General features: G+C 38.0%; 10 protein-coding genes, 1 long non-coding RNA gene and 1 pseudogene across 28 annotated transcripts; 8 read left to right on the top strand and 4 right to left on the bottom strand.

The window, feature by feature from the left end:
- Positions 1-14682: 14682 nt before the first annotated feature.
- On the top strand, positions 14683-16784 carry trh (thyrotropin-releasing hormone). Of its 2 annotated transcripts, none has more exons than XM_032567562.1 (3): positions 14683-14808; positions 15021-15232; positions 15648-16784. In XM_032567562.1, the coding sequence occupies exons 2-3, from the start codon at positions 15040-15042 to the stop codon at positions 16262-16264; spliced, it is 810 nt and encodes a 269-aa protein (XP_032423453.1). In that variant the 5' UTR covers positions 14683-14808; positions 15021-15039; the 3' UTR covers positions 16265-16784. The 2 variants fall into 2 exon arrangements, with proteins under 2 accessions (XP_032423453.1, XP_032423368.1); XM_032567477.1 differs by having other exon boundaries at positions 15018-15232.
- A 2712-nt stretch (positions 16785-19496) lies between these two features.
- LOC116720230 (NACHT, LRR and PYD domains-containing protein 12-like) lies at positions 19497-24726 on the top strand (annotated as a pseudogene).
- On the bottom strand, positions 24615-34977 carry LOC116708203 (ceramide synthase 5-like). The gene is made up of 10 exons (XM_032546354.1): positions 34593-34977; positions 32314-32416; positions 31993-32123; positions 30371-30428; positions 29433-29483; positions 29187-29279; positions 26783-26911; positions 26566-26672; positions 26326-26482; positions 24615-25153 (listed from the first exon to the last, which is right to left on the bottom strand). The coding sequence occupies exons 1-10, from the start codon at positions 34769-34771 to the stop codon at positions 25013-25015; spliced, it is 1149 nt and encodes a 382-aa protein (XP_032402245.1). The 5' UTR covers positions 34772-34977; the 3' UTR covers positions 24615-25012.
- A 1749-nt stretch (positions 34978-36726) lies between these two features.
- On the top strand, positions 36727-45916 carry slmapb (sarcolemma associated protein b). 4 transcript variants are annotated; one of them, XM_032588731.1, is made up of 10 exons: positions 36727-37150; positions 37394-37456; positions 40286-40414; positions 40522-40596; positions 40695-40997; positions 41863-42133; positions 42277-42448; positions 43870-44004; positions 44808-44895; positions 44994-45259. In XM_032588731.1, the coding sequence occupies exons 2-9, from the start codon at positions 37405-37407 to the stop codon at positions 44889-44891; spliced, it is 1221 nt and encodes a 406-aa protein (XP_032444622.1). In that variant the 5' UTR covers positions 36727-37150; positions 37394-37404; the 3' UTR covers positions 44892-44895; positions 44994-45259. The 4 variants fall into 4 exon arrangements, with proteins under 4 accessions (XP_032444622.1, XP_032445407.1, XP_032443845.1 ...); XM_032587954.1 differs by lacking the exon at positions 44994-45259 and adding an exon at positions 45303-45916 and having other exon boundaries at positions 36731-37150; positions 37397-37456; XM_032587158.1 differs by lacking the exon at positions 44994-45259 and adding an exon at positions 45303-45916 and having other exon boundaries at positions 36732-37150.
- A 167-nt stretch (positions 45917-46083) lies between these two features.
- abhd6b (abhydrolase domain containing 6, acylglycerol lipase b) lies at positions 46084-55715 on the top strand. 2 transcript variants are annotated; one of them, XM_032590658.1, is made up of 9 exons: positions 46084-49365; positions 50314-50445; positions 51396-51552; positions 51682-51795; positions 51883-52015; positions 54406-54563; positions 54670-54724; positions 54808-54908; positions 55069-55715. In XM_032590658.1, exons 1-9 carry the CDS (start codon positions 49235-49237, stop codon positions 55246-55248), a joined length of 1161 nt encoding a protein of 386 aa, XP_032446549.1. In that variant the 5' UTR covers positions 46084-49234; the 3' UTR covers positions 55249-55715. The 2 variants fall into 2 exon arrangements, with proteins under 2 accessions (XP_032446549.1, XP_032401124.1); XM_032545233.1 differs by having other exon boundaries at positions 49250-50213; positions 50298-50445.
- A 110-nt stretch (positions 55716-55825) lies between these two features.
- kctd6b (potassium channel tetramerization domain containing 6b) lies at positions 55826-59382 on the top strand. The gene is made up of 3 exons (XM_032547561.1): positions 55826-56090; positions 57585-57682; positions 57760-59382. The coding sequence occupies exons 2-3, from the start codon at positions 57656-57658 to the stop codon at positions 58444-58446; spliced, it is 714 nt and encodes a 237-aa protein (XP_032403452.1). The 5' UTR covers positions 55826-56090; positions 57585-57655; the 3' UTR covers positions 58447-59382.
- A 1030-nt stretch (positions 59383-60412) lies between these two features.
- Positions 60413-65148, bottom strand: LOC116710437 (uncharacterized). Of its 2 annotated transcripts, none has more exons than XR_004337115.1 (3): positions 64984-65148; positions 63232-63406; positions 60413-61266 (listed from the first exon to the last, which is right to left on the bottom strand). It is a non-coding gene; the product is annotated as an uncharacterized LOC116710437 (long non-coding RNA). The 2 variants fall into 2 exon arrangements; XR_004337141.1 differs by lacking the exon at positions 64984-65148 and adding an exon at positions 64515-64574.
- A 13-nt stretch (positions 65149-65161) lies between these two features.
- Positions 65162-68105, top strand: uqcc5 (ubiquinol-cytochrome c reductase complex assembly factor 5). Its single transcript, XM_032548681.1, has 2 exons — positions 65162-65439; positions 67296-68105. Exons 1-2 carry the CDS (start codon positions 65286-65288, stop codon positions 67340-67342), a joined length of 201 nt encoding a protein of 66 aa, XP_032404572.1. The 5' UTR covers positions 65162-65285; the 3' UTR covers positions 67343-68105.
- Positions 68106-71117: 3012 nt separating this feature from the next.
- On the top strand, positions 71118-75528 carry LOC116734324 (14-3-3 protein beta/alpha-1). The gene is made up of 6 exons (XM_032586038.1): positions 71118-71253; positions 72274-72575; positions 72660-72783; positions 73201-73364; positions 73560-73655; positions 73745-75528. Exons 2-6 carry the CDS (start codon positions 72282-72284, stop codon positions 73799-73801), a joined length of 735 nt encoding a protein of 244 aa, XP_032441929.1. The 5' UTR covers positions 71118-71253; positions 72274-72281; the 3' UTR covers positions 73802-75528.
- Positions 75529-76654: 1126 nt separating this feature from the next.
- Positions 76655-89194, top strand: LOC116727945 (embryonic polyadenylate-binding protein-like). 2 transcript variants are annotated; one of them, XM_032576039.1, is made up of 16 exons: positions 76655-77093; positions 77682-77875; positions 77957-78072; positions 80317-80412; positions 81663-81802; positions 81891-81985; positions 84753-84890; positions 85137-85232; positions 85350-85610; positions 85919-86006; positions 86102-86221; positions 86301-86416; positions 86881-86989; positions 87080-87210; positions 88303-88376; positions 89023-89194. In XM_032576039.1, exons 1-15 carry the CDS (start codon positions 76901-76903, stop codon positions 88363-88365), a joined length of 1956 nt encoding a protein of 651 aa, XP_032431930.1. In that variant the 5' UTR covers positions 76655-76900; the 3' UTR covers positions 88366-88376; positions 89023-89194. The 2 variants fall into 2 exon arrangements, with proteins under 2 accessions (XP_032431930.1, XP_032432777.1); XM_032576886.1 differs by lacking the exon at positions 80317-80412.
- A 1735-nt stretch (positions 89195-90929) lies between these two features.
- Positions 90930-96616, bottom strand: rbm39b (RNA binding motif protein 39b). 10 transcript variants are annotated; one of them, XM_032584122.1, is made up of 17 exons: positions 96370-96593; positions 95739-95796; positions 95393-95564; positions 94661-94811; positions 94298-94347; positions 93918-94115; positions 93702-93755; positions 93399-93516; positions 93158-93310; positions 92835-92972; positions 92684-92749; positions 92407-92611; positions 92232-92318; positions 92053-92146; positions 91751-91856; positions 91591-91669; positions 90930-91513 (listed from the first exon to the last, which is right to left on the bottom strand). In XM_032584122.1, the coding sequence occupies exons 8-17, from the start codon at positions 93459-93461 to the stop codon at positions 91413-91415; spliced, it is 1092 nt and encodes a 363-aa protein (XP_032440013.1). In that variant the 5' UTR covers positions 93462-93516; positions 93702-93755; positions 93918-94115; positions 94298-94347; positions 94661-94811; positions 95393-95564; positions 95739-95796; positions 96370-96593; the 3' UTR covers positions 90930-91412. The 10 variants fall into 10 exon arrangements, with proteins under 10 accessions (XP_032440013.1, XP_032436995.1, XP_032436262.1 ...); XM_032581104.1 differs by having other exon boundaries at positions 94661-95564; XM_032580371.1 differs by having other exon boundaries at positions 94298-94811.
- A 1612-nt stretch (positions 96617-98228) lies between these two features.
- On the bottom strand, positions 98229-132796 carry slc12a5b (solute carrier family 12 member 5b). Of its 2 annotated transcripts, none has more exons than XM_032574873.1 (26): positions 132433-132792; positions 115743-115846; positions 115522-115662; positions 113973-114119; positions 113437-113491; positions 113018-113148; positions 111910-112157; positions 111615-111826; positions 111369-111536; positions 110608-110706; positions 110430-110487; positions 110130-110304; positions 109885-110003; positions 109690-109788; positions 108635-108754; positions 108387-108491; positions 108087-108255; positions 107800-107995; positions 107453-107622; positions 107175-107306; positions 106918-107025; positions 106493-106609; positions 106100-106299; positions 105456-105470; positions 105233-105350; positions 98229-99809 (listed from the first exon to the last, which is right to left on the bottom strand). In XM_032574873.1, exons 1-26 carry the CDS (start codon positions 132485-132487, stop codon positions 98451-98453), a joined length of 4620 nt encoding a protein of 1539 aa, XP_032430764.1. In that variant the 5' UTR covers positions 132488-132792; the 3' UTR covers positions 98229-98450. The 2 variants fall into 2 exon arrangements, with proteins under 2 accessions (XP_032430764.1, XP_032429929.1); XM_032574038.1 differs by lacking the exon at positions 98229-99809 and adding an exon at positions 101197-104663 and having other exon boundaries at positions 105217-105350; positions 132433-132796.
- Positions 132797-141006: the final 8210 nt, after the last annotated feature.

The following is a 141006-nucleotide window of genomic DNA, read 5'->3' as shown; positions in this document are numbered from 1 at the left end:
AAGCCTTTCTAATCCTTCACTTCTGTAAGATTGGATTCAGATTCAAAAGCTAGTACTTTTAAAGTAATCTTGTCAGTGTCTGACTTTCAAAGCTGTACACCTCAATCTGCATTCATCAGAGCTCTGACAGGAGTTCAATCTCAACAATGCGTTATCTGCTACCTACATCTACTTTTTTGCAGTCTGACCTTTAGAAACTCTCCAAACTGTGCAAACAGACATTACATCTTCATCTATACCTTTGGAAATTAGGTTGGTGAAGCATTAAACCCTGTTGGTCAGGCTCTTTGCGCTGCATTGGCTTCCAAAGAGACCAGTCAGATGTGGGATTGACACAATATTGCTCAAATTCAGATGGAATGGCAGCAGCGTTAGGAAATGGCAGCTGTCGTTTCAACTAAACAAAAACTCTTAAGCTAAAAGGGAACTGAGGAACAATAGGGTTAACCTAATGGGGGGAGCTTAATGTAAAGGAAAGAAATGCTGTTAGCAACGATGATTTAAAGAATTGAAGAATTGTTTCAAACCTCAACACAATTGACGCATCACCCATCTGCTGTCTCCTGAATGGGTCAGCTTGAAGAATCACCACCTATTGTTGCAATGATCTGTCTGATGTCATTCTTCAAGGTGAATCCAATATGTGAGTTTTCATGCATTAAGCTGAGGTATTAAGTCATTTTGCAAAGGGAAAGTTTATTGACATGAGCATGAGTTGCATTAGGGTTTGGACCTGAAATAACCTTCATTCATGATGCTTTGAGTCTTTTCTTTGCCTCTCATCAGGTGGTCTCAGACGGTTCAGCCTCTAAAGTAGAGTAAATCTGGATGTCTCTTTTTTTAACCGACTCCTAGTGAGCTTAAGTCGAGGATTGCTGCTCGCCTGACATCAGATTGAGGGTCTATGTGTGGCTCATCCAGAAAAACAGCTCCCCTGTGTTTCTCATTGATCACTGCTGTAGACGTAAATATCTTAGTTAGCCTCGTTCCCCGAAATCTGGCTTCTCACTCGGAGCTCAAAAAAGCCACAAAAACAAGCGTGAGGGTACATAAGACAAGATCGTGACCTTGCTTAAAAAGAGAAAAACTACCTGCTGCATTTAAAACGTAGCAAAGACTGTGAGGGCACAAGCACTTTCAGCGCAGAGAGCACAGAAGTTCATACAGAGGCAAGAAATATGAAAAAGGGGAAAAGAGAAAAAAAACATGCTTTCATCTACTAAATTGTTTGTTTGGCCCCTTTTGGATGACATAAAAGAAAGGCAAAAAGCTCATTCAAAAAGCGCTTGTGAACCTTCTTCCTGCCAGGTGAATCATCTACCGTGAAATGAAATGAAAGTTCATAAATCGTTCAGTTTGACTACCTATGAAAAACAGGCAGTTTGAAAACAGCCTGAAGAATGAAGTGTTTCCTTCACATTGAATGATCTCCATCACACACAAAAATAAGGATCGGGAGATTTTACACAAATAAATCACATTTTAGTCAATCGAATGTCAGATTACTGGTGATTTAATTAAGCTTCAGATACACGCAAACAAGGATGATGCTAATTCCACTTTACAACTATTTCTATAAACATTGCATCTGTCTCAACACAAATGTCATCATATCCCGAGACTGCTGCAGCATGGTTTGCAAACTTGTATCTCCTGTTGAATGTTAAAATAACAGCCCCGTGTTTGATTGGCAGCAATGACGTAAACCTAAAGGTAAATAAGAAACTTCTCAAGGAGAGAAAGATCTTGGTATCATGTTGGATTATGTCAAGTTTGCAAACCGTCAAGAGGGTGAGCAAAGTTGCAAAAGTAAACTTGAATACTGTTAGATTAATCAGAGGAGATCTACTCTTTCATGACGCAAAAACTTTCCAGGATTCCAGAATTTCTCTCCCACCGCATTTCAATTAACGCCTAACCTTTTGGGGGCACAATCAAGATCTAAAACTATAAAGGGATGACACTTTATCAGGTGCCTGGGATTCTGGATGAATTGCTAATCATCCTGGTTGCAAACTAATCATTGCTGACTTCTTAAGAATTTCACACCATTTTATTTGGTTATGTTGCCATTTAACCAGTCATCACATCATTTTGAAAAAGACAAATATAATTTCTGCAAAGTCAGTCTAAGACATCCAACTTTTCTCTGACTCTGAATGGCTTCTGTTTGCATTTCACAATTGTGTCCTTCAAGGAATTAGACAGCATTTATCAATACAGTTATCAATAGTGAAAGGCAAAAAGTGGGACCACAGTGACGTCATAGAAACTGAAAGTAACCCCAAAATGGATGAAAAAACAAGACAGAAACCAGTCAGGGAAGCGACAGCGAGGCTAACAGCAACACTGAAGAAGCTGCAGGAATCTCTACTACTGGTTGTGTTCTATCTGTTTCTCAGGAAGTGCAGATTTCTGAGAAACAAGAAGTAGTGTTGTATACCAGAAGCTTTTTTCTGCCAAAGAAAATGTCATGGCTCTCTAAAATCTTGTAACATCTTACAGGAAGACCTTGTGGGCCTGAGTCGTCTCTTCTTTCTGAAAAGGCTCAGGTCCTAAAATATCTGTTGAACGATGCTGCTGATGCTCCATGAGTCAGTTTTGGCGTTTGTCGGCAAGATCAGCAGTCTAAGGGTCAAATACATCAACAAGACAAAAATAAATCATTAGGGTAAAACAACAAGATTAAAAACATCATCGGATTTTGATTGCTTACTAGAAAACTGGAGATCAAGAGGGATTTTGTTTTTCAGGAACATAAAATGAGTCCAAATAAAAACAAAAACGACTTAATGAAAGGTTTTGACAAGCATTGAGTTGATAAAAATGAACACACATTTCAGAAGCCTGACGTTCCTGACCAAAATATACAACTTTATTGATCTTATGTAATACTCAAATTCTCTGAGACACTGAAGTTTAGGTTTTTATCTTCTGTAAGTCATAAACATCAAAGGTTTTAGATGGAGCTATTCGTGTGAGAAAAGTACAACATAGCTTATCGTGGTCTTATCTCTTATAGCAAAAAAACCCAAAACTGGCACTTTAGTAGGAATATTTAGACTTCTGAGAAACTCTGTCCCGATAATTTCTATTGTTTTTGTTGTGTCCTTTTGCGCTTGGTTTATTTGTTAGGACTTGCACAGAATATTCGTAAAATAAGCTTCATTTTTGTAGCTTGTGAAATGTTTTTTGCTCTGGCTTTTGCAAAGTCCTCAGATAAGCTCTAGCATGCCCACAGCTGCTCTGCCTATGAAACTATGCACATATCTCACCCTTCAATATAACACATATTACTCACATTCACCTCTCTTCTCAATCACTAAGCTATTTCCTTCGAAAACCTCGACGCTCTCCGTGAAGTGCATGAAAGGCATCTATTTTTTCCAAAGAGAGCAATACTTGAAGTCCGTGGTCCTTTGAGGCAATCGGGGTTTTTTTATTTATATATCTATATAATTCATGCATATGGTGAAAAGAAAAATGAAATCTTAAAAAATACTATTTGATCTTACTTTTCTAAGAGACTGGTTCTTATTAGGGAACCCTCGGTGAAGGTGATGCAGGCAGATTAAAGGAACACCCTGAACAACGCAGGGACAGTCTTTTTCATCTTCATCATTCGTCCCATATGATGTTAATGAGGCTTCAGCTCTTTATCCCAATCACTGCCTCCAGACAAGTGCAAACAAGTTCCTGCCAGCAATGATGGCGATTCCAGTAACAAGAACTTGTGAAATTCGGTGCAAGGAAAAGAATTTATTGAGCCTTAAAATTGCAGAGAATGGGATTTTTTCCCTCACTACATAGAATGTTTTTTTGTTCTTTATACTTTCCCACAGAGGACTGTTTCTGCTGAAAATAAATACATCTTAATAAACAGCAAAAAAAACCTCTAATATTGGAAAAAAAACTGGCACACAATGCAGTTTCCTGACAATTATATCGCCTTACATGGCTCCCAACAGAAATGTTTTAAAAATGCTGTGAATGTGTTTTTTTTTTTTTTCTTATCTCGGTGCAATAAATACAAGATAAGGGCTCCATCCTGTGCAATGAAAGCCAACAATAGATAGGATGAGAACATTTGCATGTTGTGGCTTTTACATTTAGTCATAAATATACTTTTGACTTGCTCTAGCATTTCCACCAATTAGATTAACTATGCTGAATGATGCTCCAGCTGAAGGACTGGAGATTGACTCAGCCCAGTTTGCAGTTCTTCTGGTTATATTCAGGAGATTGATAATTGTTTAACAACACTCTGGGCTACTGTTGTATGTGCTGAAGAGTGGATGCACCTCTGCACATTGCTGTTTTGTTACCAACCACACTGACAAAGTGGGCCCTCTCTCTTTCTTTCAGGGGACTACTTCCGAGTCGAGAGTTGTCACGTTTTAGGGTTTAAATTTTCCTAACGGTGAAAGTTCTGAGGTATGAAAATATATCACAACAATGAGAGTCCAAAGAATCCCCAGAAAATCCTTCAACGAACAATCCCAGAACTATGGTAACTTTGTCCATCAAACTGTTTGTCTAATCTCAGTTAAATCTCACAAAATTCAAACGACAATCGAGATAAAATAGGGAATAGCGTTAAAAACAACAGTTGTTTTTGTGTATTTGTTTTTCAGGAAGCAAAAGTTAAAGGCCTTGATTCAAAAGTTTAATATTTGAAAAAAATAAAAAGAAATAAAAAATATCATATCTTTCCTGTGATGTTCTCAGTGTAAAAGAAATCATTTTTCCCCTGAAATATTTCTCATTTATCACTCTTGAAGAATAGAATATTCAAAACCTCACATCTACCATTTTAGTCGGGCGTGAGACAGAAAGATCAGCTCAATCTAGCATGATTTACGTCTGGTCCCAGACACCAGCTGACTATGATAGAGAGCTCCAGAGCCGAGAGCAGACAGACACGCAGGAGTAGAGAGAGAGAGAGAGAGAGAGAGAGAAAGCTTGATGATAAGTGAGCTGTAGCATGAGGTAGCAGCACACTAATCATGGTCTCCAGCTGAAGAAATTCAGAGACGCTTCTCAGCTTATTGAGAGATAATGGAGTTCTCAGAGCAGCAGACACACAACTAAAGACAGAAATGAAATCTGAGGATAAATAATGCAAAATTCACCTTTTCTTCCTTCCTGCTGGGTGTGTCTGTTCATGTGTTTGCATATATTGGGACTCCAAATAATCTTACAGTCTGATGAAAAATGAGGAAATATGGCATTAGACAGGGTGAGAAAAACAAAAGCCCCAAACTTTGGTGAAGGATTTGTAATTCCAAGTGAGAAATTTGCAAAGGAAGAATTAGTAAGAGAACAAACTTTGAGTGTGAAATGAGTTTATTGGACGATTTTGTAAGAAGACCTACAAAACTGTGGGCAAACAGATAAATAAGCAAAAATGCCAGAATAAAACGATTTAGATATAGTTTTATTTTGTTAACCTGGGCGTTCAGCTCTAAAAAAAAAAAACTTGCAGGAAAAACAAGAGGATCTGACAAAGGAGTAACTGAAACTGGAAGGCAGGCATTCTTAGGAGGGGGTTACAGGATGACAAAACAGGTAAAGGTAGTTATATAGCAGTTTATCAAGTTCAAAGAAGCCCAAAGTGCCTCACACTACATTCAGTCATTCACACGTTCACAATCTGATGATGGGAGGCTACTAGATAGCTACACCTTCCCAGTGGCAGTCTGACAAAATCAAGGCTGCGATGCACCGATGAGTCAAAGACTGACCACCACAAGCAGGCAGCAACCCAAGCATCAACAACAGAGGTGGGAATTGAACCAGCAATCCACTGATTCCTTCAACCGTAGTCGCCACCATCGTCCCGTGTCAGCTCTAAAGATGAGTTTAAAGATGTGTAGCAGCAGTGAGAAAGGAAAACGTTTGAGGCAGCTGAAGGAAACCAGTGAAGGGAAACAGGTGAACACAAAGAGAACAGGAGATTATATTTAATCCTATAGCAAAACACAGCAGCCCAGGGAGAAACAAGAACAATGTGAGAGGACCGACCCACACCAGAATGACTTAAGATAAGAAAAAAACCCAAAACACCAGCCCAACCAGTGGTAACAAAGCTAAACAGAGCGTTGTTACCAATATATCTAAAATATTTGAGATTTTAGGATATCTAAAATATTCTGTCATTTTCAGATCCTTTATGTGAGACAAATCATGCATAACCATGAATAGGCAGGAAGGTGAATAAACATGACGTTTCTCCTGGAGTGCGTCATCATTCAGAAGCTTTCCTTTGAATTTTTGCATGATATTAACATGCAGCACAAAGACAACGAGCAGCTGGTCACTCGAGCTGAATCTGTGGAGCTGACTTGCGATGCACTCCTCTTTCACACACGCTCCCTTCCACCCGGGCGTCTCCAGCAGCATCCCCTGTTAGCTGTCACTCACTCCCTGCTGCAGTGACCCCTGTCAGGACAGTGTCACTTCCAGGGGACACGCTTTCCGTGCCATCCGCACAGACCGGCTACTCTGCTTGTTTATTTATTTGCTTGAGCCGCTTTGTTGTCCCCATGTCTGCCGTCAACCTGTCCGTCTTTTTCCTGTGCGTTCCTCACACAGACCCGCTGTCACAGTTGGAGTTCTTGTCTCTCAGTTTGGCACCTCTGCCCACGTTCCTATGAGGACGGAGGTGTTCTATGCCGCTTGTCCTCACATCCACTTTTAACTTTGAGTCAGAAACTTTAGCTTTGATTTGCCCGACCCTACTCTGCGGTCGTGCAAATAAATCCAAGATTTCAAACTGCATAATTATCAAGCATGAGTCAGTTCATGACCCGCTGCATCTCAGAATGGTTTTACATATGGGCAGTTCCTACTCCTGTCGCCAGAGAGGCTCCTTAATGCATAACATAAATAAATGAATGTGTTTTAGAGAGATATATTTTCTAATAAAGTGGTAGATTTTGTAAGATTTGAATGACAAAATAGGTTATATATTATAAAAGTCACCTCGTTAAACATCTGAAACTTTTTCGAAGCCCAGCAACAAGTTTAGTTGGAAAAAAGTACAAGCAAGGAGCAACATGTAGAGCACATCCTTCCAAAAAACATCCAGGTCTTTGTGATGGTTAACAAGCCACCTATTTGTAAGCTGACATGTATTTTACTAGTCCACCGACAAAAAGCACGTCAGGGAACTTAAAAAAATGTACTCTGAACTCCTGATTATAGGTTAACTTTTGGTTCTTCTGTAAAGTCGTGGGTGAGAACAGCAGCACCATCAGAACTATTGAAGAAACGCGTGAATCCTGTAATGAATCTTAATAATGTTGCAGGGGTAAAAAGTCTGTTGAGATGCACAAAACCCCCCAAAACAGATCATGGATTTAAAATAGGACCAACAATGTGATCAAAGAACCAGTTTGTGATTTCCTTCAAGAATGTTCCACTGTTTACTTGTTTTATGACAGTTTCTGAATGATTTGGATCACAAATGGTGATTTTGTTAGTATATTCTTTAAAAATGATGACTGCAGTGAGCTGTTCTCTGCTGGTGCTGTCATCGAATTTCCAGCAATTCCTCCCCTTTCACAGAAAGAAGCCTGCAGCAGAATCAGAACCTGGCTCAGTAGGAGCGGTCATCTGCCACGACTGACTGAGGGTTTGAGAAGGCAAAGCGGAGACACAAAAGGAAACGAAACAGTTCCAGGAGTACTTTCTATGTGAAAGAAAAGACAAAAGTCAATGGTAGTAGTAGCAACTTCAGTGGCTTCATCTTGAAGAAAAATACATCTTAGTAGGCAAAATCTGAGCCAGTTTTAGAAGACAGCACAAACGGTTAGTCGCAGTAAAAGCTCATCCGATAGCTTTGTCTAGGAGAGAGACTCTGTCAAAGACAAGGTCAGGTGTATCAAATATAGAATGGAAATACTAAGATTCAGCATGGAAGGAAATTTATTGCAACTAAAGGTTATTTGAAGATAAAGTTCTTACCAAGCAAATAATTTGATGTAAAACCTAGGAAAGACAGATTCTAAGATTTTCCCGCCACTGATAAAATCAGGCCTTCGTGCAAAGGGCAATAGAAGACTGAGATAAAGACAAGACATCAAAACAATATAAATGTCTTCATGTCTGTAAACACCGTTTGATGTTACTCCCACAAATACAAGCTATGAGTGAACAAAGCTAACAAGCAAAGAGAGAAAAGCAACAATACAAGCTTGTGGGCGACCTAACTTTCTCTTCACCTCAGGTGATTTAAGGTTGATTGTGGCAAAGGAGAACACTTTCTCCTGATAAATGTAGGTCTTTTTGAACATTTTCAACGCCCTCCAAGTTTTCAAACAAAGAGTTTAAAACCCCCTTTGACGATATACTGCGACAGGCTGAAAGCGTCACGGGTTTCAGAGCTCGGTATGGAGTCCTTCAGAAAGGGGCTAGTTTGTTCCAGCAGGAAGTAAAACCACAAGACAGAAAGAACAGGTGTTACTCTGACCTACCTGACAAAAGACGTGATGTAATCCCACCTTGCAGCAAAATTTTCATTGAGAGACAGAAAAAGAAAACAATCTCGAAATTGACAAACCATTCAAAAATACAGTCTAAATTTGAATGGGTTATAATGGTTACAATTTGATGCTGAGGAGCAGTGGCTCTACTTCAGATACATCTGGATGTTGAAGCATCCAAACTTATCTCAAACTTAGAAGATCTTCAAAATATTCCTTTCCTGGACAAAATCCTGAACATGGTTCTGCTGTCGACTCCAAACCAAACCATGAGTTGATGACCGATGTTCCTACAACCAGTCAGTAATCAGCAGGTTTCAGTGCCCGCTTTCACCTGGTCCCTTCCATCTGATACCCAATCTCATATTCAATACACAACATTAATCTAAATGATTGTTCTGTGCTTTTGAAACGGAGATGCTGAAGCAAATTTAGAAAAAGTATATCACTCAGGTGACCCAGCTTTGGTTCCTCTCTCTCCACTGTAATGCCTCTTTTATATGATCCTCTGAAGGCATTTAAGCTCCAGCATGATGATGTTTTTGGTTGTTTCAGAAATCAGTTACATGCCACATCAGCGTCGGTGTTTGTTGTTTTGCTTGTGTCTCTCTTTCCTCTCTGAGCGTTCCATCCCTATGAATCAGCTCTCATCAGTGGGTGGGGTCATCTCCTGTGAGAAGGCACTCCTGCAGTTTATTATGCAATCAACCATTCGCCTGATTATCAATTACAGTTGTTGTAATCGAGGGCTCTTATTGCTAATCCCCTGACAAATTCATTGTTTTTCATCCAATCCACTTTGCCACTGTCTTAGACCTAAACTGTTAAAAGGAAATTATTCCTTTCCACTGTTGCCACATGCTTGCAGCAAAATAAGTGACTTGATGCAATCAGATGCAATTTTTAACAACTGACATTGTAAATTGAATATGACTGGACTGCTTAGGTCATTTTGAAATACGTGTAAATAATAGTGAATCGATCTAAATTTAGGATCCATTTGAGTATCCATTACCCTATTTCTGTGGAATCTGTGTCTTATATTGTGGAGTGAGATTATATATGTATAATTTAAAAGGCAATTTAACATTTAATAAGACACTTTTACTTAGACAAGCTTTTAGTTAAATTCACATTGTGTTTTTTCAAGCTGTTTTAGCTTGTTTTTATTGCACCCCGTAAAGCAAAATGTCATTTTATCTGTGAAAGGTGCTACATAAATAAAATGTACTTTTTTACTTACATTTGTTGTAAATTGGCATAGTAAAAATAAAATAAATTTAGTTAAATAATTAACTGTTTCAGCATACTACATTTTCTTTAATGCCAAATGATGAAAACCATCACAGAAACAAACTTGCCTGTGTTTTTGCCAGAAACACAGGCAAAAACGTTCTGACGTAGAGAACAGGAAGCCATAGTAAATGAGTTTAAGTTGTATCACATAGTTGGTTTGCTTTGGTCCTGAAAACGCCATGCTTTCCTACGATGCCATGACCAATGAATCATTACGACTTCATAGGCTACCATGTTTATCCATTGTGTACTGACGCCCATCACTAGCTAAAGATAGCTACTAGCTTATATTTCAGCTTCTTGGGAAATGCTTTTGATCAGTGCAGAGATACATACAACATGGTATGTAAACGCTTGGTGAAAAGTTTCCTCTTATAAAAAAGTTTGCCATACTGTGAATATATTCCAACACTATAGAATAAACAGACAAAGCGCTAATGGTTCTTATTATTTTCTCACACTGCACAGCGTGCGCACTTAACTTCTCTTCCTCCTCATCAATTGGTATTCTGGTGACCAGAATACCAATCGCTAGGAGTTCAGAGACTCTTTTTTTTGTGGAATGCTTCAGAATGGGTAAAGTAAAAAGAGGCTGTCTTTTAATCACAGCCATATGCTGGTTAAAGGAAGAAACAGCCTAATTGCTGCTACACCTGCTGCATTCACGCTATCTGCTTCAATTGTTCTACGTTTTTAAAGAAAGGTGTCACTTTGACAGAACACATCCTGCAGAACCAGAGGTCCTTCATCTGCTGTGGCGCATACTGGCTTCTTATGCCGGTGTAAAATCCAACAATGCGCTCTCTTGAGAGATTAATTGGATCCTTGGAGTGTACTGTTACACACTTGGTCTCGTAGGAGGGTGGTGACTTGCATGTCAGGTGCAAGGATGTGGACGCCTACACGGATCAGATATGTTTTAATTGTACTGCTGTCACTTTGTGTGTTCATTCAAGACAAAGGACTTCAAATAGAGGCAGAGAGAGGTTGGAGGAAATAATTCCTTGCTTCCTTATGGAGTGTAAGAGATGGAAGTGACTTTTTACACAGTGCTATTCAAACTCTTTTCTTTAAGCCCAACTTTGTAAGCTTGCTTTGCTTTTTCAAACTTATCTTATTTAAAATTGCATACATATAAGACTGCTCTGTTTTCCTCACGGGGAAAGGTCAACATAACTTCGCCATATAAACTATTTTCACAACCTACTGGATCATTTCAACCATAGCTCTGATGTTTTCAACCAAGCAGGTCTGAACTTCTTTGAAATATTGGATGTGACAGCACCCTGACAGCAAGTCATTATAGAATTACACAGTCATTTCAATTCACACTTATTTCCAGCCCTGACTGTGTGTGACTATGAAGTTCTTCATCCTCAAAGTGGACTAACTCTGCATGATGTGAGTTAGTTTTACATAAGTTTGGGATAAAATACCAAGAATTGCATCGCTTTAAAAAAGTATTTGCTGCTTTATAGATGTCTGCATTTTCTTATCTTTATGTAACCTATTAAATAAATGATCACTGGATTTCATATAATTAAATAAATTTGAGTGTTAGAATTTAAGTGAAGAATTACGTTAAGGAGAAAAGCTATTTCAAAGAACCTGCCCCAATTGGAACATATTGTCACCAACTTTCCTAAATCGTGACTTAAATGAGATCATCACATTTCTTGCTGCAGGTCTGCTTAATGCCAGACCTGTAGAATTAAGAAATCACTTAAACTGACAACTTGAAGTAGGATAAACAATCTAAAACAAACAAACAAAAAAACAGGACCAAGTATATGTATTTACTACAATTGGACTGTGTGATGGACCGAGTAAAAAACAGGAAGAGTCACAGGATATGTTAAAAAAAATAATTTTTATAATGATTATTATTATTATTATTTTAACCCAAACGTTTATAGATGACAAAAAGATAAACTGAGTTCATAAAAGAGGTCAAGGGAACAAAACTGAACTCAGGCAAAAATGCAAACAAACTGGCTGCACAAACAAACATAACTGACCTAACAAAGAAATGTTAGGTCAGTTAACATTTCTTTAACATACCTTTACCAGCCAGTAAAGGTATATTTACTGGCTGCTCAGACCAATTAAGATACAAAAGGGGTAACTAAACAGAATACAATTACTAACAAATAACAGTACAGCTAAGTTTGGCTAAACTAAAGACCCAAAAATGAAGATAAAAAATATTAAACTTTAAATATTAATCTTTACTTAAATACAAAACTTACCTAAAGAAAGAAACTACAAATTCCCCCTGTCAGCAAGAACTAGTGGTACAGTCCAATCAGCATTTAAGCCCGCTGAGCCCAGGCCCCCATCTTTTGTTTGGCAACTCCATGGCAGGTAAGTACCAGCAAGAAAACAAACAAGAGTTAGTCTTAAAACAAAATTAACTTTAAGTTGATAAATACATGTTAACTTAATGTGTGCGCTAACAAATAGAACAAATGTATCCAAATCAACTAATAAATGTTTTTATTGAAACTAAAATGTTGTGTTTGTATGAAAAAAATAAATTGTGCATAAAAAGAGTTACCAACTGTAGAGTGTGGCCATGGGTTTGGCCATCACAGAGTGGAAGGTGATACTTTTCCATTTCTAACTCTTTCGAACCCCAGAGAACCACAGTGAGAACCATTATCCACAAATGGAGAAAACATGAAATGGTGGTGAACCTTCCAGAGAGTTGCCAGTTTCTCAAAATTACTCCATGAACAAGAACCATGAAAGGCTGAAAGGCAGGATTAAACTAAACAGATGAGATGAAATGGAGACTTTGGAACAGAAGTGGAGAAATCTGAAGCTAATACAAAGAGTAAACCGAAAGCAACGCTAATCTAAACAGACAAATCCAAAGCACCAAAAACAAAGGAAAAAATGTACTAACACAAAGGATAAATTAAAATGATGTCAGGAAATAAACAATACAGAAATGATCAAAAGAGAAACTAAAAGTCCAAACACGTAACAAAAGATTTTGGAGTAGTCCAATCAAGAATCAAACTCCAACAGAATAATTTATTTTCTTGCGGGGGACACACACTGCTAGTCAGAAACAAAATTAACTGTTATCAACAAATGTGCATCTTAGCAACAACTGTATGTAAGAAAGTGAGAATGTACCAAAGACCAGTTCAGTACTAAAAACATCAGACACACCAACCACCACCCACAGACCCAATTTCTGACAGCTTCCTGCTGCTTTGCAGCATATGATTTCTCAGTCTTCAGCCCCCCTGTGCAGACACATCAGCCCCCATGTCAGATGAATGGTGTATGTACATCAGCATCTGTGCAATTAGGCTTCATCTTAAACTGAAGGTTGCACAGAAATAGCAAACAAATTTCTTAACATAAGATGAAATGTTTCCAAATCAAATACCAAAAGCATTGCTGAAACGAGTACGGAGTTAATAAAAAATATTGCTCTAGACTAATTACATGCGTTTAATGTATGAACATATTAATTTCAGTCACTAGAGAGTTGAAATACAATTTTGACTGTAAGCAGGACTCTTGTGCTTTTTTTCAGGCATGGCTTTCTATTTGTTTCTCTTCCATAAAGAGCAGATTGGTCAACCTTGACCGAGGATCTGGTTATTCAGCAGCTTTTCTGGTTACTGCACTTCTTGCCCATCAGTTTATGTGTTGGTAGGTTTGGAGCTGTACCAAAACTCCTTCCATTTTCAGATGAGTTGAATAAAAATATGCGTTTAGAGCTTGAGATGTCATTTTTAAACTTATAACTTAATGGTGCTTCTTGTTCACTTATTGTTAGTATTTCTGTGACTTTTGAATGTTTTGGTTGCACCAGATTTTCTTCAGGGGAAGCTGAGATGCAAAAGTGACACTCTTCACATTTTGTAAACTATATACAGTATATACTGTGTATATACAGTATATATATATATATATATATATATATATATATATATATATATATATATATATATATATATTAAAATCCATCTCATCATTTGCTATTTTGGGTTGTTCATCAAATAAAACCCCAATAAAATACAAAGCATTTTGTGGTTGTGACTAAATGTGAGAAATCTGAGAGGTGCACACGGTTTTGCAAAGTGAATATGTTTAGATTTTCTTCGTTAACATTAAGTCTCATGTCTAATTCGACTCAACAAGAGATATGGAATATGATGATATAGCCTACATCTGAGTGATATTTCTGAAACTTTGTTCGTTTTGAAGCAAATGAAGAGAAAGCGTAAAACATATGTAGCTGTTATAGAAACTTCCACACTGCATTATCACTCTGTATCTGTTCTAGTTGCTTCAGTATCCTCTGCTCCCACTTACCCACTGAAACTTGCAGACCCTGACTCTGGTGCATTCAGCAGAGCCGCTTCGTGACTAAATGTGAATTCTGTGTGCTAAAGAGCCAGATGGGTTTTGCTCACCCCTCTGCTTCCTCTGACTTTGAGGTTTAGATGAAAAAAAAAAGTAAGAAAATAAATAAAAATGGTCTTCATGTCAGTGCACCCATGGGAGACCTTTAGATTCCTTAAGATGAAAAAAAATATGAAATGGTGAGGGTTTGGGGGAAAAAGAGGCAAACTAGATTTTTAAAAAACGGATTAAATGAAAAGAATGCAATTACGCAAAATCAATAAGTATAATCTTAAATTCTTGAAAAATAAGTAATCCCATAATAGCCCATCCTCCCTAAGTGCAAGGTTTATCTTTGTTTCGCGAAAGCTAAACCGGGAAGCAGTCCTTGTAGGGGCGATCATTCACCAAACCCAGTTGCGCACGACTTGGTATATGACATCAGTGGGGACGAGAGATCCTGAAAAATTACTCCCGGGATTGTGTGACGACAGTGAGCGGGAAGTATAAAAGCAGAGCCGAAGAAGTTGTCAGTTCATATACCTCCAGGATCTGGCCTAAAGGGTCACCAAGAGCTCCGAGAAGCGGGGAGAAACCATTAGCAACGCTGCCAGCGGTGCCTCGGGGTGGGGAAGAGGAGAATTTGGATACTTTTCATGTGAGTCTGGCGCTTTTCAGAATTCTAGATTTGAGATTATGGTTCACCTTACCTGGATAGATCAGGTTTTCTGTGCGTCTTGCACTTGTAAATGAGCTTTGTTTGTTTCTGCAAACAATGCAATTCGTGCATCATTAATCTTTTATTGACTTCATAAATTAAGCATGATTTCTAATAAAACTTTGACTTTGTGTTGAATCTTTTTCTAGTAGAGGGCGAAAAAATAAAGCCATGAAGTCGGCAAGCCTTCTGGTCCTGGCATCTTTTGTGATCTGCAACTTGGCAGTGTGTGATGGACAGGGTCTCCCTGCTGAGGATGAGATGGACCGAAGTACCACCATAGACAACCTCATGCTACAGAGAGCACAGAGCCTCCTCTTACGGTCTATTCTCAAAAAGCTGCAGGATGCAGACGTTAGAAATGGTGCGTGAAGCTCATGGTTTGGGTTTATTTTTCGACAAAAAAAAGAAAGAAAAAGCTGACTCTGCAGCATCATACTGTCATGCTGTTTTTTAAATGTATATTTACTTGTTTGAATCCAGCATTACATATTGTTTCCTGTTACCTAAGCCTCACTGTCTTTACCGTTTCCTGGGAACTATTTTTCCCCTCAAACGTAATTATGAATAATTACAAAATGTTGTTGGATTCTCTATTTCTAAAGAGATAGAGAGAAATAGAGCTGGGGAAATATGGACCGTAAGATGCTGTCTTGTGCGTAATTTACGCACGGCGCACACCAACTGTAAAATCCCTCTTGCTGCAGCTTGTCTATGCTAGAATAGACTCGGTCGGTATTAGAGCAATACTAAACAAGTTCTCAACTCTTTTTGTCCAGATGGGATTTTCTCACAACCAGAATGGGTGACAAAAAGACAGCATCCCGGCAAGAGGTACTTCGAGGACCTGGAGAAGCGGCAGCATCCGGGCAGAAGGGAGGTGGTCGACGACGAGCAGTTCTGGGATATGCAAAAGAGACAGCACCCCGGCAAGCGCGAAGATGAAATGCATTCGTTCACGGAGTTCCAGAAGAGGCAGCATCCGGGGAAGCGCTCCACCACGGGACACATTCCCGACAGCCCCGTCGCGCTGCTCAGCGAACTTTCCAAGCGCCAGCACCCGGGCAAGCGCTATCTGGTGCTGCACAGCAAGCGCCAGCATCCCGGTAAGCGTCTTCTCGAAGATGAGGACGGTGAAGCGGACTGGACTGAGGACGGAGAGGAAGATATGTCAGAGCTGGAGAAGCGTCAGCACCCAGGAAAACGCTTTTGGGATAACTCCAGTCCGGAATTAAGCACCAGCAGTCCGTGTGGTGTTTTGGACTCTGACAGCTGCAGTAAGACCAGCCTGCTGCTCGACTTTCTGGAAAACATCAACAAAAGTCACGCCGAGGAGAAGAGACAACACCCGGGGAAAAGGTTTGCATCAGAGGAGGAGATGGAGGAAGGAGAGTAGGGAAAGTAACAGCTATTCTGCTTTGTTATCAACCAATAAACTAAGTGATCAATATGAAATATGAAAAACTGAAAAATTATTTTAATTATTTAAGCTTTTGAGCCATTTTTCTTTGGCTACAAGTGTTAGTGTTACAAGAGTTTGTAACACTAACGCATAGCATCAGTCTCAAATTCTTCTTTGGAGCGCTTGTGCGTAATTATTCTCAATATCTTTAAACTTAGCTGTAAATACAGATTTAGGAGGAGGGGATATGCTAATCTAAATCTAATTGTTTCTTGAGTTATGTTAGGGTTTATTATTTTCATTAGAATTTATGACTAATTTAAATAGTAGGATTATAATTACTGGCTTCAGCAATGTTGCCTCTGTGAGGCAGCACGTCCTTGTCAGTGTGGCACATGACATACCTGAGTCCAGAACTAATGAAAACTGCCTCGCTTGCATCAAATAAAACTCTTGACTGATTGATTTGTGTTTTATTTATACTTATGTAAAATATAAAGAATTCTACAGCAAATTAAGTGTGTTACTCTTTATTTTTACATTGCCTTATAAATGAAGCTCATTAAAGATGCTTCTGGTAACCAGTACAAGCAAAATGTGAGGCGTGTGCAGAGCAGATGTATTGCAGCGCAATTACACAGTGTTAAGCCAGTTACAATCTTCTGTTATAAAGTGTCATTTATGCAGACAAATAACAGGGGGATGATGTCAAGTGTCCACTCTTTAACTGGAATCCGTCCTCAACATGCAAATTTATCCAGAAGCGTCAGAACATTCAGGCAAAAATGTTTCACTAATTCTCGTCCGCTTTCCCACAACTCCAGCACACTGAGAACACTGTCAACATTTCACCAGCAAAAACTGTGTAACAATATGCACACATTTTATTTTTGATTTATTTGAATCTATGAGTAGGAATTGTGTAAACGGTCAAAAGTCCTTTAATGACATCAGTTAAGCTACCCTATTAGTTAAAATGCGAGATAATTTTGTTCATTTTCTACAACTAAAAAAAAAGGTCTTTGAGGAATAACACTTTATTAAAAGAGTAATAAACTTTTAAAATCCATTCTAAAAAAGATGGTATGTCAACCTTTATTATGGTAACCAGAGGATGTCCTGTTTCTCGCCAACGTCTGCCTCAAAAGGCCAGCATAACTACAGGCAACATTTTGGCATTGGTGTTGTCACTAAACACGATAAAGCTGGACACAAAACTTAAAATAAATAAATAAATAATTTACATGGTTGTATAACTTGGACGTTTCCATGACAACAGCAGCTGAGATATTATTGTTCATTAGCAACAGCACCCTCAGGGCTAAGAAGTCCTGCTTACTAGTAAGTTTACGTTTTGCATTGTTGTTGAGCTGACTCAAAACTTTTGGGTTTTTGCAGACTGACGGGTGAAACGTTTCCCATACTTACTCATATAAATGTAAATTATCCTACAGTCACCAGCAAAATCTTCCTGATGCGGTGCCAGATGACGAAGCACAGAGAGCAAAAATTTATTGCAGAGTGAAGTACTAAAGGGAATTAAAGTAAAGTGCATGTAACTGTGCAAAAGCCCCGTGATTTAGTATTTATTTATTTATTTTATCTTTCTAAAAACAACATGTCCCTCTTTGAACCTCAAACAATGGCTCTTTACAATTGTTAATGAGCCTTTAAATATGGATATAAAAAAGTTAGTTTTTAACACTTGTTCATTTTTATTTGAACAATTTAATTGAATTTCCAAACATAATGAAGTACTAATATTTTCTACATCAATTTTTTTGTCATTGAGTTGAAAACATGCTTTTTCACAACATGAAAGAAACTGTATCCATTCTCTTCCGCAAAAGTTTTATTATTATTATAACTGATATTATTTTTGTTAAATCCTAGAAACAGAAATACAATCTGAATCTCAGAATCACTATGCTTACCACTTCAGTCTTTTTATAAGCAATTATTGAAATGTAGCTCCATCTAGTTAAAGGGTGATTTTGTTCTGAGTAAAGATCAAAGGTTAAAGATTGAAGATTTCACTTAATCACTTTTTCAAAGCGTCTGTCAATATCTCTCATAGCATCTCACCTATAATGTAGGTTCTTGATGTCTGAATAAGCTTTGAGGATACTTTGGTAGAAAAACTAGAGAAATTCAGAAGAGGAAGGCCTTTGGGGTCCCTGCAGGTTCTGACACCAGAAAACAGTTTTAATTAGGGCAGGACAAGAGTATCGGCAGCCAGGTCAGTGAATGTTTACTTTCTCTGAACAAAATTGGGATTCACCTGTCTCTTTCTCTCTCTTAGTCAGAGGGATTGCTCTTAAACATCTGGAACATTTGAGAAACTCCTCAGCAGTTTTGTTTTGACCTTTTTTCAGTGTTTGCTATGAAGCGGTGTCAAGAACTGGAGATTAAGTTCAGAGGTTTTTCACAAGAGTTAAATGGAAACAAGCAAAGAGCACCGAGTTGTTGGACTTTACATTGAACTTGTAATTATTCTTTATCTGCCGAATTTTGATTTATTTCACGCAACATCACCTCAGCACATTTTAGAGTTCCAATTTGTTCAACAGATTGAACTCGATTTGGTCAAACTAATACATTTTAAATAATCCAGTTGGTCTCTTGGCATTTCCTCCCATGAAATTACAAGAAAACTAAAAATTGTGCTGGATGAACTTGGTTCTTATTTGTACCGTAGATGCAGGGAGCCAAAAATAAAGACAAAGCTTTTTAAAAGTTTTCAATGACAAAGAAAGAAACAGTGAACATCACAGTGAATAAAAGCAGCTTTTAAATTTAGGTTCTGGCTTGCTGGTTTGTCTGTTCTAGTCAGCCCATTTTTCTCCCATTCTTCTTCTTTGAATCAGCACTAAAACAGACAGACATGGGCCACCATGATGTCATCGGGACCATGGAGGAGTGTTTCCCAAGTCTACTAAGATACGTATTAAAAGGAAGATGTTGATATTTAATAAAGAAAACACTAAAAAGAGATTAGAACATCGTCACCAGCCGTAGATGACAGACTAAATGGCCTAAAATTGTACCGTGACGTATTTAGTTCTAAATCAAAGAGAAGAATGACAACAAACTTGTTTTATAGCAGAAAAAGGAAATGTCAAACAGATGATTTTGGAACTCCTACCAGGAACATCCAATGAAGGTCTGGATCATTGTTGCAGAAGGTAATGTATAAACAGCGCCTCTTTGTGGATTAATACAGCTATGAATACAATTCCTGTAATTTCATCCAAGCGTACCCTTTAGGTTTCTTAATGCCACACACAGAGAAGGGCCAGCGAGGTGTACTTGAAGACCGTCAGTGGTCCGTCCCCGTCCCTTTCTGTTTTGCTGCAGCGTGGCGTAGTTCACTCTACCCACCAGTGACTGAAAGAAGGAGGAGTCTCATATTGCCTCTAAGACAGCGTGCCGGGTAAATTTGCCCTCCGACATTTCCTGGTTTCCCGTTTTATGACGACGGGCTGCTTTGAATCTGAAACTGTGGCTTGCGCTAGAATAATTTCCCCCACAACAGTTTTTTATACATCTTTTCCCCCCAACAACTTTCCCTCGAAGTTTACTACGTAGCCTCCGCAGGGTACAACTCTCGTAAACACGTTCATGGACAGTTTTTCGAGGTATAGGAAAACCAAATAATCACGCATGAACTTTTATTTTTGCATGTAAGCAAAAAGGATGTTAGCTGCGTTTATTGTGTCTTAGCTGTTATTTCTGGATGTCTATCAGAATGGATAAAGTTGATATTCTGACTCGCATCCTGCAGACAGAAAACACATCAACTATTCTCGGTGGTCAGTCTCCTGCCAGCGTCATTAACAGCCGGAAGTACGTACCTGTCCCCGCTTTCGCTCAGGATGATAACCTGGGTTTCCTAGATGACGCCATCCGGACTGCTCTCTGTGGTGAGAACAGAACTGTTGTAGTGGTTGGTCCAGAAGGTTCTGGTAAAACCACCGCTTTGCACAAGCTTGTTGTCGATTGGGCTAATGGAGAATGCCTTGAAAACTTTTCTCATGTTTTCAACTTCCAGTTTAGCAAAATAGCCTCTTCTACAGATGAACTTTGTTTGGAAACTTTAATCCAACAAGGCTACCATCAAATGCCCCCAGACTTCACACGTCTGGTTACAGAGGAGCCTGATGGTGTGTTGTTTGTATTTGATGGTCTGGATGAGTTTAAGCACAGCCTGGACCCCTCAGTACACACCCTAACCTCTGACCCTTACCATCTGGTCTCTGTGTCCTGCTTATTGGCCAGTCTGCTTCACGGATCCCTGCTGAAAGGAGCCACCTTTCTTGTTGCAACCAGGCCCACAGAGGGCATGAAGTTCATCGGTGGGATTTGAATGGATGTGTTGGGGTTTCAGAAACCGCAAAGAGAGGTTTACTTTAACAACTTCTTCCCTGACTCCACTTCAGCTAGTGAAGCGTTTCTGCACATGGAAAGAACTCTGGGCTTTTATGATTTCTGTGTTTCTCCCAGGTTTTGTTGGACAGTCTGCTCCATTTACAAGCGGCTTATTGATTCAGGTACTAAACTTTCTGAGACTCTGTCTCAGCTGTTTGTGGATATCTTGGTCCACCTGATTCAGACTCTCTCACTAAACAAAGAACGCAGTAGAGGGTTAATGTTGACTCTTGGCAGAATGGCATCTCGCTGCCTCCACGACCAACATTCAAGTTGTTCCAAACACGATATTGATTCCTTTGGTTTTGAACAGAGTCTTACCTCTGTGGATAGTTTCTTGAGAGTTCACGGTGAAGGAGAGCTCTCCTTCCACTCCAAACTGATGCAGGAGTTTGTCTTGGCTGTGGCTTTCTTTTTGGACCCGTCGACACACGAAGACGCGGAGAAGATGCTGGATAATCACAAAGGTTGTTCAAAGTTTCTAGATTTCTTTATGTCAGGGCTCTCTGAGCCAGTCCAGTACAGATTGCTGGAAGACTTACTGGGAATGTTCAGCTGTGATCAGATTAAAGGTTTTAAAAGCTGGTTTAAAAGCAGATCAGAGAAAACACTGAAGAAATACGACAAATCTAAACACTACAGATGTTTCCATTTGCTGCATCAAGCCCAGAACGAGAGTTTGGTAAAGGAAATCCTCAACCCTCCTGCACACCTGTGCATCTTTCATGAAAACCCGAGCCTCCAGGACTGTGCAGCTCTGAATTACGTAATCACATGTCTGGGTGAAAGGGAAGAGTTGAGCGTGTCCAGAACAACAATATTAAGAGAGATGATGGAGGTCTTGGCTCCATCTGTGAGTCTGTCGCACACTGTGACGTAAGTGGAAAGTGCTCTTAAAAAATTATAAACATTTATCATTCAATGTGTTCAGCATCATATATATGAAATGCAATGCTGTCTTCTCCAGCTTGTCAAGCTGCTCCATACATGAAGACTCCATCCCTTTTCTGGCTTCAGCTGTCAGCACGGGCGTCACCAGAGAGCTGGAGCTTTCTCATTCCAACCTCGGAGATAAAAAGTTGCAAATTCTCTGTGCGGGATTAAGAGAGGCCAAGCTGCATGGACTAAAGGAAGGCAAAACCCTTTTGAAATGCTTTTTGTTTTTTGCTGATAATGCAATTCTGTGATAAAATATTCCCATCACATTTTTTTTCCACATTAACATAAATTAGATCAAACAATTTGATTGTTAACAATCAATTAGACAATCAATTGTTTGACTTAAACTCAATGTCAAGTTGCCAAAACACACTTTGATGGTCTTTAAATTTTACAACATTCTGAGAATTTAAGAAAACGAAAAAAAAAAAAAAATACAACAATCAAACTGTTTGACTGACTGAAGGGGGCGATCTTTTTCACTTGGGTGATGCAGCAGGACAATGTTCCTGCTTTTTGCTCTGAATCACGTAAAAAGTACAAAGGGAAGACTTTTCACCGGCCTAGTCAAAATTTAAGCAGAAATTTGATTAAAATGCTTTGACATGACTAAACATGCAGTTCATGAAACCCTCCAGTGTGACTGGACAATTGTTTTAATTAAAAAAATAATTTAAAAAAGCCAGGTTGCTTTCGATATCTTTTTTCTCTTTAATAACTGATATCATTATTTTAAAAACAGTTTGTTTTTACCCAGCTTTCTATTGATATTGAAATTTGTTTGATCCAAAACATTCAATTGCGACTAAACAGTAAAAAAGAAAAAAGAAAAGAAAAATTTGTAAGTGGGCAAATAGGCTTCCATAACACTGTAGACAATGTTCAAAAGAAAAGACAGAACATAACTGGAGTTGTTGTTGTGTTTGATATTTGAAGTCTTAATGTCTGTGGTCTGACTGCGGCCTGCTGTGGCGACCTGGCCTCTCTGCTGCTCGCAGGAGCCTCCCAACTCCAAATTTTACAAATGATGTTTAATCCGATCGGCGATCAGGGCTTCACAAAGCTGTGTGAAGCAATGCAAAGTCCAAACTGCAGACTACAGGAGCTCCAGTAAGTTCTGAAATGGTATGGATTCATATTTCAACATGTCCATTCTTTGTCAAATGATCGACTTTTCTTGTTAACAGGATTCAAAGCTGTAATTTGACTGCAGCATCCATGGAGGCTTTTGCATCAGCTTTGTGTTCCAGTCAATCACAGTTGACAAAAATCGACTTCAAGGGGAACATGACTGGTGACAGTGGAGTTGAAGCTTTATGCAAAGCCCTCCGACAGCCACTTTGTAAACTGCGGAGCCTCGGGTAAGAATCTGCTTTAAGGTCATAAAATCACGATAGGCTCAGTTTAATTTCGGTAACCTGGAGTAATTTGATTTTCTAAAAGCTATATGTTTTTATCTGTTTTGTAGATTGTTTGACAATGATTTGACAGGTGCATGCTGCTCCAGTTTGAAGGAGGTCTTCATGTCTGAACACTGCTCTCTGTCAGAGCTTGACCCGTCATTGAATAATTTGGGACAGGAGGGGGCGCTGCTGCTTTGCCATGGCCTCAAATCACCGAGTTGCCCCTTGAAATCCTGAAGTAAGCTCATCTGCTAATTATATATTTTAACTCAGCCTTTAGTTTAGGTACAGATATACTCTTCCTGGTACCTTAGCTGTTTTCTTTGTTATACAAGAAACTGGTGTTTGAGAAGTTGCTGTAAAACATTTCCACATGTAAACTTTGAAGAAAATAATTATCAATTTAATTGTTTTGCCAGTTAGCAAAAATAAGTCATTTTGGCAAGCTTACCCAACCTAAAACAGAAAACTTTTTTCTCATTTCATGTCAAACCGTGAGGAACATGAAATATGTATTTTTTAAAGGATACGATTTGTAAATATTCACTAAACAGCCCTGTATTGTCCTGACTTTTTCTGCAGCTTGACACGATGCGAGTTAACCACAGCAGTCTTCGAGGAACTGGGCTCAGTTCTTAAAAATGGGATATGTCCAATCAAATCTCTACTTTTAGCCATCAACAAAGTGGGAGACCATGGCGTTAAATATCTCTGGGATGCTCTTGCTCATCCAAACTGCTTGTTGGAGGAACTGAGGTGACCTAATGAGGAGAAAACAAAATGCTCTTGTTTTTTTTTATTTTTTTCAAAACCCACTTGCAGTGCACCACTCTGAATCTACTTGCTTTCCCTGCAACATAGCGTGGAAATGACCGAATTGACAGATGCCTGTGTTGAAGACCTGTGTGCTGCTCTCAGAGCCAGTCATACCCTGAAACTCCTGGAGCTGAGAAACAACTCTCTCACTGATGCTGCTGCTGTCCCTGCGATTGTCCAAGTCATGAAGGAAAAACCAAACATGAAGGAGTTAAAGTACGTTGGGCACACTTGAATCATGAACTTTAGGCAAACTCAATATTTTTAAAGTGTTTGCATGTTATCAAAACCTAACTTCATTTATTCTCTCCTCTTTCAGCCTGAAGTATAATGACTTCAGTGAAGATGCCCTTGAAATGTTGGATACATGTCATAACATTAGATACTGAGGAGATCATTTCAAGTTCCACCCAAAAACCTGAAGTGACGCTCAGACACAAATACCATCCATTTCCAACACTGAGAAAGTATTCGCCCCCTTACAGAGTGGTTTTGTTCAGAACAATTTTTTCTCCTGTAGACCCAAGACTATGTGGTTACGTAAGCAGGACCAGCACCATATACGTTGAAGTATATTCTAAAAGTAAAAAACGTGTACCGGTACTTAGGTGATGTGTTGGTTTTGTTTTATGCAAACTACTTCAGCATATGATCCATTTGAGTGTCGCCTTTTAAATGAAGAACATTTAATAATGGGGGCTTTAAGTGTTAAAATGAGGCTAATGAAACTACCATTCATTAAAGGAAAGATCCAACACTACAATCACTGCATTTATTGCACTTTTATCAAGAAAACTTTGGGATGTTTGTCGAGTTAAATCAAAAAGCACAGAAGCATATGTCTCTATAATACAACTTTGGAAGCAGTGATTTGTTTCACAGCAGTCATTGTCAATAAGAAAATCTATTTACAAGCATAAAGCATTGTAAGCAGCTCCCCGGTTGCTGCATTTCTCATATCTTTCTTGTGTATTTGAGAGAAAAACAGTAGGCGTAAACATTTCAAGTGTCCAAGGCTGTGCACTAACCTTGGAGTTTAACATCTTAGCACTCTTTGTAGGAAAAATAATTCAAAGTTCATTTTAATAAGGTGTAGAGTGAGTCTCACCTGTATAACTGAAATAAAATATGATTGGAATAAAGAATCGGTCCCCTCTCAGTGGTCATGAGTGTCTCCATTAAGGACACCGGTGTGGCTGCTGTCCCTCAGTTTGGAGGTTTGACAGTTTTTACTGCCATTGGAGGAAATGTCCTCATCTGTGCTGCTCTCTATGTCACTGCGATCGTCTTTTGACACCTGGAGATAACAGAAACAAGACCCATTGTTTAAACAAGCATTGTTTAAGTCCATGCTACAATTTTGCTAAAGTCTTCATGCCCTCACATTTTTCACATTCAAGCAACAAATTATGCACTTGATGTCAAATAATAGACATAATTTTTTTCTGAAAAATGGTGTGGGGTGTATACTTAACCAGCGGCCTTTAACTCTCATATCCATATATATAATTCTGTATCGTCTAATTAAATGGACTCCAACTTTATGCAATTTCATATCAGTGTAAATTCATCTGAAAATAGAGGAGGTATTACAAAAATGGTCAAAAGCTTGTCAACCTAAACTGATAAGAAGAGCAGCAAAGAAGCCCAGGAAGGAAAAAGGCAAAAGATGAAAACCTTGTTTCAAGAAAGGCACAAGCAGTCTTACTTGTATTTAGTCACAATTCATGTAGGAGGCAAAGCAAACATGGATAGTAAGGCGCTCTGGTCACATGAGACCAAACTTGATTTTTTTTGTTGTCTTATGTAAAGTACTGTACTATGTGTGACAACCCTCTGAATTACAACATAATGTAAATAATATAACGTATTTTCTCACCACATAGTGGTATGCGATGTAACAATGCTATCTTCAGTTATAAAAAAATGCTGTATATATGAAACATAACTTTAAAGAAATTTTACTTCACAGTTTGATGCCTTGAAAATGGGCCTCTGTTTCTTTAAGAAGCTTCTGCTCTGACACGCCACTTTCAGCTCATCATCGCAACAATTAAAAAGATTTCTCAAACATGTATGAAAGAATTAAAGCAGCATTAATTATGTTTTTTATGAGGAACTATTTTAACATGATAGAAAGCTCAAAAGTTAATTTTACACCCCCTTTAACAAGGTGATGGCAGCATTGTGCTGTGGGGATACAGATGAAAACTAGAGTGGATGAGAAAAGATGCAACTAAAACAGGACAATCCTGGAAGAAAACCTGTTGAAGTCATGAAACTGACTAGACAGTGAACTTCTCCCAGTCAACAAACTTAAACATGCAACCAGAAATTGAGCAAAACCATGAATCATACTTATTTTGGTCACAATTACTACTTTGTGTTAACCTGACACATTAAAATGCACAAAAAAAGCATAAATGCTTTTGAATTTACTGCAACTGCTGCGTGAGGATGTAGACAAACCTTTCCCTTGAAGATAGCTTTGACAGCAATGCGAGCGATGAGGTAGAACCAGATGATGTGAAGAGTCTGCAGGACCAGCAGTAACCCGTTTATCAGCCACCAGGCCTGATATGGCCCAATAATCTGCCAGCTCTCAAACAGCACGCTGTAAACAATCCTACAAGCAAAACCAGTCAAATAATGCATTTAAGTAAAGAAAAAAAAAACCTTTTATTTTAAAGTGTATTGATAAACTCTCACCAGAAAGGAAAAATGATGAGTCGAGTGAGAAAAAAGCTTATGCTGAACACCACAAACAAGCTGTCGCATAGCCTCTGGTACTTGGCATAGTTGGCCAACTTTGCTGCCTTTGAGAAACAAGATGAGCAAGTCGCAGCTCTCAGAAATGATGAATCAAATTCCTCCATTTGGAGTCAACAGCTAAACTCATATTTCAGCTGATTATGCATTCATTTACCTCGAGGAAGACGTCCGAAGCATCGTGCACACACATGACCAAAGTGCCAGCTCTTAGCATGTTGTTGGCATAGGAGATGGTGATGAGGAATATGGTGGCCAGGTGGTGGACAAGCATGATCATGAAATCCTGCCATCGTCACAATGAGACGGGACAAATGAGGACAGAGTGATAAATCAGTGGGTATTTTGACGAACGGCTGGGTTAAGCTGTATTAATGCTTATAAAACTGTTCAAAAGACTATCCTCCGTCAGAAGAAAAAGGTTCTCTCCAACTATGTACTTTTTTTTTTTTTTTCATTTTTAGGACGGGGAATTATGTTTGTGCTCATCTTATTCTTGGAGTCATCTACATTTTTCAAGTTTAAAAAAGGATGTTGGAGATTTTCAGAAACCTAAAGAGAGACTGGCAACAGATATTACAACACAGATCGTTTAATGCACAAAATTAAGTCTACAACATATTTAACAATGAATCATCTCATATTCAAATAACCCCTGCAGCCGCTCATGTCTAAATAAAGTATTCCACAACTGCATAAATTATGCCAATAACCAGGGCTTAATGTTGCAGAATGTGGGTCACTAGGTTAGAGTTAGATTCGGTGCCGTATTAACACCACTTTCTTTTATACAAATAAGCAAAGAAACTATTGGTAGATGTATGTAATCAAGTTTTTTAGACCCCATCTACATAAAAGTTTTTTCTGAAATGTTCTTTTTTAAAAATACTTCCTAGCAAAAGGAAGTCTGCAGCAGAATCTCTAGTAAGAACTTCATGCCATAAAATATCCAGATTGTTACGTCTATGCCAGGTGTTTTTGAGGTGATGCAACAGTTACAGATTAACGCCAAAACAAAGGAAGCAGGAAACATGATGAAATCTGAAGTTGTTACACTTGACGTGCTTTCAATTGGCTTTTCAAATAGTTATATTTTGGCTATGTACATCTGATATGCATGTGAGAATATGTGCATAAATAAATGAATGACTGGTTGCACTATACAAGCGCAGGCCATTTACCATGTAGTAATTTAACTGACTTGGGTCTTGCTAAAGTTCAACTCGACCAATAACCCTTATCAAGAAGGCACAAGGTTGTTTGAGTGATACAATCAACCTTGTACCTTCATGTGAAGCCAATCTACCCAAGCAAAGGTACATATTTTCTGATGTAGTTGAAGATAAAATCTAACTCCTGAGATATTTAAAACTGTACTATGTAACTTTTATAAAGAATGTTTTTACACATTTGTTTCAACAAATGTGTAAAATGTGTTATGAGGCATATGAGACAGTATGCCTCATAACATACTGTCATAACAGTATGCTATGAGGCAGCTTATCTGTGAAAAGATCAATCTCTGCCTCTTCCCTCCGAGTTCTAAAGAAATGTGCCGCTCCCTTTCCAAAACAAACAAACAAAAAAACAAGAACAAGGAAGAAGTTCTCAATGCTGTCAATCAACCTTGTATACTCGCTCCTCAATTTGTTAATGGCAGAGGATCAACTTACCATTACAGGAAAACCTTTCTATCCACCATCATGTTAACTAATCTGAGCATTCACAACAAGCTTTGCTAGCAGCAGAACTTCAGGGACAAAGGGTTGGACTGGGGGAATGAGCAGCACCACAAGAGCTTGTGATTAACAGTGCTAAGACCCACCTCCTGGCTCTGATTGGTTGTTTCTAGTTAGCTCTAGGAGCACGGGCAGAATGCAGAGGAGTTTGATTTTTTTTTTTTTTTCATAGATTATCTGTCTTGTGCCATACTGTCACGACATCACAGTTTCAACAGAAATGTAAAAAAATATATATAAGTTACATCCTGCAAAATTAAGGAACAATAGAAGTGATGTTTTTATAGCAATATAATGAAGGTCAACAAAAGGAGGAGTCACTACAACATCTTTCAGAAAAAAGTAAACTATAAACACCAGGGTTCTCAAGAATTTAAAACGAGACATAGAAAAACAAATCAAAATACCTAAAGTGGCTAACTGACTTTTTTAATAATATCTATAGGTAACTTTTGTTTAGTAAGAGTCAAAAGAGGCACATTTTCTTGGAATTTGTGTGCAAGAAGGACACAGTTTTATCTGTAAATGCTGAGTAAAGCCAGATAAAGTCATTGCCTGACAAAATATTTCATAAGTGATGATTTGAATATATATGAATGAATCCATTATATTTTGCACATTGCAACATCTTTTTTTTTACTTCAACAATCAAGATCAATGATTTTATGCTGGTAGCATTTGATACTTTGACACATATACAAACAGTATAAAAGTAAAAAGCATAGTACGCAAAACAAATTAAAACATGGCCTCTAGGAACAAACACCTTTAGTTACAATATAAGTGATGAGAGGAGCACAATAGTGTTGGTTGTTGACTCACCTTGCGTTTAACGTCTGTGAACTGGGACACCATCAGAGACCAATAGAAAGCAAGCTCAGCAACATAGTAATTGTATTGTCCAGGACTTAGAGGCTTTGAGGGAGAAAGAAACAAACACACCTTTCATAAATACACACCCATACTAACGTACAAGCAACATGGAGGTGGACCAATTAGAGTAACACTGTGCAAAAAGTGTGCAAAATGTGACGCTTATGCAATTAGCAGTAAAATAAAACTGCTGACCTGAAAAGGGTAGTTGTGCCAGCACTGTCTGGTATCCCACATCCAAGGTGACTAGCAAAGGCAGTAAATAAGAGCAAGGTTAAATGACAAGGAAAAAAAAACAAATCGGGATTATAAAAATCTCCTCAGAAAATTAAATTAGGACAAAGCATAGCCAAATGTTTTTTTCCCCAACCAAAAATAAACACAAAGTATAGCATATTCCCAGATTCTTCCTACAGTAAATATTTTCACTTTTGTGATGGTACTTCTTCGTAGCATGTTGCATGTAAGCTAAAAAGTTTAATTTTGTCCTTGACTAGTGTACCTTTTACCCACATGTTTACTGTGCTTACTACAAGATTTGTGGTAAAGACTGTCTATACTTCTCCATGATGTGTGGAATGCACGACTAAAAGTCATTACACACTCCGACAGAACTAAAAAAATTGTATCTCTCCACCTGGGCTTTTTTCTGAGTGCTGGTTTGGTGGCATCCAACAACTACTTTCTTATTGGTCACACAGCTGTGGTTAATGCAGAAATGTCCTTTAATTAATATTTAATCAGTTCTGCTCTTAGGCTTCTGGCCCATGGAGTATGAAGGGCCAGAACCAACTTTGTTTTTGGCCCTTAAAGTATAACGGATTTCTCGGTTCTTGTGTAATATCTACAGAGCTCAATAATTGCTCTGTTCACAGATTCTTCCACCTGAATTGTGGAAATCTGGAGCTTCTTCAGACTTATGATGGGTGTGTTAGCCGTGTCTTATTATATTCTCCTTGCCGAGATTTTGGTACAATTAAAATTATTACAAGTATATATTTATAAATACTTTGTGCTGGAGTCTCATGTATAATCCAAATAAAATACACTGACATTTGTGTTTGTGACATGACAAAATGTGAAAAGGCTCAAACTGTATGAATACTTAGCTACTTTGGCATAGCTCAACTTACCACCCACAAATGGCCAATGGCGTAGATAAAAATCACAAGGTAAAAGGTGAATCTCCACCTGCAGTGACAAACATGGAAAAAATGCTGTAAGAAAATATGTAAAACATTCTACCTTTAGCAGGCAATTACTAGACATTTCAAAAATGGCAATGAAGGTCCTGATGGGTTATCATTACACTGTGACAAGATTTTCCAGCACATTGCTACTAAAATATCTATAATTCTGCCAACTGTTTCAAAGAATTTGAAATATTTGAGTTTGAACCCATCATGTCAGCCTCAGAGAAAAAAACTCAATTAAAAGTGAAAAAATAACATTATGAAAAGTCTTGATTCTTCCACCAGGGGCTCCAGGTGCCAGCACTATTATTTATGGTGATCTTTAATGAAATTTGAGAAGACAATATTAATAGACAGCCTGTTTCATATTGTTGGAAATGTGGACTTCCCTTATTTCTACTAAGGGAACTAAGACTAACACTCCAAACAGGTCTGGCGTGAAACAAAACGAAAACACTTCCTGCCCACTCTAAGCATGTCATTGGATCTGAGCTGTTGTGGGATCATTTCTCTCTCAAAAGCCCCAGGCGCCTCTTCATGAAAGGATAGGGTGATGGAGTCTCTGTTAGAGCAGGGCAACTTGAATCAAAATAATGGTGGCATCTGCCAGAAAACTGAAAATAAGTAATTATTACTGCGTCTTTCAGCTGGGCAGTGATTCAAAAATTTTACTTGTGTCAAATAAACACAGAAATGTTAAAGAGCAGAAGAGGGGAACCAGAATCTCTGCAAGAATTATGCAAGGAAGATTAGTCAAGGAGCCCAATGTATACTACAACCTTGTGAAATGTTTTAGCAGAAGACAAAGTGCTGCCTGTTAAGTAGCAGGGGGTTGTACAAAGCAACAACCCTCTGCTACTTCTCATCATAAAATGTATTCAATTTAAAAAGTGGATTTTCTTCTCCTTTTTTGACAAAGTTCAGCATTTATTTGTCATATGAACTGTCATATGCATATTTGTCATATGCACTGTACAAGTTTTCTTGCACAAGAAGAAAACTTGTATTAGTTTTCTTCTTGTACAAGTTTTGTACTTGTACAACTTGTTTCTTGTACAAGAAACAAGTTTTCTTGTACAAGAAACAAGTTTTCTTGTACAACAAAAAGCTTACTTTGCTGCTACTTTTATAACATGCCGGTCTGATAAGCAGAACTGGGCCGACAATTAATTGTTTATTTCCATCTTGTTGCAGTTTGTGTTTCAGAAGAGAGAAAGAGGGGGGGAGTCTTGGCCTTGTGGCATTTGCTAGGTCATGTGACGGTGAGAGTGATGCAGTGTTTAACTGTAGCAGACAAGCAACGTCACCGGTGTGGTCAATTTTGGCAGTGTCAAAAATGTAGAGAAATTTTACAGCAGCACATTTCAAAAAATTTTAACATTGCATAAAAGTGCAATTAATCTTCCCAGTCATCTCAGAAAGAGAAATTGCCATTTTTCTTAAGAGATTTGTTATACAAAGAGTAAAATATTGTGTGTGATGATTCTATATAAACTAATGGTTTCTGAGACAATGCTTTATATTTCTGAGCTGTCAACTCTGCGGTCCTTCTTGAGACTTACATGCTCTCACAGAACTTCTTCTGTGTGCTGGGCCTGTCCTGGTTCCGGCGGATACGAAACCATCTCTGTATTTTCCGCTCCTCCCAGTCCAGCTGCTTGGAGAGTCCTTCCAGTTGTCTTGTGTCTGGACACTAAGGAGGACAGTATTAGTGGGACTTTACTTCCAAAGTACTGTATCTGCTTGTAAAACCACAATGGTATTTCATACAACAATATGTGTTTACTGAGAATATCATTAGGCCTGTGGTGGTGTGTACTGCTGCAATAACACTGTGCTGCAGAGTTTACAGAGGCTACAGAACAAACACAACCCTTATGTACCGTGTTGGACTGATAGAGCCTCTCCAGGACAGCGTTGGGCTGAACTCGCCGGGGCGCTCCCGCCTGAATCTGAAGTATGTGGGCACAGGGTCTGGCCACCAGCCTGTGTACACACAGACAGAGGGGCAAAAACCAGAGGGTGGGGACACACACACACGTTTGGTATTAAAGAGACATTCAACCAGAGAGAGACATTTGATGCCATGGTAATTTACATTACAGTTTGCCCATAATGATACGTTAGAAAGGAATGACTGCATTTGTCAACGACAGAGAGCAGAGTAAGAGCTATAAAAAGGGAGACACGGGGATGTGCTAAAAAGCCTGGAGAATGTAGCACCTAGTAGTCTGAGCAGAGTGTGTTGGTCTGTCATGTGAGAATGAGAAACTAGCTTGGGAGGGACGAGTCCGGCCAAAATGCTAACGCGTGTCACAGGATCATCTGGTTGAGCTGGCCATTGCTCTGGATGAAACTCGGAGACATTATGACATGTCAGCATGGCAACGACCTGCTATTCCGGAATAGCAGGCTACTTTCAAAAGAGGTGTTTGAACGAGGCTTTTATAGCTGTACTACATGATTTTTAATTGACCATCAAATGCTGGATTTGTCAAGGAATTATAGCTAATTGCTATTTGTGCCAAATGGTATTCTGCCTCCAGTTTTGTTGTTTTAAATTTGTTCATCCAGCCAGAGCTAGCATGAGGCGTCTATGAATCATGCAGCTGATTTGCAACATTCCTGGATGTTCCAATAAAACTTAAATTTACACAGAACAGGTTTACAAATATGCCTCTGGGAAGGAACTAAACCGGCTGCCAACTGCTTTCTATATTGCTTACTAAAAAAAAACCAAAAAAAAACCGGATCCTGTGATGGATCACAGAGCTTTTCATCCAGACCTGCTTCACTACAAGCTCTCTGTATTGTGCACAATATATGAATAAACCTGACTGAGTGATTTCACCTGAACAGTGCTTGGAAATAGTATTTTTCCACGACAGCTAACCATGAAAAAATGGATCTTGTGGAAAAATCAAGCCTTGCCATATCTTTGAAGTATGTGTTTAGCTTTTGATGCACGTACGGTTTGAATAGTGTTTTGAAATCAAGGCTTAGGTATTCAGTGTTCTACCATATCAGGACAGAACGTGTTACATGTTACTTTTTGCTCCAAATTTAGCATCAGACAGAGCGTTTATATTAGGCTACATAAATTTAAGTAATGTTAAAATTTGATAGTTGCTGTAATATTTACACAGCATCTGTAAAAATGTACAGCACATATGAAAGGTATCAACACCGTGATGGTCCAGCTGCAGATTATTTTGAGGCATTCATAAGAAATCCATGGCAACATTGGGGATCACATTTTGTACACTACAGAGTTACCTTTATGTACAAAGATGATGTAAACTAACGCAGCACAATTTTCCATGCCACTGAAATCCAGTATTAGTATTCAATTCAGTATTCAATTTTGTGTCTGAAATAAAAATTGATTGATTGATTGATTGATTGATTGAATAGTGTTGATACACAATCAAAATTCCACTCAGATCAGTCCAGTTGCCAAAAACAGATTCAAATTCAAAATCCATACCATACAAGCCAGTTTACTGTAATTACAATACAGTACGAAGTGAGGTTAAAGTCTATAACCTCACTTTTTAGACTTTTTTTAAAGTCTAAAAAGTCAATAATTTTCAAGCTAATCACTTCTCAACAAGTAATGGCCGTTTTGCTGGAGCTACTTCTAATCAAAAATATTAACATTTCCTGAATCAACAAAGTTCTTAAGAATTGCAATGTCTTATCTGGATGTGGGTCCCAAAATAAATTGCATTTAAAACTTCTTACAACCTCTGCTCGTCTGTTTTCGGCAGAGCAAGATCTCAGGAACATCTGAGCCCAATGAAATCTTTTTGTTTCATCATCTCGCAGGAATGCTAATGTCGAAAAGGATGTTTACTAATTCCTCAGTTCAACTGAGTTTTTCCTCAAAACCAAATTGAGTAACTTATCTGAAATGGAGAAGACATGCCCACCAAGAGCTTTTTCACTGTTCAGAAAGTATGACTCATGTGTTCAAACTCCTGAAAGCAGCAACTTTTTGCGGCTTCAGTTTCCATTTTGTTTTATTTTAGTCGGCATGAATCACAGTTTCTAAGCAAGCACTGCCGTATCCGCGGGGTTGTAGCATAGTAGCGGAGGAAGAAAAGGTCTAACTAAAAATAAAAAACTAAACTAAAGCTGTAAAACAAACAGAGGAGCTCACCTTTCAAAAAACAGCCTTAACACTAAAACCCCGACAGCCAGAGGAAAGGCATGGCAGAGCATATGCTGTAGTCTGGGGTACTCCACTCCAGCTGGCGGGCGCTCCAGGTCTGCCCACGACACATTTTCGGGAAGCCAGAATCTCTCACTCCAAATCCAGGCTGAGATAAAAGAAGTCATCGAGGAGCGGAAAACGGTAAAGCCGAAAGTAAACCAAGTTGTCGGTGAAGTTTTGTATCCTGAGCGCAGCGCTAAGCTTAAGCATCACTCCTTTAGCTAAACTCTTAATGAGGAAACTGAACGCTGAACTTCTCTACTAGCCTGACAGGCTACACCCACCACTGTTTACATGTGGAGGTGATCCCGGGCTGAACCCAGGCTGAGAGGAGCAGCGGCCAAACCAGCGTTAATTACAGCCCCAGGCCACTTATCTCAGGCTAAATGGTCTGCTATAGCCAATTAACATTAGCAGCGTCGTTTTGAGCTGTGTAGCGGTAAGCAGCCACACTATGTAACACTTATAGCAACACGCATTAATTATTAAAAAGTATTTTTCAGCTTGTTACTGAAGTTGTGTATGAAGCTAAGGTAGCACAACCATACTCATTTCTTTTTGTTTGTTAATTCATTTATGTTACCGTTTCCAAAACTGACTGAAAGGTATGAAATAATACAAAAAAATTATGGCAAATTAATTTTTAAAAATAACTTAATCTGAAAAAGCCGCATTATGAGGAAAATGTAAAATCTGTGTATTTACTGATTATTTGTGTGATTTCGTATGTGTTTTTATTTAAAATTATGGTCAAGAAAAGAGTTAAGGACACTATATGAATGATCTGCCACTCAGCAGGTTCAAAACTGCTTAAAGGGCCCGGTACTATGTACCTGGGTTACATACAGTACTATGTAACCCAGGTACATAGTGTGATTTTATTGCACAGTAATGTTACTTTCAATTGTTATAAAAATGCTGTATACTGTATATCAAACATAACTTAAAATAAATTTGTCTTTATAATTTGACACTTTAAAATTGGCTTCTCTCTCTTTCCAAAAAATGTAAAAGATTAAATGAGGTAATGAGCAGGGTCATTTTAAAACACTGCTTACACCAGTTAGTTTAGTGATTTCTTAATGTTTGCGTGTTTAAATTAAAACTTTTTGCTAACAAAAAATAAAGCTAAGGGTCCATAATAATAATTAAACGATCTGGCCATTAGCAAGTTTGCAAATTATTTTGAATCTGGTGGCCCACTTATGATTTTCTTTTTAAAGATGTAAACCATTTTCATTAAGAGTACATCACCTAATGAGGAATTGCAGTATTGCTAAAATAAAAGGGAGCAAACAATGAAAACAGAGAATAATCCATTGATTTATAGATTCAACTCAATCAAACAGTGGTACAGGGTTTAAGATCAGATTGACTCAAATCAGATCTTGTAATGTAGGTTGACCTAGCTTTTGAAATTTGTTGTGGTATTTGTAGACCTACATTCAAAATGTTAAGTGTGGGGAAAAAAAACTTTGATTATTGGTTTATCCCCACTGTCAGAAATGGTGGTTGCAGTATCAAGTTGTCCAGACAGATGGAGCTAAATATTCAGAAGTCTTGGAAGAAAACCAAAGACTTTCATTTACCACAAACTGGACAATAATCCAGTTACCATGGAATGTAAGCATATTTATGTTAGGAATGGCCAAGTCAAAGTACAGACCTAAATACAATTAGTAATCTGTGGCAAGACAACTGATGCTTACAGAAGCACTAGATTTGCAAAGAGTAGTATATGTGACAGCAACAAAAGGAATTTCTCCACTGGCAGGTGAGGCAACTGGGTTTTTGCATTAATCTATCAGGAAAAAATCCCCCCCAAAAACAAAAGTTTGTGGCTGTAATGTGGCAAAATGTAAACAAGTTTAAATGTTATAAATACTTTTGCAAAGCACTGTCCGGTACTTTCTAGTCCAGCTCTGCACAGATCATATCTGGATCTTGCACAAACACAGAAGTACTGTAGCTATTCTGTTGGTACACAGGATAAAACAACAGAGGAGGAGGATGCTGCACATTCATGACACACAGTCCTGCAGTAGCAGTCACTACTCCGTGTCATCCTGTAGGTTTATACTTCAGTACCGACCAGCTTTAGAGCTGCTCCGGAGCCTGAACAAAACCTCTCTGTGTCAGTGTGCAGCTGCAGCTTCCCAGTTGTCCTATACGGATCTGTGACCCAGGAGCGTTGGACTTACATATAAAGGGGGGAAATCCTGTGTTTCAGGATTAACATTTTACTTGAACAGAAGCACAGGAGGACGATACCACTTGGTGTATTTATTTTAATCCTCTTCGTTCTAATTCCACGTTAGTTTGAGTCCAGATACAGCAGGGAGGTTTGGTTTAACGTTTGTCGTCACATCAGAGTCAACCCCTTTTTCTGCTTGGACTGCTCCAGTTCACGTCTGAAAAAATCTGTTAGTTGCTGAAGAGTTCTTCATGTCAGGGACTGCTGTAGCCTCGGCACACAGAGCACTGTAGCTCCTGGATCACCTAAGGTAATATTATTCAAAGTGCTTTTCTTTTTACCTTTTAATCTGTATGTATTATGTCCTCTGGTCATTTAGGGACATTTTAAGCAGTTGTTTCTTTAAAAAACAACCATCGTCGTCATAGATGAGTATGCACTTTTTTTGCTTTCTTTTTCAAAGAAATCTCCAGCATTAACAGGAGGAGTTATTTGTTTGTCAACATTGCTGCTTGATTTGAATTTATATTCTCATTTTTATTCCTGTTTTTAGCAGATAAGCAAATGGATCAGAAAGAGCTGAGTGATCCACTCAACAGCGTTTCATTGATTAAAGGTAATTCGGCTCTGCTATTATTTATTTCAACAAGCATGGACATACATAATTAAGCTGAATGAGTTGGCAGTATCTTTCTCATGCCACAGCGCACCTTGCTAAAAATAACACTAATGTAGCATGAGTAAGATCAGAGTTTGGAGCTATGAGTTGGATTTAGAGCGTATGGCTGTAAATGGCCTTATTTTACATCATGACCTCTTATTCCAACATATTAGAGAATGAATCTACTCTGAGCACAAGAGCCTGCAGATAAGGCAACGATGGGCCAACACAAGACATCTTGAAACAAATAAGGGGATTCATGTCAGAATGTCCAAGCATATCAATTTTGCATGATGGATGAATTTGTAACACTTCACTGCACATTATAGAGAGAGAGGGAGAGAGAGCACAAGGCATACAGTGTCCTCCGTATCACTTCAGAGAGACACCTTCAGACAGAACATTTTGGAGCTGTAATTGAATATCACTGCTGGCAGGTTGATCAGCACTTTACAAGAGAATAATGTGGACATTCAGAGCACCTCTGATTCAGTTTGCTACATCAGCCTCTCAGAAGGCAACAGACGTCAGGAAAACATGGGCCGCGATGGTTCTGGCCTTCAGCAGTTGAGCTAAAAAAAGACTTTCTCCTTCATTTTGTTTTCTGTCGTCACTCGAGGCAGCGTGATGCTCGTCATTCCCCCAAGCCCCTGAAGTCAACCGGGTATTTTTACTCAAAGACTAAACTATATCTGCTTTATCAGGTGTCATTCTGTGACAATAAATGACATAAGTGCTAATGTTTCTAAAGATAATATGTTGCACTCTTGTGTGTAATATCCTCATTGCGTCTTTCAAATGAAGCGAACACAAACAGTAGACTTACAGGACAGGGAACCCACTCACATTCTGCTTCTCGCTCATACATATGCAAACATGCCCTCTCTTCCTTTGTCTGGCACACAGCTGGGTGGTCATGTGCTTTCGTCAAAGGATGTCACCAGCTCCTAACCATTGTTTCACACTTGTCCAGTTTAGGGACATTGATGAACAACTGTAACTTGTCATGGCACTTCAAGTCCTTCCATCCATTTATGGTGCACAAGCTCGACCTGCTGTTCCTCTTTGTTTTGGGCCCCAACCAAATGCTCGGCGCTGGATTAGGTCATCTCTTTTCTTAGCTGTGGCAGATTAGGGGAATTTGCAAAGCTGAAATATTTGTGGAGTTTGTTTCCACCCCTCCCAGGAGACACAACAGACCCTTGACAACGTTGGCAGGTCCATTTCCTTTGTGCATTGTTTGTATGTTGCTTCTAATAATAAACAGTGTCAATGTGCCAGAGAGTGGTATGATGCTGGGGTGATGGACAGTTGGTTTAGAAGCTTGGACAGAAAATGCAGATCGTACAGTTGTGCCTATTTCTGGATGAGTAATTAGTTTATGTAACAGGCCTATTTCAATATCTTGGGAAATCATCTAGCAGCCCTTGTTAACTATTTGGGCCTGCAGCTGAATTAACGTAGTCACATCTTCTGCTCTTGTATTTTTATGGAAACTCATTTCTCATCACAAAATTTTATCTAAATTCTATCAGACTTAAACATCATATTAAGCTTTTAATGATTGATTTGAACTGTTCACTGCAACAAAAAAATGACTAGGATCCACAAGGTTTGACATTATAAATACAAGTTCACTATTATTGGTTTAAATCTGCCATAGCATAGTGGACCCTGAAACCACAGGATATTTGTTACCATGAATAACTTCTTTCATAATTCGGGCTAGGTTTTTGACCATTATTCTGGGTAAAGTTGGTAGAGTTCATTTAAATTAATTTGCCTCTGGCAAAGACATTTTTGTAAGAGTGGGTTGTCCACAGTGTTGAGGTTAGAAGCGTTGAAGAATCTTGCCCTGGGAACGACCACTAGTCCAACTACTCACTGCCTGAACCAAACTGTCTCCCTGAGCTTATAGCGTTCAGCAACAAGTCAGCAACCACAAGTTTCAAACAGTTTCAGCCAGTTTTCATCAACATAGACTTAGAGGGTTGTGACCAAGGAATAAGTTCATTGTCCAAAGTTGACGACTTCAAGTTTGACTGAAATCGCTACAACAAATGTTTTATGTTCACCACCTAATAAAAACACTGAAAATGGAAGGACGAAGAAAGTGGAATTTGGGTGACCTGGCCACCCAACTGTGTCAGTTCTGTGCCAAGAAAACACATAGTCCAGATGCAACTTGCTAAGGGAAATTAAACCACAATAAACATCATTTATTATGGTTGACGTGATTTGGGAAGACAAGTTTAATTCTACTGCACATTTCAGCAACAAGGCAATTCAAAGTGCTTTACACCACAAAAACGTAATACAGTAACCAATTACGAAACAAACAAACATTACACTTTGTCAAATGCCATCATCAAAATTTTCAAGCACATGTGCAATTTCAATCGATTTTCCAGTTATTATGAATCAAAAGCATCTCTAAGCAGGTGGATTTTTATCCTTGATTTAAGGGAACTCTATGTTTTGGCTGTTTTGTAGTTTTGTTCCAGATTAGTGGAGCCCAGAAACTAAAGACACTGTTGCAGTAATCAAAGTGATTAAAGATAAATGCATGGATGCATGGATGAGCTTCTCCAGATCCAGACATTAGTCCTTTAATCTAAGAAAGCACAGTTCAAAACTGATTAACTTCAAATTTAACATGACATTCATGCTGATAAGTGTTTGTAAGTCTGCAGTAGTCTTCATCCTCCATATGAAGCTCTTTAACCTGACAGGTGTTCTGCTCAGACACCAGTCGACATTTTCTAACATTTTTTTCATTATTAGATGATCTGACCAAGTCCAACATGGGTTCTTCTGGTGAATCTGAGAAAATGATTCAGCGCTTGAATGATGAACTTCGAGAGGCCCGGGAGATAGCCAACACAGAGAAGCAGAAATGCATCGAGCTACAAGGTAATATGGAGTAGCTAAGATGCTGCATACATTTCAGCCATTTAGATTCTCAGTGCTTTCATGCTTACACATACAGTAAGCTCCAAATATACGTTTGTAATTTAAAGGTGTTCTGGAAGAAGAGAGGAAAGGGCATAAACAACAAACCGAGCAATCTTCCAAACAGATTAAACATCTCCAAGGTAAATTTTTTTATTTATAGACTGGAAATACTTTCTTTCTTTAAGGAGCCATTAAAAGGCACCTCTTCTTATTTAAACACTGACCTGGGTTTGGACAGGCCAGCTGCAGCAGCTCCAGGATGAGGTGGATGTTCTAAGGGAGCAGATAAATGTCTCTTCCGGTTCACGTGACGAGCTGCAAAGAGCACAAGATGAGATGAAGTCGCTGAAACGATCCCTGGAGGCGGCCTCTGCAGAGCGGGACCGTGATGTCACTGCCGTCCAGTCTAACCTGGCAACTGCTTCCAAGGACCTGGACAAGTGGCGTCAGACTGCCAGCAAATATGAGCGGGAGATTGAGGACCTGCGACGTGATCTGGAGCAGCAAAGCAAGCAGTGGCAGAAAACAGCTGAAATACAAGGTAGAAAGGGCGCAAATATACAATTCGAAGCCAAATCAACCGTTGTATTGTCCTCTTACAAAGATGCACCTTTCTGACCAAGTGGTTTGGAATATGAGTTTTGTTGCGTTAAGAATAAATTTGTACACTCGAGATGGTCTCCAAACAGCTTAAACTTGGATTGCATATGTCTGTTTTAATAAATTAGAATACCACCAAAAACTTCATTTATTTCAGCAATGAAATTCAAGCTGTAAAACGTTTCAATAAATATAAAGATTAATAACACACAGAGTGACATAATTTAAAAATGTATTTGTTAGCTGATGATATTAAAGTAAAAAAATTCTAATAGTAAAAATATTCAGCTTTTTCATAATATTCTATTTTTTTAGCTTTACTTCAGGGTTTCCCCTAGAAAACTTGCTAAACCCCTGTGCTTGGGGCGCTAGGGCAGCCATCCAGACGGCCGCCATGTTTTTGAGTTAAAAAATGTTTAAAGTTGACAGGAAATTTGAAAATATCACTTGATAGCTTTGCGTTATTGGAAGACTGAAGTATTAATACCTAAATACCTACTATAAAATCTTTAAAAAAGGCAATAATTAAAAACAAATAAATAAATAAATAAACAATGCTCAGCCTGGTGGGGGCACAAGTAAAGTCTGGTGGCCTGCCAGGCTTATATTGCACTGTGGGAAACTCTGTACTTGTATGTGTGATGTATACGAGTTTCACATTTTAAATTGAGCTGCTGAAAGAAATGAACTTTTTGATTAATTTCCCCAACTTATTGAAACCATGCTTTAGAATATGTGCATGCAGACTGAAAGCAAACCATCTGCTCTGAGACTGCACGATTACATAAATCACTTTCTCGTTGCAGCCAATGAGCTGCAGTCTATGCAGTTGGAGTGTAACAGTCTGCAGAAAGAGTGCTCCGTCCTGCGATCCGACAAACAGGACATGGTGAATAAGCATCAGAAAGAAAAGAACAGTCTGCAAAATGAGTGTGCCTCTCTGAGGGCAGAGAAGGAGGAGATCTTAAAGGCTCACCAGAAAGAAAAGGCCAGTGTGCAGAGTCAATGTGCAGCACTGCGCAGTGAAAAAGAGGCGTTGCTGCAGAAACAGCAGCAGCTGGAGCAGGACCTCGTCAGGTCAGTAAACTGATCTACATAAGGTGTAGCTTTACCACCTCATATGTGACCTATTTACTATATTAAACTACAAAATAAACTAAGCACTGTTTTCTCTGTTTTCCTCCAAATTTTGTTGCTTTTTTTTGTTCGGCTTTTGGTAGTTTGCGTGGCCAGAATACTGACCTGAATGGCAAACTCAAAGTCCTGGAGGAATCTCAGCAGGAGTTGGAGAAGAACCTGGTGGCTGTACAACTTCAGCACCAGCAGGATAACTCCAAGCTGCAAACCCAGCTGGATGAGGCAGAAAGACGCAGCAAGGCTCTGCAGAAAGAGGTACAATCATGTCAAGGTCTCGGGGTTTCTACGTCAGAGTTAACATTTGAATCATATGATGCATTTTATTAATTCTGATTTCAGGAAATAGAAAATCGAATAAAATCTGGAACTTTGGTCATTATAGTTTTGTGACATTTGCAGTGTGCGGTACTGCAGCTGCATGTGATGTGCTGCTGACCACACTGCTTTACAGCCACAATGTTGACAGGGTCTTTAACTATTCATGGCATTTCCTTCGTTCCCTCTCAACAAGCCATGGAGGTTTACTTATTAATGCAAGTGAATTGTCAGCATCAAAGCCACCCACGATTACATTTCTGTCTTTTTGCACAGGAGCAATAATTATACTTAGAAGAAATGTTTAAAAAATCTAAATAATAATTTGTATGAAAAAGAGAAGAATCAAGGGTAACATAAATGCAGTTGATTAAATTTAAACATGATCAAGTTGCTTAATTCTTTGCTTTCCTAGTGAAAAGCAGCAAAAAAACAACAACCACTAAGTCTACCTACAATCTTTAACCATAATTACAAGTTATTTGAAACAACCTACTGGTTTTGTTCACACTAAAAACCCGACTCAATACTTCCTGGAAACACTATTGATGCAATTACATCTGCAATCTTTTCTTCCACCAGGTTTGATGTGGCTTTCTTTCAACAACCCTTTCTTCTCATCATTCTTCCAAAAAAGACATATTTGGACAGGAGTGTACAAGATGAACGAGGATCCATGAAATGTTCAAAACTTAGGTTTTATAACCTGACTATCACCATGCTTTAAACTTTCCAACAGCTGAGCATTCTGATGGTTAGATTTATACCGAGATTGAATTACACACAAACAGACTAAAGTGACAAATTGAGGGGAGTTCTAAAGGCAATTAGTTACACTCAATTATGAGAGTAAAGAGGCTGAATACAAATGCTTCCATAAACTGTGTATTCTTTTGCTTTAAGTCATTGTATCACCCCGTCCTTGCAAATTGTCTTGAAGTTTATGGTTGTAACGTGTTAAAAATGGAAAAGTTTAGGGATTTTGTGAGTTTAACCGTTCCTCCCAAACCTGCTGTATACCGCCAGTCAGAATCAGCTAGCAGGGTTGGGATCATTCACTTTTGTAGCAAACAGACAGGAGTGGCATTGTAGCCCAAAAGAAAACAAAGATGAAGTCATCGCTAACCTCCACTCTTTCAGTCGCTGAATGAAAAAAGGAAACGGAGGGCCTCCTTTTGCATCGGATACTCTCAGCTTGCACTGAATAGCTGAACATAAAGTAGATTCAGCAGAAGGTTCAATTGTAAGAAGTGGACAAAACTTGTGAAGAGGATAGATTTACTCCATCAACAGATACCCAGAAGAAAATAAAATAGTTTTCTTTTTTTCTCTTTTTTTTGTCTTTTACTTGTTTTGTGCAGTATGAGGAGGCTGAAATGGAGCTGTCTGACCTAAAGGAAAGATACGAGAAGACTGAGCAGGAGAAACAGACACTGACAGACCAACTGGAGGAATTCAAAGCTGGCATGGAGGATTTACAGGAGAAAGGGTCAAATGTGAGTACCGACCCCTGTCAATGTCATACTCTCTACATGTAACTGACAATACATTAATGTAATAGAAGTGTTTAAATAACAATCCGTAACTGAGTTTAGAAATGATTTAACACATCTTATGTGAAGTTGGTTTTCTGTAGACGAGCCCTGCTTTAACTTTGCTACAACATTATATTGACCGTGTCCAATTTAATTTGATTTTCAGACATAAAATGTGAATCATTTTTATGATTTACAAATTGTGTTTCATTATATCAGCAATTATGCTCCCTTTCACGCATACAAGGATTTTTTGTGTGTGGGGGGGATATTTATACATTTAGGTTTAATAACCTGTAGAGTTTCTGAAAAGTTTGAAAAAGTTTGGGCTTTAGGGAGATATCCTGAGCCAACTAGCACCAGTACATTCTGAATTAAATCCTGATGTGATGCTATATATTGCCACCTAAAAAAGCATCTTAAGAATGTTTAAGTTTGAATAAATGGTCACATTAAGGAAAACTCCTTTGCAGTGTCAGGGACAGCCAGCATTGGGCAAAAAATAAATAAACAGCAAATAGGAAAAATTTACCCAAATACCAATCAGTCTTTAGAAGACAGTCCTTGGATTGTGCTGTCATCTGTTTTCTTATATGTCTGTGTGAGGAATGCTGAACACTGGCAGCTTCTTATAAGCCAAACAACTGTGAAAACCACCAGTTAAAGACAGGGTGATTGAGTGACACATTTTCAAAGAAAGCTAAACACCCACAGACGTCTGTCCCTTTGCAGTTGATTACTATAATATCCCTTCCCTTCTGTAGACGCCACTTTTGCTGCCTGTTCAAGCCATAGTCATCGGCCTTATCCTGGCTTTGCTGTTTTGGTGCTTCGGCGCAATGTGGTAGCAAGGTACACATTACTCCTGCCGAGCCGGCCTACATCTGTCATCTCCATCAGTGTAGTTTCAATCATTGCATGAATTAATTGGGTTTTTCCTGCTTTCCCAGAACGCCCTCCTCGGGGGAAAACTGTCGTCTAAGAAATCTTAACCTCTAATCATGCAGCTTTCAACATCTGACATCTGTTTGTTCTGTCTGAATGGCTAACGCTTAACAACTGTTTCTCCCCGTTGGCTGTGACGACGCAAATTTTTTTTATCCTAAAGAGCTTGTCCTTAATTGGCTACTTCCATCAGCTGTGTTTCGTCTTGATCTCAGTCGCAAACTCCCTCTGTGTGAACGTCGGTGATCCTCTGATGGGAGATGTCTTTTGGTCATGTTCAGTTTATTTTTTTTCTGTGTTGCTGCTCCCTGCAGAAGCCGTGGATGATCTGGGGGCCAGTGGTTGCTGTGGCTCTTACAGCTGTGACGGCCGCAGTGCTCTTCAGGACCTGAGAGCAAACTTTCCAAACAAACACATGTAGAGGTTTATTCTTATTTGATTTGTTCAAAACTTGCCCCCTTTACATATCTGTCCCAGTAATCAGGGGGGCTCATATTTAACAGTTTTTCTTGCTAAGATGCTCTATTTTAGATGGCAGAGATGTTTCTAAAAGAATGTGAGTTGTTATGTGTGTAATGATGGGAATTTAGTTGGACCGTGTCAAGTTTACTATTTTGACTCATAGGATTATCTGTTAATGAATGTAAAACTTAAACCATGTTATCTAATTCTACTTAGATATCTTTAATTATATTTAAGGTCAATCACTTTGAGTTCCACTACTCATAGCACATTTTTTGTTATTGTTAGAATAATAAAGTTGTCACAATAACATCCCCTAATGGAGTGCACACTGAAGGAAACTGATTGAACAGTATGTTGGTTGATGGTGTTGGATGTGTTTGCAGAACCAGAGGCAGAGTTTGGACAAACCGTATTTGGTTACATTTTTTGTTTCAGAGGCCATTATTAAACACAACTGCAGCAACTTGAGTTTTGAGTCATTTTTTTTCTTGGCTCAGTTTCTTTCCTGCAAATGTTTTGTCGTGTATTCTGTTCTGCTTTCCATTTAAGGATTGTGAACAGTAATCAAGTTTAACCCCAATTAGGAAAAACCGAATTGTGCTGTTACTTGCTATTATTAAATACTTAATCTCTTTATAAAATGACCAGTGCAGCCTGATTTCTGTATAAAATGAATCTGTACATCATTATAGATCTTAAACATATAGATGTGTACCTTTGCAAAAAAAATTTAAATAAAATAAAAACAGACTACTGTCTTTTACCTTTGGGGGGTTTATTATTTTCTGATTAGTCTAGAAATAAAAGTCTGTTCTATGCTATAAAAATGGCACAGGACCTACTACGTTTTCCAAAACACTTTGTAAAATATCTCGCCCTACCTAGTATGGTATTAAAATATGAAAATAGAAGCAAACAATTGAGTTAATAAAAGACAAATACATTCTACTGATGTGCCTCAATCATTTGAAAAACTAGCACAGTATGTTATTGGAAAGCAAACTTTGTGGCAATTGGACACCATTGCTCTAAAAGAGCAATGGTGGATTATTTAGGGATTATTTAGCTCCATTCATTTCCAACATGAACTCTGATAATCTTTCCTGTATCTGTTGATCCCCACAGCATAATGCTGCCACCACCATGTTTCACATTGGGGATGGTTTGTTCAGCTATGCAGTTTTCGGCTACACAGAATGTGGCCCATAGGTGTTAACTTTCCTCTCTTCTGGCCAGAGAAACTACTTACAGATGTTTGCTGTGTGTCTGTCATAGCTAAGTTGTAAATTCCCAATTGGACTTCTGATGGTGATCTGTCAACAACAGCTTTCTTCTTGCCAGATTTGTGGATTTACTGGTAAGTGGTTGTCATGTAGACAGATTGCCCTAGTCGCACTGTGGATTTCCGAAGCTCCTCCAAAGTTACTAGGGACTTCTTGCATGTTTCTATGATTGATGCTCACATGAACAGCCAGGTCTTAGTAGGTTTGCTGCTCTGACATACTGTTTCCAATTTTGATGAAGAACCGTGCTTCATAATATGCTGGAAAATATGGATCTTGTTTTATAACTTTGCCCTCCTTTAAAATTCCTCATAACTTTCACCTGACCTGTCCTCTCAGTTCCTTGGTCTTTGTAACACTCTTCGTTCTCTAAAGTTCTTAAATAAGGCCTTTAAATAAAAGGATGGATGCAAACTGGCTATTGATGCTAACTTCAAAAGTCACATTTGAATAAAAAAACCTTCTTTGATCATTGGCTGAAATGACCAAAGAAGTAATTTTGACCTAAGAAGTCAATAAATTACTTCTTTGGTCATTTCAGCTAATGACCAAAGAAGTCCAGCATCCATTGAGTGTCTATTTTTAATTAGGCATTATATCCCTTTCTTAATTCACTACCATTTAGCACACTCTCTTATACCATTGTTCCCTTTCACTAATAAGCAGCATTCACAGTTCTACTTTTAACAGATTTGGTAAAAACCTTTTCCAGTGTTTAATGTCAGAGGTTAGCATTTCTAGATCCACAATAAAGCATCTTAAGTACTGCACACTTTACACTAGTGTTTAATAATGTGTTAATGAGTCTTATTACAGTTCCATAGTGCAAATGAATTGTCCATGGAACCCCATAAGTAAATCTGAACAGAAGAACACTCTGAAATATTCACCCAAAGCAAATTGACCTCAGAATCTTCAAGTTTTCAGGCTGTGTGAATTCCCGCCTTTCATGGAAGTGGATGAATCGCTGGTTTATCTCTTTAAGGGAGTTAGGGTGTGGCACAAGAATATTCTGATCATCTGACTCTGTGTGAAAGCTGTGTGGACAGATGCAGAAATCTCCCCTCCCACTTTTTATTTCTAGCTGTGTGGTTAATCTTCCAGCAAATGTTACTGGTCATTCCTGATGACTAACATTCCCAGTCTATCCACTAATCCAACCTTGGCGGAGCTGACCTTTCTGTCAACAGCTTATGACCAGTCAGAGCTGTCCCTCCCTTCAGGCAGGCAGTTTGACCCTTTGCCTTTTCCTGTGTGAGGGAGGACACAGCATATTTCCCAACATTATGTTGGCTAATTGGAAGTTTTGCTCGCGTTGGCCCTGACATTTCTGTTCTGTTGGCTTTCTGTTGTATCCTGAAAGGCACAAATCCCTCTCAGGATACAACATGACAAGCAGCACAATGTGTTTATGAGAATATAGACACAACAGTGGATGCGACTTGTAGATTTAGGCCAGCACCCTTCGTCCTATATAGACCAAAATATAAGAAGCGTTCCTGCACAAAGCGAGCCCCTCTGCACAGTTAACATGTCTCATTTCTTCTGCTCTAGTTTGTATGTAGGTCATCTGTAGTGGAGTGACAGTTCTACACTGCACTCAGTAGGTTTTAGCTATGCAATCATTTGTTGCTTTGCATTTCTGCCCGCTCTTATCAGTCATAGCAATTAAAATAATCTCTCAAATAGCAGAATAACAACAAAATATAGGATCTTGTGTGTTGGAACGGAATTCAGCCATTTTAATGATAAAACAGACAATATTCTAAATTTTATAAATCTCATCCTGAGGGTTATCATAAAAAAAAACTTGTGGAAGGTTTAAAATATGAATAAAAATCTGTCTTGAGATTTGAGAAGAACCTGCCTTCATAATTTGTTTAGTAATTTTACATTATGTTTGAACAAATATTAAGAAAATGTGATCATTCATATGTGTTGACATTAAAATAACTAAAAAGGGTTTTATCAATAATTCTTTCTGGAAAATCTAATTAATTGAACTAAACGTTTTTACGTTTTATAACTAACACTTCATTGAGTAAATCATTCAGTGATACATAGTGGGGTGATACATTCTCAAGAGTAAATTAAGTCAAGTTTAAATTAGATTTTGAGGTGATTTTGTTTGTTTTTCTGACTTCTAAATTTTATTTAAAGAGCACCATTTTAGTTCTGAAAGAACATATTTTATTGTATATGTAAATGACTCATCAATATTAGGTGAACATACATTTTAGTGTGTATTTTCTATTATCTTGTATTGCAACAACACCAGTATTGGACTCCAAAGTGAACTTGCCACTCACAATATGGCGGATGCGATGACGAACAATTTCTACTGATCCGGCCTCTTCTGTTGAGTCATCATCAGCTCAGCAGCGATTTGTTGTACTTTTCCCTTCAAAGAAACCCTTCATACCATATCAATATCGTCTGTTGGAAAATCTGAAATAAAGTCTACAGATGCATCAAATGTCTGCCAAGGCTCCTCTCAGATGATCAACCACCCGAAGCAGAAGAAATGCTGCATCATCTTCAGTGCCTCTCTGTGCAAGAAGCCATCAAACCCGTCTACTGCAGATACACAGGGCCACGTTTCAGTCTGCCTCGATCATGACACCCAGTGGTAAATATTGGACTTCAGAATGAATTACTAAACTGATTTTCAAAACTGACCACAAAGTGCTTGAGCTACGTTTCTCAGGTCAAAAAATAATTTGTACATTATTTTTTAAATGTACAAATTAGTTGTTTTTTTTAAATAAAACTATGACTTATGAAATTCTATTTAAACTGTTATGTAGCATCAGGCTAATAATAATGTAATGTCCTTCTGCTTTCCTTTGAAAATTAGATTATTTAGTAAAAAAATATATATATATTCATAATGGCAACACATTTTCCTGTTGGATGTTTTTTTTAATTACACTATATAACGGGTAAAACATAATGCTAACATATGTTAGGTTCTGAAAACTGTAAGTCAGTTGGATTCATTAATTTAATTTTGGTTATACTGTATTGTATTTACATTGCTTTTTGCTATTTTTTGTATTCTTATCAATGGAAATGTGATTTTACATATCCCATATAAATATATTTTGACTGATATCCATAGAAATGAAGTACAACACTCCTTTGAAAAGCCTTTAATGCAGGTTTATTTAAATTTTAATCGTAAACATATACTTTACAATTCCTGTGGTCAGACAGAGGCAAACTGGAGGCGGTGCTTTCACTTTAAAAGATTGACCGAATCGTGTTGTGGCCCTGTTTCCCCTAATGATGAGTGATAATCAATGAGTTTCACCAGAGCAAACATAATCTGACAAAGCTAACAGCATGCTGCTCTGTGACATTTTATTTGAAACTCCAGTCACAGACGTTTTAGACCTAAGACAGCAGTAGGACCGAAACAGTTTTTCCATGTGCTTTCATGTGACAGAGGAAAAAGAGCAAGAAATTTCATGAAAAGTAAGTCTGTTGCCTTTTGGAAAATGCATGATACAGAATAGACCATTTCCTCTGTGTTTATTAAACATGGTCCCTTTCCGTCAGTTTTCTGGATTTTTAGGGCAGCCATGGCAGCTGAACTGGATGTAGTGAACCTGTTCTTCATTGCTGGAGCAACACTGGCTATTCCCATCCTGGCTTTTCTGGCTTCCTTCCTTCTTTGGCCATCTGTACTCATTAAAGTGTATTACTGGTAAAGCAGCTTGCTATGCATGACGATATAACATCAGTAACACTGAATTTAATTTCCCTTTGGGATCAATAAAGTATTTCTGAACTGAATTGAATAATGGGTGCCAGTGTTGTAAATGTCTCACTCACCCATCCTTTAAGTTTAGTTTAATTTTTTGTTACATTATTGGCATATTACTCTATTCTAGTCAATATAAAGCATCTGAGAACTTTCCAAGCTACATTACATTGTCATTAAAAATCTGATAGGCCTTTGTAATTGATAGTCCAGATGCAGCATGTAAACAGGGAGCAAAGTGTGTGTACCAATATCCGAGGAGACGCTTCACTGATGTATCAATGAATGTCTCGTTATCTTTATGAAACAGGAGTTGTTCACTACTTTATAGCTGTCCAGGATTATAGATAAGATCTATTTCAAGATCTCTTCTGAGATAAGTCTTCACCAACTCGTAAATGAGGGGAATAATTCTGCTCTGACAGTAAACTGTGAATTGAGGAACCACAAAAGAAAACAGCATGTAAAGACAACACTGCAAGACAGTGTTTATGAGAAGGACACACCACAAAGGACCAGTGGTGGTTCTTGTATGATTAGCGCTCTGGAAATGCAGAAATGTATCTACATCTTAGGAGAAGATAAAATTCAGTGCAGTCCCTCACAAAGCATGCAAAGTTCCTATTCTCAGTTGCAGTTGTCATACTGCAGTTTACCCACTAAAACGTCTGAATTTTTTTTAGAATCTGAAAAGACATGTACTCACTGATGATAAAAATGTGTAAGTAAAAACTAAAGATTTTGCCAACTCCTGTCATTGATAGAAGATCTCCTGATCTGAGTTTCTCCTCTAAAACTTGTCATTATAAATAGATACAACTGCAAACAGTGGGTAGGCATCTTCCAAAGAGCTCCAAGTAATATTCCCATCCAATATTTGTGCTTGTGTTAAGGTACTGGAGAAGGACTTTGGGCCTGCAGGTTCGCTATGCAGACTGTGGAGGTTATCGCTTCTGCTATTCCTACAGAGGAAAACCTGGGATGAGACCCTCCATCCTGATGCTTCACGGCTTCTCTGCTCACAAAGACATGTGGCTGACTGTTGTCAAGGTTGGACAAACTAGAAATTACTGAGAAAAACTAATGGAACAAGCCATAATAATTAAACACTGAAAGTACACACAATTAATGAAAAACTGGGTTTTTAGCTGTTCTACTTTCTCATTATCTCTTTTGCAGTATTTACCAAAGCACCTGCACATCGTGTGCGTGGACATGCCTGGCCACGAGGGGACGACACGCACCAACACTGAGGATTACTCCGTTCAGGGGCAGGTCAGAAGGATCCATCAGGTACTCTGAGGAAAGGTCTTTCAAAATATCTTGTATAAGAGTATTTGTTAGTTCCCCAAATATTTTAACATCTCTCATGCTTCTTAGTTTGTAGGAAGCATTCACTTAAACAGAAAAGCGTTCCATCTGGTGGGAACCTCCATGGGGGGAAATGTTGCTGGGGTTTATGCAGCCTGCTATCCCTCGGAAATCTGCAGCATGACTCTCATCTGTCCCGATGGTCAGTTATACTGCACAATTCTTGAATTTTTCCACATTTTGTCATGTTGCAACCACACCCTCAGTTCATATACAATTATTTGAATTGTATATTACAAACCAAGGAAAATGAATTGGAAGGAAAATGATACATGGATTTCAAAAAGTTTTATGATTGCAACCAACTGTCTTTGCAAGTAACTTAGATATCCTAATGTGTGTGATTTTATCCTTGTTATAAGTGCAGGTGTTTTATGTCAGCAAACAAACAGCATCATGACAACCAAGCACCAAGGAACACAACAGACAGCTCAGGGAGAAAGTTGTGGAGAAATGTAAAGGTTATAAAACTTGTGCCTGTTCTGAAAATATAAAAACTATGACAGACGTGCAAACCAATCATGGTCACTCTCGAAAACCTCCAGAGACCCACTGCTCATTGGGAGAATCTGTGGACTGGATAAGCATTTTTCTCACTTCACAAATCTGGTCTTTATGGTAGTTTATTGACTTCTTGAATGAAATGTTTCCCATGCCACAAGCCATAAAGAAGGAAGAAGGGGGGAAAAAAACGTGCTCTGATCAAAGCATTATGCTGTGGGTATACCTTTTTAATTCACCCTGTATTTAGAGAAAAATACTGGGCAATTCTGGAAGAAAACTCGTTTAAGGCTGCAAAGGTCTTGAGGCCAGAGTGGATGTTAAATTTCAATCAACCCTAAACATCCAGCCAGAGCAGAACAGAGCGGCAAAGGAATGGTTTAGGTCAGGGGTATTCAAGAAAACTGTGAGGAGGTCCAGTTCAAAGAAATTTCCTCAAGCAGAGGTCCGCAATATCGTCTATTTGCAGTATGACAATATCGGAATACATGGTGTTAAAAAAAATAATAATACAGGTTAAAATAATTTCAAAAAAGTTTATTAGCACTGAAACACAGGATAACATTGTGTGGCTGCAGTTTAAATTAAAAATAACTAAATTATGTATTCAAAAATAAAGAAAGTGCTTAAGAAAAAATAGCAGCTTCAGTTTCCTTTTGTTTGAACAATCTCAATATTTCTGCTCAACAAAACAACTCTCAAAACACCTGAACTATTTCTCTTACAGATTTCTCTTACATCTGTCTTCCCCCAATTTCCCTTGCTCAGTGTGAGAATTGAGCTTTGGCTTGCCCTGCCAACATTTTAAATCTGGGCTTGAAGGAGGTCAGGGCCATTCTCATGCACATGTGCAGATGCTCATTGGTGAGCTTGGAACGATATTTTTGTTGTGTATGTTTGTTGTGCGCTGAAAGCACGGCTTAATACCCTGGTGGACTGATCATATTGGGCAGTGAGACTTCGAATTTTCTGCGTCCGGAGTTCGGACTTAGGGGGGTATGATTGGTCAAATGCTTTGTGCTTAGTCTCATAGTGACGCTTGACATTGGCACTTTTAACAAGTGCCACGGTTTCGGAGCATATGAGGCACACTGGTTTCGTGCTCGCGGGCGGAAGAATGAACATGTATGCATCCGTCCATTCCGTGTTGAACGCTCGATTTTCGGCATCTACTTTTCTCTTTTTAGATAGCGCCATAGTGTTTGCACCTCTTCTGACTGTAATTCACGCCCTATCTTCCTGTATCACCTCCCTGCGTTTCTCGCTTCAATCGCTTTTCGCTCGCCTTTCACCTCCTCTTCCTTATATCACACTGCGTGGATGTCTGTGCCTGGCTACAAACCTCTGCTTCGGTTTGCTCATACAACTCGCTCTGAGTTCAGGCTGGCGATTTGATTCGCTAGTTGAACCACGTGGTTAGTATGACTCGCACGCGATTGGTTTGTAGCTTCCAATCCTTGCTCAGTGCAGTGTTGGTAAAAGCACTTGTGTCAGATAGGGAAAAAAATAAATGCTCCGGTTTAAAATTAATTCTCCCGTCAAAATTAACAAATATTTTAACAATTTACTCCGGGTCCGGATGGGATGGCATATGGGTCCGTATCCGGACCGAGGTCCGTTGGTTGCGGACCACGGGTTTAGGTCAAAGCATGTTGAAAACTTGAAAAAACATGTTCACAGTCTGACAGGGTTTGGACTATTTTTTTAAAAGGAATGGACAAAAATGTCAGACCATGCACATGATTGTAAAGGCACATCCCAGATGACTCAGAACTGTAACTGTAGCAAAAGAAGGTTCATCAAGATGTTAGAACAGAGGTCTGAACAAGAACTTTTCAAAATTTTACTATATTTGGCTTTATTTTGTAAATTTGGAAACCACACATCACTTCCCATCCACCTTAAAATAGTGCACTATGTTGCTTTATCACATCCGATTTGAGAAAAATACACTCAAACTTTGCAGTTATAATGTTACCAAATGTGAAAAGGCATGTTTCTAATCAGTAAGACTCTGGGTTCGTCTTTCAGGAATCAGACATCCATGTGAGACCAAATTTGACAATCACCTTCAAGATCTGGAACACAGCAACTTCACACTGAACATCCCGCTGATCCCAACTACACCAGACGAGATGGAGGACATGTTCAAACTCTGTTCTCATGTTCGCTTTAAAATTCCTCAGCAGGTCAGTCATGAAAAGTGAATTTAACTCTAAACTAATAAGGGGTGCAGACCATGAAACGATTGTCGCATTCTGAGGATTTTCAAGGTTTTGTTATATTTTTTTTTAGATTCTTCAGGGATTGGTTGATGTGCGAGAACCTCACAACGCATTTTATGAAGAAGGTTAGTTCATTGTTTTTTGTTTTTTTTAATGTCTTACTATGATGAATATATTGCACAAATAAAATAGGGCTTTTTTCTATTAGTTTTTATGGAGATCATCGGTGAGAACTCAAGATATGCCTTACAGGAGCATTTGCATCTCATAACCTCACCTTTACAAGTGATTTGGGGCAAACAAGATCAGGTAACTATGATGTTTGATCATTTTGCAAAATCTCTTTAGACACTTAAGGCGCATGTGCTGTCAAACCTATAAGCTTTTAAAGATTGTGCCACAAGTTTCCCTTCTGAAATCACAGTGAAAAAGTGTGAAGAATATATGAAAGTCTTGTATATATGTCCAGGTGGTGGATGTCTCTGGAGCTACAGTCATTGCTGAGTTGGTGCCTGGATGCAGGGTGGACTTGCTGGACAACTGTGGTCACTCTGTGGTGATGGAGAAGCCGTGTCGGACAGCCAAACTTATTCTGGAGTTTATTATCCTGCAGCAAACTGCAAAGAGCGGCACAAAGAAGTCTTCTTGAATATTTAATGTTTCCATTACTGTGTCACAGTTTTATAAAGACTTCAACACGTGGCCCAAAAGGCAAGAATTACAATGTAGAGATGTTTATTGTTTTAAGGAACTGCATTTTATAAATTACTTAAACTTGTTGTCAGTAGGTTTTGGATATTGCTAAGCTTTTGCTGGTGTGCCCGGATGTTTCTGGCAAGATTTACCCTAACTTTCAAAGAATACATTTCCTGCTCACAAATGGAAAAAAAAAAAAATCTCACTATAAGAAATATCAAAACTGATATTTTAAATTTTTTAAATGTAAGTTTGTTTTTTGATAATGTTTTTCATATTATTACTGATAAACTGACATATGTGTATAACAGCACATCCTATTTCACTCTCACCTATTTCAGTTAAACTCAGTTTTGTGAAGCGATTTAAGCTTGATATCCACTATTGTACATTCTGTGAATAAAGTCCTAGGAAAATCTTCTGGTTGGTGCAGGACCTCCAAACTCGGGATTTCGCCCGTCTGCACCTAATCAAATAGTCGTTTGGCGTCTCAGTTATGCAGTTTCGTGTCTTCTTTGGCTGTGCAGAAACGGAAGTGCTATCCAAATCTATGTGATGGGTGTCTCTTTCCGCTCGTCTCGCCTGTAACCCTTCCAGTGCTGTGTTTTTAAGATGTGGCTATAGTTTCAGCGGGACCTCCTCCCCTCTTTCACCCGCCTTGGCTGCATCCTGGAGTCGACCACAGCTGCCCCAGTGCAGCATCATCAGTGACCGCCTGTCTCTTCGGTTAAAATCTTACCCCAATCTGCTTTTATTGGCTGAGAAAAAACACTACCAATCCCTAAAGTTGACCTGGTAAGGCTGTGCTTCATTGCGGTCCGTTTATATCCGCAGTTAGTTCGGTTCTGATCCAGTTGTTGAGCTCAGTTGTAACAGCGGCTAGTTTAATGGGTTGCTAGCTTTGTTAGCTTGTTAGCTAAAAGCTAGCAGAGAGCTAGGCTAGCAAGGGTTGGGTTTAATATGTTCGGTTGTGTTTTCGTGTTTTTTTTGATGGCCAGACAAAAGCGAAATGAACGATTGATTTGTACAGATTTATAATTAAAAATTAAAACACACTGATAGAGATACTTATTGCTACCTAAAAGCTTATTCCAAGCTTTTCAAATTTTCGTTCCAGCAAATGCATAAAAAATTCTAGTGTGTAGCTTTATACGTTAAGACTCAAATGTATTACGATACTGCACCAAATAATATGCTGCCTACCCAGATTATCATGGTCGTAAGTCTATGCTTTCTGCTGACTTGTACACATGCTCATACGGAGAGTAGTATAAAGGTTTGCATCATATCGAGCTGCCTTGTTAAATGTGGCACTTAGATTTTCCTTCATTCTCAACACTAGTTTCATGCAACTAAAATTAAATAACTAAATCTTTCTTGGATCTTTGGTTGAAAAGAGATTTATAAAAGGGGTGGATGCTGAAGGCAGTGCTGGATTCCACCTTCATGTGCTCTCGCCTGACCTGCTTTAGCCACATCAGCATTACTGCTCAGTACTGCAGAGAAAATTTTGCAATACATCTGGCAGGGCAAGCCATGTGAGATTATTTCATTATGATGATTTTACAAACACTTTTGGTGTTATTAACACAAATCTTAACTATTCGTAACTAATGAATAGTTAAGATTCATTAACTATTTTTTAATGAATCTTTAAAGATTCATTAAGAATTGTTCATGATATTTGTGCTCAGTCAGTGTTATATCAAAGCATTTTGAAAACATGTCTCCATATTTTGATGTTTACGTACTATTCTTAATCGAGACACATTTTTCTTATAAAGGATATTTTTTAATTTAAAAATTAACTGATTTTTAAAAAAAATCAGTTAATTTATGTAGCACCTATTTACCAAAGGCCCTCTCACTTCCAGATATGTGTAATCAGATATAATATAAACTCTTCCACTTGGGGAGGAATTTAGGAGTCATCTGGGAGGGACTCAAAGTAGAGCTGCTGCTTCTCCACGTAAAGAGGAGCCAGTTAAGATGGTTCGGGCAACTGTTTAGGATGCCTCCCCAGTGAAGTGTTCCAGGAAGACCTAGAAGATGCGGCAGGGTCTGTCTTTTTAGGTTGGCCTGGGAACAACTTGGGCTAGCTCCACTTTTCTCAATTCCTGCTTTAGCTCAGCACAAAAAGTGAACCAGCTCTGAACTACAAAGCTAATAATGTAATTTAACATACTTGCATTGTGAAAAACACAATTTGATTGAATTCTAAAGACCATCTCTAACTTGACCTGCTAGTCTATTTGTTTTGGGCCTCACATTCTTCTTGTTTTCCCACAGGTAAAGTTAAAGTGAACCAACTTTAATCCCTTCTCTGTTTTGGTTCGGACCTTGTGGGTATTAGTCTACAAATGGATAATGGAGACTGGGGCCATAGGGTAAGAGTTGAATGAAGTCCATTTTTTCGGTGTTAAAAACTGTCAAAATTGCAGTTAGTGTGTATTTTTCCTGACAGATGACTACTCCTGTTACCCTGAACGTGGGAGGCCATCTGTACACCACCAGTCTATCCACCCTCCAGCGTTATCCAGACTCCATGCTCGGTGCCATGTTCCGGGGAGACTTCCCCACAACTCGTGATTCCCACGGGAATTATTTCATCGACCGCGATGGAACCCTTTTCCGATACATCCTGAACTTCTTGCGGACGTCCGAGCTCACCCTTCCTGTGGATTTCACAGAAACAGACCTGCTGAGGAAGGAGGCAGACTTCTACCAGATTGAACCTTTGATCCAGTGCCTTAACGACCCCAAGCCGCTGTACCCCCCAGATATCTTTGAGCAGGTGGTGGAGCTCTCTAGCACTCGAAAACTGTCGAAATACTCAAACCCTGTTGCGGTAATTATTACACAGCTTACCATAACAACAAAGGTTCACGCCCTGCTAGAGGGCATTTCCAACAACTTCACCAAGTGGAACAAACACATGATGGACACCAGAGACTGCCAGGTGTCTTTCACCTTCGGACCATGTGACTATCATCAAGAGGTGTCTTTAAGAGTTCACCTCATGGACTACATAATGAAACAAGGCTTCACTATTCGGAACACGAGGGTGCACCACATGAGTGAGCGTGCCAACGAGAACACCGTGGAGCATCACTGGACTTTCTGTAGACCAGCTCACAAAGTCGAAGACTGACTTATGGCACAGCAGTTGTTGCTGGGACGTTACAGTGAGACTTGTCTTTGTATTACATAAATCATTATTAAGCAAAAAAAGAAATCGTCCTCTGTTTTAATGATGTACTGCTGTTTTTTATGTTTCACCCTATATGAGAGAAGGCTTGAGCTTAATAGCAAGGTCCATGCAGCAAAAGTAAATTAAAAATATAAATTTATGATTTGTGAAACTATTTAAGGAAAATATTTCTTGAGCTCAACCCGCATGTAGATTTTCTTGGAGTATTTGGAGTCTACAAAACATCAAACGTGTTTTCCACATGTCTAATGATGCAAAAACGTAATTTTGACCAGAATTGCAAATGAGCAAGTAATAAAAGTGATGCAGGTATTTGAGACACATTGCCTGAGTTTGGTAGCAAATCTTTGATTGTAACACTAATTTAGTTAAAACCTCAATTTGTAGGAACAAGTTTAAAAATTTATTTTTTGGAAAACGTTCTCTTTAGCAAAAAAGTAAACATTTTTCCCTCCGCTGATTGTGGAGTGTACTAATTAATTTCTCTACTTGTATGTTTTGTCCAGTAGATGTCTGGTGAGTAAAATTAGACTTAGTCTCTTAGATCCCCTGTACGGTACTATTAGGCCCCTTCATAGTTGATGCATGTGTCTTGTGTATGTATAAGTTATGTATCTGCTGTGTGCATTTTATGATACTCTGTCATAATGTCAACAGTTATGTGTTTGATTGTTCCTGCCAAAAATAAACCAGTTTGTGTATTTCATTTTAATCATTTAGCTCTATTGTTAAGATTTTTCCCTTATCAATGACATCTTGAGTTGCAACTCATAAAAGGGTGCAACGAGTTTTGAAAATGTTTTTTCTTCTTTCATTGGATGAAAATAATGCCTTGTTTCAGTATGATTTCTAAGTAAAATATAAGTTGCTTTTTAATTGTTTTGGTGTCAATCTGTTATATATTTGACCTCAAAATAGATGTCAAGTGTGTCTAAATGCAAAATGTTTTCCATGTTTGGGATAAAAAGCAACAGAGGAAAGTGAATATGCATTTATTACACTGATTAGTTTCGAATTTATTTTTCCGAATTTGGACGAAAAATTCGGAAATATAACATCTTGTTCCTCAAATTAGAATATTACATTAGATTTTTTTTAAAAAGGCAAAATATTTAATGTTTGTCAGTGGCGATTCTAGCCCTGTTTTAGGGCCAAAACTGTTTCTCAGCACCCCTGAGTAGGATTGCCACCCATCCAGTAAAATACGGAGTCGTCCCATATGTGTGCGTCCCGTATTGAACCGATACATAAATGTCCGATAGACACGCCTATAATACACACATCAACACTAAGTTTAACAATAATGGCCAAAATAAAACACAGGAAATATTAAGGTCAGCTACATTGTCGTGGCGGGAGCTAAAGGACCCCTGAACGCTACGGACCGACGCTGAACGTCACGGTTGCCTAGAGACGGACACTACGCAGCCGCGGTGAGCTGCTATCATGACATTATTTTATTGGTGGAAAAACTCAGTATCTGTTGTCAGTTTAAATATTCACTCTGCTGAGACGTTCCTCATTTTTTAGATGTTCTCTTGTTAGAGCTTTATCTGATAACTGACCATCTGGTTGCTTTTGGTTTTCATTTGCAGATAAATGACGGAGTTTCAAAGAAACTGTCGACTCCTTCATAAGAACCTGGAGTGAAAACCGACCCATAGTTTGCAGCCATTTTCATGCGAGTGTAAACATTGAATTGTGGGGCGTGGTCAACAGCAGCTTATTGGGATTTAAAGTGACAGAACTTGGATTCTGACAGGAGCTCAAAATATGCAGAACTGATCAGACTAAATTCTCATTATCTAATGATTTTCATTCAACTCTAGTAAGATAATAAAAAAAAGTAATGAACATGTTTTGTATAGACCATAAACTTATCCTAACCTGTCCATAATGGGTCACCTTTAAACACACGATTATTATTAAAGTTTTAATAAAAGCTCCTTTTTATGTACTTAGTTTGGGTGTTTCTATTCTGGAGCTGGCCTTTAACGGCGGTGAAGGATGGCAGCAGCTCCAACAGCGCCACCTTCCCTCAGAGCTCACCAGCGGTAACATCCACCCTCCGTCTGCCAGTAATGATTCTATACAGATTTTTTTCTGCCTGTGTTTCCAGGCCTGCCTGTTGAGCTTCAGTCAGTCCAGAGGATGAAGCTGGCCCCAGAACCAAATGAAACACCAATCGTCTCTCAGCTTCTCGCTCTGCCATGCGTCAGGAAACGCAGATGGACTTACCGCATCGTTGCTGAGACCATCCCGACACTGGTCTCCTTCTGCCAAGTACTGGTTCCACTCTACATTTTGCATCAAAAATACATTTATTAAAGGTAAAGGTTTTTAATGTTGGATTGTCTGATCAATAATCTTTTCATCATTGCATCTTTTATTAGTGACATTCATGCTAATATTTAATGCATTTTAATAACTAATATAAATTATCTAACTCTTTTCTTTTTTTTTTTGTTTTCGCTTTTCCCCTCAGAATTAAATCCACAGTCAGTGGAAAGCACATCCACTCCTCTGCCGAGTTCTCCGGTCCACGGCCCGGTCCACTCAGTCGGTTCTGGGCGGCTGGTCGTCCTGTAATCTGCCTCTGACTCGAACCAGCTCCCCCGTGAATGGCTCCTGCCCCAAACGTGCAGAGCGCCACCCGGGCTCCCCGTCCACCGCGTCCTTCGAGCGGCGCCGACGCGGCCGGGTCCGGGGAACGAGGAGGCGGCACCGCGACCCAACTTTGAACCAAAGATCCTCCTCAGCCTGTTTGAGGGAACGACTAAGAGTTTATTTTACGGCGTCCCCTAGTGGACAGAGGGGTTATTTTTCTCTCTGCTTTTGCCTTCCCTTGTAATAAATGAGCAATTTCTATTTTATACACAGTCACAGTGATTACAAATGTCAATTTAAAACCGCAAATACCTTTAAAGTTCCTCAGTGAAAAAGTGTTAATACATTCTTAACCATAACTATTTTTGACGCCTTCCAGACAATAAGGCCACATTAATGGAACTTTTAAAGTAACATTTGTGTTCAAATACTGTTTTATCAATCAAATCAAAGCAGTCTTTATCGTATGCTAGCAGTGCCATTTGTAAAGTTACACAGTAAAAAATAGCAATAATTTGATTTAATTTGGCCTATCGTACCTGTCACAAATTTATAAAGGTAAGATTTCCAAACTGAATATTTAATGCAGATAAATATTTATCTAGCTTTATTTAGCTTTCAAATTTAATATTTTGAATTTTGATTAGCTTGAAAATTCAAAGCTAAATTTCAAATTTAGCATCAAATTTAACTTGAATTTGAAGCTTAAAAATTAGGTAAATTTGAATTGAACATTTGAAATATTGAATTTCAAATTTGTTAAATTCAATATTTGAAAGTTAGGTAGTAGTTAGCTTCCATTTGGGTAGTTGGGAAGATAATTATTTAGTTCAACTAAATATTCCTGAATAAATCTTTAATTGTCTCCCAAATAAATATTTAATTTTAATTTAATTTTAATTTATAAAAACTTGTAAATTGGAGGCCAGGCTTCAGTTTTCTCTGCATTTACGTAATATAGTTAAGTTGAAATTGTTTGCCCCTGTCATCTTGAAGTTCTTATTCAGTAATAAACTTTTAAATTTCAATTCAATTTTTTGTTTGTTTTTACCTTTAAACTGTCTGTCACAATTTTTAATAGACAGAAACTTTAAATAACTATCAGATACTGAAAGCTGAGGTTGTTCTGGAAAAAAGAGCAAAAATACCAACTCCATGCAAAATTTGTGAGAATTTTATAGCCATAAAATCAAAAAAATACCAGGCAGCCCAGTTACAATTATGGGAATAAGAGGGTTAACAGGAAGAATTTCCAAAAAGAAGAACTTCCTTTTAACAGGAAGACTTCCAAACACACCCAGCACCGAACCATTTATTTACATTTGATAAAATTACGTTTAAGCAATGCCTCCTATTGGGGATTAATGTGGTGACAGTGATGAGGAAAAAGTTTCCTTTAACAGGAAAACTTTCCAAAAAAGCTTGTGCAGAAGAAATGAAATCAAGATTAAATTTCAAGAGGCTGCGTGTTTCGACGCAAAACCGGTTTTCACATTTAAATTTAAATTGTTGAACGTAAATGTAATTTGTTTCAGTTATTGACTTATTAAAATATGGACCCTGTCTTTGAAATATTTAGATTAAATTTAAAACTAAATGTTAAGTAGACGCAAAAAATAAAAAGGTATGTATTTTCAAAAATAAATAAAAGACACTATTTTCACCCAAAAACATTTAATATACATCCAAAAGATAATTATCTTAATGCAGCTATACTATGTCAACATAGCCACATTCAATTATCACTAAGAATATATAGGTATGCTATGAAGTTTTATTATAGTAATTTACTAAGCTGAGTCCCTTCCTGCAGTCTCTGAACTGTATTTGCCAAATCCTTGGCAGCCATTTTTCTTTCACATCACAACTGATTTTCAACCATGAATACCACAGCACAAAAAACCCATAACACACACACATAGCACAAAAAAGACATAATGATTTGCAACAGCAGAATTCTTCTCAGCTCATTGACTCTCAGCAGAGAATCAAACAAAAAAGCAAAGCTTAGGCCTTCAACAGCATTAGCATCAAACGACGTTAGCATCAAACAGCCTTAGTATAGCATCAAACCCGCAGAAGACATGGCGGGTCTAACAGAAGCTTGACTTAACTTACCTTTGATGGAGCTTGAAGCGGCCCTCAGCTTCATTGTCGTTCACCCAAGATATCTATTATCGATCAGCTACTAGTTCCAGACGCCATTTTCTTCCTCCTCAGATATTTCAGGGATGCCAGCAGCCAAACAAACAAACCGCTGCTGAAACGCCATAGTCGCTCCTCCTCTCCTGCTCTGTTTAAACAGTAAAAAAACAGCTTCAATAACTTTATCAGGGACAAAACAAACAATAAAGTTTCTGAAAAATAACTTATCAAATAAACAACGCAGCTATTTCAAAAATGGCGCTTCCGCGGCCTGCTCGCCCTCAGTAGTGTATGAACCTTACCAAGCTCCGCCCACAACCGACCCACGTGACCGCAAGTCTCACAAAGTCTCGCGGCGCGTTGTTTCTATGTAAACATGACTCGATTAGTTTATTTATATTTCTTTATTTAATCAGGTAAACCCCGTTGAGATCTAGATCTCATTTTCAAGAGGGACCTGAGCAAAAAAAAGGTGCATCATTTCTACCGGATTTTCACAATATATCAGCTACTACAATGGACAGAGGAACTAACAAGTTCATGTCATCTTTTTTGGATGAGATCAAGGTGTTTGAGCCACGCGATGCCTAGAACATTGTGCACGGCACAGCAAAATGCTTTCGCTCGATGAGGAAAACGGCAGATCCACGCACCCTCTACATCAGGGGTACCCAAACTTTTTGAGACCAAGATCTACTTTTTCTCTCACCAGCCGGCTGAGATCTACCTCATGACATGAAGACATAAATATTGTAAATTAAACTCTATTGACTTATTTTATATGCGAATATACGTCAGTTATAGCAGAAATATTAAAGTGATAGAAAACCTAATGCAGTTTCTTCCTCAGTGAGACTCTGTCACTGGTTTCTCAGTCACAAGCTGGTTGCAAACCTGAGGCCAGCAGGTGTCAGTCAGTTATGGTAGATCTGAAATTTGGTTTGATGACGTCAATATGAGAAGCTGCAGACTGACAGGAGGAACCAAAGAGCTCTGTAAAGGTAAAGGCAAATCTTCTGAAGTTGGGATATAATTAATTTAATTTCACATAGTTATCGCGGTAGAAGCCATTTGTTCGTTAAAATTTTACGAAATATATTTGTTCTATTTGATGTTTGTTGTGAATGGCGTATACTCACAAACGAACGAGGTAATTAGTCCAACGTTTAGAAACTACAGCGGCTGTAATGCGCCACAGCAAAGGTAAACAAAGGTAAAATAACCCGAACAGGTGATCAACTCAAAACCACTCGTACCTTTTTATTCTCTCTCTCTCTTTGTAGTTTAAGCACACCTGTTACCGTGGCAACCACCTGACGAGCAAGACGAGCAAAGATTACGTTAAAAACATAACATTCAGTCCGTTACGATATCAAGTTTCCAGGCTTGATATTTATTTCTCGATTATTAACCAGCGCTTCCCTGAACACAGCGATGGCTGATGCTGTAGTTGGTGCTAGAGCGGCTAACACGAGTAACAGTTTAGTCCAAAGCCTTTTCTGCTAAAATAAAATCTTTAGTGTATGTCAGATACAGTACACATTGCATATTGATCTGTTTAGCTAACGTAAGACTGTGTAGCAGACAGGCTTCAAGGTGTAGAAGTTGTATCAGTTCTGCCATTATGCTGTACTTAGCTAACAGGAAGCTAAGTGTGTTTGTGAGACGGCCACGCATGTTGTAGCCGCGCTACTACGTAGAATGGGCAAAGGTCCATTAGATTACCAGTGAGACGTGAATCAGTTCATAATTCATTTACACGTGCAGCACACCCGGATGTCGCAAACTCCTGCATGGTGCGTTCGTTTTAAACTCCATCACCGTTCGTCCCGGATGTGTCCGTAGCTTGCAACACACTCCGCCTATCTCAACTGACTCTTAAAACGAGCGCACCTCATCATTGCTCTCGTAACGTCAGTAAAGGACGCAGTAAAGGTGGCTTCCTCTGCTTCTTCGTTTTGAACCGCTTTAATGAAAACGCGGCTGTAGGAGTGTTTAGGAAGAGAAACACAAGCTTGTTCGCCGAGATGTTTCACAGAAGTAAAACCATAAAAGGTTTGCTAAGTATTGTCCCTGGGAAACAACGACTAGGGGCGTACAGGTTCCTACCTATCTTTTTCTGCATTGGAGGAGTCATGGAGTGGATCATGATCAACGTGAGGATAGGACATGAAACTTTCTGTAAGTGTAAACACAAAGTCCGCGTCTGCTTCTTGTGCACGTTTGACCTTGATGGGAGATTAGCATGTGTTAGCCTTAGCAGTTCAAAATTTGATTTCTTTAAATGACAACTTGTCCCACTTGTCATATTACTGGTAACCACCAAAATAAAAGCTTTGTATTTTAAGACGGTTGATTGGTTAGTGGTGTTTACTGTAGTCACAATATTGCTCTTCCTTGCGGAAGAATTTATACGTTTATGGCTGTATATTTACAGTTATTTACTGTGAAGTGCAGCCTTTCCTTACAGTATTTAGCTTCATCCATCTTCGATTCAACTCTATCTAGATTTCTATTCCTTGCTAATGAAATGTATCCACAAAGCATGATTCTGGCACTACCACATTTTACTGAGGGAATGCTGTATTCAAATTGATGTCTAGTGTTAATTTTCTTCTACATGTGGTATTTTTTTATGTATTACAAAAGGCTTAATTTTGGTTTTATATAAGTCGTCATGCCTTAAATTTAAAAGTGGATTTCTTTTAAGAACTACATTCTTCTCGAAGTGCATCACTAATATTTCCCATCGTTCAGCAAGCTCAAAACAAAGTGCATCAAAAAACATGCTGCTGGTTACTGTGTATAAAGACTGAAAATGTATGAACTTCCAGTTTTTATATGTGCAATGGAAAAAAATAAAATCCTAATTTTAAAATTTGATTACCTGATCACTGGCGAGAATCAATCAATGGACCAATTTGTAGGTGCAACAATATCCATCCACCCACCCACAAAAAAACTTTGTCACAAAATATTGAACATCCTCGTATTTTGTGTAGCACCTCAAAAACGAACGGTTTTTTTTGTTTGTTTGTTTTTTTTTTTTAATTATTATAAAAGCAAAACATGAAAAATCTTGAATCAGCCAAGATAACAATTATCTGCAGGTGAATTCTGTACAGCTTAATTTTGGATTGGTTACCAAAAAATTATTAATAGACTATTACAGCTCAAACAAATGCTACTTATAACTGGATTTAATTAGAACCGCTCTACAGATTGTGTCTGAGCAGTATGAACATACAACAGATATTGTGTATCTTACAGTTTTGTAAAATGTTACTTCCCTAGGACATAAACTTCATTCCAAGTTTATGTCCTACTAAAATAATAATATTTTAGTAGTTTTTCTGTTTTTGCACCTGTGATTACACCTATGCCTGGGAGAACAGAATAAATGAAAAGATGAAAAGCAATAAACCAGTTATTAAACCGCCTCTGTTAAGGCTGAACCACTGTTATTTTTTTTGTCATTTTGTACAGAGGTTCTCACTTGTGTGGTTTCAGGAAAACTAACATGATTCTAAAGCCTCTGCTGATTTAAAAAAATGAAACCGTGTTTTATCCTTTTGTATTCTGAGCTTCTCCAAGATAGAGAGGAATGTAGGGGGGTTTTTCTACAAGAAGAAGACTAAATTTTTTATTCCTCAGATTCTGGTGACTGTAAAACTGCCTTTATTCTGTTGTTTATATTGAGGTTGTGTCAGAAAATGTGCAGGTAAAAAAAAAAGAAGATTTTTATCTATTAAACATCCTGGTTAATCAATATAGGAAGTACCAGAAAGGCAGCAAATATGAAATTAGATTCCACATATGCTGCAGTGACAAGTATGTTTGTCACTGCAGCTGGGTCATGTAAGTGGAACAGAGCCATTGTTAATGAATAGTAACACGTGTTCTTTTCCTGCTGTTCCACATTAAACACCTTAGGAAGTAAGGATGCCAAGTATCAGTCAGCTAAGTGTTTTACTGTATTCATAAGAAGGCAACACTTCATTTCTCATGTCTCCATTGTTTGGTTTTTTTCTTAACAGACGATGTCTACAGAAGAAAAAAATCAGAGCGGCAGTACCAGCGGTAGATAGCAGACAGTCTCCTTGTACTAGATCAACACGGAGCCAAGTGAATGATGGTCAAACTTCACAAGAGTCGCCTAAGGACGCACCGCTGGACTCAAACTCCCTCACAATTAAATCGCAAGCATAGAGACGCTCTGGACGAAAAAAGATGTTGGAGGAATCCCTTCCAGCTTGCAAGTTTTACAGGCTTTACTCTGAAAATATGGAGTCAAAAAAAAAAAACAACACAAGTTAATATTAGTGTAATATTATAATATGTTTGAGATTAAGACTGTTTTAAGTGACAGTGAATAATACTAAAGTAACAGAACAAAATATTTGTATCTATAATTTGAGGTATTGTGTGGTTGAGGTAATGACAGTATAAAAATGCATCTCCAAACTAATCAGCCAGATTGTTCTTATTCTGTCATTCGTCCTTATCCCTCATTCACTCAGTGAAATTGTGCGTTTTTATGTGTCAGTTGTACCAGCCGACAGAAAGAGACTGCAGGCAGATGAAACTGTTTGGGTATCCCGACAGCTTGATGGGGTCCCCATTCAGCCTCACACGGTCCAGGTTGGATCGTATGTAGTGGCTGGTGTCGCCTTTGCAGAACATCTCGTCTGTTATAGTTGAGATATTGTTGCTCTGTAGGAAAAAATGAAAGAAAAAAAACCCATAACATTGGGATGTTGTGTAGCCTGAAGTGCTAAAAGGATTAACTGTACGTCTTTCTCTTCTCTTTAATTAAAAAAAAAAACTTGCAATAGACCTTACATGCAGGTGAAAAATACGAAGGGATTCTGTAAGTTTAGACACTGCTGTTAGTTCATTATCTTCGAAGTCTTTTGAACAGTTCCACATTTTGCATTGTTACAGTGATGAGGAAAATAATGATGGATGGCTTTGAACATATAGCAATAAAAAAATCTATAGCTTTCAGCATTGATCCCTTTTAGTCAGAAACCCTTCAATAACATCAAATACTCCCAGTTGCATTCAGAATAATTCAAACTGAGTCACCTGAATAAAAAAAAACTATGTGAAGGCATCAGCCAGTGCTACAATAGGAGCTTCTTAAGCAAAATCATTTTCATGTGTTAGAATGGCCCAGTCAAAGTCCAGACCTATAGCCAACTTGGATAAAGCTTAGCAACAGCTGTTTTTAACAAAACTTTCATTCCCTTCATATGCAAAGCTGGGAGAAATGCACCCTGAAAGCTGTTAGCTGTACTGGCAACAAACAGTGGTTCTGTACAGAATTGACCCACGGAGGCTAAATAGAAATGCAGAGATTTTTCTGATTTTTATTTGAAACAAATATTGAAAATCATTGTACTTCCTTTCCACTTATAATTATGCACTACTTTATGTTGTTGCCTATCATCAAATTTTAATGAAATACATTAAAGTTTGTGCTACCAGCTTGACAAAAGGTGAAGTCCCTGGTGTGTGAATACTTTTACAAGGCATAGCATATAATTAATCCTATGTTACCCATGTCAATAGAGTTTTGTTTGCTTATTTTTGAGATTTTGTTGAAATGTGTATGCAGGTATGCAGTTTCTTTCAGCAGTGATGGCACAGCAGCCAGGTCGGGGGGAAATCTCCTCACATTTAACGAATGCGGTCAGGCAGACACACATCAGACATGTTGGCAGCTCTGAAAAAGGTCACATCTGCTCTTTAGATTCTTTATACATGCCCAGACTGCCTAATGAACAGCCCAGCTCAGTGGTCTCACCAATGTCACTTTGCTGTTTAAAATGTGACACATGTAGTTTTGAGGGGATCACATAATCAATCCTTTTATTGCATCAGAATCACAGTAAAAAAGAAAGAAGTGGAAAATACCTCAACAAGTGTTACATAATCAGTTTTCAAAAACGAATTTCTTGAATAAATGTCACTTTTGGCCTCCTGAACTGCTGCCATGTCAGGGTCCACATCATGCTGGAGGCCGTCATCGGGAATATACACAATCTCAGCCTAAAAAAAGGTAAAAAAGTGTTCCTCAGCTCTTCTTCTATCACCCTCAAACTTGTTTTACCTGTTTATTTATTTGAATGGTACATCAACACCAGAAGACACTCACTACAGGTTGCCTTGCTTTCATGGATTCATCCTCTTTGAGCTAAAGGTCTGACAGAGAGAAAAATGGATGCAAAGATTAAAATCCATGGATGCATTATTGTCGAAGAGCCTAGTCAAAGAGATCGCTGCCTCCTCAGCTGTGAACAGGAAAACATTTCAATTCAGTTTTCATTAATTGCCTGTTTAGAATAAATAAAGTCTCAGATTAGTCAAATGTGGAGTGACTTGGCATGAGCTGGTAGGAGATTCTGTATGTTAACCTTGTTTAAAAATATAGTGGTTTAAATTTACAATTTTGAAATATGTAATGTGGTCTTTTATTAAACACTGGACAACAACAATTATTACCACTTTTAAAATGCAACATTGACTTTTAACCTTAAAGTAATGTTAAGTGTAATTATACAGTTAAAACTGTATAACACTGAACACATCATTTTTCTCACAGAAATTAAATCAGATAAATTTTGGTAGTCCATTTAGCAAAATTATTTATATTAGCTGAATGCTAAAATAATATTTTTATTTTCTTATTACTTTGACATGCTGTGACATTACTAAAGTTTTTGGGAAGCCCAGATGATTATTATATTTTAGACTTCTGACTGTTTAGCGTTTGAGTGAATTAAAGTCTCAATAAGCTTTGCCTAAATAAATAAAGAAATAAAAATGATACATTGCCTTGTAATAAAATGTAGTTTTAGTACATTCTTGTTGACTTTGGTGCATTAAATAGTTTGTATTTAAATATTGATATGAAGACTTTTGGCAGTTCTTGTGTGAAGTGTGATATGGAGAGTTGAAGCCTGCTTTGCATCAACACTGATGATGAATACATGAAGCAAAAGGGGAGGCTTTATGTATCCAAACATTTTACTTTTCTGATAAAAAAAGTATTTGCCTATTCACACATTTTATCAATAACATCAAATTAGGTTCATAGTTAAAAGTATCTTAACTGGGTATTTACCCTGTTAGGAAGTATTTGAAACTACCATTTATCATGAATGACATGTACATACCACCATTTTATTTCTATTTTTACGTTTTGCAAAAATAGGATGGATACATCTTCTTCCATGGGATGTTGATATTTATGAAAGAGCACATTGCTTTCAACCTAATGACAAGAAAATTGTAAAATATTGGTACTTTTAGTGGCAATATGTTGTGAAATTTCAATGAAATTATTCAAGGAAAAACCTGAAAATCTGCTAAAAGCCGCATTTGTTATATCTGTACTTAAAAGCATTAAGTTGACTCTATCATTTTTAGCTTCAGTTAAGAGCCATTGTAAGGAGCCATCTGCGGCTTTACAGCAGGTTAGACACCTTGGATAGAGGATGCAGAAGACAGTACTAAACAGACACGAGCTGTTCGCTGGGTTACGCTTTAAGGGAAGAGAGAACAGTCTAATTTAATAACATGCAGACTTTATTGATGTGGATTTGAACAAACTTTCATGCTTAAGAGAAATTTTGCAACAACACTCTGAAGTTGGAAATCAGTTCTATCTTAGTACGAAGCCTAGAAGAGCTGCAACAGATTATATAAGAAGTATGAAGACATTAAAAACATACAACCATATAGGCTAATATACTCGTTCTGAAACGGTAACAAGTTAACTTAGTCTTCGTAAACGATGTTTTATCTTCGGCAGAAAAGCAGCGCCTGCATTACGTAAGGCAGATGTGTGGTGAGAAAGGAGGAAACAGAAGTGCCAGTGTAGCGGAAGTGGTACTGCCCTGAACGCTGAGCGAGACGGAGGACGGAGGCTGAATCGTCCAGAGAGTGAAAAAAACGACAAAAAAAGCAGGATTAAAAGTCACCAATTTTGTAAGTGTAGTAACCTAGCGCGTCTGAATATCGCACGATAGCACTACCTTTTCATTGGTAATTCGGCGGGAGAAGAGCTGTTTTTCATCGTGTGCGGCTGGATCCTGTTGAGAAGCCATCATAACCGAGAGGCTAGGCTAGCTGCTAACCGACGGTCGGATTCCATGACACTTTGTTCTGACAGGCTCGGCAGCCTGGGCGGGCCGAGTCTTACAGCAGGGGAAAATACACTAAAACGTTCACGTAGCTCACCGAATTGCCACGATTTGTTCTCGTCTGGTTTAACAGTTCCACAAGAAGAATCATTGCTGTCCCGTTCTTGTTTTAAATAATTTAACGTGGCCGTTGAAATTTTCTCTACTGGCCTAGCGAAAGACAGCGGCAGCCAGGCGACGGTAGCTAGCCTACTGTTAGCTTCTCCATTCGTTTTGCGTTATCACGACATATTATCTCCCTGCGCGTTCTCTGGTCAATTAAGGACACACCCTTAAATGTAATTTAATAGAAAACTTAAACCACTTCTGGCGTATTTGTCAAAATAGCGTTAATATTGGGCCATTAAATACTGCAGCCCGCTAGCGCTACTAGCAACCTCAAGGGAGGGCATTAAAGGCTGACCCGGGAAAGCTTCGGTTGGTTTTGTAGATTAGGGGATTAATTCGAAATATATTGATCCAATAAAACAGTCACGAGTGTTAAATTTAAGCACCTTACACCTGTGCATGCTGACGAGTGAGCACATAGCCAAGTCAAGATTGGGGAGCGCTACGAACGAGCTAACAGCTAAACCTTAGCTAGTGATGTGTATGGCTGACCCAGTTGCCAGGGGGCCCAGTTCAAACTTACACATAATTTCTGTATAACATAATGGTTTCTACCAAAGAGCTAGCAAACGGTGTTAATTTCAACAGAAAGTTATGATTATTCCATAGAAATGTGAACTGTCCAGGTTAAAATATGATTACCCATGTGTACTGTTCACATATCTAGCTCTTGACATTGCCTCTTCTTTTTTTCCAGTCTAGAAAATGGATAAGAACGACCTGGTACAGAAGGCCAAGCTTGCTGAGCAGGCTGAGCGCTATGATGACATGGCTGCAGCCATGAAGTCAGTGACAGAGCAAGGCGCAGAGCTGTCGAATGAGGAGCGTAACCTTCTCTCTGTGGCCTACAAGAATGTGGTTGGGGCACGTCGTTCATCCTGGCGTGTAATTTCCAGCATCGAGCAGAAGACTGAAGGCAATGACAAAAAACAGCAGATGGCACGTGAATACCGGGAGAAGATAGAAGCTGAACTGCAAGAAATCTGCCATGATGTGCTTGTAAGCGTTTAATTGTGAGAACTGTGCCCTTTCTTGTATTCCAGGGGATGTTTCTAAACTGGTTATCTTGTGTATTGATTTCAGGGGCTACTGGACAACTATCTCATTGCCAACGCATCTGCTGCTGAGAGCAAGGTGTTCTACCTGAAGATGAAAGGCGACTATTATAGATACCTTTCTGAGGTTGCATCTGGAGACTCTAAGAAGGGTAATTATATTACTTAAACATCGCATAACAATGTTTAACTTGACTTGGAAAATAGGGATTTGAAAGATGATTAAAACGCTCATGAAAATCCTGATTCTCAAAAGAATATTTAAATAAAACAATTGCATTTTCTGTCAAACTGGAAATTTTCTTTTAACAGAATATTTTCTGCTTCAAAATTCAGTCAGTTTTTACTTTGGTAATATTTCCTTAACAGAAATCAAAGGAAAACACAAAACATCTCATAACTTGAGTTGCATACTACCTTGGTGTTTGAGACATTTTTATGTAAACTTTTTAAAGTATTGTGCTTAGACAGCGTATTAGTTTCTTTTCTTTTTTTTTTCCTGCTCTGGTGTCTACCTTAAAAGTTGGTTAATAATTGATCATTTCATTTTTTTTCTTCTGCTAATACAGATACAGTGGATAATTCCCAGCAGGCGTACCAGCAAGCTTTTGACATTAGCAAGGGGGAGATGCAGCCAACACATCCCATTAGGCTTGGCCTGGCCCTCAACTTCTCAGTCTTCTATTATGAAATCCTCAACAACCCGGACAAGGCCTGTAGCCTGGCTAAGACGGTATGAACCAAACCCTACTAACAATCTACTTGTAGTCTCTTTTTTTTTTTTTTTTTTTATGTAAAACTATGGCAAACTGATTGACGATCAGTTTTAAATTTAACAATTTGGAGATGGTATAAATCAGAGGAAATTAGACCAACTATTGTGGAAGTTTAAGTTTTGTGGTTTTTGGATATTTTTTTTTTCTATCAGGCATTTGATGAAGCAATTGCTGAACTCGACACTTTGAACGAGGACTCTTACAAAGACAGCACCCTGATCATGCAACTACTAAGGGACAACCTGACTGTGAGTTCCATATTTGGGATATCCTGTGTGATCTTGATGTCTTTCCCGACAAATATTACTCTAACTTTTCTCTTGCTTTCTTTCTCCAGCTGTGGACATCAGAAAACCAGGCAGATGAGGGAGAGACCGGAGACGGGGAAAACTAATGGAATTGCACTGTTAATCCACCTACACTCTTATCTTAAACACAGACAGCTTATATACATCCCCCCCTCCACTCCATCAGCCCCTCCCACTTCTGTATGACAAGCAGCCTGAATTGCTCCTGACCAACTAGTTTACCCCTCTCAGTTCACTGTGAGGTGACAGGGTAATTTTCAGTTGTTAGCAGATTCAGTCACTTTGTGGAAACATGTTGTATTGATTAGTGAGTCCATGTTGCTGTTGTTTTTGTCAGCTTCGTGTGTAGGTCTGTATGTAGTGAGCGTGAAAGTGCGAGTGAGTGTGAAATGATTGCGCGTGTGTGTTTCTGGGGGGGAGGGGGGTGTTGTGAATTCGAATCGTCCTTCCAACTTCCTTTATCCCAGCTAGTTTGGTGTGCATTTTTCATCCCTTTTTTTTTTTTTGTTACTTTTCTTATTTGTGATTCCTCATGATATTTACAGGTTTTATTGTATGGTAATTAAACTGGCAGTTGATTTCCACCAAACACTGTGATGGTAGGCTTTCCATTTGCTTCACAACCCTCAAAATAGTTTTTGTTTTTGTTCCAGACACGTACGATCCTGTATTCAGTTAACTGCAATTCTGCTGTGGGCTCATACAGAAAGGAGGCAGGCTGTATTGTGACACTGACATCTTGGTGTAATATTCCTTGATCATGTTCACAAATTCAGTTTTCAAGTTCTAAGGGACCCCGTAAATTGTCATAATAGATTTGTTCAGACATAAGACATTCCACATTATTAGGCATCTTGAAAACAGCAGTGCTCCTTATTGTTTTTTGAACTAAGTATAGATTGTCATTGTAGTTTTCTCACTGTTCTGGTGCTGCTTGATCTCAGTACAATGAAAATTGTATGCGTAAATGTGGTTCCATGTATTTTGCAAGATTGACTATCATCTGTATGTAAAACCTAAAGTAACCTTTTATTGATGTTAATTGAAAATGTCTTGCCACACTGTATCAACCCTGCTTGCAAAATATTCCTCTTAAAGCGGTTGTTTTCTCCAAAAAAGCTTTTGTGCCTGGCTTTCTCTTGCAGCCTCCTGCATTTTTTTCCTTTTAAGGTAGCAGCATCTGCTTGTTTAAAATCTCATAGAACGAGTTAGACCACAAAAACATAAACCCTGACCTCAGTTTTTACCCAGGTGAATCTCTCGGCTATTAAAGTTAGCTGGTGGGAATAATTGCCTCTAAAAATCAGGTTTTAGAAGGTGAAAAGAAGCTCAGTGTCACAATACCATGTATCACCACTACATTCCACATTACTGTAGTTGAAGACACCATTCCACGTTATAGCTGGCGGTCTGTTTACTCTGACAATGCTCCAATAAATTGAAATCTTTTGTTGGGGGGAAAAAAAAAATAAAAAAAATATGTCAGTTCATTATTTTGCTTGATGAAAATGCAGTTAGTGAATGTGGAACGAAGCCTGTCTGTATATCAGGTATTTACTTGCTTTGTTTTTACTGACAAGTCTTATGGCTAAAATTTGCTTCTGTAACAGTCTATTACCCAGTGCACACACGTGGTTGTGAAAATTTAGAATAGCTATTAAAAAAGCAGTGATGAAATGGAGATAAACAATGGTTGGTGTAATTCTAGCTTTGTGTTTATGTATCTTAAAACCATTCTAGTTTCACTATACATGTAAGAAATAGGAAAGTGTCAAAGACCATTCAGTGAAATAAAGTTTCGTTTAAGATAAGAGGCAAATTACGTCTTTATTTCTGTTCAGAAAGTCCTGTTAATTTTTTTAAAAATGTATCAAACGTGGCTTTAAATACATGGACTCATTCCACTGCATGTATTTTTATTACTAAGCTAAGAACTAGTTTTTATCGCGGAATGTGACGTACTTTTTGTCAGTGCCTTCTCACGTCTTAATTGAAATTGCACTGCGCGGAGCAAGCGTGCAGGTGTTCGGCGATGCTAATTAAATCAAAACAAGCTGAGGTTCACGTGGAAAGTGTTCACAAACTGCTGCGCTGAATAAAAAGACATCCTCGCTTTAAATGTAAGTTTATTTGGTTTGAAACGTTAGGGTGTATTTATTTGTAGAACTGCGAGTTTCTTTCAGTGCGTGATGCGCACGCACTGGAAAATTTAGCTAACGACTGTTTTAGCTTAATGTTTTTTCTTTGATAAATTTGTTGCTTGTACCGTTAGCTACATCATTAAACTTTTAAAAGTATTTGCTTCCCCGCTTTTATGTTAAGATAATAGTTTTATCTAAACATTTCAACTGAAAATCTTCTGCCCACTGTTAAACTACCACCGAGTATCAGGTTGCTCCTTCTGTTTCAACTAGAAACAGAACGTTTCTAGCTGAGTGGAAAAAGGCCTCCACTCAACAAATCTTTGTGAATTCTCTTTAAATTTAGTATATACCGAGGTGTCTACATAAGTGAGAATATAATTATGTTGATTCAATAAAAAATAAGTTTAGATTACGTACTCTTGTTTTAAGCCTCCACTTAACACGGAGACAGTTTTATTTTGACTAAGGCTCACAATAAAAACCTTATGCTTTTTAGGGATCGTATATAAGCCAAATTAAACAAGGGATTTCAATACCGAAATGTTGGCCCTCTGAAAGGATGCGTATGTGCTGCTATATGCACTAAATATCTGGTTCTGCATGAATTACTACATCAATGCAGCAGAATGGATTAAGGAGATCGGCCCCTGTACGTGCACCGATTGCAGTTTTCTGGTCGATTATTGATCTTTAAGAAGCCTGACTGAAAATTCCCTAATTTTTTGTGTCTGAAATGTTGCTAAATATAGCAAGAAATTCACTGAGCTGGCAACAGTGGGGTGACCATTGCTAACTACAAATGTGCAGACATGAACTGGTGAGTAGGTCTGTCAGTCAAACCTCTCTCAGAGCAGAGCAAAAGAGGACAGTGGTTAAGATCGTCTTCACATGTAACGGCCAATCACCAATCTTCCAAAATTAAGGGTATTGGGAGCCAATGTACCAGTGCAGTAAAACATGCATAGTTTCCCTAACGTAAACTAGCAATGCGTTCTACTCTCCATAACCCCCTTTTGTTTTTTCATCCAGCTGGTACGCAACATGAACAGCAGTGGTCCAGCGTATCCTCTAGCCTCTTTGTATGTTGGGGACCTGCACCCTGATGTTACAGAAGCCATGCTATATCAGAAGTTTTCTCCTGCTGGACCCATCATGTCGATCCGCGTGTGCCGGGACATCATCACCCGCAGATCCCTAGGATACGCCTACATAAACTTCCAGCAGCCAGCTGACGGTACTGCTGCCTTTATTTAAATACAGTTGGGCACAATTTATTTACAGTCCTGATTTGATTCTGACAGAGTGGGGGTTTTCAAAGTGTGGGAGAGCTAGCCTTCCCTCTGAGAGCAAATGATCAACTGTCACCTGATATTTCTATTATTTTTCTTATTGCTGTTTCTATATTTTATGAGATTTACCTGCTTAAGCTATCTTTGGCTTAAGCATGATGGCCTAATTCCTTCATCAGGATATCGTCAGTTCTGCATAGACATGATAATGAGCCATTCATTTAAGAAGGGATGCAACGAAAAGTTTCAGGGTGATGGACTTGCTAATGCAGATCTACAGAAATGGGAATAAACACAACTGGATGTTGATTCAAAATCCCCTGCATTCAAAATAACTTAAATAAAATAAATCTTGTTCCATTGTTTTAATACATGGATGCCCTTAATTATTTTGTTAAGCTCAGCAAAGACAGACTGTAAATTGGAAAACCTTTGCTAGAGGGTACAGTATTACATTTGAATGTAAAGTTGTGGCTTATTTTTGATACGTCTTCCTTCCTGATCGTGTTTTAATTTTTTAAAATAATTTTTAGCGGAGTGTGCCCTAGATACGATGAACTATGATGTCATTAAGGGTCGACCCATTCGGATAATGTGGTCTCAGCGTGACCCAGGTCTCAGGAAGTCCGGTGTGGGAAACATCTTTATCAAGAACATGGATGAGTCCATTGACAACAAGGCGCTGTATGATACCTTCTCTGCCTTTGGCAATATTTTATCCTGCAAGGTAGGCCTTTTTTTCTTTTTTGAAGATTGTTGTATACATTTTCTTTTTTTAGCATGACTCAAAATATCTGGATATTTGTAGGTTGTCTGTGATGAGAAAGGATCAAAAGGCTATGGCTTTGTTCACTTTGAGACTCAGGAGGCTGCAAATCGGGCCATTGAAACAATGAATGGGATGCTTCTGAATGACAGGAAAGTGTGAGTAAACTTTCACTGAAACTGCTTTTGCAAATAAGTCCATCTGAGGGCTACAGACTTACTTGTTGCACTGGTGGCACCTAACTTTCTTTTTCAGTGAGCTGCACCACAACAATACTGAGGTGCACCCAAGTTCTCACAGTTTCTATCCTGCTTCTTTCTAGTGGTACTGCTTCAGGAATGATTGTCTTGAATGCCTTTGAGAGGCTGGTTGTTATGCATCATTTTGGCTGTCTTTTTGTGTCTGAGGCCTGCAAGCTGGATAGCCCAGATGCATGAATTAATATGCACTGAGATGAGGTCCAAACTCGTTCCATATTTTATTTTCTTATTGGGCCTCTTTTTCCTAACAGTGGAGCTGCTCCACAGCAGAAAAAGAGATGTACAGGAATTTGTTCACAAACTTAAGTTCATGTTTTAGTCCAGCAGATTAGCTTCTGTTGTTCGATGAATTTAAAACTAACACAAATTGTCACAGCTGCTCTATTGATGCACTTGCAATGTACAAGGATGGTTTGAATCAGATAATCTTAACATCCGTAATTTCCTCCGATTCTTATTGAAAGTTGAGCATATCACCTGTGGCTGGGGAGACAAATGATTAGGCCTGTCACGATAGCAAATTTTGCTCAACGATTAATTGTCTCAAAAATTATTGCGATAAACGATAATATTGTTTGAAGCCCTTTTTACACTGATTTAATGGAAATGACATAATAATCCATCCGATTTCTTGCCAAAGATAGATACACTTTATTTTCAAAAGAACACTTAACACTGGAGCTGATAAACAAAATAAACAAAACAACCAAAAACAAAAATAAAATGGATTCTCAGTCTCCATCAACAAAAAACTCACTTGAAAAAAAAACCTAAACAACATAAAGCCAAAGTGGAAATAAATACTGCATTCAACCAAAAGAGTGCAGATTATGAAGTCTGTATATTATGTTGCCCTTCAGTAATAATTATTTAAATAGAGAAAATGGGCACATCAATAGAAAATCAATAGTTCACACTACATGATTTTTTGCTCCTATTTTTCCCCTTACAACAATCTTAGAACGTTGGTCTTTCTAAGGTTGTGTGGTGTGTTATGGTAGATCGTCGTGGCCGCTCCGATCCAAATCAGGGATTTTCCCCGACTGGGAGCGTTAAGGCAGCCTGTTGAATGTGACAGGTAGCCAATCAGAAAGCGCGGATTCCCCTCTGTGCTTTCTGAGGGGAAATTACGTCAGGGAATCCCAAACAGCTGAAACAGCGCAACACGAAGTCCAGCGGACATTGGAGATGATATGTGGAAACAACATTAATGTTTATTCAACATGCAAAGAATATAGAAATGACAAGGAGAGGAGTTGCAGCGAAATTGCTACCGCAGTTGATAAACCCGGTAACTTTTCAGCTGTTCTTCGTTAACGTGACGTAAATAGGTTATAATGATTTTCATTCAGTCAGGACTTTAGCTGACACTAGCCACATGCATTGCAGGTAGATTGTAGTAAAGCATTGATTTTAAAATTTAGTTTTAAAATTAGTTAACTGGACTTGTAGCCATTATTTTGTGCCCATTGTTGGACACCACACGGCAGGACCGAACCCGATCGAACTGTTATCGAACTGCTATACTGTATCTAGGATTTCTGTCGGCTAATGTGTGATCTGTCAGGTTTTGAAACTGGGCAGACAATCGGCCGACAGCTCTAAGATCGTGTAGTGTGCGCTGGGCTTTACACTAAGGAAATGAGGAAGGGAGGAGTCAGTGGAGAGCACCGGAGTTGAGCCTTTTTTCGTTCAGTGTCATCAACAGAAAGAAAAAAAGGCCGGAAGAGACGATAATGCCGATAATTAAAATGACGTCGATAGTTTTAATTTATCGTACGATTAATTGATTTACCGTTTATCGCGACAGGCCTACAAATGATCACCTTACTTTATGAGTACAAAGTGTCATATCTAAGGGAAGCTCTGATTGGTGTTGATGTTCTACCTTGAATGAGTGCATGAAAGACAGTTTAACAGAAATGCAAAAAGTTAGGCGCACCAGTGCTATCAAGGAGAAAAAAGTGATTGCACTCCAAAGACTTTGCCATATGTGTGACCAGATTGGTCACACATGAGCCCATTTGTCTAAACCTGAGGCCAGGCAAAGAAGTGAGCAGATATTAATTGTGCTGCTTTTTTAAGAGTGAATTTTTGCAGATGATTTCTCCATGTGTCTTTTTGTTGTTGTTGTTTACTCAGTCAAAAGACAGGTAAAAAGGAATCTGGCATTGTCAATCCAAAGGACCGTTTCCTGTGGGAAAAATGTCAGTTCTCCCAGCTTAGGTCAGCAAATAGGTAGGATCTTTGTCTAGGTTTGTTGCTCATGTTTGTATTTTAATTAGTCATGAAGGCAAAACTGATACACAAACTATTTGAAAGCTTTACTTAAACCATATTAATTCTGAAGCTGAAGTATTAAGTGTTGTAATTCGTATATTGCAAAGATATTGTTTGTCACGTTTTGCCATTACAACCAAAATCCTGGTATTTTATTGGCATTTTATGTGAGACCTAAACACAAAGTAGTGGGTAACAAAAAGGTGGAAGGAAAGTGATGAATACTTTTTAAAATTCTTCTAAATTAAAATCTAATCTCTTTAGTAAATGCAGTGTTCAAACACCTTGTGCTGTACTTACCACTAGTGGAGAGTCAGACTGCAAGGCAGGGATGTCCATAGTGCGGTTCTGTATGGCCCTGATCAGTGTTGACAAATAGCACAAAATAAGTCTGAAAACATACTGTAGGTGATTGATGCAGATAACGTTTGTTAAAAATATTTATTTGCGTGATTTTTACAAACAAATGATAAAATGGATTTTTTTTTTAGCTATAGCAGATTGTATTTTTTCATTAACCTTTCTTTATTTCTTTCACTTTTATTTAATAGTAAATTGGACCACAAACGTTCAGCCGATTTCTGTATCTTTTAAGCCTAACAATTGTAGTGCACATGACAAGGCATCGTTTGATGGCAGTTGATTGCACTAGATTTTACTTAGGGGTGTTGGAGATGCCTGAATACAAGTAATGACACTTTTCTTGTGAAACCATTTATTATTTTTGTCCCACTTTGTAATTATGCATTGTTGATTTGTCACCTATAAATAATATAGTAAAGTATGCTGAAGTTTGTGGGGAAAGTATGGAAATTGAGTGTCTAGAAATCACTCCTAATTTTAAGATTTAAAAAGTTCCTAATTTAAGAAAAGCTCAGACCCAGTTTGAATAAAACTGGGTCTGATTTTTAGATTAAAAAAATAACAAACAATGCATTGACAGTTTTATTTCTTCAAGTTTTTATAAACAAAGTTGTCAAAGAAATTATTAAACAATCTGTATTCAATGTAAATAATCCAATCCACATTTTAAAATCTTTAGAATATGTTTTGAATTGAATCTTCTACAAGTTGGTCTAGATACCACAAATTGTCAATACTGAATCATAATCCAACCTCTGCTTGATTAAAAATATTGTACATGTAAATCTGACATTTTTGCCTTTAATTTGTTGTCATATGGTTGGGTTCCTTGGCTCTGTCTCCAGGTTTGTTGGCCACTTCAAGTCTCGCAAGGAAAGGGAAGTTGAGTTTGGCTCCAAAGCTATGAAGTTTACCAATGTCTACATCAAGAACTTTGGAGACGACTTCACTGACGAGAACCTGAAGGAGGTTTTTTCTGCTTTTGGTAAGGAAATTCACATTATTGTTGATGACTGGATCTGCCAAGGCAATGTGCTTTATTATTAGTACATCCTTAACCTGTTTGCCTTCAGGGAGGACTCTCAGTGTGCGGGTGATGAAGGATGAGAAAGGCCAATCCCGAGGATTTGGGTTTGTCAACTATGCTCACCATGAGGATGCTCAGAAGGTAGCAAATGCCAGCTGACTTTATTTTATCAGACCGACTACAAACCAGTTGTCTTTTAAACAATGTACTGTGGATATTGGTATGAGTATTGTTAATAATTCTGATGTCCAAATGAAATAATGATTTTGATTTGAACTTTCGTATAACCTTATTTTAAAAAGTAGTTTTCTGGGAACCAGGACTAGACCAGGGTAGAAATCTACCCCAGAAAGCAGTCCCGGTGAGGACACAGCTCTATTTAGAGGGACACTGAACCATATGTGAAATTTTGTGATGGGATAATTAACATCTCTTAATGGATTAATTTTCCCAGCATTTTTTTCAGTTGTCTCAATTTAAATTTCCCTGTATTTAAGTTTGGCACAAATAAACCCAGTCACTCATATTGAACAGTTTATACTTGAATAAAACCATCTAACATTATTGGAGATATTAGTTAAATGTATTAAATTAAATACTGATGCTATCTGTGGTTACTAAAGGAGTAACGATCAGGCCAAAGTCCTTTTCTTTTGTCACGCCTTATGAACCCAGACGTACAGTTTACCAAAGCAGAAACACGCCAGAAAGTCTAAAGAATATTGGTGTGGGTATAAATAGACAGTATATGTTAATCAGCTTTTTACTGTTGAATAAAACCATCTAACCTTTTATTCAAGGTTAGATGCTGAAACGAGGAAGTAGCAAAATGAAAGAACAGGATTTCTGTGGGGTATCTAAAGAAAGTAAAGTCCAAATTTGAAAATCACAATTCAGGCTTTAAAATTACTGAATCATTTGGTAGTCTTAAATGATTTTAAATGCCTTAAATTTTTCCTCTTGTGTAATGAAATCTCCATCCCTTCTGATGAACAGAGAGATGCAAAACTATCATTTAAAGATGCCAGGAGCGTCTACAGTCAGTGGTGAGAGTGACACTTTGTGCTGTTCACTTGAGCTGCCTTTTTGTTGTAGCACCTCTAAATGGGTTGTTAGAAATGTTAATATGTTTCATGGAGCCAGGTTTTAATTCACCATCATCCGTTGCTATTCATATTACAATTTTTCTGTGCTATGCGCTCTGCTTTTTTTGTCATCATATCTTTGCCTTTGTAGCGAAGATGTAATGAGAAGTTATGATTACAGTAGCAGCTGCTATGGCAGCTGAATGAGCGCTATTTAGGTGAAACTTAAGGAGCTTGTTCAGTGTTTATATTTTAAAATGGAACAACATGAAGTGCATGTAGCATACCACACCGGGCTCCATTCGGACAGTTTCACTTTCCTGTTCTGGGATCCCGCTGCCATCTTTATTTTTGTATCAACTGGCTCTACTTAAGGATGACCACTGGCACCCTCTCCTGGATGGTGGCCACACTACAACACTGGAGGGTTTAAGTCAGGGGTGTCCAAACTTTTTGCAAAGAGGGCCAGATTTGATCAAGTGAAGATGCCCGGGGGCCAATAGTTTGTTCGGACATTTTTTAACTACAAAAGTTTCATGCAAATACACTCTGTTATAAAACTATTTTCATTGTCACAATTATCTTTATCTTTCAAATGACAAAAAAAACAAATATAAGCCACTGAGGCAGATGAGAACAACTCTAAAAACACAAATTCTGCAATTCTTTCATATCTGGAGAGTCAGATAACATTGAACAAACTGTATGAAATACCTTAAATTTACATGAGTTTAAAAATATCTTTGCCTCAAGAACATTTTAAACAGGAGTTATAAGTAATGCAAAGTTGTCTGTTATTATTAAATCTTAAAACAAGTTAATTTTGCTCTTGTCATTTACAATATCTTTGAGAAAGTAATAGTTTGTGTCACATCTACAGGTTCATAACATCAACAGTAATAACCAAATCTTACTCAAGAGTTTAATAAAAATAAGTGCCATAAATCCAGGTGCATAAATGTTCTTTTGGCTCTTCACTGTTGATAGTGACAGATGTTACCGTTCAAAACACTCAGTTTCATGTCCTCAGCTCTCCGTGCCACACTGTTACGTGCCAGGCAAACATTCGCAAATTCTTGCTTCTTCTCAGGGCAAATGTTCTCCACCATTTTCATAACACAGTCTTTGATAAAAGTATCTTCAGTAAAAGGTTTGCCATGTTTAGCTATTAACATGGCCACTTCGTAGCTTGCTTTGGTGGTATTTTCTTTTGACTCACAGGTCCGCGTGAAGAATCGCTGTTGTGATGCCAGTGCAGCTTGGAGCTGCTTCACTTTTTCAGCACGGTCACTCCCTGTTAGCTTGTTGTATGCGTTAGCATGTTTAGTCTGGTAGTGTCTCTTTACGTTGAACAAGGCAACCGTCTCACAAATTAGACAAGCACAATTGCCTTGATTTTCAGTGAAGAAGTATTGTAATTCCCATCTCTCTTGAAAGCGGCGGCCCTCACTGTTAACTTGTTTTCTTTGCAGTGGCCATGGCAGAAATGAGCGGAGAGGGGTTCGCTGCACGAAGGCAGACTGATAGTATTAAAGTGGTACTGCCACCATTTGGTGAAAGAAGGAATTACAGTTTCAAGTTTTATGATTTATTTATTCTGTTTGACAGTGCAGGCGGGCCATAAATAATACATTATAAGACTGAAGCTGCGGGCCGTATGAAAACTGACCGCGGGCCGTGATTGGCCCCCGGGCCGGACTTTGGACATGCCTGGTTTAAGTGAATGTTATTAATCGATTGGAACTCATTTTAATCTAATGAACCTTTAATCAACAATTAATTGTAAGTCGATTAATTGTTTGCTCCTTCTGCTTGTTTCCCAGGCTGTGGATGAAATGAATGGAAAGGAGCTTAATGGGAAGACCATTTACGTAGGTCGCGCTCAGAAGCGTATGGAGCGCCAGGGGGAGCTGAAGCGCAAGTTTGACCAGATCAAACAGGATCGCATCCAACGCTATCAGGTGTGGCTGTGTTTGACCCCAGATTACCAGAATTGTAGATTTAATCAAATTTGACACTTCAAATATGTTTTGAAGTGTCTTTCAGGAGAATGTTGTTTTTATATCATTCTCTTGAAAGACACTAACTTTCTAAGTTAAAGTTTCAGTGTTGATCATAACTGAATTCCCCAGACATGTTCAACAGGTCTCTAAATGTGAATGAAAAAAGGAACAAATAATAATTTGATGCTCTTTTTCATGGTTCAGGGGGTGAATCTGTATGTGAAGAACTTGGATGATAGCATAAATGATGATAGACTCCGGAAGGAATTTTCTCCTTATGGTACAATCACAAGTGCTAAGGTAATATTTCTGCAAAATCCACCCAATGGTGGCTATAAAGATTATATACATATATATTGACAGTATAGTGCATTGACCATTCTTTTTTTTTTACCTATTCTCTCTCATTAACTGCAGGTGATGACTGAAGGTGGCCAAAGCAAGGGCTTCGGCTTCGTCTGCTTCTCGTCTCCAGAGGAAGCAACCAAAGCAGTGACTGAAATGAACGGGAGAATTGTTGCGACCAAGCCGCTGTATGTTGCGCTGGCGCAAAGGAGGGAGGAGCGGAAAGCTATTCTAACTAACAAGTACATGCAGAGACTCGCTACCCTGAGGACCATGAGCAACCCCATCATCGACTCGTACCCCCAGTCGGGATACTACATGACCGTACCACAGGTATATTATTTGGACTATTAAGAGGAGAATTATGAACATGATTATTTGTCTGATATCAACCATCTGCCCCGTAGAATGTGTGAAGCAAAAAAAACAAACTCTGTTTTTGGTAGTGTAACTACCTTTGCTGGCTTAAAAACAGCAAATTTGCATAAATCATTTTAAAAACTTTGACTTTCTGCCCTGAAAACTCTATCCATCTAAATTGTTTTTTCTATTTAACGCCGTTCATAGTCTCTCAGGGATTTGAAATAATCCAGTGGCCTTATGTGCTTTCCATTCAGTCAAAACAACCCCTTATCTTGCAGCCTCCCACTCGCTCTTTCTACAACCACAGTGCAGTCAGCAACCTGAGACCAGTCCCTCGTTGGATGGGGCAGCCGCCCAGAGCCCAGGGTGAATTTCTTCAATTCTTTATTTAAAACAGATGTTTTTCGCTTTTTTTTTTCTTTTTCCCGATAATGGGTAAATAAAAGTGTTCATGCATCCAGGACCTTACTCAGCCCAGTATATAGGGAGTCCTCTTCCTCGCCGCGGTTCACCAACCATCACTACAGTCCGACAAGCTTCCACTCAGGCTCCACGCATCATAACCTCCTCACAAAAGACGAGTACCTAAACTATAACAGTTTTTTTCTAGATGATTTAATTGAAGTCTTACTGTTTGACGTGTTGGAGCTCTTCCTTCAGATAACATAGGGACGCAGACTGGAGGAGTGCCCAGAGGAAATCAGTACAAGTATTCGTCTGGAGTGAGGAACCCTCTGCATGTCGTTACGGTTCCTGCTCCCATGACGAGACCACAGGTACAGCTGCTGGGCCTCCATTATGTGACTTATAAACTGGATTGAGAAACAAACTTAAATATTTTAAGAGACGGTAGCTGCGTTTCCATTACAAATATGTGAAAACTTTGTTGGTAGTAAACTAATTAAAAAAAAAACACAGTTTGGCAATTGTGGTGTTTCCATTTACGGAGCCAATCGGATGAACTTTAAACAATAGCAGGAATGTTCTAACTCTTCAAACAGGAGTTTTGATGCGTTTCAAAATGATATGCATAAAAAAAAAAAATATTGTCTTTGCTTTGTTCCCCCCTAATAGAAGTCAGTGAGTTTTTAAGTTGATCTGTGCAAGTCTGACATTATTTGTGTTGTGTTTTTTACATCAAAGCATTAGGGTGTGTATGTGGGAACATTATGAGCTTTTTATTTGTGGTTAGGAAAAATAAAATTACAATAATGAATGTGGTGACTGCTTACATTCTCAGGTTGCTCCTGTGCCTGTGGCTGAACCAGCAGCTCACATTCCAGGCCCGGAGTCTCTCACCTCTTCAATGCTGGCTGCAGCTCCGCTCATGGATCAGAAACAACTCCTTGGTCTGTCTTCTCTCAGTTTATCCTTTCCCTTTATCATGTCGTCTGTTTGTATTTGTTTCCATACTTCCTTCTCCTTGCTGTGACACACAGGGGAGCGACTGTATCCACTGATTCATGCCCTTCACCCAAACCTGGCAGGAAAGATCACAGGGATGCTGCTAGAGATCGACAATTCAGAGCTGCTGCTCATGCTGGAATCACCGGAGTCCCTGAACTCTAAGGCACATTAATTTTTCATTCAGTCCCTTCAGATTTTACACATCTTTATTAGGACAGACTGTCATCATAGACTGTGTAGTACATACCTCCACAAAAATCTATTAAGTATCAAATAGTGTCGATCCCAAAGTTGTATAAATAACACCTGCAGTAATTTTTGTGGATACAAGAATGAGATTAAGGCAAAATATAGTGAAATATTTTTTATTTGCCCATTTGTCTTGTGTTGGTGCATTGAATATGTTTATTCTCAATGAGAATTAGGTGCGTAGTTTTTTTTTCGTCCTTAACTTATGAGTGTCCAGCTCCCATCCTCAAGGGTTCCAACCCGTGATTTAAATGTCCATCTACCTTCTCAGCATATCGATGTTCACACTGCAAATGTAGTCCAAATCTGATTGTTTTTCTTTCTCTTTTTTGAAGTTGAGTGACCAGATTAGACTTGTTGAAATAAATGTAAAGGCTCGGATATGGGCCATATCTGATTTTTGTTTTTTTGTCAGATTTGAGTCACTTCTGTATGTAGTCCTTTATCTGATTAGTATTCAAGCATTTTGAATGCGATTTCAGTTGGACCTACCAAAGTGGTTTTGATGTGACTTTGATCCCTCTTTCCATTGTCGTTCCCCAATACTGTGCACCGGCAGGAGTTGTTAGTAGTGAGAAAAATGGACAACAACATTTCACTCTTTTTCAATCTGTGTTGAACACTTTAGAAATGTAAATGCACATTTCCTTCATGTTTTCCACACCAATGAGTACAGTGCAAGATATTATCATTCTTTTGTGCATGCCAGTCAGTTTGGAACCAAATAGTTCGCACTGAATTCAGATATGGGCAAGATTTTAAAAGTAATGTGAATGACCATACAAAAAAACTGATTCGAGCATCAAGATCTGCAGTGTGAATGTAGCTGTAATGTTCTACTGAGGCCTGCTAATGAACCATCATGTGATTCAGGCAGGGAAAGAACCAGAACATGTAGGATACCGACCGCAGAGGACACTGCTGAAACTGATGCTGTTCTTGGTAATCCAGAGGAATCCGGGAGTTAAGATGTTCTTTTCATCTCTGTCCCGTTTCTTTCTTTCAGGTGGAAGAGGCAATCGCTGTCTTGCAGGCTCACAAGGCAAAAGAGTGTTCTCCAAAAAAGTGAAACAATTTAAGGTCAGCTTTAAATCTTTTAAATGCATTTGCAGCATTTTGTTCATAAGTACAAAATGGGTTGCAGCATTTTTGTTTTTTGCAATAGTTAGGTATATTTGTTAGACTGTTTCATCTTTCTAGTGCTAGTGCTTCAGCCATAAACCATTCCAGCTATAAAAGGTAATAAGAGGTTTAATTAATGGTGTTAAATTAGGTGGCTAATTTTTCAAAAATATTTAACACTTTTTGATCTTTAGAGTGATATCATATCTTGAGGCTGCTGTTGCACCTGAATTGTCCCACAGTTTTATTGTGTGTGGGACAATAAAGGCTATTTCTATTCTATTTGATTTAAATCGGCTCAAAATTGAACTGCTGGTAGCTTTTGATGCATTTTACTTGCTGTACTTCTCAATTGCAGGTGTTTTTAAAAATGCTACTTTATGTAGTGATTTTTATGGAAGTAAAAAATAAAATAATCTTTAGCTCTAGATGCATAGTTGGACACAATACATCTCAGTAAATGTCCAACTAATTGGCTTATATTTTGGAAAGATTACTCACCAGCTAACAGCTAAAACTGGGCATGAATAAATAGTTTATTCATGCCATATTTTTCCCAGGTAGATGAGCACAAAGACCTAATTATGTGTTTTGTTTTTCCCAGGTGTGAACATTGTTCTAGAGGAGAAAAAAGGTTCTAAGTATCAGTTTTGGGAAAAAGAGAGCAAAGAATAAAACTTGACATGTTTAGAATGATAGTGAAATGTTTCTGAAGTTCAAGCTATTTTGTTGTTGCAGTGACTTTTGTTAGAAGATAAAGTTTCCAGAATACGCATTAAATTTGTGTTGTGTCATACTTTTATATCAAAAGTGAATACTTCTATACCATTTCATCCCCTGGTTTGCATTTAATCAATTTACATAAATGGACCAGAATTCAGAGCTAGTCGAAGATGTGAGAATATTGAGATGTCTTTATGGCTTCATCTACAAGTGCATCGCAGTAAACTGGAAAATCACCAAAAGGTTATTCAGTAATTCAGTTCAAATGGTCAAGCTCGTATAGTTTTATTAGACGTTGATGTATTAAGTGTTGTAAGATAACGGCTAATGACCACAAAAATCAGCTTCCTAGAAAATTAAATAACACTTTTTTTCCAATTCATTGTCAGCATGTACTGTACAGTGTATGTACTCATTACTTGGTCAGGATTTCCTTCGCTACATCAGTGGAGACAAACTGCTTGTGGCTCTGAAATGAATAACAAAGACCAGGTGTCTTCAATGCGGCCTTAATGTGATTACATTTGGTCTGTTTTCTCATCCTGTTGACAGACTTTTATAGATTGTCTTGGGGGTCTAGGTTTGGTAGTTTACATCAAATAAAGTGCCATAGTTGTTAAATTAGGTACTCTAGGCAGTACGGGCAGGTGCCAAGTCCAGCTGGAAAATTAAATCGGGATCATTTTAGGGTTTATCACCAGAGGAAAGCATGAAGTACTTTAAAAACAAACCTGGTGGACAGCTGTCTTCATGTTGGACTGGACAAGACAGTGGACCAGCAGATGGACTCCCTGAATCATCTCTGGCTGTAGAAATTAAACACTTGACTTCAAGTAATTTGGGGACTCTCCAGACTTTAAGGATCTTGATTTCCATATAAAATCTGAAAAGAGGACTTCAAATTAAGCGCAACAATCCAAACCCTCCAGCACAGGCAAGATTTGAGGCCGTCTCCAGTCTGGGATAAATCTATGTGGCAACTCTCACAAAACCTGAATGGACGTTGCTTTAAAATCACAAAGGCGACGGTTCTCTTTTACAAACAGCCTTCCATTTATGGAGTCTGTTTCTTGATCTGTTTAACTTCAGTGCAGACAGTTCAAAGAGGTGTACCGTTTCCCTTTACTGTAATGACAGCGAGGAAGGAGACTCAGTTTATTTTGAATATCTGTACTGGCTAGCCACATGGATGCATGTGATGGAGCATTGTCCTGCATAAAACAAATCTTTTTGAAAGATGACCCCTTCCTGTAGCACTGCTTTAAGGTAAATAGTTATGGAATATGACATAACTGGAAGATGATTATTCCTGGTAGCTTCATGCTAGTTGATAATTATTTGCATCTTTCAAGTTTATTATGACCCTGCTCACAAAGTTGCAACAATGTTAAGAATTTAAAGAGTGCTAGGCAGTTTTCAGCGTCAACTGTTTTTGGCCATGTTAAGTTACCTAATAATTCTGCACAGCTTGTTACAGTGTTGATGTTGTTAGGCCACATCACCTGTTATGTTTAAATCCATTAAGTATGCAAAGTTTATCCAGCTTGGGTTTAGAAACTGCCTAAAAATATGGTAAAAAAAACTTGATAATTATGTGCTGTGATTTACAATATTAGTGTACTTGAAGTCTATTTTACACCCACATACACCATACAATTAGTATATCAGCAATACATTTGTGAACATTTTATCTACAGGTAAATTTAAAATTTTTGCTAATTCACTTATCACCATGCATACAATATGAGCTCCTGGTGTCCTCAGTAAAATGAAAACCATAGGCTCCAATGCTGCTATTAAGACTTTAATCACAAATTGAACCTGGCCTGACAAACTCAAATGGGAACAAAAGAATGAACTGAGGTTTGCCAGATTTATTGGAAGCCTTCATACAAAAGAAATTATGGCTGTATAAAGTTACAAAGGATTACCATTGACATCAATATACTTTCAGCATTTTAGGTCAATTAACCCAACAGTATTCTGTAATTTCAAGGTAATGAATTTAAAACGGCTGAGTTTAACGAGCAGATAAGACGATATTTAAAAATGTACAGACCAATAGATATCTGCAGATTACTTTTCAGTGGTAGTATACAACACAGACCACAAATCTGAAAAGCAACTTCAAAAAAAGAAAAACCTTGATAAATGTGAGGCCACTTCATCAGTACACAGCCAACTAAATTTCAATGCATCTTTGCTTCAATTGAGATTTTTATGAAATGCAAACAAATGTATTTACATAGATTTTCTGAAACACGTCTCAGACTATCGACGTGAAGGCATTAGAAGCTGCTTTGCCGTTACTGAATCTGGGAAGAGGTTGTGGTAGGTTGGTAAAGGAACATAAGCAGCTGTTATCATTTTACCTGAAAGGGAAAAAAAAAAAAACGTCATTCATAGCTTACAAGTCTCCATTTACTGCTGCAGCAGCTACTTAACATACCTGCAAACCAGCGTCCATGAAGTGCATTTACTGTTGCCATTGCTGCAGGTATTGAGGGACACTTCACATACACATTACCCTGTGCACAAAAGAGACAACTGATTAAAATATGGAAGATTGTTGTAAACTATAGAATATTGCTGGATGATTACAAATTTACCTGAGGAGAGTTCTTATCAACGTAGATGTGTACGACTCCCCCGTGCTTGTTGCATTCATCAATCACATCGTCTTGGATTTCAGAGGCCCAGTTGGGATCGTTTTCTCTAATGGAAAAAAATAGATAAGTATATCATGCCAGATGATATACATGGTGATAGTCATGTTTTTTATTCCTTTTGCTACCAAAAATATTTCACAAAGTAACTTTTTACATACAAATAAAAAAGAAGGACGTAACAGCAGCCAAACACTTAAAAGAAATTTGAGAAGATCTGTGAAGCAATTAGAAACGGTTCTTACGCCTGCGGGTTAAACAGGTTGGACAGCTGCAGACAGTGTGTGGCCAGCGGCTGTGATGGGAGGTTCAAGGCTTGGCTTGGTGCAGGAGTAGGAACTATGAGAAGAATACAGATCTGTTACTGACATTTTTGTGGTGAAGTAGGCTTAGGAGAGGGCGGGGTTACTATTTTGCTATTCACCTGCTGGAGGAGGTATGCCCCCAAAAGGTATGGATCCAGTCATCTGCAGAGCCTGCTGAGCAGCAGGGGGGATTTTCAAGCCAGTTCCTGTGGAGGAAGAGGAACATTTTTCAACTTTAATATTGAAATTAATTTATAACCAGGACTGAAAAACACATCTGCATTTGTAACAAACCTTCCGCCAGCCGAGCCATGAGCTGCAGACGGCCTGTTGTGCCAAGGTCGATGCCAGTCCTCTCCAGCTCATCGTTGTCCAGGAAAGAACTAGCAGTGGAAGAATCTGAACGTTCTGTGACGTGGCCCACCTTCATGGGACGTCCTGCCAGCTCAAACCCGTTCAATTGCTCCAACGCCTTCTTTGCACACTCTGCATCTGCAAACTTCAGAGAATAAAGAGTCTAAAGACTGAAGCTGGCAGCGAGCATTGGTTCTAACAGCAAAGCTTCAGTTACCGATATGAAACCATATCCTTTGGATCTCCCAGTCTCGCTGTCCATCATGAGTTGGATCCCTTCAATCTACGAAAAACCAACAGGAAAAGATGATGAATATCAAAGCACATGAAATGAACATGCACTGTAAAACATAAATCTTCTTTCTAACCTTTCCAAAAGGTTCAAAAATTCCTCGCAGCATTTCTTCAGTGATGTTAAAATGTAGTGAACCCACATAAAGTCTCATTGGACCTGCGCTGCCCTTCTGTAGGTTATTGGCTGCAGCAGCAGCTCTATTTTTCTCCGCCTGGAAATAAATTAACAAGATTTAATTAAACTGAGAAGAAATTATACAATAAATACTGCTTCCTTAATAATGTTACATCAGGTAAAATTAATTTGTTCAACTTCTAGCAAAGCTTTTACCATCATTTCATATCAGACTAATGTCTCTAAAGCATCTACATGTTTGGTGGATTGAGCTGAACTGACCTGAGAAGCCTGGACAATGATGGGCACACCTAAAAGCCTCTGACCAGTTAGTCCAATTGCCAGTGGTACAGAAGACGACTCCACAAACTCTATGTATGCAATACCCTTTGACCTCCGAGAGTTTCTATCAGAGATGATTCTCACATCTCTGACCTGCAGTTAAGTGAGAAGAAAAAAAAAGACATAAGATAATTTCCAAATCAAAGCTGATTAGTCAGAAAATGTATCTAACGGAGCTGACCTTTCCAACAGCTGAGAAGAAATCCTCCAGGTCACGAGCTCTGATTCTAGCAGCAAGCTGCATGCAGAAAACTGTGCGGGCATCCCTTTCCTCTGGTGTCAGATTGTCGATTGGTTGCCTTGATGACAGGAAGAAAAAATGGTCAAATACAATTCTGTTGAAAGTCCAACAAACAGCAGCCACAACATGCTCATAAAATATCTGCTTAAAACAAAAGTTTCTGATGTGAAACATGAGAACAGGAAAAGCTTTTGACTTTCATACCCAAGCATGAAAACAAGCTGAACTGTTTGGTGAACTTACCTAACAGGACTCTTTTCTTTTTTGAAGGGACTTCGACTTCTGGAACGTTTTCGACTAAAATAATGAACAGAGAAAAAAAAGTCAGCTTTTGTTTTGAATGTTACACTTGAATCGCTGCCTCTCTAACCATCCTTATCAAACAACATATAGAGTTCCCAGAACATATATGCTCTGGCTGAGTGAATGTGCCACATTAACAGTTAAGGAGCTACATACATGGGGCTCTTGCGTGCTTTGTAGCGCCCAGCCCGATCCCTGCTTTTGGAGCCGCTGCGATGGCGCTCCCTGCTGCGGCTGCGCTTTTTATCTTTGCTCCTGCTTCTTTTCTTGCTCTTCTTCCTGTCTCTGCTCCTGCTACGGCTTTTCTTCTTCTTTGAGCCTGGACTGCGGCTCCTACTCCGACTCCTTCTCTTCCTGAGGCACATTAAAACCAAGAAGGAAAATTACCACAAGCAACATTTTTGTAAAGTGCGAAATTTAACTTGATCTAAATCTATAAAGATTTCGATCAAGACAATTTCAATTTATTAATATGGTGTGAATCACAACACCTTTTTTTTGGAAAATTCTGTGAACGAGTAATGACCAAAACTTACTTCTTGCCGTGTTCATCGTGTCCATTTGCATGATAGGACTTGTTCTCATCCTAAGCAAGGTTTATAGAAGAACATCATGAGGACGTAGATGAAACATTTCAAGTCGTCAAGGTAAAGGGGGTTGGGGGTGAGAAGAGAAAATGCAAAAATATATTCAATTAATAATAATTCATACTTTCTAACAAATCTGGACAGTTCTTCCACCACCCCAATACCTTCCTTCCCCCCCCAATATAAGGCTGGTCAGTACTTAAAGCTACAATGAAAAAGTTAAAGGGATGTCCAACATATTAGCAGAGTTCAGGAAGCTTTGATAACTGTCAGGTCCTCTCCACCATCCCCCCCTCCCCTAGCAGGTCGTACCAATGCCACTATTTGTGCCTAAACACGTGACCACGCATGGCCCATGGCCACTAAAAGAGATCCTGTGTGGTTGGTGTCAGTCCAGTGATCTTCACCCATTTTCGTTCTTGGACTGTAAGAGCTCGATGCCACCTCTGTCACACATCTTGCCCTGAAGCAAACAGGGATTCACACTTCTTAGTAATACTGACGCCCAAAAAATAAATAAAAATGATCAAAAAAAGCCACCTTTTAACACTAAAATTATCTGAAGATTGCATGAATATTTACAATTGTTTGGCTTAAGAAAAATAACAACTGAAAATACAAGGTTTTCTTAAACAACAATTACACTAAATACGTTGTATTTTACAGTCATTTCACTAAAATGTCATGGTAATATGTCTTGTGTAGCATGCAATTAAATCAAGATGCTGAAAGAGGCAGTATTCATATTTACGAGAAAAATATTCATCTAAACTAACCAGCGTAACTGGCATAATTAAATACTTTGTTAGGGGAATAAGTGCATCAAAAGTCTTTGTGGCTCAGGGACATCCTAGTGCAATTAAGTAATCAAATATTTAAGGAAGTTCATACAAGTAATGTTCTCCACACAGTGAAATGTTATGAATATTCACAATTAAATGCACATTACAAAGGGGGATAGGAGTCAACAAGCCAATTGTAAATCTGAATACTGCCTCCTTTGCTGGACAGATAAAGATGGGCTCATCAACCATTGGCATTCACCTTGTTGGAACCGAATTGGGACTGGATGGTTCTAGGTTGAATCTCTTTTAGTCCTAAAGTGAACCACAGTACATCAGTATATGCGCAATAACTACCTTCCTTTTTTTTCACAGTTCACAGTGGAATCAAAGATGAATTCATGGGAGTAGAGGTGAGATATCATTAGGGAAGTCTATAAAGAGAGATAGATGTGGATTTATTTATATTTCTGTATTGCGTTTTTAAATAACTCAATCACCAGACACAACATTCAAGTGAACTTCTTCATAACAACAAAACTTTAAGATCTAAGCAAAACAAGGACTATAACAGTTTACAGGCCCCATTTCTTCAACTCTCAACTCACCTTTCTGTAAGGCGCTTCCAGCATGGCCTCGACGTCAAAATCATCCGCCATTTCGATCCTGCAAATAAAAAAAATAAAAATAAATAAAAACCCGCTTCTGATAAAATAAAAACACCCAAACACACACACGAGAAGATTCCAGAAGGAGGGAGGTAGACGGGTTAGACATGATGGGTGCTCCTATAGTATCAAAAAAACCATTTAGTTTTTCATGTAAACACATGTTCAGGTTATTATTCGGATAATGGCGCCAATTGTGAAGCTACGCATATAACTACGGTCTGCTAAAACGTTTTAACACAATTCTCAAGCCACGCACGGGTTTACGTCGCTTCAAGCTATTGCTAACTAGCTATAGCTTGAAGACACTTTACCGTCACTTTAATTTTAACCAATTTGTTTTTTTTTAAACTAAGCTTTAACAAACAGACAAACGAGACTCTCGATAAACAGATAAACCAGTTAGCATAATAAATAAAATACTCAACTACTTAGAAACGGTTACAGTTACAGGGCCGCAGAATGCGTCTGGGTGGATAAAACAAGCGTTTAGTTCAGGGTGCCAAAATGGCCACTCTGACTCGAAGCGTTTCCGCGGCAGCGAGCTGAAAGTGGCAAACAATGACGTTACCGTCTGAAATGGAGGATATGCTGGGCCAAAGTCTGAATACCACGGCTAATATGCTGCTGACGAGATTGGCGTCGACGGTTATCCCCTTCTTAAACACAGACAGCAGCAGTGAAATAAGACGTTTTGAAGTTATGTAACCTTTTCTTTTTCCTTTTCTGCTATTAGAAGCTACTCGAGGCAGGTCGTGGCTTTACGATCTCCTTCCGTCTCCTTCGTCTTCTTCTTCTTCGATTGTTGCTTAAGTGGTGAAAAATTATAACGTTACTGCCACCTGCTGGTTCGAAGTATACATTGAGTGTATACAGTATTTATGTCCTATCTAGAAGGAATTAAACGTTCAGATTATCAGAGATTTTTTTGTGTGCTAATATATCAAGTTGAAAGTTAAAGGACTTATTTTGTGAAAATCAGACTGAATATTTGGATAATTTATCTTTTTCTCTGTAAGTTCGTTCAGACTTTTTGAAATGATATGTAGAACTGCAGCTCAAGAAAATCTATCTGCCCCCATTGATAGGAAAAAGATAAACACTAGGTGATTTTATTTCGGAAAATTGTTTGTAATGTAAAATTCTGATAAAATGCGGACGTTTGCATTTATTGAATGACAAAGAATGACAAATATGAAGTGTTAAGTGGTATATGTTGGCAAGGCAATGTAGACCATTTTTCAAAGGTTTAAAATTAGCTTGTGGAGATAGAATACAAATACATTTAACAAAAACACTTATGTATTATTTAGACTTATTTAGGCTGCACTAGCCTACAACAAAGGGATGGCCAGATTTATATTGGTTCCCTTGGTTTTTAACTTCTACTATTAGTAATAGTTAAATCTGTAAATTTTTTAAAAATAACAACATTCTATTTTTATTCATATTTTGTAATTCTTTTAGAATTAAGATTATATAACTTAAAAAATATTAAAAATTTTGGCAGAATGTATTGGGATATCTTTGGAATTAGTCTGAAACAATGGAAAACGAATATACAGTGCCTCTATGTTTATTTCACTGCAATACATCTAAATGCAGATAATTTTTCATTTTGTTTAAAGTCTCACACATTACTTTGTAATTGGATTTTACTTTTTTAAACACTCATTTCCATCCAAACCTAAAATAACATTGACAGCAGCTCATCCAATGCAAGAGTTACACATTAGTTATTTTTTTAGGGTGAGAAGGAGGTCAACATTAAGTATACTTGAGGAGTTAAATGTTGAACAGTAAGAGGTGTGAGGGTAATTAAGTGTCTAACATTCAAAACTGTAGTCTTGAAACAAACAACTTTTTTTAAACACCTGATTTTTAAATGTAATCTAAACGGTAACCTCATATTGAAACGTATTTCTTTAAAATTTGTGATTCTAAACATTTATTGTAAATAAAAACATATTCTAATTGTAATTTGTGTTTCAATTAAAGCACATTGGGTTTGTTTCAGTTATTTGTTGCCATCTATTCAATGATGTAGCATTTGCAGCAGCAGAACTGCTTATTGTTGTAAACACAGAACGGATTGTTTTCTTGACAATGAACACCTTTCTCAGACAAATATGTTTAATGGAAGAGTGGCTGCTCATTAGCAGCACATAAAAGGATATATTCTTTTGTCATCCCTAAAGGAAAAGTGGATGAAATACATAGGGATAAGATCAGACTTCTCTCCACTAACCTAAAACAACATCTCAGTTCAAAATAATTTTGATCCAAGAATGTTAAGCAATTGTGTTTGCATAAATCTGTGTCTAAAGCAGCAAGGGATTGAGCTGGCTAAGGTTCAGAGATGAAGACGTGGTTTTGCTTTCTCTAAAATACAGGATTAAATGTTAAATTAACTAAGCAGTTGCATAACAATGTAGTATTCAGTACTTTATTAATTTTAGTGTTTGATAATACAATTACTTTTTGCAGGTAGCAGCTGACAGCTCTGTTTTTGTGGAGCATGAATTATATCAACAAAGTTACTGAAAGGTATTGCAAAAATATAAATGCCTACAAGAATTCTAGAGTGTAATGAATATAAACATGTATTTAATAGTGAGATACACACATCTTCAGTCAGTTCAAAAGACCAAGTTAGGCACATTTATTTTCTATGTTATTGTCCATTAATTGGATGACAACTCTTTGGTGCTGCACATCTGGAGACTCCTCTGCAGTCATTTTGTAGCTGAGTTTAAGTGGCGCATCATAATCTGGGGGAACTTCAAAAAACACCACATCATCAAAGCAGAGATCATCCGAAGGAGCTGCAAGGTAAGGCAGCTTCAACACATAACCTGTCAGAATGCCCCCCAGTGCCGACAGTCCTATCGTGGAGAATAGAGCTGCAACCTGGAAGAGAGCCTGCTCCCTTGCAGTCCTTCCCAATCCCGGTTTTAAACCTGGAATCAGCATCTGCAGTTCTTGCAGTTTCGGGTCCCCCTCCACTGGTGCTCTGTGAGTAAAGATCTCATACAGACTTGGGCCGTAAACTTCCTCATCAGCCATCAGAATAGCACATATCCCTGCTGCGCATGATATAAGTCCTGTTAGTCCGTGCAGATTGTGTATCCCACACTGATCCTGGATCCTGCAGCGTTGTGCTAAGAATGGGCTCAGGTACTTGTAGCCCAGCATGCAGGCAGTGCAGCCCATCATACCCAGCACATACGCAGCTGCAGGTGATATCATCATATCCACAGATGCCCCAACTGTTACTCCCCCAGCCAGGGTCACATTCTGAATATCTGCCATGGTGAGCTTTCCTTTTTTGTTCAGCATTGCAGACAGAGCAAATGCAGTCAGTGTGGAGGCGCTGAGGCCAATAAAGGTGTGCAGGATGGCTCTGTGCTGGTCATCCCCTTTAAGGGTCAGTGCTGAGTTGAATGAGGGCCAGAACACCCAGAGGAACAAGGTGCCCATCACAGACAGGATGTCCGAGTGGTAGCTGCTGTTCTCCTTAACATGACCCTCCGTTAAACCTGACCTGTATAGCACAAACGTCACACCCAGTCCAAAATAACAAGCAAAGAGATGGATGAGAATAGACCCTCCTGCATCATTAATCTTCAGATACTTCAGAACGATCCACTCTGTGACCGCAAACACAGGCACCTCCAACAGAGTCATGACCAGCAGCTGCAGCGGGCTGGTCTTCCCCAGCACCGCTCCGAAAGAGATGAGGACCACCGCACAAGCAAATTCTGCATTTATGAGGTTCATAACTCCAAAGTGGATCTTCCCATTATGATAGAACTGGAAGTAGCCCTGCACCAGGATGGCCCACTGGATGGCAAAGGTGGCAGTCAGAAAGTTAAAAACCATCCCACCGAAGCCGTAGAGTCGGAAAAATGCCAGCAAACATCCAAAGCCGAGAAAAATCATGACCTGTATATCTGTGAAGAACGGGTAATCCTTGTACATGTCATTGTGCATTGGATTTGTCTGATTGGTCTGAAAACGGGCATCAGCATGTTCGTCGTAGGTCACAAAGCCAAAGTAGATGGCAACAAAAATCACCTGGGATACAAACAGGAAAACGGGTAATCTCACTCGAAGGTTAGTCGACCGCTTCTTCATCCTGACAGCTGTCTGGTGCTAATAACAGTATTCGTTTTTGCTGCTTGGACTGTCTCTGTTTACACAAGATAGGTAAAAAAAACATTGGTCAACCCTGCTCTCAGTCAGACAATTACTGTACTGTTTTCTCTGCATGAAAAATGGAGCGGTGCGGACTTTGTCTGTTGTAATAAACAGTTCTGAAAGGTCAGCAGTTTTTCTTCAGCTCTTTTTTTAGTAGGTTTATCTTTGAATTCCTGTTTCAAAGTAAATGTGGTGAAGAGGAACACAATAAGAATACCTGTATCTGGCTGAATCGTAATCTGCTCATTAAAAATGTTCCCCAATGATAAAAAAAATTATTATCCTGGAACTCCTAACAACAGCTGTGTTACAGCAGAAGCCACAACACCCGCACTCTCTGTCCCCAGTAATAGACTTAATAATCATTGCCTATTTCTGTGTAAAACTGTGGGAACTATTCAAGGAAGCTTATCACTGAAATGGGGGGGGGGGGGGGGGAAGCTGAGTTTGCAGTTTGCAGGCTCCTGCTTCTTATATTTCTTCCTAAAAAACACTGGAGTGCCACAAATATTAAGAGAAAGAGTGACTCTGCGTGTAACAGTTCATACTTAGCCTTGACCAAGAAGTCAAGGCCAAGTATGTGCCTCAACGATAAAAAAATCATACTTAGCCTTGACCAAAAAGTCAAGGCTAAGTATGAACAGATTTTTCAGTTTTAAATGCACACTGCCCTGCAAAAGTATTCACACATCTTAAACTTGTTCAGGTTTTTGTCACGTTGTAGTTAGAGCGAGGTGGCTCAATCCAAAAGATTGATCATGTTGACAACAAGTCATCAATATTGGATTTGATTGAAACAGTTTCACATTCCCTTTTGAAATTGCATTTTATTTTTGTATTGTAGCTTCTCAACTCTACCTTTGAAACCTCAAAGTTCACTTTTAAATAAAATATTTCTTTTTACTGGACAATGAAGATTCCGGCTCCTTGATTTGGATTCACAGCACAATTGTTACCTTTCTCCTAGAGCTAATGTCTGCATATGACCAAGAACAAAAAACAAAGCAAAGCGGATCAGGTTGGTCTCTTATCTTTGTCCTGTATGGTTCATATCCCCTACACAAGGTCAAAGGTAGCTTGAACCACAAGTTCGTGCAACGGGCACAATTAACTTCAGACACTGTGTTGGATGTCTTCAGCAGACGCAGCTTCCTTATTACTGAAAAATGTAAAATACGCTCTCAACAGAAAAGAGTCCTCATATTTCCAACTTTTATTAATTTTAAAAGTTATTACACTTTGTGCAGACATAAAAATATGTAATAGTTTTAAACACATTCCTAACTTAAACCGGTCAACAATGCTAAATGTATCATTATGTTTTGTGTCTTTAATATACCATTTAGTGTAAAACAAACCCAGCATGCACAAACTAGGAACCAGTATGTATGACTTGTAAAATAACATCCTACATGCACAGGGGGTGTTGCTGCAACCACCTTTATCAGTAAAATAAAGCAAACACTTCTCTGTACAAACATTATTCAATAAAGCAATATATTATTGTATTAAGGATGAGGTAAGATTTGCAAACTGTATGCTATCATACAAATGAGAGAAAATTAAAACACAAAGTGAGTCCTATACGAAAGGATGGGGTAATAGTAGATAGAGAGGGAAGTGGGCTTTCGTCATTAAACTTTAATCACAAAGGTCCGTCCAACTCCATAAAGATAATCTATACATGTTCTGGATACTGGAAACACACTCTGATTTATGAGTTATGTGACACCAAGCGGTGAAACTGCTGACCAAAAACATACAGTAATGTAAATAACTTGATATGCCTCATTAATTTACAGTCTCTTATCAAGAAATTCCCACATGTTGATCACTAATCTATTTCTTTGTCTGGAAAAGAAAATAACTAACTGCACTTAACAATTATTAAACTTGTTTTAGTCTAGGAACAAGAGAGATAAGCAAAAATGTATATTCTGAAGAAAAAGTTAGGACACCCTACCCACCTAACTGATGTTTTTTCAGGTCACAACATGTTCATAATAAAAAGATCTGGGTTTGAACTAGGCTGAGGACTTTCTTCTTCTTAATTCTTAAACATTCTTTAATGGATATACTGCCATATTTGGGTCATTGCCTCACTTTTCCCCCAAGCACAGAAGCATTCATGGTGGATCATAAGATGATGAGCTGGCTGTCATTTACAAATAAATGAAACTTCAATACCAATGATATTCTTCCTTCGACTGTTCAACTAAAATAAAACTTTGAAAACACACACGACCAATAAGCTCTCCGTAAAATCTAAGCAACTGATCAGTTTTCTTATTAGGAGTCAGAAATGTTGATAAACACTGACCTCCAGTGGTGTAAGTTATACAGATGAAGTTCTCCAAAGGGAATTTGACTGCTTGTTCACAATTTAATCTAATGGCAATATTGTTAGAAAAACAATCTATAGACAAATAAAACCTTAAGATACTTATTTAAGTTGCAAATGTGAAAAATAAACAAAAACACTAAATAACACAATCTAACAGGAAAGGAGCAGCATATTTGGAAAGCATGTTGGTAATATAATGATCTGGGCCTCTTTAGCTGCATCCGAACTATACAACACTGTAAATGTTAATAAAACTATGGTTAAAGCAATCCCCCAGCAATAACATCAGATCCATGAATGCAAAAGCTATTTAACCAAAATGTGAAAAACAATTAACAAAAAAAAGGAAAAAAGAAATACTAAAGTTTTAGATAAGCCAAGTGAAAGTCCTCAACTTAGACAAATCAAAAGCTTAAAAATCAAAGTTATTTTATACAGAATAAACTAAAATTAAAACACTTTGATTTGAGGTTGTTGCTACATAGGGAGGGTCAGACTAAATATTACATCTAAGGATCCAATTTTTTCCTTCTTCATTTACCTAAATGAATAAAATATATTATGACATGTGGATATTTTAGGCCTATCTCTCCTCCACAGTTATCTGATGAAGTTTTATGCCAAATATAGACAAAGCTTTGTGGTTTAGCCTTTCTGTAAAAGCTAATGTAATGTAAACTAAACATAAAAACATAAAATAAGCTGGAGAATTAAATAAATCATCAAAACATACACACCCTAATGAATGTAGTTTCTGATGAACAAAGTCATCTCAAAATTGTAGCAGACACCCTCTGAAATACACTTTCAATACATTTGTGTTTGTATTTGTACGTATTTGTATTTTGCAGGTTTTGTGCAGCTGTGAGTTAGTGAGTGACCTTTAGTCAACAGGGTTACCTTTAAACAGATGTTTCTGCATGATTCAATTCAACATGTCAGAAATTCTCAGTACCGCAGCTTGTGAAATAAGCTAATAAAAAAGTGCCAGAACATTTCTCCATAGTAATCTCATTTAGGACTAAATTGCATCTGTAAACCTATTTCTAAACCACATACTTTACTGTCCCTATCAATTAAGAGGGTATTTTTTTTAAATAGTTTTAAAATTTGGATCTAATACAAAGTTGTTCCTCTAACTTTTAGCAGTTACACAGCGTGCCAGCAGAATGAGGGCAAAGTATAATCAGACCACAAAGTTGACCAATAAAAACTGACAGAGCTTTTTGTGAGGGAGCGAGACTTTCTCTCTATTTAGTGCTGCAAAGCTTGGTCAATTTTTTGAAATTAACTGCAACAGATTCAGCTGACATGCACAATCCTGTCTTTCGAAAAAAGAAAAACAACATCTGAATAAGAGCATGAATATAAAGAATTCATCTTTAAAAATAAGCTAGCATGTGGACATTTTAGATAAAAAATGGCTCTGACACAGCAGAAAGAAAATACATCGTGATGAAGCACATTGTTTTCTATTTTGTAATGTCATCTGCAGTATTGTGATATTGCTCTTCCAAAGAGATATCATTTAGAATTTTTACTTTTTCCACCGATAATTCTTCAATTATTTAAAAATATTTTATAAAATATATACTTGAATATGAATTCTACAATTTACTAGGTGGTTAACAATTCAAAAGAATGCAAAAATGACCAGATTTATGGCCATGATTTCTATAAAATATTTTTTCTTAGATCTAAAGCTCTATCAAATTTTCTAAACATGAAATTGAACAAAAGCAATTTGAATGAATGCCATTTCTTTGTATTGAAGTAAAAAAGAACCCACCCTTAGTTGCTTTTACACACTAGTTTTATCTAAATGAACACAGAATAGTCACCTCCATTAATTTAGTAATTTAAATTATTACTTGGGTGCTGTCATTCATACAATCTCGGACAAAAACCAAGATGATTTAGGATGAACAAACTCTCAAATAGCACAGATGTCAAATGACAGATCAAAGACATAAAGGAATTTTTTTTCTTATAGATGAGCAGGAAAAATCCAGAATAAATCAGAAAGTTCTTCCAAAACGTTATCAGGTGAAGTGAGCTCAGATAGTTTGGAGGTAATAGATGGAGTTAGGTCATGGGTCGACGTTCCCGGAAGCTCTGCAGTCTGGTTGCCAGGTGAGGGGACAGGTGATGGGTTGGAGAGAGGATTTTCCTAGAATCACAGAGAAGCAGAAGAACTCACAAGTTCTTTTAGATGCTAATTTAAGCCTCTCAGGAGTAGATGGTGATGACTTCTCGCCCGCCTCCTCGCACTAGGAGAACCCTGTTGAGACCTTCAGTGAGAACCTCAAGGAACTCCATATCTGAGAGACACTCCAAGTGAAGGATTATCACATTAAATAATATGAAGTCTATGCTGTTTTTTTCTAATGCTTACTTTGAGCACACAGAATAATATGAAGTGCAACAACTTTAGAAAATGTGCTTTATTTTTTATTATTATAATGTTTGAAATTTCACAAAATCCTGAGTAACACTGAAGAATCCTATTTCTTTGTCATATTTTAAGAATTTTATTATGTTACTTATTTTGATAAGCACTAGTACCTGTACTGTCACTTTAAGAGAGTGTCTTATGACATCAGTGCTGTACTACCTTCAGTTGGCGCTAGGCTGCCTGAGAAGAGGGGAATTCCGACTCCTGTGAATGGAAGAGCTGCATGTTAAAGGGGATTTTTATTTCTATTTGTGCAGGCCTCTGCCAGCAACCTGCATTAAAGAACAACCAGCAACTCCTGTGGTCTGACTCCCTTCTTCATCTGAACACAACGCAGAACACATAAAGTTTAACTGACTGTATAAGACCAAGTGATCAGTAAAGAACACTAATGGTATACACCTGTTACAGAAGGATACAGTTTTCATCGCCCACTCGGTTCTTTGGTGGTCCTGGCATGTTGAGCAGGACTAATTTTGCCTCCTTGGACTTCTTTGTGATGACCTCATTGAGTCTCATTGCTGTGTGCATGCGCCTCACATCTGTCTGGTTCCTGAAACCAGAGAAATTCAACTCACAACTGGAAAAAAGAAAAACAGCTTTTTAGATGCTCCAATCAGAAAGGAAATACAATTGATTAGAAAATGTGAATACTCACAAGCTCTCCCATTCCCTGAAGCGTGAGTTAAAAAAAAGAGCAATATTTTTTCAAAGAGCTGCTAACGTGTAGCTGCATTTATAAGTTCAATAGGTTTCTTTTTATATATAATATATGTACTGTATATATATAAATTATATTTTAACACATGACCCAAAGGTATTTTACTTAGAGAGATTAAAATGTTCAAAGGTTGGCTTTATGCAAAAAGTACACACACAAACTACTAATATGTTTCAAGATTTCACAAATTCATTTTGTGAAAATTTGTATTCCTTCAACAAGGGAAAAGACAAAGTGTAAGTTGACACAAAAAAACGTGTATCTCATGGAAACAATGTAAAAAAAATAAAAATCATATGTGAACACAGTAATTTAGGTTCAGTCTAATTTGAAGTTACATTTTCATAAAAACAGACAAATAACTAATTTGGTGTTGTGATCATGTCTGCTTTTATTCCCTAAGTGATCCAGATTATAACTGAAAGTTTACATCTAGACATTTTCCCCAGATATAAAACTCTTTTCTGTGAAGTCTAACTTCCTGGAATGTTTTTGATCTACCTGGCCCATTTGTTATTTTGGGTCTTTCGTATAAACCTCAGACAGACTCATGAGTTAAAGTTAGGTACTAGGTGACTTACGGTTTCATATTAAGGGGGTCTTTGCCTGCCCCTGGTGTCGCTGCTGAGTCCGTCATCCCTTTATCTGGGCCCTTGCTGTCTCTCCAGGTGACAGTGCCTCCTGCGAGCGTGGCAGCAGGTGAAGTGGGACTTGTTGGGCTGGTGGCTGCATTCTTACTTTGGATGAGGCGGACCTGTTTTGGGTTGGAGACAGCCTCAGACTGAGAGACAAACACGTGTGATGACAGGGTGAAAGGATGAAAAGAGACACCTGTCAGTAAAAGTGAAAGTGATTATTCACCAAGCCACTTCCTGCTTCTGGGATCAAGCAACCCCATTTCAAGAAAGAACAGAGGTCACAGAAGCTGAACAACACAGAGAGAGAGAGAGACGGGGGATGTTTTAAATGTTTACCTTATCTTCTGGTTTTTCTGCCAGGCTGGTTCCCTCCTCTGTGCTGTGTTGGGGCTGCAAGGTTGGCGGGTTTTTACGACGGATGGATCCACGGGAGAAATCAGTAATACTTTGAATCTACAAAAATGAAACACGAAGAGCCCCTTTAATTCCTGTAGTTTGTTCCAAATTGGTAGAAAATGGCTGTGAAAGTATTCATACCCCTTGACATTATTTCAGTTTGGCTCATAATAGCCAAAAACATCAATGTATTTTGTTGGGATTTTATGTGTTAAACCAACATAAAGTGGTGCAAAGCAAATCAATACAAATTTAAAAATGAAAACTAAGAAAATTGTGATCATTAGATTAATGTCGCTGGATAACAAAACCCGTGAAAAGTTTCCTATGTTAATTTCTTCTGGTGGAAGTGTTTTCTAATTTACCTCTCTCTCCATCTCATTCTTTGTCAGATGCATCTGTTTGAGGATCTGAGATCTTTGCTCCATTACTAGTGTCTTCTCGTAGGTGTAAGCTGAGATGTCACTGTCAAGCTTTGAGAGGAAAACAGATGTTTATGTTAATAAGCATTATGATAATCCAAGGAACAGGTTTTATTTAGAAACAATGAGCAAGCTTTCCTAGAAAAAAAAAAGTCTTCCTGGAAATAATGGGGGATGTAAGTCTGAGACAAATCTCTCACCATCTCCACTACTTCCACAGCAGCATCAATGCGCAGGTGATAGAGGAAAGTGATGAGGTCTTTCTTCATCTGGATGCTGTTGTCATCCATTTGTGCCACAGTGAAAATGCGCATTTTGCACTTCCTCCACACCTGAGGCAACCAACATTAACTTGAACACGCACTGAAATCCTTAATGTTTCATACTGTTTTAAATTCACATCACTAACCTAGATGGATTATTTCTCACTACACAGTAAATGTCTGAAATAAAAAGAGCACAAAGTGCTGATTCTCACCTTATGTTGGCGGAGCAGGAAGGGCAGAAGCATCAGCATGCCTCCGTCATGGACGATCCACCACACATCTATGTGGCCTTCAGTGAAGCGCTCTCCATTGGACGGATAACTGGAGATATTCTTAGGAACCAGCAAGGCCAAACTAGCTATGGTTGTCTCTCTAACGGTCTCTGTAAACAGAAAGAGGAAAAAGACAATAAAAGATTTGTACAATCTTTTACCAACTAATAAAATAATAATATCTTGGGTCAAAATTAAACTTGATTAAATTTGAATTTTATTTTATTTTTTCCAAATATAGCCATAATAAAAGGACATGAAGACGAGGCTGTAGACAGTTTCTTTACCAATGAAGTTCCTGAACTGCTGGTAGCACTCGGGCTGCTTCCAGTTCTGAGGCCAGCTCACCATCACAGTATTGTGCTTCAAACCCCCAAGTCCTCCAACCTGGATCAGGTGTGATGTCCCATCTCTCATGTTGGAGGAGAATACCACCTGAGAGAAACCTTTCACCCTCTCTGTCTCCATCAGCTTACGCAAAGACTGCAGACAAAGATGCACAACTGGAAATTCCACTTTGGAACTGAAAATGTGGGTAGAAAAGCTGTGTATCTTTCAAAGGGAAGCAAGATACCTGATCTGCCCTCTGGGCTTCACTATAGCTGTCAAGGAAAGTTCCTTGAACAGCAGTACCTACAATGGTCAGGCCTTTGCCTGCTTTAAGCTGATTGGTCAGAGACAGCAGGCGGGGCTGCTCCACATTCTGCTCAGCATCCATGCTCACCAGCACCAGGATCTGAGGTCTTATAGCAAGCAGAGAACCACAACACCACAACAAGTTAGTGGAAAAATAATCAAAAGGAAAAAGCAAACTGGTTTGAAGTTAGCACATTTTTTCCATATGTTCAAATACAAATCATATGACTAAACAGACCTCCAGTTTTTGGTGTGTGGCGGCCCCTCCTCCAGCCTCATCAGAGCAAATCGTGCAGCACTGAGCGAAATTCCTCGAATGCCATCTCCCCACTCTTTCTCAGCTCTGTTTTAAAACATAACAACAATTGACAACAGATTTATTGAAACTACGATGATAAGTAATATACCCTAAACAAAGAAAACCTTGTAATTTTAAAAACCTTATCCATCAATGATGAATTACATGCTGCTGTAATGATTACTCACCCACAGAACTCAATATATTTGTAGATGCAGGTGGCAATACCCATGGCAACTATGGCATAATACCAGGAGCAGATGAACATGAGCGACAGACACAGACTCATACCCAGGAAAGACAAAGCCCTGTTGGTGACAGGATGTCAAAAGTATGTGACTATTTACAGAACATTTGGTCCTCTCCATTGCTTTTAAAGGCCAAATGTCATATTTTAGAGCCACCTAAAACCTAAATATTTTTAATGAAACATAAATAAAACAGTTTGCCTTACTTTTTTTTTCAAAAACAGATATGTTTACAACACAATATTTGGACTTAAAAATAGTCTTTCAAGTCATGCACTCTAAAAAGGCGAGGCTGTTGTTTTTTTCCCCTCATGATTATGTAACCAATAAAATCCTGAAATTAAGATAAAGAACAAAACTAGAATGAGAAAAAAGGATACAACCCAAATTATGCCATATCTATGACAAATAGTTCAAGCACAGAATCTGTGATTTTTAATGAATCAAATTATTTAATAATTTTTTTTTTTTACAAAAAATATATAAAAAATGTCTATGCACATGGCAAAAGTCTAACAACAAAACTGCATTAAGCTTTTAATGTTTGTACCAGCAAATTTTAATGTACTTATATTTAAAACTGTACATCTCCCTAACTTCACCTGCCATTGTTACAGCAACAAAAATCTCCCATTGATGAATGAATTTTGGGATACAGTGGGTAATGAAGGATACATCAGTCCTTCATATCCAGGGAAAAGGAGAACACATTTAAAGGAGCCGTCGAATTTGGACAGCCTTTGTTGCACTGCTGTGATGTAATCGACCTTCAAAGGATGCAGTCCCTAATTTTAAATGTATTGTCCAATGTATCCTTGTCTTTGTTTTGGAACTTTAAGGTGCAATCTTGACTGCTTTGTCTTCTTTTTCATTCACACATTTTCCACATATCATATGGAAATGAACAGAGCTAGTGTGAGTTGCAAGCCTGAACACAACTGAAAAGAAAAATTCTTAAAAATGTTGATATGATACATATGGGCTTAAAGGCTTACCAGTGGTAGAATTTAAATCGTGGCCTCCAGTTTGGTGTCCTCAGCAGGGTCTGCAGGGCACAGGCAAGATTGACAAACATATAGCACATCAAGAAAAACCTAAAAACAAAAACAAAATGTTAGAAATAACAAAAAGATGAAAATAAGTAATTGCAATTATTTTGCCTAACAGTGAATTCATCCTGGTATTCTTACATAGACAGGATGGGAGCAACTGAATCCAGGGAGGCAATGATAATGCCGATCTCACAGATGCTAGCTGTTAGTAACAGTGCCCAGGTTGGCTCCCCGTTAGCTTTACCATGTCCAAAAACCTAAAAGCAATAACCACAAAAAAAAAAAAAAGAAGCATACATCAGACTTTAAATCCTCATGTGTTTGTTTCTGCATGACAAGGGAAGGTAAATAAATCGGGCTTTAGTAGGAATTCCTGGACTAACTCTGAGAAATGGGATGATGCCGTCTCTTGAGATGGCTTGCAGTAGACGTGGAGCTCCAGTCAGACTCTGAAGTCCTGCACCACAGGTGGAGAAGAAAGAGCCAAACACGATGACCCAGGGAGAAGGCCATGCCAGGGTGCCAATCACCAGGTTACCATTAACCCCTTCACCAAACCTGAAGAGAGGAGGCAAAATCTCAGCTCTCTATCTCTTCTCTATCAGTGCGTGCAAGGGGAATTTAAAACCATCTGATGCAAATGATTAAAAAAAGTGAAAAGTAAATAAACCATGCAAACTTACTTGTCTCTCAGTACGACTCCTTCTATGCAAGCACCAAACAGGATTACACAAGACATATCTAGGGAGGAAAAGTTAAGAAACACTACTTCGTTAAGAATATTTGTTTACATATTCATAATCCTCCGGCACATGTTGATCTTTCTTTCCTTCCTTCCAATGTTTGACCAATTAAGGATACACACAGTGGAGGTGGTAGTGATGGCTGCGATGGTACCAATCGGGATGGACTTCTGGGCATCGCGCAGATCACCAGAGCGATTTGAGCCTGCCATGATCCCTGTGAGTCCCAGAAAAAAAATCCATTTAGAGCTTCACTCTTAAAATTCTGTCTTCCCTTTTTTTATAACCAGAATCACTCAAATATTTTCACAGTTTTCGGCTTAATCTTTCATAGATTTTCTTGCTCAGAATAACCTGTCAAATATAACTGGTTTGCTCATTTTATAGTCAATGTAACATTTTATTCCACCGAGTCCATTTGTGTTTGCCATGACAGGTGTGGATGTGTGGACTTGAGACTACAGCTCCTGAATCTTGAATCCAAACATATTGCAAGTCCCCTGACTCGAGAGAACATGAGAGAAACTCTTCTCAAAATTCAAGATCGCCTTTGAACATTCTTAGTTCACCCTCATCACTTTTTTGACTTTACCAAGTCTGTCTGGCAGACCTTTCTTCCCCATATCCAACTCACCACAAAGTGATGATCAGTTGACAGCTACAGTATGTCTCTCTCTTCACTCTAGTGCCCTAGTGACATAATTCCACAGGGATAATAATACATTTACAAAACTAATCTTGACCTTTGGCCAACGATGGCCTGGGACCAAGAACTCTTGGGTTCTATGTACTTGAATATGCTTGTTATCAATGCTTGGGCATTACTGCCATAAAATCTGCTTTTTATACCTTTAAATGTGAGAAAAAAGGACTTGTCACCTGTAACAGAAGGGAAATAAATCCCCACCAGTAGGGTGAAGAAGCTGGTGATGTCAGCTAGGACGTAGCGATTGGCGTTGGTGGTCGGAATTTCAGGATCCACATTGGATGAGATTCCACGCTTCTCCAAGATCATACCCTTCTCCAGATAGTTTCCAAATAGGTTCTCTGGGAGAAAAATGAGTGTGCATAAAGTGTCTGTGGCGTAATCATCAAACTATGGTACCGTTGTGTTACAGAACCAACCTGCAAGGATCCCACTAGTGACCCCAGGAATGCCCTGCATCTCTGTAACATTGTTGTTGATGAAATATTCATCACATGTAGCATTGAGGGAATCAGAATCACAGAATGACCTCCACAACTTTGTGGTGATCGTCTCATTGTCTATTTCAATGACCTTTGCACAAACGTCATATGATTTAGAGAGAAGCGTTCGATTTCCAAGGAGACAAACACTGCCAAGTCAAAAATAGACAACAAAATGTATTGTTAAGTTAAGCAGAGATTAGTAAAGAAACTTAACAAGAGTGTCACTTACGGAAAGACAGGAGGCTCAAGGGCAGTCTTGATGATTCCAGCATAAACGGCCAGAATAGATAGGATAACACAGGCCAGGAAGGCTAACGCCAACTTATTGACATATTTGACCCCAACAAACACAACTATGGCCATGAAACTGAGCACGATGGTGCCATATACCCGCATATTATTGAGGAGAGCAATCTCTGCCTCAGGACCCTCCAGGCCCTCAATCTTAAAGATGGCTGCCTGTGGAACAATATAAATCTGAGGGAAAAAGGAAGGTATAGACAAAATAAATTATTTCAATATCTAAATACAGCCCCCCCCCCCCACATATATATATATATATATATATATATATATATATATATATATATATATATATATATATATATATATATATATATATACAATAAATGAAATGTTTACATGTTCTCTTACTAAAATAAATGTACCACATCAAACCATTTGACAAGACAGTTTCAAAGTTTCAAATGAAATAGCCTGCATAACAAAAAGTGAACATTAAAAAGCAAACCTTTAATGTATTGTGTACATCATCGTACTAATTATTTTAAAATATTACAAACGTAATTTGTCAAAAGTTGAAAAAGCTAGAATTCAAGCAAAGATGTTTGATTGACAACATCTGGGACCTCAAACATATTTTTGACAACATGTTTGATTGGCGTTTCTCAATTTACGGATATGCCTGCTGCATTATAATTTTATCAATCACTTTGCTAACAGTCACACTGAACAATGTACTCTTTTCTTTTCTATTGCTCGTCTCTTTTATGTTGTTTGTCCACACAGAAATCATGTGTGTAAGATTGTCTGTTTGACTTCAACAAAGGGTGATAGGATGACATGCAGCTCACCAGAGTCTGACACCAATAATAAAAAAAAAAAGTAAATCCAGCAATGTATCAACTAACTGATTCTTATTCTTTCTTAGGATGTTTGCACTACTGTCTTCTAAATAAATATTGTATTTTGATTTGATTTTTGACATTTTCTAAACTTAAATATTGTACCACACAGAACGAAGACACCAAATGAAATAACTGCCAATTAAGACAAATACATTCAAAAGCTGTGTTTTTTCATTTGGATCCACTCACCAGCAGAATTTCAATACATCCTAGTATATACATGGCCCCAGCAAAGGTGGTTCCCAGGTAGAAACAAATCCCCACCGCACCACCGAACTCTGGCCCCAGGGAGCGAGAGATCATGTAATATGACCCACCAGCTGTGGGTCAAAACATATACTGGATTCAGTGTTCTGATCTGTCATACTCATTAAGACAATCCTTTGCAGAGGTATTCATACTCTTGTTTGAGTAAGTATTTCTCATTAGTCGTAGTACTACCCCAAACTTGAAAATATGTTATTGGGATTTCATCTTCAAGACCCACACAAATACCTTTCACCTACACATTTTCTATAGACTTCAAGAATTTTCCTGATAAGCTTCCTTGTCCCTGCTGAAGAAAAACATCCCCACAAAAACATCCCACACAGGAGGAAGACCCTTACCTGGTACGACTCCATTTGTTGCTATGGCACTCATAGAGATGGCTGTGAGCATGGTCTGGAAACAGCAACAGACAACAAACATCAAGTCAAACAGCAGACTGTCTTATTTAGTTATTGAACGGTTCAGTGGACAAATAATATCTCTGATTTGTCTCATTTGATTATCACGTACATCTTAAAATTTTGTTTTATTCTTCATATTGAAGGTTTAGCACTTTGTTGAATCTCTCTTCACATAATGACCTCCAAGCAGCAAAGCTTTGCTTTGATTTCTTCTTTTTTTTTTATTTGAGTAATTTTGACAACTAAAGCCCATCAAACCAGATATCAGGATTCAAGTTCAACATCTGTACATTAAACTAAGAATGAATATGCCAGACAAGGACATCTGCAGGTTTAATGCACTGTGTCAGAAAAAAACATACATTTTTATGGACAGAAATGTATTTCCCCAAGTGTAATTATTATTTTTTTTAAAGAACATCTTCATTATACAACAGATGAACCATAGAATGAACATTTGAATTTTAACGCACCGTAGAGCAACACATGAAGACAATTACGAATGAGCCGAAGACTCCGCCAATCCCAACCATCCATGTCATCCGCAAGAAGAGGATCACTCCAAAAATATTCTGGATGCATGGCAAGTAGACTCCCATCAGAGTGCCGAGCTGGGGGGCCTGGAAAGCACAAACCACAATGACAAATGGGAAATGTAAAGGGTCAAGTGCTTTCTCATTACATACCTCAATGCATTTGTTGTCTTGGCCTCATGTAATATGACAACCTATTCTCACTCCCGACTCGTCATATATTGACGCTTTTGCAGGTTCCCTCAGAGTCACATGTTGACGCGTCGGTTACCCCCCTTCGCGTCACTAATTGACGCGAAGGGGGGTACCCGAACCCTAAGCCTAACCGTAACCCTTACCCTAACCCTACCCAGATTGTCGGTTTTGGAAGCTTAGGGAGTGGTACAGCATTCAATGAGAGAACCCTTCTCATCAATTATTGACGCGAAGGGGGGTAACCGACGCGTCAACATGTGAAGCTGAGTCCCACATCATCAACATATGACGAGTTGGGAGTGAGAATGTGTTGAATTCTGACTTCTGTTTGCATGAAAGTACTTATTTTAACTACTCGTTTTCAAGTCTGTATATGCACTATGAGCTATATTCAGCAACTACTAGTTTTTCATATGAAAACCTTGTGTAAGAAAACACTGACAGATATTCTATAAGTTCTTCACACTCCATTCTAGCATGTGCATAAAAAAACCGTTTCCATTGACGGACCCAGGCCCAGAATGTGGTTTAGTTAAACTTCATTCTGTGTTTTCTGTCATGAATATTAGTCAGCAACATTTGTTATTAGAACTAATAGAGTCATCCCTTCGAATATGCTGCTGTAAACTGGACTGAATTAAGCTGAAATGTTTGAGCTGATTGATGCATTGATTAAAATGTTATTTAATTTAAACATAGCAGGGAAATTATATGTATGCAATGTATTAGGGGTCATGACAAAGCAGATAGGCAAATATGATTCCTCCACACAAGTTACTACAGCTCAATGTGTTTAATGGGGCAATATTATGTATTTTCCAGGCACATAGTGCAATTTTATAGCACAATCAAGTAACTATGTGACCTTTAGTAGTTATGGAAATACTGTATCAAACATAGCTTAAAAGAAATTTAACTTTGCAATTGTCTCTTTAAGAATCTCCTGCAGTTTCTGACGCTCTGCCAGAACTAGTAGTTTGATGTTTTTAAGTCACTCTTTCTTCATGTATTTCTTCAAATGTATTGTCCAGAAAGCACTTTTAGTTATCTTGTCTATCAGTGAGGAGGTACCAATGAAACTGAATTATCTAATGCTAGAAATTTGAACAATCACAGAATTTGTGTCACCGATACTATGTTACTTTCCTTCTACTATTAGGAAACTGTTCAATAATCTAAACTTTACAATGGATGTCATAATAATACTCATGTATGAATCATTTTAAAAAATGTAAAAGAAAAACTAAATAAAGTAAATTTTTTTATTCACACAAATATTGCTGCAGTGTTCTACCTTTACAGGTTTTTTAGACGGCCGAGCCCCCTCCTCGTTATTCTCAGCCTCTTCATGCTCCTTGCTGCCAGTTGGCAGGTTGGAGTAGTTGGCCAGAGAGCTGAGCAGAGAGGAGACCATTGGACTGGTATCAATCTCCTCCTAAAGCCCAAAGTGACACCTGGGTGAAAATATTCACTTTACACGAACGATCTGTGCTCATTTCTAAGAGCAGCCCCCACCTCAAAGAGGGCCATGCTCTTGCCGTCATATTGCTGGCTCTTTTCCATATCAGAGGCTGCGCTGCTGTTGATGAAAGGACTGCTCTCTTTGGGGTGTCCATCACCTGAAACATGAAAAACATTAGCATGTGGGATGATTCTTCATTCAGTTTAGAAATATCAAAGTATAGGATGTGAGTGGTGTTTCCACTGTTGTAGAAGTTCCACTAAAATAATTTTTATATGTTCTTCACCTGTCTAGAATATTCAGTCAGAAAAATTATTTATAAGCATTAGTTACGATACAATCAGGCACTTAATAATTTGTTAAAAGTCTATATAGTATGCAGGATGTAGCTATAGCATAATTTGTCAAAGGGTGCCCGGTTAAAATAATCAATTTTCACGTGGACAAACTTTCAAACCTTGGAGAAAGTATTCTTCAGAGCAAAGTAGGGTCATACAACACACCACCACATAATATTAAACACATCAATGACAGTTGGTGGCTTTACACCAACTGTTGTTGATCTTTTTCGATGAGACAATGCTGTTAATGTTTTAGAAAGTGGCACTTCAGTTAGTTGTCCCTTCCAAAGTGATCCAAGATTAAACTATGGGATAACATGTAACATAATGCTTTGAGAAAGTTTTGACTTAACACATTGTTAAGCCAAGTTAAAACTGACTTAATGAAAAATAATTGTGAATCTCCAAAAGTAAGTCAACTGAGTTGATAAACATGCACAGAATTTGCGTCAACTTGCTATTTCAGGCCCTTTGGTTTAAGAGCAGTAGGGATTTTAACACAAGTAGTAGAATAGTTAGTGAAACCAGCTCCTTGCTGTACACGTCGCTTCTCGTTGAGAAATGATAGCTTCCCTGGACTGTACTTACGTTTCAAATTTTACCCCATCACCAACACTCGCCTGTGACGCATGTAATGCGCCAGTTTGATGTTATGAAGCTTACTGGAAATTGCCTGCACTGTGAACAACCATCCTCCACTGCGAACAGAGAAGTGCAGAGTCAAAAAATCATGGCTGTTCATGTTCATTTAATACTAACTGGACTGAACGTCTTTGTTCACTTCCTTCACGGCCATTGCTAAAACTACAGGACCTACACTTCTAAAACAGTGCAGAAAATCAATGTTCCCAACTTCTCCTTCTGGGACTGACTGGCCTGGAAAAAATTCTACCAGAGAATTCCAAGATAATGAGAGAAAGCCCAGACTGAACTGTAAAGTGAGATCATAATTGAACTGATTGCACAGGAATGCAATGGCCAAGCTAATAATACTATTACCTTATTGGGAAATGAAAATGCACCCTGTTTCAGTTCTATGGTTTTAACACATATGCATATTCAGATTTTTACCAGGTTTTACCATTACATAACTCTACACTCAAATGTATAAAACTAACAAAATGTGAAGATTCTGCTCTTTGCGTGTATGCGTGCGAGTTCATGTGTGTGTCTTTGGCTCTTTGGTGTTTCTCAGTTCTGTCCTCGTTCTCTCCCATCAGTTTCTCTCAGATACCCTCACAGCTGTTGACCATCTGCTGTCAGTGCATCCACTTTCCATCCAGTAATCACTCTCCCCAGTTGCACTCCTTCATTTCAGTTTCTCCTTCCCTGATCCTGCTGTTACCTGCTTCTTCCCAGAGCAATGCAACCTGATTATGGTTTTCAGATGTTCTTCCTCCCTTAGGATTTCCTATGGATTACTACAAATTATCAATCCGTCGGTGAAGTTGATTCACTGTGTAAAAACTCTGACTATTCGAAGAAAGTGAATTTGGGGAAACTAAATTTCAAGAAATAGAAATCTTTAAATTCTTAAAAATATCACCTCTACTAACAAATTCATTGAATATAGGCTTTTCACTTTCAGGTTATCTCATGAGGTGGAGCCAAAATGCAGACAGGAGCTCAAGAGGATCGTAGTGAAAGAAATTTTATGGCGGAAGTGAAAACTAGTCCTAATAATGAGGGTGAAACACACCAGGAGCGAGGGCATGAGAGAAACAGAACAAAGGGTTAAACAAGAGCAGCAGAATAATGGAGCCAGGAACGGTGGAGTAAATGGAAGGATCCAGTAAGGGAAGAAGAAGAGAGAAGAGATTGAATGATGTAGGACAGGTAGAAATGACAAAAGGAAACAGAAGATCTAATTACAGGTGAGTGGATGCAACTGACCTCTCGCCCTATTTTTCGCTCATTTGTGAAGGCCTTTGAAGTGTTCTGCTCACGACATCCGGAGGCGGTGGGCCTCCGGATGCCGTAGCACTCCATCCCCACCATAGACAGTGTTGGTGATGCACTGCTTTCCCCTCCTGAGATGTCAGGTGGTTGACCAGAATCTCCTCGAAACCATACAGAAGTAAATCTTCATGACCTCACTGAACTGCTCCCAAACCTGAGTTTTTGCCTGTATGACCGCCAGAATCTATATCATAGAAAATGCTGTTCAAAAGGCAAAAGAGGGAGACAAGCAAAGAGTACCTAATAAAATGGCCAGTGATAAAAAAACCCAAAAACACAAATAAGACATTCCACCTCATTATTCAGTGCAATGGTATTTTATTCATAAAAGCCATTTGACATTTTGTAGTTGAGTAACATCTGGCCGCTCACAGCAGCATAGCCAAGTCACCTCTTGAATTCCCAAAGCTGTAGCAGTATTACACGCTAATCTCTAAAGTAAAGGGGAAAGACAAATACCAGCCAAACTGCTCTGACGCAGCTGGTAATCCTGTGAACCACAAATGGTTCTACAAAAAACACACAGCCCATCAAATGTTTTTTTTTATTTTTAGTTTTGTTAAACATTTTTAACTTTAGTAGCAATTCTAGCATTTTGATCGGCAAAAGAACAATTCTCGAAAGTGAGAAAAAAATATGAATATAAATGATTTTCCCTTTATAACGAGATCCACAATCGATTTTATTTTGAGTAAGTGTGCTGTAATCCCGCAGAACACTGCTCTGCTTTCTAAATCTGCATTTTAACCTCACTCCTGCTCTTAGCTTTGAATAAAATCTGCTTTCGAAAAAATGCAACTTAACAATGCTTTATTAAATGCTTGCGTGCTTATTTGACCCGAAACAACAATGACTGGGTGGGATTTGCTTTCTATTTGTGGAGTTTTCTGGTTTTCCCATAAAACGTCCAATCTCTGATCTCATCATCGTAAGACTTGTTTTCTGTATGTCAGGAAGTGAGGAGAAGGTCTCAGGTTTTAGGAACTGAATGAAAATCAGGTATAAAGCAAGATCTTGCTCATCTGCCTCATTTAATTATCATGAAATGACGAGTGACCAATTTTAGATGAAAGACATTTATTTGTCATGCATTACTCAAAACGTTTATATTTATAAAGTGAAGGCTTTTGTCACTCACTGCATTATATTATCTTTATTATTGTATTTTTCTGACAATGCAAATGCTTCCGATTACAGACCACACTACACATTGTTAAATTAAGTCCTTCCAACTCCATGATGAAAAATGTAAAGCTTCAACTTTATTTCTATAAAGATACTAAAATGATCAAACAGACCTATTCCCATCAGCATCCTAATCCTAAAAAGTTGGCTGCCTGTGTGGATGAGAGTGGGAGAGAAAAGTAAATCTGATGGGGCTTTATAGATCCCTCTTTTATCCTATAACTGTCTTTCAAGCATTATTCTTCAAAATCATCATTTTTGTCTAGTACCGTGGGTGATTTGTACCTCATCCAAATGTCTCAAAATGTATAAAAAGGGTCAATTCAATATTTCCTGTGAAAATCTTGTCCAAAAACAGGAAATTCCCCAAAGTTAAAAACTTATCAAAGGAACTCATGAGCTAAATGAATAAGTGACAAACTTTAAGTGTGTTTGTTCAGATGTTACAACAAAATCTGAACTATAACACATAGGAGTTATGAGTAATTATTCAATATTGAATAATTATCCCTCTCCTTTGAGGGGATCAATGAATACTCCGGGCTGCACGGTGCTTCAGTAGGTAGCACTGCCGCCTTGCAGCAAGAAGGCCCTGACTTTGAATCCAGGCCTGGAGTCTTTCTTCATGGAGATTAGATGTTTTCTCTAAGCGTGCGTGGGTTCTCCCCTGATAGACTCCGGCTTATGGTAAGTTCACCATTGCCATCGCTTACAAAGAATCAAATTAACTGTTAACGAGGTTCAGCTGCAATAGTGATTTGTACATTTGCATCAATTGTCTAAAGCCGGAGTTTACAGATGCAAATGATTAAGATGGTCTAAGTGAACAAAGGTATTATTCTGAAGAGAAGCACAAAAAAGTCATCATGGCAAAGTGAAGGCAATCACTAATAGTTGAAGAAAATATGGAACTTTTTATTTATTTTTATATGTAGAAGTTTCATTGACTATCTCCACCGCTGCTATAGTAGAAGCTTTTGTGTAGATTCATGTAAAAAATCCACTGAACTGAGATTCCTCGATTTTTGAGATTACCTCTTATTTGAGAGGAAAGCAACTCCCTTCATCCTCCTCCATCGAACCTCATACTGTATAATACCTCTGGATGCTGTGTTTCCTACTCCTTAGGACAAAATGTTCTTAAAAACAAGATGTTTATAAAATATACCCAGACTTCATATTTGGATGAAGGATTTGTAGCATTTGTTGTTTGTCTGAAAGCCACAACCTTTAAAAATCCTCTAATGCAGAAAATACCAGTTTTCCCTTTAGTGACTCATGTGAAGAACCCCAATAATGTGAAATACAGCTCAGAATCCCTCTGTGCAGCACGCTTACATGCATTTTATTAAAGTAAAAGCACATGGACTGAGGCTTTGCTTTGTCCCAGACAAACATGTCTGCTTTTTAAACACCCTCTCACATGCAAGGTGTTTTGTCCAGAGGGTAAAACAGTTTTAAAATGACAGCAAATATTTTGACGCTATTACAAAAGTTAGTTTTGTATTGTATTTTACATCATGGCACAAAACTCCAGCTACATATCTTTGAGGGGCCAAACTCAAGCAAACAATGATAATTTGTGCAATTTACAATAATGACAAATTAAAATAAAGGTTAAAAGCAAAGAATGTCATGGTTTGGTATTAAGTTGGACACAATAGCAGACAGAATCTGAGGTAGAAGGTGAAATGAAAGTCCTTTTACAACTAAAACATAAAACTTACAAAGTGGCACGAAGGGAACTGTGAAGCCAGCCTTGACAAGAGACAGGTGGCTGATTGGAAACAGGTCTGCACTTGTGTGGGAAGGCATAACAGGCTGAGGAAGGGAGACTAATAAACATGAGGGAATCTGCAGAGGACATTCATTAACAATAAACCCAAAGAGAATAGACTCCAGGGAAACTAAATTCAAACACATAAAGAACATAATGCAGCAATAAACTAAGAAATTAACTAATATGGGAGCACTTAAGCTGACATAAATAAACTCCAATAGAATAAAATTACAGTGAAATGTTTTTTTTTTCATTAAATGTAGCTTTAGACCTTATCTGTAGTCTCATTTTATTGCAATGTTTATCGCTCACTTTTGCCCTGAAATGCCAGAAAGATTTGACTCCCTGCAGAAGTCTATCCTTGCTTTAAAAGGAAGTCATTCAGTCTATCACCTGAGGACATACAAAATCATCTCCATCTGTCCTATGATTTTATCTTGCGTTCATAACTGACTCATAAAATAACCTAAAGCTGGCTGAGCACTCATGGAAGTATTTTATTTTCTTTCAGCAGTTGCATGCTGGAGAAACAGAAATCTCCACATTCAAAATATAATGTACTGAAATAAAATATATATATATATTTTTACCTTTAATTAAACAACAGAAAAAAATCAACAAAGGTGTTAAAAACTATTAAAGGCTAACTTGTCAAGCAAATTCAAAAGAATTTCAAATATGATCAAATATGGAAAGAAAGATGAATTTCACAACATCCAAGTAAAACAGGATTAAATAAAAAACATTAAAGAGTATAGCATCCGTTATCCATTCTGGGTCCATGACTTTCAAAGCGGTATTGGCATCTGGTTGTCTGATCTCCTTAGAGAGGGCCCCACATCTTGACAGACTGGTCTACACTACTGAATGGGAGTCCCCCAGTACTCCCATTCAGTCTTGCAACTCCATCATAATGTCTTTCAATGACACCCCTCTGCAGTCTCAATGTCGGGAACGGTCTGACCCGCAGCAACAACTCTGCAGAGTTGATTTTAAAAAAAGGCCCAGCAGAAACATATTTTGACTCTTCATAATAATGAAAAAAGAAACTACATCAAGCAGTTGGCGACATTCTGCCAAAGCTACATTGAAAGCAGCTGCACAGCAGCCAAGATGTCGGGTATGAAAAACATAAGCTTCCATTATGTAGAAGATTTCTCTTACACAGCAAACAGATGGAAAAAGGTATTCTGGTCAGACAAACCCCCCCACCCCCTCTAAAAAAACTCCCTAGCCTATATGCCGAACACTATGTGACTGAAAACTCACATTTCATGAAACCCTGAACAAACAATCCCAACAGTTAAATATGGTGGTGGCAGCATCAGGCTGTTGGAATCGTTTCTAAAGCAGGAACAGGCAAGCTGGTCAGAGTTGATGGGAAGATAGGTGGAGGTGAATACAGATCATTCTAGTAAGTTAATATGGGAATGTTGAAAGGGGGTGAAAAAGTTCAAAGCCTTTTCATATTTAAAGTAGTGTTCATCCAGTGAAATTCAGTTGAATTAAACAAATAGTTCTGTTAATGTAAAAATGCAACATTTTTAAAAAGTGCAATCACTTTTTGGTCAAACATCAAACATCCGTGAACTGCAAAGGTTTTAAGCTGTGACTTGTGTTCAAGTCGCAGCTGTTATTCTCCACCTGATGAACCTGAAACAATATTCAGTTGTACTAGTATGAATTTCATGGTATTTACACATTTATGCCTCTTATTTACAGCCAAGATCTCCACTGAAGTAATGAATAACTAAAATATCAATGTACAAAAGTATCAATCATTAAGATGTGGAGAAATATGAGGAGAGAAAAAACACAAATTTCTCCAAAAATGATAAAAAGACGAGACAAAAACGTGTGAGCGAGACTACTCAGCACCTAAAGAGTTTCCAAAAGGTTCTGGTTGTGTTCTGCAACAATCTCTTGTGTGTCACAGATCACAGATCACTCCCAGGCTGCCAAAAATGTGCTAAAGATCAACAGTGAACATCAACCCAGACGTATTGTGCCCTGATCAAGCTGAGTCACCACAGACCAGTCACTGTGACTACTGCTTCAGGTTCGAGTCACCCAAAACTCAACACCTGGTTACCCGTTAGAACTCTCCGAAACTTTCAACCGCCTCAACAGGATATTCTCAACTGCCATTAAAAATCTCCTTATGTGAAGGATGAAGACAGAAACCTTTTCTTATAATGAAACATGCAAGCCTGGCTGAAACTTCCCAATGTGTTAGGGTCTGATGAAATCAAAGCTGTATTTTTTTGTCACAAAAACAAACTGGTGCAAACGCAACTTTTCTTGACCTCTTGGATAGTTAGCTTGCACTAGAAGCTAAATAAACCAATAAAATATGTTTCAAGATAAAAAAAAAAAAACAAACTTGGAAAATAACCTTTGTATCTCAATCAAAAGATGTTTTAATATACAAAATGAAAGGTAATATGCAGTTTGACCACCAGGTAATTGAGCAATTGTGCAGAAAAAAGGTGGCTATTTCCCTCAGCCTCCCCCGTCTCACGCTTACTTCCCCCAATTTAAAAAGTGACTGAGCAAACTAATGTTTCTGCTTTCCAAATAAATAAATCTGATTGCTTCCCGCAGTCTGACAAATTAACAAAAGCATTTTCATTGTGATTCTTTTTAAAGCACAAATTAAAAAGACAGAGCAATATTGTCCAGTGATCTTATACGGCCGTGGTCCGCAACCAACGGACCTCGGTCCGGATACGGACCCATATGCCATCCCATCCGGACCCGGAGTAAATTGTTAAAATATTTGTTAATTTTGACGGGAGAATTAATTTTAAACCGGAGCATTTATTTTTTTCCCTATCTGACACAAGTGCTTTTACCAACACTGCACTGAGCAAGGATTGGAAGCTACAAACCAATCGCGTGCGAGTCATACTAACCACGTGGTTCAACTAGCGAATCAAATCGCCAGCCTGAACTCAGAGCGAGTTGTATGAGCAAACCGAAGCAGAGGTTTGTAGCCAGGCACAGACATCCACGCAGTGTGATATAAGGAAGAGGAGGTGAAAGGCGAGCGAAAAGCGATTGAAGCGAGAAACGCAGGGAGGTGATACAGGAAGATAGGGCGTGAATTACAGTCAGAAGAGGTGCAAACACTATGGCGCTATCTAAAAAGAGAAAAGTAGATGCCGAAAATCGAGCGTTCAACACGGAATGGACGGATGCATACATGTTCATTCTTCCGCCCGCGAGCACGAAACCAGTGTGCCTCATATGCTCCGAAACCGTGGCACTTGTTAAAAGTGCCAATGTCAAGCGTCACTATGAGACTAAGCACAAAGCATTTGACCAATCATACCCCCCTAAGTCCGAACTCCGGACGCAGAAAATTCGAAGTCTCACTGCCCAATATGATCAGTCCACCAGGGTATTAAGCCGTGCTTTCAGCGCACAACAAACATACACAACAAAAATATCGTTCCAAGCTCACCAATGAGCATCTGCACATGTGCATGAGAATGGCCCTGACCTCCTTCAAGCCCAGATTTAAAATGTTGGCAGGGCAAGCCAAAGCTCAATTCTCACACTGAGCAAGGGAAATTGGGGGAAGACAGATGTAAGAGAAATCTGTAAGAGAAATAGTTCAGGTGTTTTGAGAGTTGTTTTGTTGAGCAGAAATATTGAGATTGTTCAAACAAAAGGAAACTGAAGCTGCTATTTTTTCTTAAGCACTTTCTTTATTTTTGAATACATAATTTAGTTATTTTTAATTTAAACTGCAGCCACACAATGTTATCCTGTGTTTCAGTGCTAATAAACTTTTTTGAAATTATTTTAACCTGTATTATTATTTTTTTTAACACCATGTATTCCGATATTGTCATACTGCAAATAGACGATATTGCGGACCTCTGCTTGAGGAAATTTCTTTGAACTGGACCTCCTCACAGTTTTCTTGAATACCCCTGTTATACGGTGTCCTGTTTTACATCCCTAAAAAAATTAACAGGAATGCGTAAACTTTTCAATATCAACCTTACCTGTTTTCTAAATATAAGCTCTAAGTTTGCACATATGACTACATCTAATGCCAAGGTAAAAGGTATTTGCAAAATTTAACTTTTTTTTTTGACAAACAGCTCATACTTTTCCAAGTGACAGAAAAAGTACTGTTTTTGGTATTAAGCAGTCCCATATTGTACTGAATGAAAAAAAATCCCCATCTGAGATACATATCATAACACAATCTTGAGTGTTTATAGTCAAATTCATCAATTTTATAATTTTGCATTCAAAAACCCTGCTACCATTAACTCTGTCTAGTACTTTCTTTAGGTGTGCTGTTCATATATGAAAATGGTAAGAAGAGATCAGTTGATAAAGAGGATTTTGCTGCAGAAGATGAAATGTTTGTACTGATGCCATGGCCGCTGTTCGGCCGGATCATGCAGATGAAAGGCAGTCCAGGGTGGAGATTTGTACCCTTGATGTGACATGGTTATTAAAAAATGGACAGTTCATACCAGCTTTTTAAAGCTTAATAGGACACAGGCTCAGCGGGATTATCCAGCAGCTGCTGGAGTCCGTAGAGGAATGCTGAAATGAACTTCTTCACGTGAGAAAGGAGCACCAATCAGCTTCGCAAAAGCGACACCAACATTCATTTTCACCTCGCCCGCTGTAACCAGGAATTAAGGCTAATTCCATAAAGTGATTAATTTAATTTAATTTCATCGTCTCACTCACTCTTCTGCTGCCTGTTTGTGCTTGTCAGCCTCTCGGGGGCAAAACAGGCATGAAGCTGTTTGTTAGATTTCAGAAAAATAGAACCATGAACAAAAAATTCAAAGAAAGAATGAGAAAAATTACAACTTCCACAAATTAAGTTCTGAATTATGATTTTAGGTATTCATCACACAGCTTTGGTCAACAATGAAATAGTAGAGTTTTATGTCCCATCACTGAGAGTTAACTGTATAAATGTACTGTTAAATTCACTTCTATTATTTCTTGTAGAATGTAGACATGAAAAAAGAGTATGTTTTGAACACAGAAAAACATGCAATCTTATTTTTGTTGGTATTTATTGTGATAGCTCAAAATCAAATAGTGAATAAATGTTAAGTCAGAATACATGGTTTTCACACTTTGATATCCCTAAATAAAACCAAGTGCAACCAATCTACGTATATCAGAAGTTACAAATTTAGTAAGTCGAGTCCACGCGTGTGTAGTTTAATTTCAGTATGAATCCATCGTATTAAAAAAACATCTGAGGGCCTCAGAGGTTTGTTAGATTTGTGAACATTTGTGAACAAACAACATCATAATGACCAAGGAACAGATCAAGCAGGTCAGGAAAAAGTCACAAAGATATTTAAAGTCGTCATAAAAAAACAGAAAGATGATACGACAACAGCCAACAGCAGACCCACCGGAAAATGGTTTTCCATGATGAGCTGAGTGAGATATAAACCAAAAGACTAATTGGAATGAAAGGTGGTTCTGACCGGATACGAATAAAAAACACACTATTCAGATGTTATTTAAAAAAACATTTAAACGTTGTATCACTCTCTTTTCACTTCACAATTAGTGAAGTGAATTCACTAATTGTGAATTGTGAATTCATCATAAATACAATATAAATAAATACAATATAAATAAATGCATAAATACAGTCTACATTTGCACATTACGACATTGAGCCCGCAATTATCCAAACGCCTGGCAAATTTAGATTAAAATTATAATCTTAAAGAAGTTTGTTTCTGAACAGAAATTAACAGGCATCTGTCAAACAACATTAAAAAAGGAAACAATGATTTTCTTCTTTCTAGTAACATTTTGTTTAAAAATTGATTGTTTAAAATGATTCATTTTAAAATATATTCATAATTTTTGGCTTAACTGTGTCTACACCCTTACACACAAACCTCACTGGTGAAACAAAGGATCCAGCTGACTGAACTCCCAAGTGAGAAAAACGATTTTCAGCAAATCCAAATCCATTTTATTTATAAAGCACATTTTAAAAACAGTTTGTTTAACTAAAGTGATCTACAGAACCAAAACAGGTCAAACCAAGACACAAATCATAGCTTCCACAAAGACTGCAATAAAATGACTCATCACAGCTGCTGATAGATGCTCATCAATGAAAATACAACACTGGACTTGTTTCAATTAAAGGCTGCCTCCATAAAAGCATGCTACTATCTCCCGAATCTTCAAAAAACATCAAGAAGAATTAAAGTAGCTGCTGAAAGAAATTTACAGACTTCACTGGATTAGTGAATGACTTTTGCAAATCAGTTAAAACATGAAAGAAAAACTTTGATTTTACAAAAAAGTTCAGAAAAATCCAACAAAAACATTTCCAGCAACAAAACATAAATGAAGAAGGCGTGATTTTGGGGTTATGCTGTACTTAAACTATTTTTTTGTGTGTGTTAAATATAAAGTAATTTGTTTAGCTCTAACTGAAGCAAAAATAAATATATTTCACATGTTTTTAAATTTATAGTACAACATTCTAACATTTTAGCCACACTTAAAAGAAATAATACCACCTTTTTGTAGGTAAAATTTAAATAATATTAGAACTAGGATCATTAATCTAATCGTTAACATATTAAATCACCAAATCTGTTAAGAGGGCATACTTTCTTTTCGCAATGACAGCACTTTTTAGAATTGCACATTAAAACCGAAATGTCCAATCCAAGTCAAATTTCAATTCGGTCTGAACTTAATCTCATCCTGCCATATAGTGACACAATTAATCTCATATTTATAGCAAATATGATGCAAATCTGTAAACGTTTAACCTATGAATGATTTTTAAGAGTAAAATTATTTATAGCTTAGTCACTAAATCGGCTTTAGAAAGAATTCTGTGTCCCATGACATAAAACATAATTTGGGAAATCTTTGTCTACTTTTAAGGCTCTAAATCAGTGAAATACACTTCCAACTGACTGGAACTGACAATCAACAAAGCCTTGATGTTTCTAGACTGATGCGTGAGTCAAGGTGCATATGTGGAGTCTTTTAGGTTAAAGAAATTATTGTATTGAAAATTGGTTTTAGATATTTTATGTGATTTTGAGAATGTCACCATTTGCTTGTAAACTTTTAGTGAACAAATAATTTTCTGCTCCAGTTTTTGTTTATATACATATTATTATCTGTGAACAGCTGAAGTTTGCAAATACCCGAGACAATGCTTACAACTGTTTATTTTATTGATTCAAACACCAAATGTACCTCACCATGTCAAGCTAACATTCAGTCTTTTCTATCGCTGCTCTTAGTGCTACAGCCAATCAGAGCAAAAAAAAATAATGATTATCCTGGATTGGTTAATTTGAAAACAGCCATTAGTGTGTCAAGTAGCTTTGTAAGCTGCATTTTCTTTAAAATTTTAGATATGCTTAACAAAACGAAAATCTGCAAACAGGTAAATGTGTGAATACTGACCTGTGGATAGGCAGGGTAATTTTGGCTTTAAATTATACAACTGCACTAGTCTTTTTCAAGGATCAGATGATGATACAGCAGAAAACTTCAATAATTTTTAAAATATAAGACCTGAGTGTGTGAGTTAAAAATTGTAATCATGTTTCTTTAACACAAAGGCTCAAATATATCCACACATCCCCACTAAAATTTGTTTCTCTGCAAGTTGTACTTCGACCACATGTTTGTGCTTTCATAAATAAGCATCTATAATAATTCTGGATGGATATTTGACCTCTGTTCTTGGCTGGACTCATTTAAATTTTAAATGTTTGACCCTTTGCTTAAAACTTTGACCCAGTGTGGAAACAGTTATTTTTGAAAAATATGATCAAATATTGAGTCTGACTAACACATATTTTTAATAGACAGCATCAAATGAATGTTAAAGTGATAGTTGAGTTAAGGCTGAATGAAGTTTTGCATTCAGTACAGCGACACAGACAAAACACACCGATTCCTGACTGTAACCCAGAAACAAAGAATGATGCTCAGGCTGCGCAAATGTGTCAGGTGGACAATCTTCATTAATGTATGGGCAATCAAAAAGATTGATTCAGATTCAAACACCAGTGGATGATCTGACAACATCTGCTAAGCCGATTAAATCCATCTCAGTGAAGGCAGATGTATCAGACTAAGTTCAGCAGAACAGGCCAACATTTGCTTCTTCGCCCTGACACATTTAACAAAAATATGGCCAACAGTGTTGTTAAAGCTAACCAATTAACAGATTATTTCTCACTGTATAGAAACTGAAGTTTAATCCTGCTCATAAATTCCATTGACGTTTAACTGTGACCTTTAATGTGGATTAAACAGATGAGATGTTGCATGTTTAATGGATAAAACTGGACATGAGGAAATTCATTTATTAATCTGTAATAGATTTTTTTGTTTGTATTTTCTTTTTTGTATGAAGCAAAATTCATCCATAACCTATATCTACTGGAGAAGCATTAGGTTCAAAAGATTTTTTAGAATTTATATCATATAAATAATGCCTTCTAAATTTGAAAAAGTGCTTTAGTTTTAAGTATTAGGCCTTTTATCTTTTATATGTCTCCGTATTTTCCTGTGAAGTTGACCCGTCCATGATGTACCCTGCACTTATTTCTTTTTTAACAAATTTGTTTAGTTTAATAGATTAGATTTGATAATTTTTCTGTATTTAAATTTTCTGTATTTGACTTTAATTTATCCTATTTGTTTTGTTTTCTAAATCAGTTTAATTACTTAGGGCTGCACAGTGGCGCAGTTGGTAGCACTGTTGCCTTGCAGCAAGAAGGTCCTGGGTTCGATTCCCGGCTGGGGTCTTTCTGCATGGAGTTTGCATGTTCTCCCTGTGCATTCTTGGGTTCTCTCTGGGTACTCCAGCTTCCTCCCACAGTCCAAAAACATGACTGTTGGTTAATTGGTGTCTTTAAATTCTCCCTAGGGGTGAGTGTGCGTATGCATGGTTGTTTGTCCTGTATGTCTCTGTGTTGCCCTGCGACAGACTGGCGACCTGTCCAGGGTGTACCCCGCCTCTCGCCTGGAACTTAGCTGGAGATAGGCACCAGCAACCCTCCCGACCCCATTAGGGACGAAGGGTGAACAGAAAATGGATGGATGGAGTTTAATTACTTTTCTTTTTTTAACTTAATAAAATTACCTTTTCATTTAATTTATTATTTATAGTGTTAAGTTTCTTGTACTTTTTTATTTAGTTATATTTACTGATTTGATTTAATCACATTTATTTAACTGTCATCTGATTTAAAATATATTTATATTTAGCTGATATATTTATTAATTAATTTTTTACAAACAAAAATTAAATAGCTTGTTTTGTTTACTAAAATTGACTTTAATTACTGCTATAGTAATTATGTTTAGTATTTTATAATCCAGTAATCTCCAGCTGTTTCTCCTGCTGCATCAAGTTAGGAGTTATAGCCACTGTTATGGAAATACGAACTAAGATGATCACTGTTTAATTTAATTTTTAACACTTCCTTTAATTCTTTAATTCCCCAGTAAAAAAAAAAAAAACTTCCTCATAGAGCTAAGGATCACCTTTCCACCAAAATGTATTTACAATCACCACCTTATTTTGATTTTAAGTCTAACAGTGAGACAAGATTCACTGTTTACCCTCTACCGGTTGCAAGTACTGGGCAAACAAGGGTGTATCATCAGTGTGTCATCTCATCACTGGTTTGGTTTCATCCTATATTTACACAATACCAGGACACCTGTCATAACTTGAAGTGAAGCTGGGTTTAAACATTAATTTATTGGCTTGGGAGGATTACAGTAAAGTTCCTGCAGCTTTAAGAGAGAGTGGAAAATATAGAATTTTATTTTTAAAAAATGAAATAAGTCCAAAGATCCATAAAGAGAGATAGAAAAATTATGTTTTCTGGAGTAAAAAAATATTTACAATACTTCAGTGTCACAGCTAAATCCCTGTGAATTAAACTGCTTTCAGTAACTTACAGTACTCTGTAGTTCTGATATGAAACATTAAATGAAGTTTCAGCAAAATAGTCAATGGACTATTTTATTATTGCACATTTCTAGTCATACTGACCACTCAAAAAACTTTACACTAGAAAATATTCACCCATTTGCACACGCCAACACATTTATACACTGATATGACTGGCAGGGAACTTGGAGCTAAGTGCCCATGAGCAGATTGTCATGAGACAAGAAGAAACTGGATTTCAATCTCATTTTTGAATCATGTTCAGTTCCCTGTCTGCCATTTCTGTTTCCTTTCCCCTTCATTCAGTTCCCTGCTCAACTTCTCCCCCAGATATCCTGCATTTCTCTGATTTGCCTCACCTGGTTTAAAGATCACTAATCACGCCTCCATAGTATTTGAACTCTCTGATTTTCATTCTCCACTGCTGAATTCTTTCAATATGCTCACACTGGTTTTAAATGCCATTTCTGCAAGTTCCTTTAGTGTACTTGCCAACATCTCCTCAGTACTGGCATTTCTCTGGTGTTCTGTGTTCCTTTGGGTCCACCAGCTCAACCACAGTGTATGACAAACCTAAAGAAAGACTAAATGGCTTTTTCTTGAGATCACTTTAATAAAATCAGAATATATTGTGACTCCTTGGAACATCAATCCACTGCATGAATCCAATTTAAATTTAAATGAAAGAAATAGTGAGATGGCTAAAGGTTTTTGCACCAAACAGTATTTGGAAAAGTACTTTGTGAGATCTATTTGTTTTTTATCACTCTATTATACAACATTTCCAAAAACTTTGGATGGCAATTAAAGCCGTATATTCCTCAAGGGCAGAATTTTTTTTTATTTTACACAAGATGGCTTAGCAAAGTTGTTTCTGGCATAGAGCTTTATAAGTCAAGTACAAACGCCTTGAGAAGTCAATTGTAGGCTATATAATGGTTGACAAAACACCACAAGTAAAAAGGGGAGCAAGACACACAAACTCCTAAACCAAGGCTACAAGAACAAAATGAAAACATTTCTGTTTAGGCCTTAAATCAGAGACTAAAAGGCTAATTTCATCCATTTCTTTGATATGCTTTAAATCTTTTTCTATACCTATTTAAACATTCATAGTTGGTCATATCTGACTATTATGTGTCACAAAAAAGTACCAATGATATGTTTGCAGCAGGAAAGGGACTGGTGCCTTTAAAGCTACATATACAGTATGTGCTGTAATGTGGACTTAGTCTTCATTGAAGTGACATTTAAATCAGTGTTTGTCTCCACTGATCTAAAATTTATCCCAAAAAATGTTTGCTGCTCTTTTTTTATTATTGTTTTACACACCTAAAGGAAGTAGAAAAGCCCAACTCTTGCCTGCGTGTCCAATATCTGAATCTTGTCCAAATAATCCACAACTGATACACAGAAGCAACTCTTTAAGCTCAAACTGATTCTCCCACAACACGGCTCAGTGACACATGTTCGTCTTACATCAGCCCATGACCGGTTTCGTCACTCACCCTGGCTTGTGGGTCCCCCTTCTCCCTCTTCACAGTCAGTCATGTTGTTCTCCATCTCCTCTCCTCAGCAGGCGAGGAAAAAACTCTCAGCAGGATGGAACCAAAGATGAGACTTCTGCGTCCCTCCACGTATTTCTTTCCTTACTTTACAGATTTGTTCCTTTTTATTGAAATCTGTGCAAATTTTAAAGGCTAATTTAAAATCAGCCTTTAAAATTTTCATGTGTTTTTTAAATTTTGTTTTTATAAAGTGCCTGATTTTCTCTGTCTCTCATTAAGAGGAGTCCAGAGAGACTGAGAGCCGCTGCAGGGGAGAGTGGATGCTGGTGCACGATGCCACTCACATGCACGCTCTTAGCCTCTGTGCGCCACTCACCTCCCAGTCAGTTTAAGCCTGGTGTCTACATTCATCGTGTATTCAGGAGGTTTTTAACCCACCCGCCCCCATCTCTTTCTCTCCGTCATGATCATCTCATCATGAGAGATAGACAGAGAGGGATTGAGAGACAGAGAGGATACGCGTCAGATCTCGGAGCGCTGCCTCCTCCGATTAAGCATCTCTTTTGATGTGCTTTTCAGACAGAAGACCGTATTGCATTTTGTCACTCGCTGTGTGTTCATCCCTCTCTCTTTTTCTGTATTGCAACATTTCTCTATTATACTCATCTTTGTGGTCTTGGCCCATTATCTGTGAACTACCTGGAGGCTACACTTTATAACTCAGTGAACTTAGCTCTCACTGATACCCCCTGCACTGGCTGAATTGTCTGGGAGTGCAAGCTGACTCCTGGAGTGCGTGGGAGCCACTTCCCCAAAGTTTCTTATTTATTTAATATTTAGTACTGCTTCATAGCATTACAAGTAAATTTAGAGTGCAGTACCGGGAAACTGAACAATCTTAAACTTCATTTATTTGATTTATAAGGATTATTTTTATTTACTTTTTACTTGAGGACTTCATTTTATACAGTGAAAATGCATTATTAGATAAATGCAATATAACATTGCCTAGCAGAATTAATGAATAAGTATATGTGATTTATCCAGCCTTATTTATCTCACTGGCCTATGTTTACTGAGCTCAACTGATCCACACCACCTGCTTCACAATATGGATAAAATGAAAAAAACACTACTGGCATTTAATGGATGAAATGAGGGAAAATGTATTTTTTTTCTTTTATAATCTGTGATTATTTGTTTGCTTGATGTTACATCACCATTAACTGCATGCATCTCTAGTCTGAGGATCTCAGTTTGGCAGATGCTCATTTAACTAACAGAAACCAGCTACATTCATCCCCTGTTGGGATATACTGCATGTACCGGTAACCTTTCTCTGAATTAAACTTAGAGTAGACTCCTGATTGGCATGACTGAGGTTTCTCAATATGAGAGACAAAGCCTTACAAATATTTTTTCATCCCTTAAGACTTTATCACATTTTTTGTTACAACCACAAGTTTTTAAATTTTTTTTTAAGGAGGAGGGGGAATTTTTCTGTCATGTTTGATGGTTTATAAAAGCAGGTAGATGGTAAAAAAAAAAGTTTAGCAAAGTAGTTAAAATAACTTAGAATACATAACTCAAATTTCAATTTAGTTTTCTTGTATTAATTAAAAACAAAATAACCTACACAATGGAAAAGAATACATAGTTTTCTAAATTTCCTGCTGAACAAATCTGAAAAGGTGTTTTTTTATTTGGCACCCTTCCCTCTGAGGTTTTCTCTTTGGTAAACAGTTCACCTATGAATAAGTTAATCCAAGAAATACAGTTTTTCTGCAAAGGAATGAGAGGTTTGTTTGAGATCATTACTGAAGAAACAGCACCATTGAGATCAAGGAACAAATTAGACAAGGGGGGACAACTTTGGAGGAGCTGCGGATATCTACAGCTCAGGTGAGAGAATCTTTTCTTTTCTCATGAACTAATGGCCTTTTTTGCCATTAAAAAAAGCAAAACAAAAAAGCAACAAAATAAGTGAAACAAGCCTCTGCCTAAAGCCACTCAGCAAACATGCAGTCAAAACCTGACTATTATATTGACCATATTTTAGTCTGTTTTCTCTGGTATTTTAATGATTTGTCTTTGGTAATGAACTTAAAGTATTTGAGGATGGAAGAGCTACTTTCCATCACCCTCGTCTTTATCTACCTCCACAGAGGTACAATTAATTTTTTATCTTAACTTTAAACCATGTAAAACACCACTTTCACTTAAAAAATTTTTGAGGGCTTTACTGTGAAAGGCTAACAGAATCACTTCCTGCAGGTCAATCAGTAATAAAAACCAAGACTTTTAGTCTAAATCAACTTTATTTTGAAAACCTGACAGCATTTTTTCCCCTCATTACTACAATTCAGATGGTGTTGTGGTAATTGTTTTTATAATGTTATCAGCAATGAAATACTGAAGACTTTTTAAAAGTTTTTCTAAAACTTTTATTTATAAGTCCAAATGATTTCCCTGTTTACTTGTTTATGCTCATTGGGGATTGTTGCTACTGTACCAAGGTATATAGGACTGAATCTTCTTTTTAAACTGAGCTGTGAGTTGAACGTTAGACTGAGCATGTGGCACTGTGAGCACCACAAACATCAAACGTTCATGTTAATCTAACTCACTGTTCTCCTGCCCTGTCAGTGAGAGTGGGTTGTTGGCTGCACTTTGATTGGCAGGAAGCCTGAGAGCCATCTTCATCTGGGCCAAGCGGCTTTAGGTCTTAACCCGCAGGCTCCTCCCTCCTCGCCTGCTGCTGCTGCTACACATGTGGCTCTGACTACCACAGCTCCCAAACTCAATCACCCTGGTTGCCGGTTTTACAAAAGCATGCAAGTGCATGCTGCTTTTCATATTTTTCTTTTAGAGGTAGTGAAAAAGGGGGGGGGGGGGGGGGGGGGGGAAAGCATACACCGGCATGCGCATGAGCACACCTACAGACACCCTGGAGTGAACTTCCTGGTTGCCTAATCCCACAGATTAAGGCCATGGAGTGCTGGGATAAAATCCCTGTCTTCCTTTTCCTGATTGAGCTCAATTCTCAGTGCTTTCAGTGAACTCCTGTGGTTGCTACGCATAAAAAATGATACCTATTGTCTCACCAAATAATTATGGATCCTGATAATTGTGTCATAAAAAAGGTGGTTTGAGGATAAGATTTCTTCTACGGGATAGATTTATAGAAAATGAAAAACTGCCAAATTTGTGGAAATTCAGTATGACTACTCTGTTTTAGTAGTCATACTGTTGGAGGCATCACTTGTTCCATCACTTGTTCAAACAGACAGAAGACAGGAAGAGAGCATCTAAGCTCGACCATCAAGATCCGAACCAGCAGCTGAATGAATGAGAGGCAACATGCCATTTGAGTTGCTAATACTGTGATAGTAATAGTCTCAGTGGTACATTGTTAATCGCTTATGTCTCTGTCCTCAAATGAACATCATCAAACCAATGTCAGCTCCTCCAAAAATATTACAGATTGATTTGCTTTCGTCATTAAGTTTTTTTTTTTTTCTCCCCAATCAAATTGGCTAAGCAGTTTAGCAGGGGAAAAAAGTCAAATGGTGTAATCCCTTTTAGCAGTGAAATCCTCTCAGAATGATGACATGTTGTAGCTTGTCTGAGGGATCAGTGACTGGCTGGAGCTGAAAACACTGCCGGCACAGAAGGATAAGAGAATATGAAGACGCTCAACAAGTTGAAGGTTTTTAATGAAAGAAATGAAATTAATACAACCTTGTTTGTCAATGAATTTATTCCTCTTGGTTTAAGAAAGTGGTTTTCAGGCAAATTTTAAACCACAGAACCAAGAACTTTACATCAGGAAATGTGACAAGAATCTCTCCTAGATTAATAAATAAGGTAAAAGGAGTGTCAGTTTTTGGGGAATTTCTGTTTTTGTTTATATTTTACTATATATCGGTACATTGGAAATTATTTATTCCCTTCTCAACAACAACAACAACAACAATAATAATAATAATAATAATAATAATAATAATAATAATAATAAATTTTTTATTAATATTATAGCTAATTGCTGGTCAGATCTTTGGTATTTTGACATGGACTTTTTGGAGATAAGTTCCAAATCTCTGAAGTTGGGCAAACTTTATGCCATCACCATAATCTTTAGATTTCTCATGAGATTACACTGAAATGTTTACTGCCCTGGTCTGGCCACCCTTTCAGAAATTTTCTGGGGGTGCCAAAAAATGTTCATAAATGTAACCTTAAAACACATCCTACGTTTAACTACAATGTTATGAATTACCAGATGTTTACAAACCCTTTCCAGATTGTTAACAGGGATCCTAGAGGTTACATTTTACATGGAAAAATGTAAACTTCTAACTTTCAAGAAAGTGATAAATCAAGAGAAATGTCTCCCCCAAAAATGACACCTCTCATTGTTCTTGGACTTAACACACAGAAATAAGTTTGGAAATCTTAACCGAAAACAGAAATAAATTCCATCTTTTGTGTCACATGACCTCAGCCTCGCTCTCTTTTTTGACAAGTCCAGTCTTGACAGTAAAGGCAAACAATATAGTGGGTCTTATTGCCTGCCTGTCTTTTTGTCAAGGTGACAACACCACCAAGGGGTTCGGTGGTGTTGCACAAGTCACACCTCACCCTTCACCACAGCCTAAAAGAAGATCCCAGTTCCAGCCAATGACCGTCACCCCACAATCACCACAAAGCCAAGGGACACAACCCCACCAGAACACTGCTACCACCACCCGTCAAAAACACAAGCAGAGGGCGCTTCACTCGGAGTGAATTGTGAGCCCCTGTACAACCCATCCCCAGCAGAGGACCAAGAGTAGCCCTGCCCCCACCTGGTTGCTGTCTATTCAAGTAATAAAGTAAATGTGTCCATTACATCAACAAACGGATCTTAATACAGAAAATTTACCAAAAGTTGCATCTCTAAATTGGATTGAGTATGCTTTCCCCTGCCTAAAAAATAATGGTTTTAAAAGCTAGAGTAATTCCTCTGACATGCACCCAGACCTTAATGATTTGGATAGGCATTTTTACTGCAAACCTGCTGGTTGGGATTCAGTTACACAGTGAAACACTCGTGCTGATTTATTTAATAGCCAACAGATGGCGACACAGACTGGTCTGCTTACACTTACAGCGCTTATAATATGTGTTTTTATTTGAGCCATTTCTTTTCAGTGATTATTAAATGCGACTCTATGAGGTTTCGTCTAAAGTGTTGTAGTGGTATATAACATTCCCTACCTCCATTGTTATTTTGTATTACAAGATATCATTTTGTAATACAAAATTCTTTAAAAATCTTGCTCCCCGCAGTTTCTGTTTTGCGATTTTCATGGGTTTGTAATGAAGACAGCCTGCTGGAATATAAATTTGAACATTCATCCGGGGGGACATGGTGGTAATGAAAAACTGGCGTGGCTGCAACTGGCGTGGCTGCAACTGGCGTGGCTGCAGTTGTAACATGAGTTACCACCAAAACTGTGAGAAACCAAGAGAGAAACCTTCTCATCTCTGTGTCCCGCTGTGTTATGACAAGTCTCAAAGATACTTTCTGTGTGCCAGCAGGAAACCATTTTATTACATTGTGGGAAAAATAAATACTCACAGATAAGGATGTTACTATGTACAATGGAGTGATAATGCCTTCTTTCTGTTCTTTATTTCCTTGTCCTCTAATTTGCCCCAATTCTTTGGTTAGTTTGTTATGAGCATTCTTGGAAATGAAACAGTATCGCATTATGTTAAGAGAAAGCACTATAAATGCAGTTACACTGCCTTAAAAAAGAATTCACATGCCTAGAATTTCTTCACATTTTGCTTCACTGGAAACACAAAACGTAACGGGATTAAATTTGACAAGAAGCCATGAGAAATCATAATAACAATGTATATGTAAGAAAAAGAAAAGAAAGGCAGATAAAGATGTAACTAAGGTGTGATCAAACAAGTTGATTATGTGTGCTGTAGAGAATCATCTGTTCTCCATGCTGAGTTCTTGATGTATGAGGTTAAAGAAGAGTCAATGAGTTGAATTCATGAATTCCATTTATTAATACCAAAATACAGCTGGTCCATTATGACCTGCTACTTTTAAGAGCTAACAGACAAAATGGCACCCCAGATGGGTTTGTGATCTCCTTTGTTAGCCTCCATCTAAGTTCCCTAGTGCGTCCTCCCTTACCCCTACCTCTTATTTGCATTTCCTAACATGTCATTTCCTTTAGGTTTAGCTTAGCAACTAGCTAACAAAGATAAAAGGAAAACACAGTATTATTTATTCTCAACAGTGCCAATTAACCTGATTTTGCAATGTTTCACCATCATGACACTTTTCTTAATCCAGTCTACATTATCAAATTTCTATCAATTATCTAGGGGTGTGTGTTTTTTTGTTTTTGTTTGCACGTTATTTTGTTTTGTGTATCAACCAATCACAGTTTCCAGAAAGGAATTTCTGTCATCTCCTCGCTCAGGGTAATTCTTAGCAGCTGGCTGAAGCACTCTTAAGGGAGGACTCTATGAGAGGACTTTTTATTTAACCTTCAGTTTATTTTAAATTTGGATAAGAACAGCTAAATACTTGTGGTCCTACAGATAAAAGTGATTATACAAAGTACTGTTTAAGGGGAGGATGAATACAAATACGTGGCACACTTTTCCTATGTTAACCTGTAAGAAATTTTGAAAGAACTTTGCTGTACAATTAGGTGCTTCCTTGTACTTGTCATATATAAGGAAGACATTGGTTTGTGATTTTAATGTGACTAGACACTACATTTATTATATATATTTAAACATATTTCATTGTAAATATACAAGATAACTTATAGAAATTAAAGTCTTTGTAAAACTTAATCTAAAAAGCTGAAGAAAGACTGGTGGTGTGTTTGAGGTAAGACTGATGAGATGATACAAGCTACCACAAGGTTGCGCCATGCACTCTGACATTACACATAGGGTCATCCTTAATAAAAATAATCATCATCTTTCTCTTGATAGCATATGCAATCTTTGGACCACCCAGTGTTTTTTGTGCATGATGCTGTTGGCAAAGCATCAGTAAACTGGGATGTCTCTCTATTGGGCTGCCGCAGAGAGAAGGAACTCTTGCTGTACTAAGTTGAACCAGACTGCTGTGAGCAGCCGTGAAAGATAACACAGGGTGTGAATTATTAGATGGCCAGGATGATTCAGCCAGACATGAAATCTGTTCCAGATGAGTCTTCTCTCTTAGCAGAGAGTAGATCATTTAGACAAGTATTGACAGCAGCGAAGCATCTTCTCGGACATGAAGGTTGGTGCGTTTGAAGAGGTTTTCCTATTCCTTACATTCCACCATTTTTCTGTTTTACCAACTCAGACAGATATGTAGGCATCTTCTGATTATTGATTATTGAACCTGGGAAGTGCTCATTTATTTTATTTTCAATTTATTTTGGAGGGCTCTTTGGCGAGTATTGCTTTAAATGTAAATTAAATTATATTCTTATGATGTTTAAAACCAACTGATGGATGAACATAATATGGTTTGTGTTATTTTAAACATCGGACAGAAAATGCTCTTAGACTTTCATGTTAACAGATAGACATAATTTATGGCAGCACTCTGGATATTGAACGTTTTCACAGACTGTCCTCGAAAACAAAAGCCAACAACAGTGGAGGATATGCCATGACTAAAAATGTCAGCGTCTCAATAACGTGTCGTGTTGCTTTGAGCATCAATTACAGATTGACGTCTCCTGCTGTTCACAAGAAGACTGAGGCTTGGCATCCCACTTTTCCAGAAGAGCCGCCTTTAGGTCATTGAGGTTGTGGGGTACACAGTTACGAGGCACTGGTTGGCGACTCAACTGATCCTAGAGAGTTTTTATGGGATTAAGGTCCGGAGAAAGTACGGGCTAATCCAATCGAGGTACCTCTGTCTCCTGGAGCCTTTCTGGTGATGCAAACTCAATGAGCTGGACCATTGATGAAATGAAGTCTATGTTGTTGATGCACGGGCACAGTCACTGAACTAACAATATGTTAAAATGTTCATGGTTTATAAATATATCTGTAAGGAACTGTCAGATAAAGAGTTTAATAATCCAGCAAATGTTTAAAATTAGCATCTTCTCAAATCTATTTGAGTGAATATTAAACTTTTATATCTAAAACAGTTTTGTATTATGTAGCCACACAATATTTGGTAAACAATAATTTGTGTTGCAAAACTTTGTCACTTATTTCTTTAAATAAATGTCTTGAGGATTTCTTTATTGCTGTTGCAGAAGGACAGTTTGGTCATCAGAGCCTCACAAAAGTACAGATTGTTTACTCACTGTTATGATTTTTATAATGAGGTGAGGTGGGAGTGACTGTCTGCTGCCTGAGGCATAAATAAATACTGATCCTCCAGCTTCCATATACTGCAGCTTCTGTGGGGTGAGAAGACATGAACTCACACAACCATTGGATGGTGACACTGCAAGAGCTTTTTTATCCTGCTCTGGCAACAGTCGGGATCCCATGTAAGTAAATATCAAGAGCTGCTGATTGATTTCACTCCAACAT

Source organism: Xiphophorus hellerii, chromosome 1 (genome assembly GCF_003331165.1).
Source record: "Xiphophorus hellerii strain 12219 chromosome 1, Xiphophorus_hellerii-4.1, whole genome shotgun sequence".
NCBI classification, from domain to species: domain Eukaryota; kingdom Metazoa; phylum Chordata; class Actinopteri; order Cyprinodontiformes; family Poeciliidae; genus Xiphophorus; species Xiphophorus hellerii.
The sequence above is the reverse complement of the archived record's forward strand: the minus strand, read 5'-3'. Positions and strand labels throughout refer to the sequence as shown.

What these genes read in the sequence shown, in the direction of transcription:
- trh (XM_032567562.1), top strand. Translation starts at nt 15,040, where the DNA reads ATGAAGTCGGCAAGCCTTCTGGTCCTGGCATCTTTTGTGATCTGCAAC. An exon ending in GGATGCAGACGTTAGAAATG is followed by an intron (nt 15,233 to 15,647) that starts GTGCGTGAAGCT and finishes CTTTTTGTCCAG; the next exon opens with ATGGGATTTTCTCACAACCA.
- LOC116734324 (XM_032586038.1), top strand. Translation starts at nt 72,282, where the DNA reads ATGGATAAGAACGACCTGGTACAGAAGGCCAAGCTTGCTGAGCAGGCT. An exon ending in AAATCTGCCATGATGTGCTT is followed by an intron (nt 72,576 to 72,659) that starts GTAAGCGTTTAA and finishes TATTGATTTCAG; the next exon opens with GGGCTACTGGACAACTATCT. An exon ending in CCTGTAGCCTGGCTAAGACG is followed by an intron (nt 73,365 to 73,559) that starts GTATGAACCAAA and finishes TTTTTCTATCAG; the next exon opens with GCATTTGATGAAGCAATTGC.
- LOC116708203 (XM_032546354.1), bottom strand. Translation starts at nt 34,771, where the DNA reads ATGACTTCTTTTATCTCAGCCTGGATTTGGAGTGAGAGATTCTGGCTT. An exon ending in TTAAGGCTGTTTTTTGAAAG is followed by an intron (nt 32,417 to 34,592) that starts GTGAGCTCCTCT and finishes GTGTGTACACAG; the next exon opens with GCTGGTGGCCAGACCCTGTG. An exon ending in CTTCGGACGTCTTCCTCGAG is followed by an intron (nt 26,673 to 26,782) that starts GTAAATGAATGC and finishes TGTTTCTCAAAG; the next exon opens with GCAGCAAAGTTGGCCAACTA.
- rbm39b (XM_032578787.1), bottom strand. Translation starts at nt 95,789, where the DNA reads ATGGCGGATGATTTTGACGTCGAGGCCATGCTGGAAGCGCCTTACAGA. An exon ending in TGGAAGCGCCTTACAGAAAG is followed by an intron (nt 94,348 to 95,738) that starts GTGAGTTGAGAG and finishes AACCTTGCTTAG; the next exon opens with GATGAGAACAAGTCCTATCA. An exon ending in TTGATAAGAACTCTCCTCAG is followed by an intron (nt 91,670 to 91,750) that starts GTAAATTTGTAA and finishes TTTTGTGCACAG; the next exon opens with GGTAATGTGTATGTGAAGTG.
- uqcc5 (XM_032548681.1), top strand. Translation starts at nt 65,286, where the DNA reads ATGTTTCACAGAAGTAAAACCATAAAAGGTTTGCTAAGTATTGTCCCT. An exon ending in GATAGGACATGAAACTTTCT is followed by an intron (nt 65,440 to 67,295) that starts GTAAGTGTAAAC and finishes TTTTCTTAACAG; the next exon opens with ACGATGTCTACAGAAGAAAA.
- abhd6b (XM_032590658.1), top strand. Translation starts at nt 49,235, where the DNA reads ATGATCAACCACCCGAAGCAGAAGAAATGCTGCATCATCTTCAGTGCC. An exon ending in CTCGATCATGACACCCAGTG is followed by an intron (nt 49,366 to 50,313) that starts GTAAATATTGGA and finishes CTGGATTTTTAG; the next exon opens with GGCAGCCATGGCAGCTGAAC. An exon ending in GCTTTAAAATTCCTCAGCAG is followed by an intron (nt 54,564 to 54,669) that starts GTCAGTCATGAA and finishes ATTTTTTTTTAG; the next exon opens with ATTCTTCAGGGATTGGTTGA.
- slc12a5b (XM_032574873.1), bottom strand. Translation starts at nt 132,487, where the DNA reads ATGGAGAACAACATGACTGACTGTGAAGAGGGAGAAGGGGGACCCACA. An exon ending in TCTTCATGTGTTGCTCTACG is followed by an intron (nt 113,492 to 113,972) that starts GTGCGTTAAAAT and finishes TGCTGTTTCCAG; the next exon opens with ACCATGCTCACAGCCATCTC. An exon ending in CTGTGGAAGTAGTGGAGATG is followed by an intron (nt 107,026 to 107,174) that starts GTGAGAGATTTG and finishes TTCCTCTCAAAG; the next exon opens with CTTGACAGTGACATCTCAGC.
- slmapb (XM_032587954.1), top strand. Translation starts at nt 37,405, where the DNA reads ATGGATCAGAAAGAGCTGAGTGATCCACTCAACAGCGTTTCATTGATT. An exon ending in CAGCGTTTCATTGATTAAAG is followed by an intron (nt 37,457 to 40,285) that starts GTAATTCGGCTC and finishes TTTCATTATTAG; the next exon opens with ATGATCTGACCAAGTCCAAC. An exon ending in GAAATGCATCGAGCTACAAG is followed by an intron (nt 40,415 to 40,521) that starts GTAATATGGAGT and finishes TGTAATTTAAAG; the next exon opens with GTGTTCTGGAAGAAGAGAGG.
- kctd6b (XM_032547561.1), top strand. Translation starts at nt 57,656, where the DNA reads ATGGATAATGGAGACTGGGGCCATAGG. An exon ending in ATGGAGACTGGGGCCATAGG is followed by an intron (nt 57,683 to 57,759) that starts GTAAGAGTTGAA and finishes TTTTCCTGACAG; the next exon opens with ATGACTACTCCTGTTACCCT.
- LOC116727945 (XM_032576039.1), top strand. Translation starts at nt 76,901, where the DNA reads ATGAACAGCAGTGGTCCAGCGTATCCTCTAGCCTCTTTGTATGTTGGG. An exon ending in GCAATATTTTATCCTGCAAG is followed by an intron (nt 77,876 to 77,956) that starts GTAGGCCTTTTT and finishes GGATATTTGTAG; the next exon opens with GTTGTCTGTGATGAGAAAGG. An exon ending in CAGCTTAGGTCAGCAAATAG is followed by an intron (nt 80,413 to 81,662) that starts GTAGGATCTTTG and finishes CTCTGTCTCCAG; the next exon opens with GTTTGTTGGCCACTTCAAGT.